Source organism: Copadichromis virginalis, linkage group LG3 (genome assembly GCF_057382275.1).
Source record: "Copadichromis virginalis isolate Kocher_CV1m ecotype Utaka linkage group LG3, C_Virginalis_male_GT1.1, whole genome shotgun sequence".
NCBI classification, from domain to species: Eukaryota; Metazoa; Chordata; class Actinopteri; order Cichliformes; family Cichlidae; genus Copadichromis; species Copadichromis virginalis.
In genome coordinates this window covers 2,380,101-2,524,279 of record NC_140620.1, presented here as the reverse complement: position 1 = coordinate 2,524,279, position 144,179 = coordinate 2,380,101, and the positions used below count along the sequence as shown (strand labels likewise).

General features: G+C 42.7%; 4 protein-coding genes and 2 pseudogenes across 6 annotated transcripts; 4 read left to right on the top strand and 2 right to left on the bottom strand.

Moving 5' to 3' along the window:
- Positions 1-14,619: 14,619 nt before the first annotated feature.
- LOC146712288 (uncharacterized) lies at positions 14,620-16,396 on the bottom strand (annotated as a pseudogene).
- A 7,881-nt stretch (positions 16,397-24,277) lies between these two features.
- On the bottom strand, positions 24,278-56,784 carry LOC146712286 (NLR family CARD domain-containing protein 3-like). Its single transcript, XM_085452002.1, has 8 exons — positions 56,696-56,784; positions 49,196-49,446; positions 32,197-32,235; positions 29,739-31,533; positions 29,486-29,659; positions 27,099-27,254; positions 25,975-26,021; positions 24,278-25,828 (listed from the first exon to the last, which is right to left on the bottom strand). Exons 2-8 carry the CDS (start codon positions 49,437-49,439, stop codon positions 25,278-25,280), a joined length of 3,006 nt encoding a protein of 1,001 aa, XP_085308128.1. The 5' UTR covers positions 49,440-49,446; positions 56,696-56,784; the 3' UTR covers positions 24,278-25,277.
- On the top strand, positions 39,365-41,020 carry LOC146712287 (uncharacterized; annotated as a pseudogene).
- Positions 56,785-68,467: 11,683 nt separating the features above from the next.
- LOC146712285 (protein NLRC3-like) lies at positions 68,468-112,412 on the top strand. Of its 2 annotated transcripts, XM_085451997.1 has the most exons (9): positions 68,468-68,662; positions 71,201-71,444; positions 88,214-90,002; positions 93,103-93,276; positions 93,517-93,690; positions 93,886-94,059; positions 104,760-104,933; positions 107,798-107,844; positions 107,993-112,412. In XM_085451997.1, exons 2-9 carry the CDS (start codon positions 71,207-71,209, stop codon positions 108,547-108,549), a joined length of 3,327 nt encoding a protein of 1,108 aa, XP_085308123.1. In that variant the 5' UTR covers positions 68,468-68,662; positions 71,201-71,206; the 3' UTR covers positions 108,550-112,412. The 2 variants fall into 2 exon arrangements, with proteins under 2 accessions (XP_085308123.1, XP_085308124.1); XM_085451998.1 differs by lacking the exons at positions 107,798-107,844; positions 107,993-112,412 and having other exon boundaries at positions 104,760-105,043.
- Positions 112,413-124,916: 12,504 nt separating this feature from the next.
- Positions 124,917-130,768, top strand: LOC146712284 (uncharacterized). The gene is made up of 5 exons (XM_085452057.1): positions 124,917-125,048; positions 125,767-125,870; positions 127,249-127,362; positions 127,668-127,781; positions 130,415-130,768. Exons 2-5 carry the CDS (start codon positions 125,794-125,796, stop codon positions 130,434-130,436), a joined length of 327 nt encoding a protein of 108 aa, XP_085308183.1. The 5' UTR covers positions 124,917-125,048; positions 125,767-125,793; the 3' UTR covers positions 130,437-130,768.
- Positions 130,769-132,002: 1,234 nt separating this feature from the next.
- LOC146712283 (uncharacterized) lies at positions 132,003-143,165 on the top strand. 2 transcript variants are annotated; one of them, XM_085452012.1, is made up of 7 exons: positions 132,003-132,163; positions 133,152-133,617; positions 136,942-137,451; positions 137,538-137,931; positions 138,097-138,171; positions 138,277-138,351; positions 138,432-143,165. In XM_085452012.1, exons 2-7 carry the CDS (start codon positions 133,174-133,176, stop codon positions 139,340-139,342), a joined length of 2,409 nt encoding a protein of 802 aa, XP_085308138.1. In that variant the 5' UTR covers positions 132,003-132,163; positions 133,152-133,173; the 3' UTR covers positions 139,343-143,165. The 2 variants fall into 2 exon arrangements, with proteins under 2 accessions (XP_085308138.1, XP_085308139.1); XM_085452013.1 differs by having other exon boundaries at positions 132,005-132,163; positions 136,975-137,451.
- Positions 143,166-144,179: the final 1,014 nt, after the last annotated feature.

Sequence of the window (144,179 nt, the reverse complement as noted above, 5' to 3'; positions counted from 1 at the left end):
CGGATGTCGCGCTAAACAACAGCAGCACGTTTAAGCTTGAGCAGCTGTTGTTAGAATTTATTTAATATTAATTTCTAGTATCAGCTGATGTTTGCTGGAGCCACAGCTGCAAAAAAGCTGCTGGTCATGATGTCGGTTTGTATATCTGGTGAGAGGGAAACATGAAGATGAAACCAGGAGATGTCCTTACTGAATCATCAGAGCTGAACAGGTGATGGAGAAACAGGTTTACCTTTTACGTGACATGAATGAGTTGAAGGGAAGTTATGAACTGTTTCTGAGAGACAAATAACACCAGGATCCTTTTTTAGGTAGCTGACAGCTGGTAACTGTGCAGGGGCGGGTCTAGCAAAGTGTTGCCAGGGGGGCAGATAGGGCATTAACAGGGAGAGGTGGGCACAAAGAAAAACTTTTCTTTCTTATTCTCATTTAAAATGTCTAGCTTTTAAAAAATAATTATCTCAATCTTACAACAAACGAGATTGATACATATATACCATCAGAACAGTGTACATCACTGTCACAACAGCGTTTGTTTTCATTCAAAGGCTTTATAATTTTTCCTATAATGGTGGGCCGGTCTCTAGTCAAAATGTCCGGGCCAATTTTCTGTCCCAGTCCAGCCCTGTATGCAGCTCATCTGCAGTCTGGTGTTACCAACATCTTCCTATTCAGAAGGCAGAATTTCCGAGTTCTGAGTACAATCAAAGCACCACGACTGCAGTTTTTGTGTTGGATGTAAAAGGCGCACATGACGCTGTGACGTAGGCTAGAATCATGGCAGCAGTCAATGACAGTCCAGGCGTGGGATTTCTCTCGTGGAAATATGCACATTATCTTTTCCTTTCTATTGGTAGGTGGCACAGTGCACTTGTGGCAAGTAAGCAAGCTAGAAGACTGGCAAAGTTATGGAAGCAACAGATTAACAAGAGAATTCTGAGTAAAACCAAAGTTACTTTCCCTAGTAACTAGTTACTTTGAAAGTAACGAGTAACTTGAAGTAACTGAGTTACTTTTGAGAGAAGTAACTAGTAATGTAACTAAGTTACTATTTTAAAGTAACTTACCCAACACTGGTTCTCAGACAGCTCTCGATCTGATAATGTGTAGCTTGCTCATCAGCTCAGAAAAAAAAAACTGCAACGCAACATCACACAGTAGTTGCATTCTTTGCCCACAGCGGCAAAGTCTTACACTTTCATATTTAATACAACTTCCCCATCATGTACTTCTCTCTTTTTTTACATAGATAGTTTGTGCTGCCAGGAGCAAAGTCCAGCACAAACGTCTTTCTCCCTCCGACTCACTCTTGGTTGCTTAGAAACCCATGATAACAACGACAGCTGCTGACGTCACACACCACGCGTTCTGCTCCGCACACACTCACACATAACAAGAACAACGAGACGACGACGAAAATGACAATAACACAAAATAGGCCTACTCCGGACTCACACCGGACCGCTCGGGACCCTGACCCAGTCGCGCGACAAAACCCAATGAAGGGACGCTCGGGACACACACCCAGGGCGATTTCAAAACCGGACACTCACCGGACGCTTAGGCCCTTGGGCGATTTAACCAAAACTTCTTTTTCGGGACACTAACCCAGTTATCGCTCCACAAAGCAGCGAACTTCTCAACGTCTCACAAAATGGCGGAGACTGCACAACGACACGGTTATAGAGTCGGCCTCTTCAAACTTACTTGGCGTTGCTTAGCGTGTAATATCAGCCTCGAATCCCGCCGATTGCCATTCATCGAGGAGAAAGACAGACAGCGAATCCACAGGAACTTCCTGGCTGACGTCAGTCTTTCAGCGTGCCTCTCCTCCCCTCGGTGAATGTCGACTCCAGGGATCCGGCTCGAAGGACCAATTAATGATAGGTTTGTAGCATAAACCTATTCGCTGGAACATTGAAGGCAATATGATTACACCGCAAAGCAAGACACAAATAGGCAAGCTTCTTCATGTTACTCGTGCACAGGAGAGAACCGGACAAACGCCGTTCCTTCGCTTGGCCCCAGTTGCTCTCCTCCGTACTCCCGTACCACTGTCCTTTTATTGAGGTTACATGAATATGCATAGGTTCATTAACATATGACGTCTACATACACACAAAGAGTACCTTGTGTGTGTGTGTGTGTGTGTGTGTGTGTGTGTGTGTGTGTGTGTGTGTGTGTGTGTGTGTGTGTGTGGTACTGCTGATCAAAGGGTCATAAAAGCACACAAGCAAACATCCTTGGTCAGGAAGAGGGTAGACCCCCCCTCATCCTAGATAACACAGTAAGGAAGTCCAGCAGTTCATTTATACACAAAAAGCACTTAGACTAGAACAGACGTAGCTACGTTAATCCTACCATAACACAATTAAACAAGGTACGAACTTTCCCATGCTCCCAGGATGTAGGTGTGCATTCCTGGAATGCACACCAAGCCTTTGCGGCCATTTAAAGCTCACACATCCTATCACTACACAAGTGATTATACACCTCTAAGCATATATGGTTAAATATTTCTAAGCATAAATGACAATCAACAATACAAACTCTAACAGAGACTATTAGCCATTCCTCTGCTATGAACAGTTTAATCTTTAAACCAGCTCTTGTGTCTGTGACTCCCAGTGTGGTTCCTTCAGTTTCTCAGGCTGTGGTTTTTTCTGTGCCACAACTTGAAAGTGCTAACTCGGATGCTACCTGTGTAACCTCACCTTCTCTCGTGCCTGCTAAGCAAGAGACTGTTTCTGTTTTTCCTCGTGGACTCCTTGAAACTGTGTATTCAATGCCTGCTAAGGTTAAGAGCCGCAAGGCTTCATTCGCTATACATAGACTGGCAAGAGATTTTGGTTTGAGCACTGCACAGGTTAACTTTTCTGTTCCCCGGTCATGTCATTCTAACTCTGTGCGCCATGCTTTTCAGCCAGGTTTTATGGACTCTATGTGCACTTCGTCTCGGGCTACATCCCGTACGACTGTGTGTAGTGTTGTCTCACATTCAGGTTGTCCAGACGCTGCTTGCGTGAGGTCTCCAGTACCTGTGGCTGCTCCTAGACTCACTCCTTCTAAAACTGCTAATTATGACATGGACAACTTAAGTACAGCAGAGTTGCTAGAACCAGCCCACCATGAGTCGCAGTTTGCTGACAGTGTGTTTGGCTCCAACAACTTGGTTCACCCAGTGACTGTTTCTGTTCCTATGCTTCGCTCTCCACCTCCAGTTCCTGTAACCAGGGCAGCGCGGGCCCAGCTTTCCCTTGCTCCCGTATCAGTTCCTCGGGAGAGGGTGGCTGAGGTCCAGCTGGTCCCTGCTTCTGTCCCCAGCCTGGCAGAGGCGCCGTTCATCCCGGCACCCGTACCTGCTCCTCGGGTGGGGTTGATGGACACCCAGCCTTTGCCTGCTCCTGTTCCGGTTCCCCGGGTGAGGTCAGCCGTGACCCTGCCGACTCCTGCACCCGTCTCAGTTCCTCAGGTGGGAGCGACAGAGGTCCAGCTAGCTCCTGCACCTACACCGGCCCCCAGGGTAAAGGCAGCCAGAGCCCAGCTCGTCCCTGCACCCGTATCTGTTTCTCGGGTGGGGATGGCTGGTGTTCGGCCAGGCCCAGCACCCGTTCCTGTCCCTCGGAGGAGAGCAGCCAAGAGTCAGTCACCTGTTCAGTCACCAGTTCAACTACCTGCTGTTCCACCATCACTACAACCACCACTACAACTTGCACTTCTGTCCTCAGCACAGTCATTAGCACAGTTATCAGCCCAGTTCCCTGTTTGGTCACCAGCTCAGTCTCTAGTTCAGTTAGCTCAGTCACCAGCCGAGTTAATCGCTCAGCAACCCATTCAGACACTGCCAACCTCAGCTGGAAGCCTTTGTGAGCTTTCTCCGCCAGCTGAGGACTGCGTGGTGCTGACAAACTTTGGACAGACTGTTTGCCCTGCACAGCCCCAGCCGTTGCATCCTAAGCCGACTGCGTGCCCTGTGCAGCTACAGTTAGCGTCCCCTCAGCCAGAAGTCTCTGCACCTGCTGGCTCTGCATCTGTCTCCGCTGGGGGTTCAGGAGGACCCCTTCAGCAGCTCCTCATCTCCGCTGGCGGCTCTGCCCAGCCCGGCCAGCACCTCCTCGTCTCCGCTGGCGGCTCTGCCCAGCCCGGCCAGCACCTCCTCGTCTCCGCTGGGGGTTCAGGAGAACCTCTCCAGCTGCTCCTCGTCTCCGCTGGCGGCTCAGGTCAGCCCGGCCAGCACCTCCTCGTCTCCGCTGGAGGGTCTGAGGGGCCCGTTCAGCCGTGGTCTGGTCCGGCCTCTGCATCAGCTGCACCCACGCCCGGTCCGGCGTCGACCTCTGCTTCTGCTCCGTCCACGCCCGGTCCGGCGTCGGCCTCTGCTTCTGCTCCGTCTGGTCCGGCGTCGGCCTCTGCTTCTGCTCCGTCTGGCCCGGCGTCGGCTTCTGCTCCTGCTTCGCCTGCTGCGGCTCCGGCCTCTGCTCCTGCTTCGCCTGCTGCGGCTCCAGCCTCTGCTTCTGCTTCGCCTGCTGCAGCTCCGGCCTGTGCTTCGCCTGCTGCAGCTCCGGCCTGTGCTTCGTCTGGCCCAGCCTCAGAGTCTTCGTCCTCGTCTGGCCCAGCCTCAGCCTGTGCTTTGCCTGGTCCGGCCCCGTCATCGCCTGGTCCTGCCTCGTCTGGTCATGCCTCGACTGGTCCTGCCTCGTCTGGTCCTGCCTCGTCTGGTCATGCCTCGACTGGTCCTGTGCCCACCGGGCACGCCTAACACTGGAGAGCCGCCGCTGCCTTCCGCGCGGACGGCCCCCTGAACTGCTCCGTCGTCCCCTTCGCCGCCGCCGCTGCCTTCCGCGCGGTCGGCCCCCTGAACTGCTCCGTCGTCTCCTTCGCTGCCGCCGCTGCCTTCCGCGCAGTCGGCCCCCTGAACTGCTCCGTCGTCTCCTTCGCCGCCGCCGCTGCCTTCCGCACGGCCGGCCTCCTGAACTGCTCCATCGTCTCCTTGGCCGCCGCCTTCTTCCACGCAGCCGGCCTCCTGACGTTTGTTATGAACTAGTGTCTTGTGCTCCTGTGTTTTCTGTTGGGGGTTTTGTTTCCTGTTTTGGTCCCTCCGTCCTGGTCCCCTGCCTCCCGCCCTGGGTGGGGTGTTTTCTGTTTTGGTTCCTGGGTTTGGGCTGTCGGGAGCCAGCCCTTGAGGGGGGGGGGGGGGGGTACTGTCATGATCCTGGGCCATGTTGGCCCAGTATTCTTAGTTCTCATGTGTCTTTGTATTCAGTTCCTTGTTTAGGCTCTGTTTCCTGAGTTGCCCTGTTGTGTTGTTCCCTGAGTGCTTTCCCTTTGTGACTCTCACCCCCTGTGTGCCCCTCTGTGTATTCATGAGCCCTCGTCCCCTTTCGTGTTTATTCCGTGTCTCCCCTGCCCGTTATGTTGGTGTTCTACTCGTGCTCTCTCTCCTCCTGTCTGAACCTCTGTACTTCCTGTTTCACCTCGCCCGTCTCCCGTCAGTGTTGTGTTCACTCCTGCCATGTCTCGTGATTATTATCAGTGTCACCTGTGTTCCCCATGTGCTCCCACTCCGCTCGTTAACCCTTGGTGTATTTATGTCTGCGTCTCCCTCAGTTCTGTGTCGCGTTCTCCCTCATGCTGCGTGGATTTCCCTGTGTCTCTCTCCGGGTGTTAATTTACTTTTCCCAGTTTAGTTGTGTATTTCCTACGTTCTGCCTCTTCAGCAATAAAGCTGCTTTTTGAGTTCATCCCCTGAGTCTGTGAGTCTTGCGATTGGGTCCTCATCCTGCCTGCCACGCAGCGACCATGACACAAGGAGTTTATCAGTCTTGTTCTCTAAAACCTAAAGAATTGGATTTGATCAACTGGTCCCATAACGGAATTGACACCTTCCTGGGCTTGGGAGAGCCTGATTGTCCTGTGGAGACATTTGCTGCCGGGTACTTGATGGTTGGTTTCATCGTGTGTCTGGCGACACTCTCGATGGAGGACATTAAACAACATCTACCAATTTGGAACCATTAAAAAAAGAGTTCTGGCTGATTGGACCTGGCTCGGATCTGGCTTATGGAAAAGAAGCAGCTACAGCTGTTCAAAATCTCACAAGGCTGGTCGACATGATAGCCAATGGCATGGCTGTGAGTACTCAGACTGTATTTACTGAACGCAATATGGACAAGATCTTGGAGATGCTCATGGCTCTCCAATATAGATAACATCTTGGAGAAGAACAATGGGAATTGAGAGAATTGGTGACCAGTGATGGACATTAGACCAACTGCAAAAACTAGATGCAGTTGTTCGCATTAAACCCAATCATTCACCGTCTTGGGACATGGGCGGGATGTCCCATTTCAGTGCAGGCCAACTTGCATGTGACAAATAAAGGTGTTATTGACTTGTCTTATAAATCAAGTAGAGTCCACTTACAGTCTTCAGGACTTTCTGTGCAAGGGACATTACATCGGACCATCAACCCCTTTCACGGCATTCCGGAGGGCATAATAAGAACTCCAGGGTCTCCGTGGTTGGTTTTTCCCAAAGGCAAGCCAAATAGGAAACATAAAAAAGGTTGTATATACCATTTGTATTTCTATTTTATTCTATTGTGTATAGTATTTTATTTTATTTTATTGTATTTTATTGCATTCCAGTGTTTTCTAATTTCTGCTACATAACTTTCCACTTTTGCTGTAACAAAACAAATTTCCCACCTGTGGGACTAGTAGGTCATCTTATCTTATCTTATCTTGTAACCCTGGACACGTCTCCGTGGTCAGACTGGGCAGCATCACCTCATCCCCCATCACACTGAACACTGGTGCTCCACAGGGGTGTGTACTGAGCCCTCTCATGTACTCACTCTACACCTACGACTGCACAGCCACTAACAACTCCAACATCATTGTGAAGTTTGCGGACGACACTACAGTGGTGGGTCTTATCACCAACAGTGATGAGACGGCTTACAGGGAGGAGGTCAGCGCCCTGACCCACTGGTGTCAAGACAACCATCTCACCCTCAACGTCGCAAAGACAAAGGAGTTGATAGTGGACTTCCGGAGGTGCAGAGAAGTACACACCCCCATCACCATCAACGGCGCTGCTGTGGAGAGAGTGAGCAGCTTCCGGTTCCTTGGAGTACATCTGGCTGAGGACCTTACGTGGTCAGTACACACAAACAAAACAGTGAAGAAGGCGCAGCAGCGCCTCTTCTTTCTCAGGAGACTGAAAAGATTCGGCATGAGCCCCCGCATCCTCAGGACCTTCTATCACTGTGCCATTGAGAGCATCCTCACTGGATGCATCACCACCTGGTATGGCAGCAGCACCGCCTACAACTGCAAAGCTCTCCAGCGAGTAGTGCGGTGCTCTGAACGGATAATTGGAGGTGAGCTTCCCTCCCTCCAAGACATCTACAGGAAGCGCTGCCTGAGGAAAGCGGGGAGGATCATCAAGGACTCCAGTCACCCCAGCCATAAACTGTTCAGACTGCTTCCATCAGGAAGGAGGTTCTGCAGCATCCGGTCCCGTACCAGCAGACTGAGAGACAGCTTCTTCCATCAGGCCATCAGACTGCTGAACACTTCATAGACACCTCAGCTTCACTACTGGAACTTCAACATTATGCACTACATACAGTAATGCCACTGTTTTGCACATGTCTCACTCTGTATATTTTATATATTTTATTATTATTATTTTATTTTATTTATTTTATTTATTTTATTTATTTATTTATTTTTACTATTTAATTTGTAAAAATGTGCATACACACACACACACACACACACACGTAGGAAAATATTTAGTATACACATCCAGAAATGCATACACTATTATATATTGTACATATATTTATTAGTTTCAGGTTGGCCATTCTTGTATTTTGCTCGTTTGTGTTGTTGTGTTTTGCACATCTCTGTTGCTTGTGGGGCTCGCACACAAGAATTTCACTCGCATGTGCTGTGCCAGTGTGCCTGCACATGTGCTGTGACGATAAGACTAAGATGGCGCCGGTGAGGTCGGCTGCCGTCACGACTTCTCCGACCACTTTTTCTTTGTCTTTGCTTTTTAAGTTAGTTTTCAGCGTTTCTAAATCGGCAAAATCATCACCATTGGGTACATTAGGTATGACAGTGACACTCTTGTTTCTATTGGTATACAATGTACTCACAATTCGAAGTTTTTAACTCCGGATCCGAGCTGGCCGAGTGAGATCTCGAGGGAGAACATAGGGAAGCGGCGGCGGCCTAGAGGGAAGCGAGCCGGCGTCAGGAACAGGCTGAGAGCTCGTGCACACCGCACACCTCTGCCTAGCATCCTGCTCGCCAACGTCCAGTCACTGGAGAACAAGCTTGACGACCTCAGGGCCAGGATAAAGTTCCAGAGAGACATTCGGGACTGCAATCTCCTCTGCTTCACCGAGACATGGCTGAACCCAGCGGTGCCGGACCACGCCATCCAGCCGGCCGAGTTCTTCTCGGTTCACCGCATGGACAGGACACGGGACTCGGGGAAGTCAAGGGGAGGCGGCGTGTGTTTAATGGTGAACAACAACTGGTGCAACAGTGCGAACGTTGTTCCTCTCACACGCTCCTGCACACCAAATCTGGAACTACTGTCCATCATGTGTCGTCCTTTTTATCTACCTCGGGAATTTACATCGGTCATTGTAAGTGCCGTTTATATTCCACCACAAGCGGACACGGTCACCGCCTTATGCGAGCTGCATGAGGCACTCACACAGCACCAGACACAACACCGGGACGCTGCGCTTATTGTGACGGGGGACTTTAATAGCGCCAACCTCAAACGCGCAGCGCCGAACTTTTATCAACACATCTCCTGCCCCACCAGAGGTGAAAGGACACTGGACCACTGCTACACTACGGTCAAGGACGGCTACAAGGCACAATCCCGCCCTCCTTTTGGCAAATCTGATCACGCCGCCATCTTCCTCATGCCAAAATACAAACAAAGGCTGAAACAGGAAGTTCCGGTTCAGAGGAAGGTCGCGCGCTGGACGGATCAATCGGTGGCCGCGTTACAGGACGCACTCGATGACGCAGACTGGGGCATGTTCAGAAACAGCTCCGACGATGACGTCAACGTGTTTACGGAAGCGGTTGTGGGATTCATCGGGAAACTAGCGGATGATACCGTGGAGACAAAGACTATCACAACGTTTCCCAACCAGAAGCCGTGGGTGGATAAAACCATCCGCGACGCTCTGAGATCCCGCACCGCTGCCTACAACACGGGACTCATGACGGGGGACATGGACCCGTACAAAGCCGCGTCATATAACGTGCGGAGGGCAGTGAAAGAGGCGAAGCAGCGCTACGGGAGGAAACTAGAGTCACAACTCCAACAGAGTGACTCTAGGAGCCTGTGGCGGGGACTAAGGACAATAACGGACTATAAAGCACCAACAACCGGTATGACGAACGCGGCCGTGACTCTGGCAGACGAGCTGAACACTTTCTATGCTCGCTTCGAGGCTGCAGCTAAGGTCTCCAACAATGCTAGTGTTAGCGGCGGTAACGGCTGCAGACAGGAAGATACTGCCAGCACCGGAAACGTGCTCGTCATCTCCGAGCATGAAGTAAGGAGAGCCTTCAAGAGAGTGAACACCAGGAAAGCAGCAGGACCAGACGGCATCCCAGGTCGTATCCTAAGAGACTGCGCATACCAGCTAGCTCCTGTGTTCACTGAGATATTCAACATCTCTTTATCTCAGTCGGTGATCCCCACATGCTTCAAAGAGTCCATCATTGTTCCTGTCCCGAAGAAACCCCACCCTGCTTCTCTCAATGACTATCGCCCTGTAGCCCTCACCTCAGTAGTGATGAAGTGCTTTGAACGCCTGGTCAGAGACTTCATCATTTCTTCACTACCAGACACACTGGACCCACTACAGTTCGCTTACCGTCCAAATCGTTCCACAGACGATGCCATCTTTCATCTCCTCCACACATCACTCACTCACTTGGACACTAGAAGGGGGAATTATGTTAAAATGCTCTTCATAGACTACAGCTCTGCATTTAACACCATAATTCCCTCCACACTCACCACCAAGCTGGAGCATCTGGGACTCAGCTCATCTATGTGTCAGTGGATCTCCAACTTCCTAACTGGCAGACCACAGGCAGTAAGGATGGGCGGACATGTCTCAGCCTCCACCACTCTCAGCACTGGAGCCCCCCAGGGGTGTGTTCTGAGCCCCCTGCTGTACTCTTTGTACACATATGACTGTGTGGCCACTACCAGCTCCACCACCATCATCAAGTTTGCTGACGACACCGTCGTGGTGGGCCTGATCTCTGATAACAACGAGACGGCCTACCTGAAGGAGATTAGGAATCTGGAGAACTGGTGCCAGAGGAACAACCTCCTTCTAAACGTCAGTAAGACAAAGGAGCTGATAGTGGACTTCAGCACTAAGCAGGAGAGGAACTACCAGACCCCCGTCATCAACGAGTGCCCAGTGGAGAGAGTGGACAGCTTCAAATACCTCGGAGTTCACATCACGCAGGACCTGTCATGGTCCTGTCACATCAACACCGTGGTGAAAAAGGCCCGACAGCATCTCTACCAAATCAAATCAAATCAAATCACTTTTTATTGTCACATCACATGTGCAGGCACACTGGCACAGCACATGCGAGTGAAATTCTTGTGTGCGAGCCCCACAAGCAACAGAGATGTGCAAACACAACAACACAAACGAGCAAAATACAAGAATGGCCAACCTGAAACTAATAAATATATGTACAATATATAATAGTGTATGCATTTCTGGATGTGTATACTAAATATTTTCCTACGTGTGTGTGTGTGTGTGTGTGTGTGTGTGTGTGTGTGTGTGTGTATACACATTTTTACAAATTAAATAGTAAAAAAATAAAATAAAATAATAATAATAATAATAATAATAATAATAAAATATATAAAATATACAGAGTTGAATATGTGCAAAACAAGTGGCATTTATATACAGTGTGGAGTGCATAATGTTGAAGTTCCAGTAGTGAAGCTGAGGTGTCTATGACGTGTTCAGCAGTCTGATGGCCTGATGGAAAAAGTTGTCTCTCAGTCTGCTGGTACGGGACCGGATGCTGCAGAACCTCCTTCCTGATGGAAGTAGTCTGAACAGTTTATGGCTGGGGTGACTGGAGTCCTTGATGATCCTCCCCGCTTTCCTCAGGCACCGCTTCCTGTAGATGTCTTGGAGGGAGGGAAGCTCACCTCCAATTATCCGTTCAGAGCACCGCACTACTCGCTGGAGAGCTTTGCAGTTGTAGGCGGTGCTGTTGCCATACCAGGTGGTGATGCATCCAGTGAGGATGCTCTCAATGGCACAGCGATAGAAGGTCCTGAGGATGCGGGGGCTCATGCCGAATCTTTTCAGTCTCCTGAGAAAGAAGAGGCGCTGCTGCGCCTTCTTCACTGTTTTGTTTGTGTGTACTGACCACGTAAGATCCTCAGCCAGATGTACTCCAAGGAACCGGAAGCTGCTCACTCTCTCCACAGCAGCGCCGTTGATGGTGATGGGGGTGTGTACTTCTCTGCACCTCCGGAAGTCCACTATCAACTCCTTTGTCTTTGCGACGTTGAGGGTGAGATGGTTGTCTTGACACCAGTGGGTCAGGGCGCTGACCTCCTCCCTGTAAGCCGTCTCATCACCGTTGGTGATAAGACCCACCACTGTAGTGTCGTCCGCAAACTTCACAATGATGTTGGAGCTGTTAGTGGCTGTGCAGTCGTAGGTGTAGAGTGAGTACATGAGAGGGCTCAGTACACACCCCTGTGGAGCACCAGTGTTCAGTGTGATGGGGGATGAGGTGATGCTGCCCAGTCTGACCACTTGGCGTCTGTCAGACAGGAAGCTAAGGATCCAGCTGCAGAGGGAGCTGCTCAGTCCTAGATCCTGCAGTTTCCTGTCCAGCTTCGAGGGAACGATGGTATTGAATGCTGAGCTGTAATCTACAAACAGCATTCTCACATACGTGTCTCTCTTCTCCAGGTGTGACAGGGCAGTGTGTAGTGTCAGGGCTATGGCATCATCAGTGGACCTGTTGTGGCTGTATGCAAACTGTAGAGGGTCCAGTGAGTCGGGTAGTGCAGAGCAGATGAAGTCCCTGACCAGCTTCTCGAAGCATTTGCTTACGATGGGGGTCAGGGCTACAGGTCGCCAGTCGTTCAACCACCTCAGACGCTTGAGAGACTTCCAACTGCCCTCCAAGGTGCTCAGGAACTTTTACTCGTGCACCATAGAGAGCATCCTGGCGGGAAACATGTTCGGGGGAAATTGGCACGGGGCATTGCCGTCCTGGGGAAAGCAAAGCATATGTTGGATCAGAAAGCACTGCACATTTTATACTGTGCTTTACTACTGCCATATATGAGCTACTGTGTAGAGGTCTGGGGAAACACATACAAAAGTAACACACAAACAATAACTATAATACAGAAAAGGGCCATTAGATTAATAAATAATGTGGGGTACAGGGACCATACAAATGCACTCTTTGTCAAAATGCAAGCTATTAAATTCCAAGACTTGGTGAAGCTTAAAACAGCGCAAATAATGTATAAAGTAAGAAATAAATTGCTTCCCAAAGAAATCTGTAAATTGTTCATAGAAAGAGAAGGTGGGTATAACTTAAGAGGGAAATGGAATTTAAAAATACAAAGTGCTAGAACAACTTTAAGAACTATGTCTATCTCAATTGCAGGAGTTAAATTATGGAACAGTCTAACAGAAGAAATAAAAGACAGTCAAAACATAAAACAGTTTAAAGTAAAATATAAAAACCTAATTTTAAATAAGTATAAGAATGAAGAAAACGGGGTTAACCCAGGACGGTAATGTTGCTGGTAATGGTGTTGCGGTTCTTTTTTGTTTTTTTGTTTTGTTTTGGTTTGTTGTTTTTCCATAACTTGTGTATCTGCAAATATACACATTCTGTATAGGTAGGGACAAATAAGTAAATACTTCAGCCTACTCCTTTTCAAACAAATAATGGAATGATATTTTGTAATGATTGTGAAGGCACATGTTTGAAATGTTTGAAATAAAAATGAACTGAACTGAACTGAAAACATCTTAACCTGGTTCGGGAACAGCACCATGCAGGACAGACGAGCTCTAGAGAGGGTTGTGCGGTCAGCTGAGCGCACCATCCGCTCCGAGCTCCCTGACCTGCACTCAATCTACAGCAGGACCAAGGCCAGGAAGATGGTGAAGGACCTCAGCCATCCCAACAACAGACTGTTCTCTCTGCTGAGGTCAGGAAAGCGATTCCGCTCCCTGAAGACCAACACAGAGAGACTGAGGAGGAGCTTCTTCCCGCAGGCGATACGGTCTCTCAATCACACCACCACACAGTACTGACCCACACATATGGTTCTTACACACACACTGGACTTTCTGGACTTTGGTTTTGCACAACACTGGTCACTATATTCTTCATTTCCGGTTAATACTTGTACAGCTGCTGTTATTGTGTATATATTTATTTATATTTAGATTTCTTCATACATTCTTATATAGTTCTATATTGTGTATTTTGTTGTACAGTTATTTTATTTTCAACTTTAATTTATATATTTTATCTTATTCTTCCCAGTTAAATTTACCCTTCATTCTAATTTGTGTTGTACAGTTATTTCATTTTTAACCTTAATTTATATTTTATTCCTTCCTAGTTAAATTTACCCTTTTTAATTTTTCATATTTATTTCCTATCTTATTCATAGCCTTTTCCTTTTTTGTTTTCTTTAGGTCACGAGCAGTTGTCCAAGCATTTCACTACATATCATACTGTGTATGACTGTGTACGTGACAAATAAAATTTGAATTTGAATTTGATTTAAAAGTGATTTGATTTGATTTGATTTGTTGTAACATATGGCATCGAACCTGAACATTTAACAGTGTTTCCTGAAAACCCTCTCCTGTCTGATCATTTCCTGATAACATTTACATTTACAATAACTGATTACACAGCAGTGGAGAGTAGACTTTATCACAGTAGATGTGGCTGCCACGCCGGTGCAGCCCCCTCTAGCTTCTGCTCGGTGGCTACTGGGTGACGCCTCATCTGGGGATCCTCAGCCCTTCCCATGAGGGTGGCACGGATGCCCCTCCGGTGGTCCTCCTTGGGCTCTCGCACTCTGGTGCCTCTGGATGTCTGGGGCCTGGATCTCCTCCATGCCTGCTTTATGCCCTTGGGGACGGGGCTATGGCTCTCTACATCCTCTTGCAGACCATTACATGTGGAAACCCTTTGAATACAAGCGCGCTGATCCACACAGGTGTGCACACGGGTGTTCACTGCTCGTTAGGGATGGGTATCGTTTAGGTTTTATCCGCTGATAGCGGTGCCAAACCGGTACTTTTGAAACGGTGCCAGTGCTTAAATGGTGCTCGAACCGGTGCTTAAAGAATGGAGAACACAAACTTTGTCCAAAAATCTCTAATGTTTTTATTTTTAGCAGTCTCTTTTTTTCTGCAAAATGATGACCAAGTTAGCCTTTGTTGTTGATACAACATACCTCCTTTTGCTGGAAGCAGTGCTTAAACATTGGAAAAAAACACAAACTTTGTCCAAAAACCTCTCATGTTTTGCTGTTTTTTTGCAAAAACATAATTATATTAGCCTTCTCTGGAGCTATACGGCATTGCTCTTGGCTGATGGCATGCCCAACACAAGAGAAAACTCTTTCAGAAGGCGTTGATGAGGCCGGGACACACAAGTATTTTTCTGATAGGGCAGATAAATTTGGGAGTGTATACCTCTTACTCCACCAGGCCACAGGGTCTTGTCCAGAGGGAATTCCTGGCTCTCCTTTGTATATTTCAAGCTCCTTCTGTAACTGCTCTGTGATGGAGGGTACTTGTGATTGAAGCAGGCTGTCTGCATCCTCAAACAGATTTTCTAAGGGTGACTTCTTGCCCTTTCTAAACTGAAAAACAAAAAAACAAGTGTGAGGTTTGCAAAATAAATAAAGGTCAATTTTAGAATGTAGTGGTAGTGGTTGTGTTAGAAAAACTCTGATATTTGTCTGGCTTGTCCATCTCAGCGTCATCCACCTCGCTGTGTGCTTTGGGGTCCTTGGTGGGAGGCTTTGGACACACAGATAGTAAAAGTGCATTCCTTCAACATAGAAACTACATCATGATTCAAAAGGACAAGATTGTACACACACAGTGAAAATACCTGTACAACTGCTACTGTGGCATTTGCAACTGCTGCCTTCTCCAACCTGTCCCAGATGTCAGTAGCTGCCTCACCATCTAGCCTACCTTTAAAACTTGGGTCCATCATCGTGGCTTCCTTCAGAAATTTCTGAAGGTTTTCATCCTTTAAGTAAAACAAGATATAACATAAGAGCTGATACTGAAAAAAAGATACCCCCATTTTTCATGATTTTTCATTGATATTGTCTGAAAATACCTGATATCTGTTCTGCAGACTAGCCCAGACTTTCTCTTTTATTGGAGAGGTGAAAACATTGTCTTCATCGTCTGAAATGTGCCTCCACCTTGGCCTGGATGGGGATGATTTTGATAGGGATTCTGAAAGGGACTCAGGCGCAGGCCAGGTTTTTCCGTTATGCGAAAGACATTTATTTACAGTGAACGCAATCACCAAGTGGCTATATACAATGTGCACGGGAAAGGGGTCCAGGTTGCCAGGGTCCATGGGGAAACAGGGTTTAGGGAAAAAGGTGCTCCTGGTCGCCCCTGGCCGGCCTCCCCTCCGCCAAATGGACGGCCGAGCTCCTCCTGGACCATGTCGTCCGGCTTCACGGATTCCCCAAGGACATAGTCTCCAATCGGGGGCCCCAGTTCACCGCCAGGTTCTGGAAAGCCTTTTGCCGCCTGATTGGAGCGTCTCCCAGCCTCTCGTCCGGTTATCACCCTCAGACCAATGGGCAGGTTGAACGGACCAATCAACAGTTGGGGCGCTTCTTACGGTGCTTCGTCTCCGCCCAACCGTCGCTTTGGCCTCGTTACCTGGTGTGGGCTGAGTTGTCTCATAACCTTCACGTCTCTTCCGCCACCGGTCTCTCGCCCTTTGAGGTCTGTCATGGTTTTCATCCTCCTATCTTCAGCCATCAGGAAGCGGGGGTCGACGTGCCTGTTGCTGAACGGATGGTCCGGCGCTGTCGTCAGGCCTGGATCAAGGCGCGGGCTGCCATTACCCGGGCCAACGCTCTGTACACCCAGCAGCATCGTCGCCGCCACCGCCCGGGTCACCCCTTCCAGCCGGGGGACCGCGTCTGGCTCTCCACAAGGCACCTGCGGCTGCGCACTGAGTCCAAAAAGCTCACTCCCAGGTTCGTCGGCCTGTACGAAGTCACTGCCCAGCTCAACCCCGTGGCTTACCATCTCCGGCTTCCACCCGCCATGAAGGTCCATCCGGTTTTCCACGTCTCGCAGCTTAAGCGGCGCGTCACTTCCTCGCTGGCGCCCCCCCTCCTGGGCCCCGCCCCCACCCAGGATCGTCAATGGGGGTCCTGTCTACACTGTCCGGCGGATCTTGGACTCCCGTCCCCCAGGGCTGGGGGGTCCAGTATTTGGTGGACTGGGCTGGCTACGGTCCTGATGAGCGCTCCTGGGTGCCGTCCCGCTTCATCTTGGATCCTTCCCTCATCTCGCCGCCGTCCTGGCCCGTCGGGCGCCGGGGGGGGGGGGGGGGGGGGGTGTGTGTCCTGTCAGCCGGTGATCAGCTGATCACGGGGCCGGGTTTAAAAGAGAGACACCACCCACCTGTTCGATCGCTCAGAAATCATTCTCTTCGTGTCAGGAGCTCCGAAACTCTGCCGACGTCAGTCTCCGCCTGATTCAGCAACCGTGAGTGTTTTTCCCTTCAATCCTCTTTCTCTTCCCGGCTCCGCTTGCTCTCCGTCTGTAACGACAGTTCCGAAGCCACGCTTCGTGCACTGATCGTTACTAGAATAACTGCGTGTCTGCTCCAAACCCACCGCTAGCCGTAGCCGCGCTTGGGTCTAGTCAACACGCTACACAGGCACGCCGAGCTACTGTGTGTAGCTCGCCCCGCCGTGACAGAGACGGCTGAAACAAAATGTTGCAGATAACAGAAACTTGTCTAACTGTCATTAACTGCAACTTTTTGCTTACAAAAGAGGCATAAATACTGATAGACAAAATTTTGGAGTGTGGTTTCTAGCAGAGATTTATGCTCAGATGGTGATGGTTTATATCTTACCCTGGGTGTGTTTAATAAAATAAAAGTGTTGCTTACACACATAAAGAGCATTGAGATTAAGTAAAGTTAATATAAAGGACAGAGCCCAGAACATGATATGGTGAAACAACTTTGAATGATTAAAGGAAAATCAGATGAACACAGTAGATTAGTGAGGTGTAGCAGAGAGAGGCTGTTTGTTTTCTATCCTTTACAGGAGAAGATTTCAGGACCACAGCGACCACAGGGGTGGTGAGAATCCTGGAAGCCCGAGACCGAACGGAACCAACCAGAGAAAGGAGAAGAACAGAGCACAAAGACACCTAGTTGTTTACATTGCAAACAAGATCAAAAGCTTGTTAGACACAGGTTATAATGGGAGCATAAAAGTAATGACTTTACGAATAGTTGCAGTATTTCTATGTTATGTAAATTGCCCAAACACAGTGTTCAGACCGGATATGGGCTACCCGTTAAAGGGGGCAAAGAAACCAGGCCCAAGTTTTAAAGATGAAATGGGTTAACTTTATAGAGGATGTTTCCAAACCAGGGACAAAAGTAAAGTAAGACCTTTTACCAGGAGAAAGCTAATTGTATCTTTTGGAGTTTACAGTGTGCACTGAGGAACACACTGTAAACTCAGGAATAGTTTTAAACTGGGATTCTAGTTGAAAAGGGGGTGTAGGAAGTAGATTTAGGGCAGCTCACAGCCCGGAGTAAACACAAGGTGCTGTCTCACAGTTTGATTTATTTGTTTGATTTCTTTTTATGACAAAATAATTAGGAAACATTGCAAACATAACCCGTTGAGGGGACAGATAGGGTTGGGCAATTGAAAGGTTTTGTTTTGTTTAGCATAATCTCTTTTGTTATATTTTAGCTTTCAACATGGAACACGCCTCTCTGGAGCTTCTCTCCTGATGCTACCGCTGGCAAAAACCCATCTCCATAGAGACTGTGTCAGCTCCCAGATAGACAAAGACAAACTAAAAGCCAGCAATAAACAACTTAAACATAAACAATCACAAAGAAAGATAGTAAAAAAGACTACATTTCTGCGAAAATGACGTCACTTCCGGTCATGGCGGACATGCAAAAGTTCACGCTGACGTCTATTCCAATGTAGGAAGTGTTACGAACAGCTGATCGGATCGGCAAAGCGAGTTTCTGGAATATTATGTTTTTGTTGCTGCAAGTGCTTTTTATGCAATTTTTGCAAAGCTTTATGTGGAAGGAAACTGTGAAATGGGACAAGCTGATGGCATAAAATGTAAGTACAACTCCTCCGGTTTCATATGCAAAAAAAATTATTGCGCTAGCTTACGTGGTTGCAGAGCTACCGGGATTTAAAAATAGTTACGCAAAACAGAGCGTGCCCGCTCCGACCGGCTCTAAAGGGTAATAATGAAGGCTTGTAGCGCAAGGCCACTTTTGACTCACAAACTAAGTGCTCAGCCACACTGAAAAACAGGAAGTTTTAGTGCACAGGCCTATTAATAGATAAGACACAGAAAAGAGGAACTTTCCACATAAGCAATGTTTGAGACTATGTGACGTGTAAAGTACCAAAATAACACCTATATGAGACACAGCTTATGATTCTAATGTTAGAGATCCTGCAACTGGCATTTGCGCTGTGCAGGGGTCTCTCTCTTCCGGAAGATGATTGAATAAAAATAAAAATAAATATTTTAACACACTATGAGTCGGTTTTCTCTGTTCTATCATGGGAACAAAAGAATCGGGGTTTAATAAGCCTTTCAGCATCAACGGGAAGTTTGTGGAAAGGGGGTCCAGTTTCACGTTCCTGGGTGTGCACATAGACACAGACCTCCAATGGAGCTCAAACACCTCTGTGGTTTTAAAGAAGGCCCAACAGCATCTACACTTTCTGAGAATCCTCAGAAAAATGGAGCTGAACAAGGAGCTGCTGACCGTCTTCTACCGCTGCTCCATTGAAAGTGTGCTTATATACTGCATCGGTGTGTGGTTCTCCAGCTGCACCACAGCACACAGAAAGGCAATTCAGAGTGTCATTAATATGGCCCAAAAAATACTTGAACATCCTCTTCCCTCCCTGAAGGACCTGTATAGCACGCGGTGTCTCAAGAGGGCACTGGACTGTACACACCTAGGACACCGGGTGTGTAAGCTGCTGCCGTCTGGCAGGAGGTTTGGGCTGCTGAGGTCCCTGACAAATAGACTGAAGGACAGCTTGTAAAACAGGGCAATAGCCCTGATCAGTGCTAACAGCTGACTTGATTGGATACTTCCCTGGCCTTTTTTTTTTTTGGGGGGGGGGGGGGGGGGGGAACAACAATAATAATATTTATATTCATAAAAACTAGAGATGGCACGATACCACTTTTTTATGTCCGATACCGATACCGATATCATAAATTTGGATATCTGCCGATACCGATATGAATCCGATATAGTGTTTTTTAATCAACAAAACTGTTTTTTAAAATATCTTGCTGCATTTTGTATAAGTTCATACTCAAGTTTAAAACAACAACTACACTAAAGCTATTCTGTTATACCTGTATACAAAAAAAAAATATTTCATAGTTCAGCAATACTGATCAATCTAATAAACTTAGACCTACACCATCCTCCCTATTCTGGTATTTTAAAGAGTACTTAGCATAAATATTAAGCAACCTAACTAATAGGGCTCCAACTCCCAGCAACAACAAAAATAAATAAATAAAAAATAGGGAACCACCCCTCACGCTCCACCTCATGATGCTTAATCGACGTAATCAACCTTAATTTGATGCAGTGTGAAAAAAAATGCACAGAAATCAATTATTTTTCAAGAAATATTAAATAGATTCAACATCTTTCTTCAACAAAATTGCAGACTGCACAGATGGTACCTTCCCAAAGGAAAAAGTACTATAGCTTACTAGGGTATATATATTAGACTTAATAGTCACTATATACAGTAATTGACTTCTATTCCTTTTACATCAAATTAAAACTTTGGGTGTCAGATAATTATTTATTAAAAGCTTGACATTTTAAATGAGAATAAGAAAGAAAAGTCTGTCTTTGTGCCCCCTTTTCCCAGTTCATGCCCTATCGGCCCCCCTGGCTAAACTTTGCTAGATCCGCCCCTGCACAGTTACCAGCGTCAGCTACGTAGAAAAAGATCCTGGTGTAGAAAGTAATAATAAATAAATTCTAACAACAGCTTATCAAGCTTAAACGTGCTGCTGTTGTTCAGCCGCTGGTTTCCTCTTTCTGGTGCAAAGTGGACCAAAAACAAACAAGAGAGACGGACTCGCGACAGAAAAGCCGATCAGCTGATCATTTAAGCAGTTTCATGATTGAAGTAGCAGCCGGAGAGCGAGAGGCAGTCGCTCGTTAAGCTTAACGTGGGAATGCTTTACAAACATTCAGAGATGGACTTACACACTTGCTTTACTTCTCTCGGGAATAACTTTGTCGGAGATGAAATGCCGGGTTGCTAGCGAAGCTCCACATGCTATCCAGACCACCGACAGGTCCCGCATGCCACAGCCGCTCTATCACGTGATGCACACTGCTCCGACGTGCTAACGTTCTGAGGTGAGTTACGGCGTGTTGCAAGTTTTGTGAGGTACTTTCGTGATATTTAATGGATCGGATTACATTTTTTATTTTTCTCCGATATCCGATCCAGTAATTTAGGTCAGTATCGGACCGATACCGATACGTAATATCGGATCGGTCCATCTCTAATAAAAACAAGGTGCATTAATAACAGTGTGCAATATTTGTACAGTTATTCTTCATTTTATTACTAAGTTAAGTTACTGTGTCATGTTGTGTTGTGTGTAGTGCTGACGTGGGACAGTTTTCCAATTTCATTGTACTATCCTACTGTGTATGACTGTGCAATGACAATAAAGAGTTATCTTATCTTATCTTAGTCTCTTCTTGTCAGCTGTTGTGCAACCAGCGTACTACACAGGAATGGCGTGCACCAGCACACTCTCAATAGTGGCACGGTAGGTCAGTCTGCAACCTGTTTCATCTCAGGACCCTCAAGAAATGGAGGCGCTGCTGGGCTTTCTTCACTAGGGCTGATGTGTTTGTAGACTAAGATAGGTCCTCAGATATGTGGGGGCCGAGGAACTTAAAGGAGGAGATCCTCTCCACACAGTCATCTTTTATGGAGAGGGGAGGGGGGGCAGTTCTTGTTTTGCGGAAGTCCATGACCACTTCCTTTTGTTTTCTTGGGGTTTAGGGTGAGGTTATTGTAGTTACACCACTCTGACAGTCACTGGACCTCATAGCTGAAGGCGGTGTCATAATCGTTGGTGATGAGCTCCATAGGAGTGGTGTTGTGTGCAAATTTGATGATGATGTTGCAGGGGTGCATCGGGGTGCAGTCACTGGTGTATAGGAGTGGACTCAGCACACATCCCAGTGGTGAGTCAGTGCTGAGTGACAGGGTGGATGATCTCTGGTTGCCAACCTTGACTGATTGTGATCGGTCTGTGAGGAAGTTTTTGGATCCATGCACATGTGGAGAGGGGTTTACCAGCTTGTCTATAAGAATGTTTAGGATGATAGTATTGAAGGTCGAGCTGAAATCAATGAAGAACATCCTTACTTAAGTTCCAGGATTCTCCAGGTGATGCAGAGCAGAGTGAACATTGAAAACCAGCCCTCTGTAACACATGTCTGTGCATCTCACAGCCAGGCTCATCCCAAATATGGAGACTCCAGAAACAGTGAGTGCACATGTAACTCACTCACATTTCTTGCTTTCCTTCATGAGAATGAAAACATGACTACAGCTGACCTTCATCTGGTCTTGGATAAAGGTGATGTGATGTACAAAGAGGCCAGGAAAAGATTCCCTGACAGTATTCATTTGGCAACGGATGAGCTGCCAGACAAAGTTGATGCTTGTAGGTTTCCCGGTATGGGGCATTTGGAGAACCTCCAGAGGAAGCAGTAGATACCTTTCTCAGCTTAGAAGCTGGACTGAGCTGCCTGTTGTCAGATGTGCAGTATGCCTTGCTGATCATGAGTGGATTGTGTATCGCAGTGTTCAGATCCACATTAGGCAAATATAGTTTCTTTGATCCACACTCCAGAACAGCCAGTGGTCTTCCTCTACCACTACGGTCACGTAATCGTGTTACAGCTGTGATGAGGAATTTCACACCCCTGAGTGACATGATTAAGAGCCTCCAAGATTCTTAGCAAATGATGGAGATCTCTCTTGCTGCAGTGCTTCTGCCTCCATTTAATAGGCGGGTTCTCCAGCTGGGACCAGTCACTTTGGAGCTGTATAACCACGCACCGATCGCAGCAGGGATTCGTCAATTAACATAAACAAATGTGTTGATTGCACAAAACAAACACATAAAATGCAAGTTTATAACAAAGGTAACACAGCAACTCTCAGTTAGAATGGACATACTTTATTAGATACAGTCAGGAGGAGAAATTTGGGAAGATTTCTGTCAATGGAAAATTGTATTTAGTAGTCAGTATAATCTTTTAGTGATATAAGTTTGCATATGGTAGAATGATGCATGTAATCATTTGTGTGTAGAAGTATATAGTTGGTGGCATATTGAAGGAATGTCTCATCCTAGGAGGTCTGTGACATTCTAGGGTGTTCACCCCCACATCCTAGGAGCATGAGAGAGGTCGTACTTTGTCTTATTGTTTTACGGTAGGATTAACGTAGCTATGTCTGTTTTAGTTTAAGTGCTTCTTTACATATAGATGAACTGTTAGATTTTCCAGACCAGCAGGTTAAGGGAAGTCGTTTATGGGATCACACTCTGACCCCACACACACACACACACACACACACACGTACAACTCCACATTTCCAATGTAAAGAACAAACGCTCACTGAAGTATAAATAAAGACCGGGGCAGTTTCTCAGGGCGAGTCTCTCAGTCTGGAGGCTGCCCATGCTAGCAAGAAGTTCTGTGTGCTAGGAGGAGTTGGCCGTCCGACTGCGGTCTGGGGTGTGGGGCCTCCCTGCTGCTGCGGAGTCGGGGCGGTCTGCCTCTCCCCACCGCAGGGAAAAGGGTAACACCACCTGGGTCTGGGTGCAGTTCCCCCCTCCAGGAGCAAGGGTACCTAGACCCGGTTTGTAGAGTACGCCTGGGGAGTGTGATCGTGTGTACAGTGTCTCTTTATGTCTGTCTCCACGTCGGTTGAGTGTGAAGTGCACATGAGAGCATGAGGGTGGGAATGGATGTTTGTGTCTGTGTGTGCCTGTATGTCTGTGTCTATATGTCAGGTTGGGTATCAGACGCCACCTCTCTGGGGACATCTCAGGCCCTCCAAGGTTTGGAGGCCTATCTCCCCCTACCACCACTTCCCCTGCCAGTGGCGGACTCCCTCAGGTGTCGGTGCGTTGGTGGTTCTTTGTATCTGGGGGTGGGCGTCCAGGTACACACCGGCTCACTCCTTGGCAGCCGCTTATTGGGGCTCGCTCGGTCCACTTCGGAGGTGGGGTGCCCCCGGCCTCTAGGCCTGGGGCTCGGTCACTCAGGCACAGCTGGCTGCCGGCGGAGCTCACGGGCGCGTCACTGCAACTCCCCCTGGCTTCTGCTCCGCGGCTGCTGAATGAGCCCTCATCTGGGACTCTCCTCAGCTCTTACTGGGACAGTGGCGCAGCTGCCCCTCTGTGGGTCTTCCTTGGTCTCTTGTGTTCTGGGGGCCTCTGGATGTCTGGAGTTTTGATCTCCTCCATACCTGCTTGATACCATAGAGGACAGGGCTGTGGCTCCCCACACTCCCTAGCAGATCATTACATGGAGAAACCTTTGGAATGCAAGCATGCTGATCCACACAGGTATGCACACAGGTGTGCACACATGGGTGTTCACAGACGCGGACTACAGCTTTCTTGGCTGCTGCCTCAAAGCACACTGTGCGCTGTCTATCTTGCGTGCTGCACAATATCGTTTATTATTTAGTAACTATTGATATCTATGGCTAGCTAGTTTATTGTGATGGTGCTTTTTTTTCTCTTATTATGTTGCTCTTTGTTGTTTGCTTTCTCTTCTGTTTTTTTTCTCCATACAGGTGACCCAGGAGTTGTTTTTTTTTTTGTTTGTTTGTTTTTTTTCTCTCTTCCCCCCCTTCTCACCGTCTCTTCTCCCCTTTGGTTTTCTTTATCTCCCTCTCTTTCTTTCATTCTTTCCCCCTGTCCTATCCCACAGTTATGTCTGTCCCGTTTGTAGCAACTGAAAATAAAATAAATTCATAATTATAATAAAGGTCAATCAAATGGACCAATATGGCAAGGCCATGATGATCCACTTGGTAAAATAAATCCGCTTGGCATCTTTCTTGGCCTTAAGACAACAATTCTGATGGCTAAAGATCCAAACGGGACAAAAAAAAAGAAGTTCTGTGTGTTTCTCTTCTCTGAGTCTTTACTGAAGAAGTGTTTTAGAACATTTTCCTTAACAATTTCTGACACCCATAGTCTGCCTTAAATACAAAGGGGATGTAGTACATAAAGAAAACTCACAGAGAAACATAATATCGACTCATCGCAATTACATTTAACTTATAACAGTTTTGCACTCCAAATATGTATTTGAAGTTAATGCAATAATATTCTCATAGCAATAGGTGAACAGGAAGTCACATGTTAGAAAGGGTTTTCTACCAGTCTGTTAAAGTCATTTAATGTGCTTTCTCCATCTTCATTCACAGGAGAGCCAAGGTGCACTGATAAGGTCTCCACAGCACAAGCCTGAAGATAGCTGGCAGTAACTAAACGGTTTAAAGTAAACTGAGCTTCAGAGAAACACAACATACTGATATTCACTGTGAAGCTTTGAGTGGAAAAAGACAGAAAAACAACATGTGGATCCTGGAATAATGGGAGCTTCCATCTTTAAAGGACTGAAGAGGAAGAAGTTTACCAGGAATCATTTAGAAGAGTTTCAAACATCAACTGATTGAATCCATGAATCTGAAAATGTGTTTGTGAGTGAAAGAGACAGACATGTACAGACTGAACTATCTGTTCAACAGTCAGAGTGTTTCTCTAACAGGAGACACTCTTTACACTCCACTCAGCACAGGGACACTGAGGAACCATGACAATGATAAAATACACCAAACCCAGGATAAAGAGTTTGAGTGAATGTGGTGTTGAAGGTGTGGAGGTGGATCAGAGTGTCAGAGGAGACTCTGTAGAAGGACAGAGTGCCAGCAGGACAGTCCACATACACTGCTGCTCTGTTAGAGACAGAGGAGGAGGAGGAGGAGGAGGAGGAGGAGATGGATGTTTTTATTCTATTGTGACAGACAGACTGAGGACCACGATCAGAGCAGATCAGACTCCAGGACTGATCATTGTGTCCAAACCAACAGTCATCACTGTTTCCTTTCCTTCTGATTCTTCTGTAACTCACTGATATATCAACATTTCCTCTCCACTCGACCTCCCAGTAACAGCGACCAGTCAGACCATTTCTACACAGCAGCTGTTTCCAGTAATCAAATCTTTCTGGATGATCAGGATATGACTGAACGTTCCACACATGTGTCACCTTCCTGTTGTTGTCAGACAGTTTGAGGTTTGTGTTCACTGTGTTTGTGTCGATTGTGAGTTGACAGGAATCTGATGGAGAGAACAAACACAATCCAGCTGCAGTTATTGATCCATCATCTGTTCATTGATTGACACTGATGATGACTCCTGACATGATGAAGATGGTTGAATGTGTGCTGCTTTGTTTTCATGAATCCCATTAAAAACACACTTACACTTCCTCAGACCTGGTCTCAACCATCGGACTCCAGCAGGCTCCACCCTGAAAGGAGGAGGGGGTCAGAGCAGCACAGTCAGCATGCACACATGGACATTACATGGCTCTCACACACACACTGTTACACACTGATAAAGGAATGTAGCGAGACGCTCTCATCTATCTTCCTCACCAACACCAGATCGCTTGCAAATAAGACCAAGGAGCTACAATCAGATTTACTAAAACCCTCTAGTCTAAGAGTGTTTCCTACATTTTTCACCCTAAATTGTATACATTATTGTATGCTATAATAATAATAATGGATTGCATCTATATAGTGCTTTTTCGAGACCTTTAAAGCGCTTTACAATTCCACTATTCATTCGCTCTCACATTCACACACTGGTGAAGGCAAGCTACAGTTCTAGATACAGATGCCCTGGGGCAGAATGACAGAAGCGAGGCTGCCATATCACGCCATCGGTCCCTCTGGCCATTACCGGTAGGCAGTCGGGTGAAGTGTCTTGCCCAAGGACACAACGACACAAAGGCTGTCCGAACCGGGGCTCGAACCGGCAACCTTCCAATTATAAGACGAACTGCCATATCTTGAGCCACGATCGCTACAATAATATCCTGGGTGGCTGTAGCTCAGGTGGCAGAGCAGGTCAGCCACTAATCAGAAGGTCGGTGGTTCGATCCCAGGCTGCCTCCTGGCTGCATGCCAAATATCCTTGGGCAAGATACTAACCACATGTTTGCCTACTGGTGGTGGTCAGAGGGCCCGGTGGCGCCTGTGTCCGGCAGCCGCGCCTGTGTCAGTGCGCCCCAGCTGTGGCTACAATGTAGCTTGCTATTGCCTGTGTGTGTGAATGATTGAATGTAGTGTAAAGCGCTTTGGGGTCCTTAATGACTAGAAAAGCGCTATACAAATGCAGGCCATTTACCATCCATAATATCGTGATTCTATTGTAAGCAGGACTCTCAAAACATTACTATACTATTGCTAAATAGGTTTACCTCTTTGGAACCTTTAAATGTGTTTCCGTACTATGACAATTACTTCCCAGATCTAATAAATTTACTGAAATACAAAATGCTACCAAGACGAAATGTTTCCAGTGTTTCACACTCTACTACCTCATACTCTCCAGTCTAAGCTGGTTCAGCAGCTTTTCTCCTGAGTCTCCTATGTAATTGTAGCTCAAGTCCAGTTCTCTCAAATGGGTGGGGTGGGAGGTCAGAAATGAAGCCAGAAAATCACAGCCTTCATCTGTCATCAGACAGCCTGAAAGACTGAAGACATGAAAAAAACAAACAGAAAAGAAGGTTTTCCTTTCATATTTTCACCCCCAAAAAACTGTATCTCGGGTAAACAAAGAATCAGTTATAATGGGAACACAACATTCAAATATTTGATACGGCCAGTTTCTATTTACTACCACTTTCCCAGCATTCTGTTACTTTAACGTAACTTCATTCAGATGTATTGTTCCAATCAAGTTTTAAATTAGCGAATATTTTTGGATTATCTCAGTGTCTCAGTCAATACTGAAATTGGTTATTGATTATTGTATCTTTATTTCAGACGTATACAGAAAAACAATATATACAAGTACACATACTTGTGTTTACATGTATAAATACGAATATATATGCAAATACACACATGTATGTGCTCAGACAAAACAAAAAAGAAAATAAATAAAATAAAATAGAGTCTAAATGACATATTACAATGAGTCCGAAATAGAGTAGAAAGAAGTATAACATACTTATTAGTCCCTACCCCATGCTCAACATGCTATTAAATCCCACTGTTCATTGTTACCCCTAATTCCCATCATCACTTACCCCACACAATAAACAAGGAATGAAGGACATGTATTAACATAGCTACAATGATACATACATTTTAGGATAGTTACATTGACAACGGGTGATCAACTTGATCAGTTTCGTATTCTTCCAAAAGCAGTTTTCGAAACATCTTTATGAACTGACTAATGATGGAACATTGCTGTAGATCCACAGCAAAGCTGTTCCACAGTTTTACCCCACAAATGGTAACACAACAGGTTTTAACCTTTGTCTGTGCTTTAAGAGTCTTCAGATTTTTTATTTAATTTTTCCCCTCAATTCATAGTCCCCTTCTCTGTCAAAAAAACCCTCTGTACATTTCCTGGTAAGATATTATATCTGGCTTTCTACATAATTTTTGCAGTTTATATTTTACAAGATCCATAAACTTCAGGATTTTAATTTCAAGAACATAATGTTAGTGTGGTCTCCTGCTTTAGTAATCATCCTGATTGCTTTTTTTTTTTTGAATTTTACATAACGGTTGCAGTGAAGTATTGTATGTATTTCCCCAGATTTCCACACAGTATTCCAAATATGGCAGTATAAGTGTACAGTAAAGTACCTGGAGTGATTTGGAAGGCAAAGGATGTTTAGCTTTACTCATAACAGAGATGCTTCTTCACAGTTTAGCTCTTATGTGAGGTTTTCAGCAGATTTTGTTATCTATTATCACACCCAGAAAATTTGTATGAGAAACTTTCTCTACTTCAACATTATTTATCAACAATTTTGCTCCAGTATCTTTTTATTAATTTCCAAATAACATAAATGTAGTTTTATTCAAATTTAGTGATAACTTGTTTCTGTCAAACCATGTTTTCTGTTGAATCATTTCTTGTGTGACAATTTCCATAAGCTGTTGTGAATTCTCTCCAGCACAAAAAATATTTGTATTATCTGCAAATAAAATAACAGTTTTGGTCCCAATACTGACCCCTGTGGAACTCCACAAACAATGTCCAGGTACTGATTGATATTCACCAACCTTCACAATTGTTGCCTGTCTCTCAAATAACTCCTGACCCACTCTAGCACCACGCCTCTAATGCCATAGTACTCCAGTTTATCAAGTAATATTTCATGATTAATTGTGTCAAAAGCATTTTTTTTAGGTCAATGAAAACACCAACTGTACATTGTCTTTGATCGATATTGTTGGTGATATTTTTAATTAGTTCCATTAATGCCATGGATGTTGATCTGATTGGTCTGAAACCATACTGACTGTACATTATAATTTCATGTTTATCTATGTATATATATATTGTGGTGAGATTTTCTTAATTTTTTTCCCATCACTTTTCCTCAAATTATACAACTTCATTTAAATTAATTTTATACATTTTTAAGATATAATTATCACCATTTCAACATTCTTTCAGATCCCATCAGACATTTCCCTATATGAGAAAAATTAAAAAGTTCAAATTTGTTTTGAAATAAACTAAATCGTGGATTTTGAGTGTTTAAAGTAGCTTGTTATTTTGGGTGCACATTGATTAGTTGTACATAAAAGCCATAATGTTAGAAATATCTGAAATATCACAGAGTGATAACAACAATAGGTTTAAATCACATTATATCATGAATGAGATTTGTATTAGTAGGTAACGCCTCCTTCATAACATAAAAAACAAAATAAAAAAACTGTAATGTCATCTGACCTTAGTGTTTCCAGCTTACAGGGTGGATTTGCCAATTCAGCAAACAGAGCCTTTACTCCTGCATCCTTAAGATCATTGTTACTCAGGTCCAGGTGTCTCAGACTAGATAACTGGAAACTTAGAACTGAGGACAGAGCTTTACAACTTCTCTCTGTGAGGTTACAGCTACTCAATCTATGGAGATAATAAGAGAATTCTTGACAAACAATGATGAAAAGGTTATCTTTTGATTGATGAGTGTATATTTACTTACAGAGCTTTCTTGGAGGCTTTGACCACTGGCAGCAACCTCAGAAGAGCCTCCTCTGAAGCAGAGTATTTCTTCAGGTCAAACACATCCAGATCTTCTTCTGATGACAGTAAGATGAAGACCAGAGCTGACCACTGAGCAGGAGACAGTTTATCTGTGGAGAGGCTTCCTGATCTCAGTGATAGTTGGATCTCCTCTGCTACAGAAATATCTTTAAGCTCATTCAGACAGTGGAAAAGATTGATGCTTTTCTCTGTAGAAAGATTCTCACTGAGCTTCTTCTTCATGTACTGGACTGTTTCCTTACTGGTCTGTGAACAACTTCTGGTCTGTGTCAGCAGACCTTCTAGAAGATCCTGATTGGTCTGCAGTGAAAGACTCAGGAGAAAGCGGAGGAACAAGTCCAGGTGTCCATTTGGACTCTGTAAGGCCTTGTCCACAGCACTCTGGTAGAAGTATTTCTCAGCAGATTCTCTTATTTCAGGCTTCCTCGAGGTTGTTTGTTGTTCTTCAAGCAGATTGAGTCCAGAGTTGATGAAAGTCAGATGAACATGAAGAGCAGCCAGAAACTCCTGAACACTCAGATGGATGAAGCAGAACACCTTGTCCTGATACAGTCCTCTCTCCTCTTTAAAGATCTGTGTGAACACTCCTGAGTACACTGAGGCTGCTCTGATATTGATGCCACACTCTGTCAGGTCTGATTCATAGAAGATCAGGTTTCCTTTCTGCAGCTGATCAAAAGCCAGTTTTCCCAGAGACTCAATCATCCCCCAATACTCTGGACTCCAGTGTGGATCTGTCTCAGCTCCTCCATCATACTTGGCCTTCTTCACTTTGGCCTGAACCACCAGGAAGTGGATGTACATCTCAGTCAGGGTGTTGGGCAGCTGTCCTCCCTCTCTGGTTTCCAGCACATCCTCCAGAACTGTAGCAGTGATCCAGCAGAAGACTGGGATGTGGCACATGATGTGGAGGCTTCGTGATGTCTTGATGTGGGAGATGATCCTGCTGGCCTGCTCCTCATCTCTGAATCTCTTCCTAAGGTACTCCTCCTTCTTTGTTTCGGTGAACCCTCTGACCTCTGTTACCATGTGAACACAGTCAGGAGGGATCTGATTGGCTGCTGCAGGTCGTGTGGTTATCCAGAGGCAAGCAGAGGGAAGCAGTTTCCCCCTGATGAGGTTTATCAGCAGCACATCCACTGAGGTGGACTTTCTAGGGTCAGTTAGGATTGTAGTTTCATGGAAGTCCAGAGGAAGTCGACACTCATCCAGACCATCAAAGATGAACACAACCTGGAAGTCTTCAAAGCTGCAGATTCCTGCTTCTTTGGTTTCAGTAAAGAAGTGATGAACAAGTCCCACCAAGCTGAACTTTTCCTCTTTCAGCACATTCAGCTCTCTGAAAGTGAATGGAAATATGAACTGGATGTCCTGGTTGGCTTTGTCTTCAGCCCAGTCCAGGGTGTATTTCTGTGTTAAGACTGTTTTGCCAATGCCAGCCAACCCCATTGTCAGCACTGTTCTGATTGGTTCATCTCTTCCAGGTGAGGCTTTAAAGATGTCTTCTTGTCTGATTGTTGTTTCTGGTCTGTCTGGTTTCCTGGATGCTGTTTCAATCTGTCTGACCTCATGTTCCTCATTGACCTCTGTAGTCTGTCCCTCTGTGATCCAGAGTTCTGTGTAGATCTGATTCAGAAGGGTTGGGTCTTCTTCTTCTGCAATCCCTTCCAACAAATGCAGGAATCTCTTGTTCAACTTAGCTTTGAGCTCATGCTGACACTTTGTGAGAGCCTCTTATTGAACAAAAATATTAAAAAGTAGATGTCAATAAGACAGAAACAGTCATGTCATTGACTTTCTGCATTAACTGAACATGCACAGGCTATCTGACACGTTTGAAGAATTCTGAAACAGAAGTCAGACTGTATCTATCATGGATGGCTTTACTCTGACACATTTTCAAACATACTGAACTCTTTGATTTTCATATAAACTATGATAAGAACTTTTCTGGAGTCAGCTCATAAGCAGAATAAAAACATCTGAAATACTAGAAATCTAAATTACGACCATTTATACTGTGCATTAAATGATCTCAACAGGGAACGCTAACTTGTCAGAAACTAAATTTTAATTCAGACTGACCCAAGCTCTTTAGAAAGAATAACACTTACAGTCACATATCACTAACACAATGTAATAGTGGGGCATGGGGAGCTAGATTTCTTTCCTTTATTTCTCACCCTGCCAGCATCTCATAGTATCCCCCTCTGACAAGAAATCTAGTCAATAGAAACCTTGTAAAATTTAAATTGATGAAAGCGTGAGAAATAGGACAACAAAACAGAGAAAGCCGCAGTTGGGAAGTACATTTTCATAGGGGCACTAATAGTTCTGGCATGTGTTATATATTGTCAACAATATTACTTCACACTGCTGAAATCTTGAACTCTTACCTTCTTTACCTTGTTTCACCACAACTTGTGAAAATTTACCTGTTGAAGGAAATCTGAAATTATGAAAAGGTCTTTTGTTATATACAGACACACACTGTAAAACCAAATTGTAAAATCAAAGTATTTTACTGCGTATGTTACAGTTTTGTACTGTTTTCCTACAATATCATTAAATTTACATAAATAGAATGTGATTTTATATGTCAAATGTAAAATAACATAAAATCACTGTAAATGTAATAAAACATAATTCTCTTGTTTTTTAAATATATTTTTCTGTACATATGCATATTTAGATTGTTAAAATACTTTCACAAATATTTGTCCATTATTTGAAAGATTGAACTGTTAAATTCAAATGTAAAACTATGGAAAAATATAAAAAAATGATCTAAAATATAATGAGAACAATTAATTATTAAATGAGTATTTGAATTATAATTTTGCTGAAAATGTCATCTAGCTCTTTTTCAATAATTCAGAGGTAAAAAGTGAAAATATAACTAATAGGAATAAAAACTAAAAAAAAACATAAAACCTTGCACGGCCACACTGTGCTAATGATATATTTTAAAAAATAAATGTAGAGGTAGGAATTGCAATTAATATAAATCTCAAAGTATTTACAACATTCCTGAACAGAGATAGGCCTCTGCACCTGGGGTAAGGACACGGTCATGAAAAAAGTGTGACATGCTATTGGATGTTGGGACCAGGGGCGGAGCGTGGGGGTGGCTTACGGGGCTTAAGCCCGGGTTGTTTTGTCAGAAGCCCGGGGTATTTTGGAGTGTAATTTTTTCATAGTTAGATGCCTGGCTGACAACTGTATAAAACAAAAAGTACACACAATATTCGAAGCACATAGTGCACACTGTGGGAATTTACGACTGTGCGTGAATCCCCCCCTGATATTGGTATGATCCAAGCTCAGGCACTAAGCGACTGAGCGAGGGGGCGGGGGGAGCTGCTGCCCGTGAGTGCGCTGTTGGAGAGACGGAGCCAGCCATACTAAGGAGAGCTTAAGTTTGAGCAGGTACCAAAGCAAATCATTCGTACCGTACAAATAATGTAAATATGACGGTGCATCACGAAAGATTGATATGAAACTGATCACTTGACCAATATTATTTTACTTGCTCTTCAAGTGAATCAACAAATGGTGAAATGAAAAGCCGAACAAATGCTATTTTTTTTAGAGTCTTAGCTTACGTGTGTTTATTTCATATTTTCAGTTCTTACCCTCCCCGACTAATTCGGTTTCAGTTATGTACTGAAATATAAGAATGGACATTAGAGGCTTCTTTCAAAGAAAAAACTCAGGTAAATGTTATTTTATATATTATGCTTTGTATGTTGTTCAGTATATTTCTATGCAAAACAAGAGGGATTTCAGTACACAGCAGGATATTCACATTTGTAACCAGATATTTACATACACTTTATGGAGAAAACATAAAACATTTTTACTGTACAACATCAATTTAGAGTAAACTTTTGTTTTAGATAAATATTGAAATATATTTTGAATTAGTTAAATGTCAGAATAAAGAGAGACAGAGCTGTCTATTTTTTATCACTTTCATTAAATTTAGGAGTACATGTACACTAAGTTTATTGTTAATTAATAAGAAAGCTGCAGACGATTCCATTCTGAGCTGAAGAAGCTTCTGATTGGTTAGTAGAGTCCATGTGAGTAAATTGGTGGCACAGCTGTGGATGCATATAAGGCAAAACACAGAGCCTGTTTCTTTGAAATGGGAACATCAAGAGATGTCAACCAAAACACCAGGAACAGAACTGTGGAGCTCCATAAGTGTGGCTCAGTTTGAATACAATTTGGTGCCATTTACAATTAAGAAATACAGACAGTTTCTCTCTTTACTCTTAAAGTTAACAAATATGTTTTTATATTTATCAATCTAAAAAAATAAACATTTAGTCTGATTTGATGTTACAATTAAAAAAGTGTTTGTGTTTTGATCTGAAGAGTTTGTAAATATCTGGTTTCAACTGTATATTTGATGATTGTCAGCACAAAGAGGGAGAGAGAGGAGCAGAGATTGAGATGGAGAATGAGGACAGAACAGAGATGAACAAGAGCAGGTGAGACACACATGTTAGTCAAATGGTTGCTTACTAAAAGTATCACTGTATCATAGGTCCTCATGTATCTCGTACCTAGTGTTTCTTTTTAGGTTTGTTATTTTTCAAATTCTATATTTATTAAGTTATGCGGGCTTGTTTGCACAACAAGGCTAAATAATTATATAAACTTTTCTCAATCTAAATAGTGGACTTTGGTAGAATTAAAAAATAAGTGTAGTGCAGGTCTATGATGATTTTTAGTGCTACTATCATCTAGTTCTGATTGTGGTTATGTCTTGGTTACGTCCTCAGTAATCCTGCTTTTGAACTGTTGTAGTCCTGTTTTAATTCTGGATCAGTTCTGGGTCTGGTTGAATTGGGGTTTAGTCCTCGTGTCTTGATACAGCCCTGGTCTTGTTCTGCCTCGCTGCTTAATTAAAAAACTAGTTTAAGGTGTCCTGCATGTGTGATATATATATTTCCCTATATGAAGTCATTCTTTTTTGAACAAAACTCAAAACAGAGCCTATTAATCTTTCAATCATTTCTACACCCCCCCCCTCAAAAAAAAAAAAAATCCCACATGCATACTACCCTTTAGGGCTAAGCCCCGGGTGTTTCAAATGTCTGGCTCCTCCTCTGGTTGGGACACATAACAACATGAGAAATTTGAACTAACAACCACAAGGTCACGTGTATGGCTTGGAAAGCGCGGAGGAAGAGAGACGTTGGTGAAAGATCATCCATGCACTGCTGCAAGGCAAGTATATCAAACTCAGCTTAGTAGAATTAACTTGGAATTGCTTGACCACTATGGCTCATAGTTTACTGAGACGGTAAAAGGCATGGAATCCCTAGCTATGCAGGCAAAGCACGCCATCCGTCAGTATAAGGTGTAGTTAGACCAGCCGCTAGCTTGCTGGCCAGCAGAGTTGTTGTTTGATAATTTGTTAGCTGCCAGCTTTCTGTGACCGTGTAAACACAGCAGTTGCTACGCGGATAGTTTCTACACCGCTAATACCCGTTAGGGGCCCCACGACAACAGCTGCCACTGATGCATTTGTCTTAATGTGAAATTAAGTATGCAACTTAAGAGTTAATAGGCGACCTGTTCCACTCTAGCTCGTGCGCACCAATATGTGCTGCGTGATGAAGTGAGGGAAATAGAAGTCGCCCACTGTGCTAGCTTTGCCCTGTAAAATGTAATGGACATGTAAAGGATAAGCCAAGTATTTTCTTTTATTTTGTAGAGAGGTGGTAGACCTAAGCAGATGAGGTGAATTATTTGACTACATATAAACGTACATTGCATGCCTGTATTTGGATTTTGGCAGGTTTCATGATTTATAAGGTTTTTTTCTTCCTCTGCAGATTAGTGGTGTGAGTTCTCAAATTTATTCAGTAAGCTGTAAAGGCAAGTATTGTGCTGCATTTAAGGATGTCAAAAGATTACGGCTGTCACAGTTGTGGTGCTTTAATGTAAATGTTTGGGCACCTATGGTCAAAATTTTGGTTCATATGAACAGTTAAGCAAGTGGAAGATGAAATAATTTCCAAATGGCATAAAGTTACAGATGACATTTAATTTTAAATAAAATCATTTTCATATTTTTTTTTTTTAAACAGAAAAAGAAAGGGCCCACAGCAAAAATTTGGACTCCTTGCAGTTGACCGGGGGGCCCAAACTGCATGCCAGTGTATATTGATATACATCAGTTGTAACATTGCAGTTTGTTGTTTGAGTCATGTGTGGACTTGTTTTTTTTGTCCCTTTGTCTCTTGTTCAAATACACAACAGGAAACTCTACTTTGGCAGCCGAGCACTTCATGTTATCTGTGGACCAGGCAATTGTGAATGGCCATATCACTATCTTCAGCGACGCACTTATCCTGATGTTTGGCTCTTACTACTGCATGAACATTTCTTATCCAGTAGCCCAAGCAGCAACCTTGGAATTCTAGCAACGGTAAGGTGGCACCAGTCAATTTTATGCATTAAAACATAAGAATGATGAGACAGTGAAATCTAAAGTTATGCAATCCAAATTAAATCATCAGATCTCCTTTTATTTGCAGCTAAAACACATAAGACTGAGCAATGCGTTTCAGATGGCTGTCTCTGTAATATCCTTGATTCATGCTCGTGTCAAGTTATAGAAAGAGACCTTTGAGTAGTAGATGTTCACAGATGTTTCACTACCCTGAAACAGCATTTGCAATAGACTCACAGGTTAACCAAATATCTTTGCATCACCTCTCTGTTTCACAATGACCTGTATGTCCAAACATGCACTCAAAAGCAAGCTCAATCTACACTTAGATTCATTGCAAATGTAAAAATCATATAGTCCAGTCCGTTTCTTAATGAAGTTGTTATTTTTCATTTTCATTTTTTTTTTTTTTCATTCGACCGGTGCTTTAAGATAAACCCAAAGTGGAGTGGAACACGTCCAAGAAAAACCTTGCAGTCAATCCAAAGGTTCTGACATTGATCACCAAAATTGCAGACTACGAGTGGAGAGCATAAAACGTTCTTATTTTTATCCTGAGGATAACATAATCTGCTGTTCAGTAGCACTGGTCTTTGGTTCATGGTCAGTGTCAACAGCACAAGTGGCCTGCTTGATAGGGAAAAGTGAAATATAGGCTGCAAATCCTATTCACATTTAGCTAGCATTAGTGCTGGCCAGTTAGTATGTTACTGTCTGCTGACAGGCTTCTCTGTCACTCTGTCCTGCGATAGGTGTAGCATTGTCTTAAGTATTATCTTCATCTCAGTTCATTGTAATAGACTGACTTAATTTGTCAGTTAAGTATAATCAGCATAACAATGAGGCTTTTGTTTTACTCTAGTTGTTCTTTGCATATAATTACATTGCAGATTTCTCCAAGGGAGCGCAAATGGCCAGCAGCAGCCCTAAATTTGAGACGTTCAGAAAGCTAGAGCTACTTCTAAACCTGCAGGTTATGTGCCTCAATTAGTCCCCTTTTCGTTGTTCCAGATGTGGTAAGGCAGATTCGAGGTGGCAGTGTCCCCTTCTTTTGTGCTCAAATGTGCGTTTGAATTAATTTTTTTTTCTATGTGCCTTTGTTTATGCATAAGTGTCAATTGGTCTTGGATTGTTCCAGGACGGGTTATCTTTTTGTCAATAAAATCCATGTTAATGATTGGAACCATGTCTCATGTCTTATAAGTAAAATAAACATGTAAAAACTGCTCATACACAACATATGATCAAGAATTAACATAATCTTGATGTAAATATAATCAGGGGTTTTGTTTAATAAGGGTTCTTTGGATGTTTTGCTACTGTGATGGCATCAGCCACACAGGGGTAAATTAGTCCACTTTTTACTTTATTAATTTGCTTTGCAGTTTTCTTCATTAATCCTTTGGTTAAACCTAACACTGGTAACATTGTATGGTTTTTCCAAAATGTTTTGTTATATTAATTATGTTTCTCTTTCTTTGAGTTACCTGGGTTTGGGCGGTGGCTGTTTCCTGTCTGGGCAAAAGGCGTGGCTGAGGACTCTGGGAACAAAATGCCTGCTCAGCAGGACCAACCATGGGCTTACCAGGAGCAGGGGTGTTTTAGGTTTAGTTAGGTTATTCTGTGCTTAGTTAATATTAGAGTGTTTGTTTCCCCCCCCCCCCCCCCCCCCCCATTGTGTTCAAATGGTTTGGCCAAATCATTATAAAAGCTACCCTCATGTGTCTTTGTAATTAGGTCAGTTTGTGAGTTAAGCTGTGTCTCACTTTGTTTGTTTAAGTTTCTGGAAATTCTTTTTTGTAGAGTTATATTTAGTTGACCTGTTTTGTGGGCCTGCTAAGTATGTTTTTGAATTTTGTTAATTTTGGACTTTTTGAGGGTTAAAATAAAGAAAACCCTTTTTGAAGATATTTTTTTTGCCTGTGTCCTCTTTGCTTTGGCTGCTTGGTCCCTCACAGTTACAGATAAAGCCAACAATCTTACAGGGAGCACACTTAATTCAAATTGGAAGTCCAGTACATATTCCCGAAATCTACGTTAGATGACACTTAGAAACTAAATTTATATGTGATATTTTCTAGAATCAACAGTAAATCGTAATTTTAAATCCAATATCTATTTTTTTGGTGAGTTTTTGACACGTTTTGAAAGAGAAATCAAATTATTTTTTGATGTATACTGTAGTAATAGACACAAAGACCGAGACTGTCCGAGCCGGGGCTCGAACCGGCAACCTTCCGATTACAAGGCGAACTCCCAACTCTTGAGCCACGATCGCCCAAGAGAGGGAAAGCAGTCAGAAATGAGTTCTTAGTCAGAACTGAGGGAATAGACCTACCAGAAGGCAACGCTGCAGACGTAGAGGACAGAAGTACCTGGGGATCCCACAGGCAAATGGGAACCACGAAGAGGCCCCTAGGAAAGGCTGCAACCACCAAGTACCCTCAGAGGGTCAGGCAAGTCCTGAGGAGTCAGCTGAACGGTAAAAATAAGATCCAGGCTATCAACACCTATGCCCTGCCCGTGATTTAGTTTAGTCTTCAAAAAAAGTAACTGAGTTTGGCAAACAACAAAGTTTTTTGCAGCTATTTTTTTTAAATGCAGCCAAGGCGTTTCTTAAATAAACATTTCAATCTATTTACAGAACAATCAGCTGTTCTGCATCAAATCTGATGCCACACAAATTATTTGTGCCGCTCCAAAAAATAATTTCTGTCCACTATGAGAAAAAGGAGAACAACAGCCTGATACCTGCAGGCCTGACAACAGGAGATGTTTCACTGCTGTAACACCTGTAACACTCAGCAGTCGCCTCATTGTTCTGATACAGACAACAAAACTACACTACACATAACTACCACTTTTTCCATCAATTGCTCAGTCTGTCCTGCTCACATCTCCAATGGTTGTACACGTTGTCATTAACGTGGCTTCACTCCACATCAGCCACTTTGCTTGCTAAAACACCGGTGTCGGCACACAAGGACGCTGTCATAACCTGTCAACGATGGTGATTAGCTACATATATACGAATGTAAATCACATTATTGGCTGGACGATGGGATAAGGTGGCATCGTTGGCTAATATCCAGAAATCCTACCAGTGGCTGGACAAAGCTGGACTGAAAGACAGCACAGAGGCACTAATCATGGCAGCACAAGAACAAGCTCTGAGTACAAGATCCATAGAGGCTGGGGTCTATCACACCAGGCAAGACCCCAGGTGCAGGCTGTGTAAAGATGCCCCAGAGACAATCCAGCACATAACAGCAGGGTGCAAGATGCTAGCAGGCAAGGCATACATGGAACGCCATAACCAAGTGGCCGGCATAGTGTACAGGAACATCTGTGCCGAGTATAACCTGGAAGTCCCGAGGTCAAAATGGGAGATGCCCCCAAGGGTGGTGGAGAATGACCGAGCTAAGATCCTGTGGGACTTCCAGATACAGACAGACAAGATGGTGGTGGCTAACTAACCGGACATAGTGGTGGTAGACAAACAGAAGAAGATGGCTGTAGTCATTGATGTAGCGGTTCCGAATGACAGCAACATCAGGAAGAAGGAACAAGAGAAGCCCAAGAAATACCAAAGGCTCAGAGAAGGGCTCGAGAAGATGTGCAAGGTGAAGGTAACAGTGGTTCCAGCGCTCATTTTAGGGCCTGCCAAGCTTGGTTAGTGGCTCCAGCAGATCCCAGAAACAACATCAACGATCTCTGTCCAGAAGAACGCAGTCCTAGGAACAGCAAAGATCTTCGGATTAGCTGTAAAACAGCCTGTTACAGTCTTACAGTGTTTTTTTTTTTCAATAAATTACATCCTCAAAAATGTTTTCTCTCTTAAACCAATCTTATAAACACTACATTTGCATAATGACTAAAACTAACACCACTGTATGAAAAATGGGCTATAAGGCAAGGTCCTTGATCATTAATATGCAAATTCTCATGACCATTGATCAACACCTACTGATTAATGCCAATTCATCAAGGCTGTTGTTCAAAGACCGCTTATCAATGGCAATGAGAACCATTCACAGAGAGTTGGGGAATGGCTGCAATCACAACATTGTAAGATGGTGAAAGATGTACCCTTAGGCCCCCTCCGAGAGTCAGAGATGGTCTTTCCCTTTTTAAGTAAATGGCCTCCTTGACTTCCTGACAGCAACATTGCACACATGGAAGCAGAGCAACTACAGACGAAAGTTTCGGCCTGTCTAAGCACTGCAGAGCCCACAGCATTCAGCATCAACATGGAGGACAGAAAGGCACTGCACTCACATCACTTAGTAACGACATTATATAATATAACATTATCGTCCTTATGGCAGATAAGGGTAGGTCCACAGTTCTGCTAAACCAGAAAGACTATCATGAGAAAATCTTGCCACTGCTCAGTGACAGAAATACTTATGAGTCCCCGAAATGAGACCCAGGAAGTGGTTACAGGAAGAGGGTGATAGATTGTCTCAAGTAGTTAGAACAAGACAAAGCTATTGAGAAGACCTCATAACACAGACTACACAGGGGAATCTACACTAAATCTGTATGGTTTACCGAAGATACATAAACAGGGTGCAACTTTAAGACCGATTGTCTGTATGATCAACTCGGTCACCTATAACATCTCCAAGTTTCTGGCTTCGATCCTCAACCCGCTGGTAGGCAGCTCTGAACACCACATCCACAACACCTTGGATTTTGTTAAGAAGGTGAGAGATGTCATTATGGAGGCAGATGAAACCATTTAACCTTTAACCCTCTGTGGTACAGGGTATAATTGGCCGTTTTTGACTACTTTTGATTTTACCTCTTTATTTCACCTTTAAAATATGTTTGGTATCATTATTTTCAGCACAACCTCAAATATCTGAAATTTGAGTTATTTTTTTCATTTTGGCATACTATTTTAGCACAGTTGATCTAAATTCAGGCAAAAAATTCAAAATCCGAGTAGAAAAAAGTTATATTTTTTGCTGTAAAACCCACATCATGTTTAACAAATTATTTTCATAACTTGAAATGCAAATAGAAATTGTACATCTCTAAAAAATTATGCACAAGTTTTGCAAACAACAAAGTTATATGGTACTATTCACCTAAAAGTGCAGCGAAGGCCTCAAGCATTTTTTATATAACCATTTAAATCTATTTACAGAACAATCAGGTGTTCTGCATCAAATAAGAAGGCACACAAATTATTTGTGAAAACACTTTTTTTACTGTTCTTACCGCTGTAAACACAACTGTTTTGTTCAGAAAAAACATCGAGCGTATTTTTTTTTTATCATAACTCTGGTTTTGGTTGCATTTTCAACCCAAGTTGAAATGGAGACTCAGAGTCACTGCATCTTGTAGCTGTGTTGTCTTAAATTGGTCATGTGATTTTGATGCACCGGCGCGTCCAGCGACCCCAGAGGGTTAAGACCAATTGTGTCAGGGCTCTGTGTGTGGGCAGGCAGGGATGGAGGACCCAAACACAGAACTCGTGGACACTGAATGGCAAACTCAAAGAATCTCCGCTTTATTGCTGGCACAAAAAAAAACATAGAACACACTGAGAAAGCTATGACAAGAACACACAGGTTATTCTGAGGGTATGACACAATACTGTCACAGAGAAACACAGGGCTTAAAAACACAGAGGGATAATGAGGGGAACAAGGCACAGCAGGAGAACACAGCTGGGAGTAATTGACAAGACGAGACGGGAAGCAAAACTGAATACACTGACGTAAGACAGAGACCTTCAAAGAACAAGTCAAAGACGCAGACTTGAACTAAACGTACACTAAATACAAGGGCACAAGAACAAAACCTAAGAACTAAACCCTTAACCAGATTAAACTGAAACATAGACTAATAATAATAATAATAATAGAAATGATCAACAAAGCACAACAAGATGTTAAGAATATAACCCATAACACAAAATCAATCCAAAACATAAAAAACTCAAAATACTGGGTCAAAATGATCCAGAACCGTGACCAACTCATGATCAACTCAGTTACTTATAACATTTCTAACTTTCTGGTTTCGATCCTCAAGCCATTGTGTTGAGAAGGCGAGAGACATCATTATGGAGGCAGACGAAACAACGGTTTCGTTCGTTGTTACATCTATTCAATTCAATTCAATTCAATTTTATTTATATAGCGCCAAATCACAACAAAAGTCGCCTCAAGGCGCTTCATAGATACAGAGAAAAACCCAACAATCATATGACCCCCTATGAGCAGCACTTTGGCGACAGTGGGAAGGAAAAACTCCCTTTTAACAGGAAGAAACCTCCAGCAGAACCAGGCTCAGGGAGGGGCGGGGCCATCTGCTGTGATTGGTTGGGGTGAGAGAAGGAAGACAGGATAAAGACATGCTGTGGAAGAGAGACAGAGGTTAATAACAGATATGATTCAATGCAGAGAGGTCTGTTAATGCATAGTGAGTGAGAAAGGTGACTGGAAAGGAAAAACTCAATGCATCATGGGAATCCCCCGGCAGCCTACATCTATTGCAGCATAACTAAAGGAGGATTTAGGGTCACCTGGTCCAGCCCTAACTATATGCTTTAGCAAAAAGGAAAGTTTGAAGCCTAATCTTAAAAGTAGAGATAGTGTCTGTCTCCTGAATCCAAACTGGAAGCTGGTTCCACAGAAGAGGGGCCTGAAAACTGAAGGCTCTCCCTCCCATTCTACTTTTAAATACTCTAGGAACAACAAGTAGGCCTGCAGAGCGAGAGCGAAGTGCTCTAATAGGGTGATATGGTACTACAAGGTCATTAAGATGAGATGGGGCCTGATTATTTAAGACCTTGTATGTGAGGAGCAGGATTTTGAATTCAATTCTGGATTTAACAGGAAGCCAAAACAGGAGAAATCTGCTCTCTCTTTCTAGTCCCTGTCAGGACTCTTGCTGCAGCATTTTGGATTAGCTGAAGGCTTTTCAGCGAGTTTCTTGGACATCCTGATAATAATGAATTACAGTAGTCCAGCCTGGAAGTAATAAATGCATGAACTAGTTTTTCAGCGTCACTCTGAGACAGGATATTTCTAATTTTAGAGATGTTGCGCAAATGGAGGAAAGCAGTCTTACATATTTGTTTAATATGTGCGTTGAAGGACATGTCCTGGTCAAAAATGACTCCAAGGTTCCTCACAGCGTTACTGGAGGCCAAGGTAATGCCATCCAGAGTAAGAATCTGCTTAGACACCATATTTCTAAGATTTTCAGGGCCGAGTACAATAACCTCAGTTTGATCTGCATTAAGAAGCAGAAAGTTAGCGGCCATCCAGGTCTTTATGTCTTTAAGACATTCCTGCAGTTTAACTAATTGGTGTGTGTTATCTGGCTTCATGGACAGATAGAGCTGGGTGTCATCAGCATAGCAGTGTAAATGTATGCTATGTCTTCTAATGATGCTGCCTAAGGGAAGCATGTATAATGTAAACAGAATTGGTCCTAGCACTGAACCCTGTGGAACTCCATAATTAACCTCAGTGTGTGAAGAGGACTCTCCATTTACATGCACAAACTGGAGTCTATTAGATAGATATGATACAAACCACTGCAGCGCAGTACCTGTAATACCTACAGCATGTTCTAATCGCTCTAATAGGATATTATGGTCAACAGTATCGAACGCTGCACTGAGGTCTAGCAGGACAAGCACAGAGATGAGTCCACTGTCAGAGGCCATAAGAAGATCATTTGTAACCTTCACTAAAGCTGTTTCTGTGCTGTGCTGAGCTCTGAAACCTGACTGAAACTCTTCAAATAAACCATTCCTCTGCAGATGATCTGTTTAGCTGTTTGACAACTACTCTTTCAAGGATGTTTGATATGAAAGGAAGGTTGGAGATTGGCCTATAATTAGCTAAGACTGCTGGGTCTAGAGATGCTTTTTGAGTAAAGGTTTAACTACAGCCAGCTTGAAGGCCTGTGGTACATAGCCGATTATTAGAGATAGGTTGATCATATTTAAGATCGAAGCATTAATTAATGGCAGGACTTCTTTGAGCAGTTTTGTAGGAATGGGGTCTAAAAGACACGTTGATGGTTTGGAGGAAGTAATTATTGAAGTTAACTCAGAAAGATCAATTGGAGAAAAAGAGTCTAACTTAACATCAATGGTACTAAGAGTAGCTGTAGATAATATTACATCTGTGGGATGATTATTGGTAATTTTTTCTCTAATGATAAAAATTTTATTTGTGAAGAAGTTCATGAAGTCATTACTAGTTAACGTTAAAGGGATGGTTGGCTTAGGCTGCTGCCCCCGCGACCCGGCCCCGGATAAAGCGGATGAGGATGGATGGATTGATGGATGGGATGGTTGGCATCTCTCTTCACTTGTATCCCAGTCATGGAAGCGTTGGAGGTAGTTCATAAGAGATTACAGGATGACACCAACCTCAGCAACAGGACCACTCTCAGCACTGACCAAGTGTGTTTGCTCTTGGAACTGTGTCTTCATCCCACCTATTTCACATACAAGGGTCAGTTCTACAGGCAGAAACATGGGTGTGCCATGGGTTCCCCAGTTTCACCCATCGTGGCTAATTTGTACATGGAAGAAGTGGAAAAGAGGGCTTTGCTATCCTACCCTGGAACACCACCAAGCCATTGGTTCAGGTATGTGGATGACACTTGGGTGAAAATCAAATCTCAGGATCTACCACATTTCATGGATCACATTAACTCGGTAGACCGACACATCAAATTTACCAGGGAGGATATGAAAAGTGGCAGGTTAGCCTGCTTAGACTGTGAGATTTTGAATGGGGGACATCTAAAAGCTGACGTGTACCGTGAACCTACACATACGTATTTAAGGTTTGACTCTCATCATCCACTGGAGCATAAAGGTGGTCTGGAAATGGAAATGGAAAAAATGGAAAACCCATCTGGAAACTACAACACAGAGAGAACACCATCCCCACAGAATAGGGGTGGAGGTAAACCCGAATACGGTATTCGGAAATGCACAAATAATGTGTTTTTTACGAATACTTATTTCACACAAATACTTTAAAAAAATATTTGTATTCGGGAACAAGAAAAAATGTATATCAGAAAGATGAGTTTCCTTATGAGACCACAGTACATGATCGGATGAGTGAGTGAGTGACGTGCAAAAAAGTGACTGACACCGGCTGCTCCACACAGCAACTGAGACGGCACAGCTGAGTGATAAAAGACTGAACTGCATCACTATTTTTGTTGAATAGATTGTTTCGTACCTTAACTGGGTTTCAGAGGCAGTTTATAACTTTGGTGAAGATCGGGAGATTAATCAGTTATGCTGCATTACTGACGTTATGCAGTCGGGTGCTCTCATGTTCGCTCTGTTTATGGAGCTCTGTTAGCTCGGCAATTTAGACCAGCGGTCCCCAAGCCCCGGGCCATGGATCGGTACTGGTCCATGAGTGGTTTGGTACTAGGCTGCGAGAGTTGAGGTTTGGGTGTGAAATTTATGTTTTTCACGGATTTTTATTGTTTTTTATTGTTATTATTAGAGATGGCAGGATACCACTTTTTTATGTCCGATACCGATACCGATATCATAAATTTGGATATCTGCCGATACCGATATGAATCCGATATAGTGTTTTTTAATCAACAAAACTGTTTTTTAAAATATCTTGCTGCATTTTGCAAGTCTGCAAGTTCATACTCAAGTTTAAAACAACAACTACACTAAAGCTATTCTGTTATACCTGTATACAAAAAAATATTTCATAGTTCAGCAATACTGATCAATCTAATAAACTTAGACCTACACCATCCTCCCTATTCTGGTATTTTAAAGAGTACTTAGCGTAAATATTAAGCAACCTAACTAATAGGGTTCCGACTCCCAGCAACAACAAAAATAAAAAAAATAAAAAAATAGGGAACCACCCCTCACGCGCCACCTCATGATGCTTAATCGACGTAATCAACCTTAATTTGATGCAGTGTGAAAAAAAATGCACAGAAATCAATCTTTCTTTCTTTCTTCAACAAAATTGCAGACTGCACAGATGGTACCTTCCCAAAGGAAAAAGTACTATAGCTTACTAGGGTATATATATTAGACTTAATAGTCACTATATACAGTAACTGACTTCTATTCCTTTTACATCAAATTAAAACTTTGGGTGTCAGATAATTATTTATTAAAAGCTAGACATTTTAAATGAGAATAAGAAAGAAAAGTATGTATGTTTGTGCCCCCTTTTCCCAGTTAATGCCCTATCGGCCCCCCTGGCTAAACTTTGCTAGATCCGCCCCTGCACAGTTACCAGCCGTCAGCTACGTAGAAAAAGATCCTGGTGTAGAAAGTAATATTAAATAAATTCTAACAACAGCTGATCAAGCTTGTGCTGCTGTTGTTCAGCCGCTGGTTTCCTCTTTCTGGTGCAAAGTGGACCAAAAACAAACAAGAGAGACGGAGTCGCGACAGAAAAGCCGATCAGCTGATCATTTAAGCAGTTTCACGATTGAAGTAGCAGCAGGAGAGCGAGAGGCAGTCGCTTGTTAAGCTTAACGCAGGAATGCTTTACAAACATTCAGAGATGGACTTACACACTTGCTTTACTTCTCTCGGGGATAACTTTATCGGAGATGAAATGCCGGGTTGCTAGCGAAGCTCCACATGCTATCCAGACCACCGACAGGTCCCGCATGCCACAGCCGCTCTATCACGTGGTGCATACTGCTCCGACGTGCTAACGTTCTGAGGTGAGCTACGGCGTGTTGCAAGTTTTGTGAGGTGCTTTCGTGATATTTAATGGATCGGATTACATTTTTTATTTTTCTCCGATATCCGATCCAGTAATTTAGGTCAGTATCGGACCGATACCGATACGTAATATCGGATCGGTCCATCTCTAGTTATTATTTAATATTTTATAATTAATTATTTTTTTTACTCAGTTGTATATAGAATTTGTATTCTATTTTTATCCTATTTTCTATTTTATTCTATATTATTCCACTGTATAAAGTATTTTATTTTACTTTATTGTATTCTGTACACGGTGGCAGCACGGTGGCACAGTGGTTAGCACTGTTGCCGCACAGCAAGAAGGTCCTGAGTTCAATTCCACCATCAGGCCGGGGTCTTTCTGTGTGGAGTTTGCATGTTCTCCCCGTGTTTGTGTGGGTTCTCTCCGGGTACTCTGGCTTCCTCCCACCATCCAAAGACATGCAGCTTGTGGGGATAGGTTAATTGGATAATCCAAATTGTCACTAGGTGTGAATGCGCGAGTGAATGTGAGTGTGAATGGGTGTCTGTCCCTGTGTGTTGGCCCTGCGACAGACTGGCGACCTGTCCAGGGTGTACCCCGCCTCTCGCCCTATGACAGCTGGGATAGGCTCCAGCGCCCCCCTGAAAAGGATAAGCGGAAGTGAATGGATGGATGGATGTATTCTGTACAGTTGTGTACAGTATTTTATTCTTATTGTATTCTAATTTTTGCTATCTAACTTTTGCACTGTCCACTTCCTGCTGTGATGAAATAAATTTCCCACGTGTGGAACTGATAAAAGTTATCTTATCTTATCTTCATTAACTCAGTTTCCCTGGGTCTTTTACTTTCAGCGCTGCAGATGAAACCAAACTGTTATGTACTGTGTGCAAAAGTCAAATCAGCAGAGGCAGAGATATCAAACATCTTACAACATCTGCTATGCATAATCACCTGCACTTAAAGCATCCTCTCCTGGTGCTGTCTGCCAACCCCCCCCCACCACCACCAGCACCAGTTCATCATCACAGCCATGTTCTGCCCCTGCAAGTCAGTTTCCCTGTCTGTTCAGCGTCCTCCAACAAGGACGGGTGGTGGTGGAGTTCATAATGTTCACAATGGTATTTTATTAGTTGTTGGTTTAACCATGGGTGAGGCTGTTATGTTATTTTCTTTTCAATTACGTTCCTTCTTACATGTTCATTGTTGGATTTATGGAAGAACATCAACTAATATTGCATATCCATAATTATTATAATGGATATGATTAAAGAATACTTACATTATAATGTTAATTAGAAGTGTAACGCAAAAAAACCCGATTTTTACGCCTATTTTGAATTTTATTCAAATACATTTACAAATACAAATACTTTTCCCTCCTCAACAAATACAAATACAGATAAAAATACCAGCTGCTTTTCACATCTATACCACAGACACAGCAGCCAGTGAAGCAGAAGAACATCACATCAAGAAGGCCCTGAGTAAATGTGGTTATCCCAGCTGGACATTTGTCAAAGCTGAGAAGGCGCCTAAAGGAAGCTCCAGGATGATCCAGGAGAGAAGGACAACCGCTGCTTAAGTGAAAAAGCTTAGTGATCCTGTATGTGTCAGGAGTATCGGAACAGTTGAGATGCATTTTCTCTAAACACCGCATCTCCATGGCTTTTAAATCGGGTCCCCGACACAAACAGAGTAACATAGTGTACACTGTTAAGTGCAGGAGGATTGCCAGGATCTATACATCAGGGAAACCAAACAACCTCTGGCTAAGAGGATACACCTAAAGGCCAGTGGACGCTCTTTCAATGATGAGGATGTAACATCCTGGACAGGGAGGAACGCTGGTTTGAGCGCGGAGTCAAGGAGGCCATTTACGTGAAAAGGGAAAATGCTCCTTGATCAATTTGAGACTTTTATATTTGCATATAAATGATCAAGGAACTGACCTCACAGCCCATTGTTCATACAGTGGGCTGGTTTCATTTTTTGTGCAAATGTACTCTTTATAAGATTGGGGGAACCTGCAGTCAGCTGAGACTGAAGAAGTCACTTGGATGAATGACGAACAGAATGAATGATGAACAGAATCAACCTTTTGGGGATTTCTTTACATGGATGATTAAGCAGGCATCAAGACATAATTCAGCCAAAATTTCATGTTTCGTGTTATTTTGTTTACCCCTTACTGACTTGTTTGAGTCTTGACTTTTTCCAAAATCTTCTTTGTGACTTCCAAAGCATCTTCAAATTTGTATTTGCTGATCATCAAATTCACTGTCTCTGTGTTATCAGCCGTCTGAAGATCAGTCTTTGGGATTACTGGTAAACCGCCCAGTAACTGAGGTTTCTGTAGATACCACTTAAAATATTTCAGTTCCTTTTCTCCCAAATCTCCCAGCGTTTTCAGAAGTTGTGTCTGAGCAGGTTCCACCATCTTTGAACTGTGAAAAACACAAAATGACTCATTTATAAACAAAGAACACATCAAAGTCAGTACTTTTTTTTTCCATAAAGTTGATCCAGTCAGTATTCTTCTTTACACAGTCTTCAATGTTTGTTAGGGATTAGTTAGAATCTTCTGATCTTGGCTGATTAATTTCTTGAAGTTTATATTAAATGAGAGATACATCCACCACTTCATTTTCTTATCTGCATTTTAAATTCAGTCTCACAGAATGAGAGGGAAATGAATTAGTAAATCTGATTAATTTGTTTTGAAAATGTAAGAAATAGAAAGTACAGATATTTGTTTAAAAATGTAGGGAACAAAAGTAAAAAGTAGTCTGAAAATAAAAATACTCAAGTACAGATACCTGAAGTGCCTTAAGTACAATAATTATTATTTGTGCCTATGCCAAGAGGCACACTTAATAACTCACCCCAGAGTTTTGAGACAAGCTTCACAAATGTTATATCATTTTGTGCGGCTGGATCTGGAATGGTGTACTATGACTTTTGGGGTTTATGACTTTTATACTTTTTTAAATATTAATATTTTAGTGCAAATTTTGGCCCATTGACATGATGGAAAACTCCATATCCCACAATTCATAGCACACCTCTGCCGCCATATCCCACAATTCATAGCTCACCTCTGCCAGTCAAACAATGGAGCCCACCTCTTCGTTTTATATATTGCTTTTATTAATGTTTCTAGGTGACAAAATAAACTTTTAAGATATTTTCAGGCAAAAATGTAGCTGTGTAAACTTCAAATATCTGTTCGTTTTATCAAGACATCCCATATTAGCAACAGTGCTCTGACGATGTTGCTGCCATATGGCAGCTAGCCGGCTAGCTAGCGCTTGGCTGAAAAGCACCAGCTAGGGCGACTCTCTCTCTTGTTTCACCTCCCGGGTCTCTCACAAATACTCGCACAGACTCGGAGTCACATTTTCGCTTTTATGGGCCGATGATTCATTTTAGTAATGGTATAAACAGTGAAAGGTGGTGGATTGTCCAGATGCTGGTCGATGTGCAAAAAGTAAGTAAGTAAGTAAGTAAAATTTATTTATATAGCGCTTTTCACAGATAAAAATCACAAAGTGCTTTACAACACAGAAAATGGGAATATAAAACAATATAACAGTAAATAAAACAATGTAAGACAATAAAACTATAAAAACAGCATAAGAAGAAATTAATCAAATGCTTTTCTAAATAAAAATGTCTTCAGCTGTTTCTTAAAACAATCAATGGAGTCCGTGCAGCGAAGAGACAGTGGGAGAGAATTCCACAACCGTGGTGCCACAGTCTGAAAGGCCCGATCACCACGAGTTTTAAAACGAGTGCGTGGTACCACCAACAGTCTCTGATCTAATGACCTTAAAGCCCGAGAAGATGTATGTGATTTCTGAGTTGTTTGGTGGTGGCTAACGCGGAGCTCCAACAGAGGGCAGCTAGCCACCGGTGTATGACAGAAAGGACATGCAGGAGCCGAGCGACTGGCTTACACCGAGAGCGGTTCTCTGTCTCGTTTCACACCCCTCTCTCTCTTGCGCGCCGCCGGTACGAGTGTCCGGTGAACTGAATGTCAGGTAAGACATTATGTATATTTTCGTTGTGCTGACTTTTTACAATCAGTTAAAATAAGTCATACTGCGCACTAGCTAGCATGACAGACTTTCTATACAGCTGGGTGCGTGCTTTGTTACTGATGGTGAACTTTATTGTATTCATAAGGTTCGTTAGTAGAGTTGCCAAACGTCCCGTGCAAACGGAATCGTCCCGCATTCAGAGAAAATATTACACATTTCGTATTGAGCTGAAAAGGAACACAGTTTGTCCCGTACTTCAGCTACAATGGAAAAAGACACAAAGCTGGAGTTATTCTCTCGTTACGCTGCACAGCGGACTCTTCCCCTGTCATTCTCTTGCCTGTTGCAACTTCAATCATGAAACTGATAAATGATCAGCTGATTGGCTTTTCTCTCGTGTTTGTTTATCACCCACTTTGTGCCAGAAAGAGGAAGCCGGCGGATGTTGCGCTAAACAACAGCAGCACGTTTAAACTTGATCAGCTGCTGTTAGAATTTATTTGATATTAATTCTAGTATCAGCTGATGTTTTCTGGAGCCACAGCTGTAAAGGTGGCTGGTCGAAACCAGGAGATGTCCTTACTGAATCATCAGAGCTGAACAGGTGATGGAGAAACAGGTTTAACTTTTAGGTGACATGAATGAGTTGAAGGGAAGTTATGAACAGTTTCTGAGAGACAAATAACACCAGGATCCTTTTCTATGTAGCTGACAGCTGGTAACTGTGCAGGGGCGGATCTAGCAAAGTGTTGCCCGGGTTTCCATGTAGGGCATTAACAGGGAGAGGGGGGCACAAAGAAATACTTTTCTTTCTTATTCTCATTAAAAATATTTAGCTTTTATTAAATAGTTATCTGAATCTTACAACCAAAGTTTGTATAATAATACACAAGATTGGCTGTAGACCATTGTTAATCATTCAGAACACTGTGTAAAAATTAGAGATGGCACGATACCACTTTTTTATGTCCGATACCGATATCATAAATTTGGATATCTGCCGATACCGATATGAATCCGATATAGTATTTTTTAATCAACAAAACTGTTTTTTTTAAATATCTTGCTGCATTTTGTATAAGTTCATACTCAAGTTTAAAACAACAACTACACTAAAGCTATTCTGTTATACCTGTATACAAAAAAAATATTTCATAGTTCAGCAATACTGATCAATCTAATAAACTTAAACCTACACCTCCCTATTCTGGTATTTTAAAGAGTACTTAGCGCAAATATTAAGCAACCTAACTAATAGGGTTCCGACTCCCAGCAACAACAAAAATAAATAAAAAATAGGGAACCACCCCTCACGCTCCACCTCATGATGCTTAATCGACGTAATCAACCTTAATTTGATGCAGTGTGAAAAAAAATGCACAGAAATCAATTATTTTTCAAGAAATATTAAATAGATTCAACATCTTTCTTCAACAAAATTGCAGACTGCACAGATAGTACCTTCCCAAAGGAAAAAGTACTATACCTTACTAGGGTATACTATATATTAGACTTAATAGTCACTATATACAGTAATTGACTTCTATTCATTTTACATCAAATTAAAACTTTGGGTGTCAGATAATTATTTATTAAAAGCTAGACATTTTAAATGAGAATAAGAAAGAAAAGTATGTCTTTGTGCCCCCTTTTCCCTGTTCATGCCCTATCGGCCCCCCTGGCTAAACTTTGCTAGATTCGCCCCTGCACAGTTACCAGCCGTCAGCTACGTAGAAAAAGATCCTGGTGTAGAAAGTAATATTAAATAAATTCTAACAACAGCTGATCAAGCTTAAACGTGCTGCTGTTGTTCAGCCGCTGGTTTCCTCTTTCTGGTGCAAAGTGGGCCAAAAACAAACAAGAGAGACGGACTGGCGACAGAAAAGCCGATCAGCTGATAATTAAGCAGTTTCATGATTGAAGTAGCAGCAAGAAGAGGCAGTCGCTTGTTAAGCTTAACGCAGGAATGCTTTACAAACATTCAGAGATGGACTTACACACTTGCTTTACTTCTCTCGGGGATAACTTTATCGGAGATGAAATGCCGGGTTGCTAGCGAAGCTCCACATGCTATCCAGACCACCGACAGGTCCCGCATGCCACAGCTGCTCTATCACGTGATGCATACTGTTGCAAGTTTTGTGAGGTGCTTTCGTGATATTTAATGGATCGGATTACATTTTTTATTTTTCTCTGATATCCGATCCAGTAATTTAGGTCAGTATCGGACCGATACCGATACGTAATATCGGATCGATCCATCTCTAGTAAAAATAACAAAAACCAAAAAGTGAATGCAAAAGTGCATAAATATTTATTTTACGTGTTTGATGTGTGTGGCAGGGCGTGGTCTGCAGTGTCGCTGCAGACCTTATTTAAGACCTTGTATGTGAGGAGCAGGATTTTGAATTCTGGATTTAAGAGGAAGCCAATGAAGGGAAGCCAATACTAGAGTTGGATGTCTTGGTCTCGAGCAGGGATGGGTATCATTTAGGTTTTATCCGATACTGGTGCCAAAACGGTACTTTTAAAACTGTGCAGATGCTTAAACTGTGCTCGAACCGGTGCTTAACCCTTTAAAGCCGGTAGGAGCGGTCACGCTCCATTTTGCATAACTATTTTTAAATCCCTGTAGAACCAGAAACACGTAAGCTAGTGCAAAAAAATTTTTTTGCATATGAAATCAGAGGAGTTGTACTTACTTACTTAAATGTAAGGCCTTTTTTAATTATAAGCCTTACAAGCCTATACTGGTGTTTTTAAAAGTCATGTTTGACTTCATGCTTTTCTGAATAGTTTCTGGGATGCTTAGAACTCAAATTGCACTGCTTTAAATAGTTTATTTTGATGCACATGCTGTTTACTTTGCAGATTTGCTTTATAATATTATGTAAAAAAAAACAAAAACGATTTTCAATTTTTTTGTAGTTTATTGCACTTTTTGCAATTTATGTAGTTACTATGGACTTAATGCATACATATTATTAAAATTTGGGCGATAACAGTTGTATTGATGTATAGCAACTTGAAATGCTCCCAAAACTGGCACTACAGCATGTAAAAATATAAAGTAAGCTCTGGCGGACTTGGTTCTATGGTAGGTCTTAAAGGGTTAAACAATGGAAAACACAAACTTTGTCCTAAAACCTATCATGTTTAGCTGTTTTTTTTGTAAAAAGATACAATGTTAGCCTTTTTTGCAGCTATAGGGCATATGGTATCACTCTATCAAACAAGAAGACACCCACATGTAACTATGACGGTGTTGCTAGTTTACCTTACATACATTAATTTAATAACGTGGTTAGCCTACTCAACGTAAATTACACACGACTTTACATTAGGCTACTCACGCAGAGAAGAATGGCTTCTGCTGCCATCATCATCCGTCATCATTTCAGCTAAACTGGCAGGGCTAGGGGCCAGGAAACTACTCTTTGGGTTCTTGGGGGATGTTGCTAACTCCGGGTCCGATAACAGGCACCACACCGGCAGTAGATGTGCTCGGTGTGAGGTCTCGCAGCAAGCTATCAAATGGCACCGGATACCGGTACCCATCCCTTGTCTCGAGACCGGTCTCGAGACCACTTTTACGTGGTCTTGGTCTCGACAGACTTTGGTCTTGGTCTTGTCTTGGTCTCGGATTCCTGGGTCTTGTCTCGGTCTTGCTGTCTCAGATTGACATAGTGGTCGGGAGATTTGGAGTTAACAGTATCCATGACACACAACGTAATGTTCGAAAATGTGTCGTGTGCAAAAGCATCAGCTCTAACAGCCGTGCTTAGAGAGTCCTTTATAGTGAATCAGAAGAGTCGACTCCCATTGAGCGAGAACCAGCTCCTCACTTAATTTCCTTTTGCTGCTCAGCTCCCACACAGTGGCTCAGCTATGCTCCAATCATAGCTGGACTGGCCATCGGGCATACCAGGCATATGTCCGGTATGCCCGATGGTGATTTTTTGTTTTTATGGGCCGATGTTTTTTTTTTTTTTTTTCGTTTTTGTAACAGTATAAACAATGAAAGGTGGTGGATTGGTCAGATGCTGGGCTATCTGTAAAAATAACTCAGTTGTTCGGTGGTGGCTATGGCGGAGCTTCCACAGAGGCCAGCAGGTGGATGAAGGAAAGGGGAGGCAGGAGGAGGAGAGACCCGAGGCGGTGGCTGGTCCGAGTGTCAGGTGAACTGAACTTCAGGTAAGAAGTTATGACCTGCAGTCTATCTGGGTCAGATATAAACCAAGTTTAGGTGCAGTTTATTTTCTTTGTGCTGACTTTTTACTGTCAGTTACAATAACTCATACTGCGTGAGCTAGCATGACGGAGTTTCTATACAGCTGGGTGGGTGCTATGATGTTACTGATAGTGAACTTTATTTTATTCATAAGGTTAGTTAGTAGAGTTGCCAAACGTCCCGTAAAAAACGGAATCATCCCGTATTCAGAGAAAATATTACGTATTTCGCATTGAGCTGAAAAGGAACACAGTTTGTCCCGAACTTCAGCTACAATGAAACAAAGACACAAAGCTGGAGTTACTCTGTCGTTACGCTGCACAGCTGCCTCTTCTTCTCTCATTCTCTCCCCCTGCCTCTCCTGTTGCTACTTCAATCATGAAACTGATCAATGATCACCTGTTGTTGCAGACTGCTGAGTTTGCGTCTTTTGCTGGGACTTACATCGGCTTTTCTGATGTCTCATCTCCTTATCACTTTGCGGCAGAAAGAGGAAACCAGCGGATGTTGCACTAAACAACAGCAGCACGTTTAAACTTGATCAGTTGTTGTTAGAATTTATTTAATATTACTTTCTAGTATCAGCTGGATGGTCAAGACAATGGGTGGTCAGAAGAAAAGGAAAAGGTAAAGGACAGAGGGACAGAAGATAACCACCCATCATCTTTGTAGCTGACAGCTGGTAACTGTGCAGGGGCGGGTCTAGCAAAGTTTTGCCAGGGGGGCAGGTGTGGCATTAACAGGAAAAGGGGGCACAAAGAAATACTTTTCTTTCTTATTCTCATTTAAAATGTCTCACTTTTAACAAATAATTATCTGTATCAAGTTTTTATGTCAAATCTATAGAAATCATACATATACCAACAAGACAGTGTACATCACTGTCACAACAGCGGTTGTTTTCATTCAAAGGCTTTATGACTTTTCCTATTATACCTGGTGGGCCGGTCTTTAATCCCTCCATATTGTGGCCAATCACATGCGAGGATATAGTATAATAGAAGTAATAAATGCATGAACTAGTTTTTCAGCATCACTCTGAGACAGGATATTTCTAATTTTAGAGATTTTGCACAAATGGAAGAAAGCATTCCTACATATTTGTTTAATATGGGCATTGAAGGACACATCCTGTTCAAAAATGACTCCAACGTTCCTCACAGTGTTACTGGAGGCCAATGTAATGTGATCCAGAGTAAGAATCTGGTTAAGTAAAGGAAAAACATGTTGCATTTGCATTTGCAGTAAAGAAAAATTGAAAAACTGTTAGAACCTGTTTAATGTCTGAGAGCTGCAGTGGTTCTGATAAAGAGTGAGCAGTCTGAGATGTCAGTGAGCAGTAACAAGGAGAAAATGTTTGCTGCCTGTTGAACAGAAACACTTTCCAAGACAATTGAAAGCTGACTGATCAGAGAGACTTACAGCAGTGACGCTGAGTCCTGGTTCTCCTCACAGATCCAAGAGTTCACAGAGTGGAGCTGAAGACTTCACCTCACCTGAGCTGGATCACCTCACCGGCAAACACTGACACAATAAGTCTCAGAACTTCCTGTCGAGCACAGCTGGCTCCACCTCAGCCTCTAAAACCTGAATGTTGACTTCTTGGAACAAGCTGGTTTGATCTGTTTGTGTTTCCAGTTAAAGGGAGGGACAGTGTCACTTACACACTTAAAACTGTTTTATAAAACACTTGTGAACAAACACTGGAAGAAGACATCCAAAATCCAGCACTTGGGATCTGTTGTGGTACAAGTACTGCACCACCACTGAGTTAGTGTTTGTATAAATGTGGTGAAGCAAAGCCAAAAAGAAAAACCCCACCATCATGTGTATAAAAATACTTATTGGATAAATAATGAAAGAATCAGCACAACATACCAAAGAAAGAAAAATGAGGTCAGGGCCTCAGACAGAAATGATAAAGATATAAAACATGACAGTTGTATATGAACACAGGTCTGAACAGGTTGGTCCTGATCTGCTCATTAAAATCTGCATTATCTCGCTTTTTCATTTTCTTCAATAGTTTTGTCTCTAAAGAGCTTACACTTTTTGAGTGGATTTGGTTTTTTGTGGATTGGGCACTGGCGATCCGGTTCCTCCATTTTCTTTGGACTGAGATTATTCTGGTCCGGCTCTGCCGTAATGTCCATTTTGTGTGCTGACACAGTAGGTTTGCGACTATAAGACCTCAGTTTTTCTGTGGGAGAAGGGACATGGGTGTTGGCCTTGGACATAGCAAAGCTTGGGTCATTCCTCATTTTCGCTTGCCGCTGGACAAATTGTGTGAAAACTGAGAAAGGAGGAAATGACACACTATGAGTCTCCGTGTACTGTGTTCCTACAGTTGTCCACTTTTCCTGTAGGTTGAAGGGAAGTTTTTCCACTATTTGCCTGACTCCTCTAGCTGTTTCCAGGTAAGCAAGTCCTGGGAGTGCGCCATCTTGTTTAGCACACTGTGGCTCCAATAAGATGTCACTAAGTTCCTGCAGCTTAACATTGTCTTTGTTTGTGAGTTTGGGAAAGTCCTCTACCTTTTTTAAGAGTGCGTCCTCAATAGCCTCAGGTGAGCCGTAGCACTCTTCAAGGCGTTGCCAGACCATCTTCGCACCTGCAGCAGGATTGAGGGTGTGTACAGCACGAATGTGCTTAGCCTGTTCGGATGATGTTGGATCCAACCATTTTGTTAGCAAGTCTAATTCCTCTCTTGGAGACAAATTTAGGTCTTTGGTTGCGCTGATGAATGAGGTTTTCCATGCCCAATAGTTTTTAGGTTTGTCATCAAAGTGCAAAAGACCTGTGCTGACTAGTTTTTTGCGAATTAGGTATTTTGCAAACTGTTGCATTTCACTTGATTCAGGTATGCAGTTGTTAAGGTTGGGGGTGTGCTTTGTGGAGTTGGACCAGTACGTGTCGACTACACATGTGTTCGCTGTTTGCTCCTGTTTCCTTTCTCTGTTTACAGGTGGTGTTTTCGTCTGAGTGTTGGTTATAAAAGGATTAGTTATTTGTGTACTCTCTTGTACATCTACTTCATTGCAATTTCCTTTAGGAGACTGTGCTGGGTCGTGCTGAGTGTCTGGGTAGAGTAACTCCCATTGTTGTTGAACATATTCGTTAGTGCGGTGCACTGTACTGATGGGCTCAGCTTCCTCACAAAGTTCTCCGTAGAGCTCCCCGCTCTGAATCTCTTCTTCTTCATAGGATGAGGCCTCTGCTTCAGCTGCGGCTATTGCTTTTTGGCACTGGAGGACATGTAGATGAGCATCCAGTTCAGCTCTCTGTTTCATTGCATTAGCTTCCTTTTCAGCGAGATGAGCATCGAGTTCAGCTCTCTGTTTCATTGCATTAGCTTCCTTTTCAGTGAAGGCCAGTTGAGCTCGTGCTGCTTGAGCTTTGGCGTAGGCCCTTGCAGCTGCAGAAGCTGTTGATGAGGATGTCCGTTGAGAACGCCTTGTCGATGTTCTGGATTGCTGCGACTTGGTGTCGAATGGCTGAGACCGTTGCTGCATTGTAGCTGGTTGAGTGGCGACGTCTGCTTGTTGTTCACCACCGGCTACTTCGTCTAGCTCTTCGGCAGCGTAGTCTTTTAAGTAATTTCTTCCTGAGCGTAGACTCATGTTGCTTAAAGTAGCTCTGTATGCTTGAACCTGCTGAGTAGGCGTCTTTTCGTTCGTCTTTTTACTATGCTGCCCTCACGACACGTGACCATGTGAAGCTAGACAGCTAGCGAACAAAATAGAGGAGATCTTCCACACAAGGCTTGCTTTTCTTGCTTTTAATGAAGATCCTTTAAAGCCTTATCTCTCTCAAGGCTTCTCCTTGCTATTTCTTATTTGTAACTAAAACATACAGAAAGTGAAAATAAATTGCTAGCTAATACACATCTCAATGACAAACTTACTGATTAGCCTAGCTTAACACGTGCGTTACATTAGCATCGCAGTTCACTCCATGTAAACACATATAAAAGTCATCTCTGAACATATTAATAAGACGAACGTTTCCCAAGGTACAAGCGTGTAGGGCACTCTTAGCGTGTACATGAACTCGTTCACTCTTTTAATACTGCCGAAGCACTTTTCACAGCATTAACGGAGAAAATACGTCAAAGATAGGTTAATTATCAGAGCGCTCCCTCGCTCCCATTTCCGCACGTACAATACAAAGATCGCTTGTGATAATGATGTCTCACTCTGAGCAAATTTTGAACCCATACATTTTACCTGTTTTTAGCATGAATCACTTATAATATTTCTTAACTTTGAACTTATTTATCACTTTGCTTATGTAACTTAATCAGACTATGCACTAACCACGGACTTTTGACCAAAAGGCATAACATTCATCTTTAATCACTGGTGAAATAAAGCTGCTTTGTTTGATGATGATTGATGTGGTTGTGTTTCCTGCTTTCAGTCTTCCAAGGAAATTTTCAGACTAGAAATACTAGAAACCGCCTGCAACACAGTTTCAGTTGGCAGCGCCCCTGCTCTTTGTGAAGCAACAACAACATGTTATTTAACAGATCTGTAAAAAGACTAACACAAACCAAGAGTTTAACTTCAAAACTGAATTAAACACATTTTAATTCGGACTTTTCAAAGGTGTCAGGGTTACTTTGTCCATAGTTTAAAACATATTTCCATTCTTCTTTATCTATCCTGGGAGTTTCTGCAAAACCTGAATGAGCAGAGGAATGTTCAGTTACAGCTCCAGGCTTCTCAGCTTTAACCCCTGCATGAGTGACAGTCAAGTATCACTCCTCAGGCTCCTTTCAGACTACGTGGCTTGCTCAACTTGTTGGTGCAAAAAGGTGATTAGCTGAAAACTTGGCATGTCTCAAAATGGTGTGCAGTGTGTCCTTAAAGATCTGAGAAAGAATAGAATAGAGTAAAATAGCTTTTTATCGTCATTTACAAATACAATGAAATTTTGAGTGCTCCACACCAACTGTGCCAGGATAAAATATAAATATTAGAAAGCTCTGCTGACAATGACCCACACCCATTTTCACCCCTGGGCCGTGTGATTAGGCAGAGGATCAATAGTGGCTCCACAACCCTCTTAGGGACACTCCCAACAGGCCTTAAAAATCTGGGACTCTCCACCAAATGTTCTCAGAAATGAAGAAGCTTCTCAGACAAAAATTAATGACGTTCAGTCTTTTCCTTCCAAGCTCCTGAGATCACCATGACCTGGGTGACTGAGAACCACAGACATCAATAAAACCACACATGAGTGATGGTAACTGGTAAATATTAACGTTTAATAAGTTGAGTTCATGTTTTTATCATTTTCCAATACTGTTCCTCTGATTCAGGATTATGTGTGTGCATTGCCGACACGGTCGTTATCATCCTACAGTCCTCTAGACACACTCAAAACTGTTAAGGGTAGCTGCACACCAGAGGTGTGAAGTATCCATACATTCATCCATCCATCAATCTTCTTCTGCTTTAACCAGGGCCAGGTTGCAGGGGCAGCAGCCTAAGCAGAAAACCCCAGACCTCCCTCTCCCTAGCCACCTCCTCCAGTTTATCTGGGGGAACACCAAGGCGTTCCCAGGCCAGCTGAGAGATATAATCTCTCCAGCGTGTCCTAGATCTGCCCTGGGGGCACACAGGAGGCACCCTTGTCAGATGCCCAAACTACTTCAACTGGCTCACCCTTTAGAGGAAGCGCATTTCCGCCACTTGTATCGGCAATTTCATTCTTTCGGGCACTACCCACAGCTTGTGACCTGAGGGTAGGGACAAAGATTAACCACTAAATTGAGAGCTTTGCTTTTATGCTCAGCTCCCTCTTCACCACGATGGACCAGTGCAGCGTCCGCATCGCTGCAGCTGCAGCACCAATCCGTCTGTCGATCTCCCGCTCCCTTCTCCCATCACTCCTGAACAAGACCCCGAGATACTTGAACTCCTCCACTTGGTGCAGGAACTCGTCCCTGACCCGGAGTGGGCACTCCACCCTTTTCCGGCTGAGAACCATGGCCTCAGATTTGGAGGTGTTGATCATCATTCCCGCTGCTTGACATGTTCGAATATGGTGTTCGTTATCACCAAACTGAGGTTTGCACAGAAGTCCAATAACAAAACACCGTTCAGGTTCAGATTAAGGAGGACGTTCCTCCCAATCACGCCCCTCCAGGTCTCGCTGTCACACACGTGAGCATTGAAATTTCCCAGTAGGACGACAGAGTCTCAAGGCGAAGCAACCTTCCAGCACCCCATCTGGTGCTGGGTACTCTGAACTGCCCCTCGGCGCGTAAGCACAGATGACAATCAGGACTCATTCCCTGTTACCTGAAGGCGCAGGGAACAAACCCTCTCATCCACCGAGAAGAACCCCAACGTACAGGCAGCAAGCCGAGGCGATACCAAGATACCCACACCAGCCCGCCGCCTCTCACCAGGGGCAACTCAGACAGAGTCCAGCCCCTCTCCAGGAGACTGGGTCCAGAGCCCAAGCCATGCGTTGAGGTGCGCCTGACTATATCTAGCCGGTACCTCTTAACCTCACGCATTGACTCAGGCTCCTTGCCCGCCAGAGAGCTGACATTCCATGTCCCAATTGCCAGTCTTGGTAGCCGGGGATCAGTCCGCCAGGGCCTCTGCTCCTTCCCACAATGCACCCGACCCCTACGGCGCTTCTGGCGGGTGGTGGGCCTGCAGGAGGTTGGGCCCATGTCCCCATTTTGGGCTTTGCCCGGGCGGGCCCCATGGCCCAGACAGGGTAAACTGTTACCTCTGTGATATCCTCACAAGGGTCTTCTGAATCGCTCTTTGGTCCTGGGTAAGGGACCAGACAATCTGCCATGGGAGACCCTACCAGGGGGCAAAAGCCTCCATGCAATATAGTCCCTGGGATCCCTGGGACACACAAAACCTTCCACCACGATAAGGTAGCAATTCAAGGAGGGGAGCAGAGAAGCAATGAAGTACAAATACTTTTTTAACCCTTTAAAGCTGGTTGGAACAGGCACGCTCCGTTTTGCATAACTATTTTTAAATCCCTGTAGAACCAGAAACACGTAAGCTAGTGCAATAATTTTTTTTGCATATGAAACCAGAGGAGTTGTACTTACATCTTATGCCATCAGCCTGTCCTCGGTCACGGTTTCCTTCCACATATAGCTTTGCAAAACTTGCATAAAAACCACTTGCAGCAACAAAAACATGTAAAAATGTAAAAAAAAAAACAAAAACGATTTTCAATTTTTTTGTGCCATTTGTGCCATTTGTGGGAGCATTTCAAGTTGCTATACAACTGTTATAGCCCATATTTTAATAATATGTATGCATTAAGTCCATAGTAATTACATAAATTTCAAAAAAGTCCAATAAACAACAAAAAAATTGAAAATCGTTTTTGTTTTTTATTACATATATTTCTACTTAGAGAAATTTAAGAGGTTTATCCCTCAAAACTTTAAATACAAAAAAGTTGCAAAAAATAGTTGACAACAACAGGAAATTTTCTTTTGAGTGTCTTCATAATTTTATTTTTGAGGCACACCAATCTTTATATACTGCGGTAAAAATGAAAATGAATATTATAATGCAAGTTTGCAAAGAAAACAGCATGTGCATCAAAATAAACTATTTAAAGCAGCGCAATTTGAGTTCTAAGCATCCCAGAAACTATTCAGAAAAGCATGAAGTCAAACATGACTTTTAAAAACACCAGTATAGCCTTGTAAGGCCTATAAGTAAAAAACTACATTTTCCGCGAAAATGACGCCACCTCCGGTTTTGGGACGGTATTGGCGGACATACAATAGTTTGCGATGACGGCTAGTCCAACTTAGGAAGTGTTACGAACAGCTGATCATATCAGCAAAGCGTGTTTCTGGAATATTATGTTTTTGTTGGTGCAAGTGGTTTTTATGCAAGTTTTGCAAAACTATATGTGGAAGGAAACCATGACCGAGGACAGGCTGATGGCATAAGATGTAAGTACAACTCCTCTGGTTTCATATGCAAAAAAAAAAATTATTGCACTAGCTTACGTGTTTCTGGTTCTACAGGGAGGCATCTTCCTTGGGGGGCTCAACCCGGGGTAGCGGTCATGTCCGGTTGGGGGCTCTTTTCTGACTATTTCCTCGTAGCTGCGTGCAGCAGGGCTAGGGGAGGGCCTGTGCTGATGGACGTGGGTTACTGACCTGGTAGCCTGTCTGCCCCTGGGTGGGTCCGGGATGGGTGTGAGGTTCTGGGGGCGCTCCGTCTCTGGGCTGGGGCCCTGGCCGGGCCTCGGGGCCTTGGGTCCTGGTTTGTGTGTTGCCGGGGTTGTGGGCGGGTGGGTGCATGGGGGCCCATCCCTGGCGCAGGGTGCCGCCGGTGTGTCGAGCCACCTGGGGGGCTCTTCAACCGGGGGGGGGGGGGGGGGGGGGGGGAGAGATTGTCACACCTTGCAGGAGCTTTCCTCTCCTCAGGAACTCTCTGCAGGAGGGGGAGATACAGGTGAGGTGGAGGAAGATCTCAGCCTGGGCGTCTATTGTCTCATGTAGTCCTGAAGATGAGTGGATGGTGGGGTGGGTGCAGTTTTCTCTGTGGTGGGGTTGGGTGGACTGTCCCGGGCTCTGTGGGGCCGGGGGGCGCTGCTGCGCTGGGCCCCGGTCTGGATGGGCCTGGGCCCCCTTTCCCTGGCGGATCGCGGAGTATGGGAGTGCCTATTGGGGTCAGTGGGGGAGCTGGCCCCAGGGAGGGGTCACCTGCCCCTCCCTTCCTTCCCTCCCCATCTCCAGCTGCCTCCCTCTTCCCGCTCCACCACAACCACCCACACATGCAGGGCCTTGGAGTAGGGGCATGTCACCAGGGTGCAGAGGAGGCTACCCCCCTCTGTCCCCTTCTGGCTGCCTCTGCCTCAATTTTATCCCACAACTTAGACATTCACATTACTCACACCCTCATTACACATACATATAGGATCTTGGGGGTGGGCACGATACACGGAGTCCAAGTTACCATCAGGGTGTACACCTCACCCCTGGCGTCATTGCCCACCTCTCAATTTTAAATACACGTAGACATTGAGGGCTAGCAGGAGGCACTATGCGCTTACCTGCTGCTCTCTGGCAGGTAGCTCCATGCCCTCCTGGGTTTTAATTGCACCTTAGAACACACATGCATCAACACTACAATGAGCGGGTGGAGGGAGGTTTGGAGTCTTCTCTCACCCCCATTCTCTGTGACCTGCTGGAGCAGGGGGGCTAGGAGGAGTTGGCCGTCCGACTGCGGTCTGGAGTGTGGGGCCTCCCTGCTGCTGCGGAGTCGGGGCGGTCTGCCTCCCCCCACGGCAGGGAAAAGGGTAACACCACCTGGGTCTGGGTGCAGTTCCCCCCTCCAGGGGCAAGGGTACCTAGACCCGGTTCGTAGAGTTCGCTTGCGGAGTGTGATCGTGTATACAGCGTCTCTTTATGTCTGTCTCCACGTCGGTTGAGTGTGAAGTGCACATGAGAGCATGAGGGTGGGAATGGATGTTTGTGTCTGTGTGTGCCTGTATGTCTGTGTCTATATGTCAGGTTGGGTATCAGACGCCACCTCTCTGGGGACATCTCAGGCCCTCCAAGGTTTGGAGGCCTATCTCCACCCACCACCACTTCCCCTGCCAGTGGCGGACTCCCTCAGGTGTCGGTGCGTTGGTGGTTCTTTGTATCTGGGGGTGGGCGTCCAGGTACACACCAGCCTCTCGGCCTGGGGCTCGGTCACTCAGGCACAGCTGGCTGCCGGTGGAGCTCACGGGCGCGTCACTGCAACTCCCCCTGGCTTCTGCTCCGCGGCTGCTGAATGAGCCCTCATCTGGGACTCTCCTTAGCTCTTACTGGGACAGTGGCGCGGCTGCCCCTCTGTGGGTCTTCCTTGGTCTCTTGTGTTCTGGGGGCCTCTGGATGTCTGGAGTTTTGATCTCCTCCATACCTGCTTGATACCATAGAGGACAGGGCTGTGGCTCCCCACACTCCCTAGCAGATCATTACATGGAGAAACCTTTGGAATGCAAGCATGCTGATCCACACAGGTGTGCACACAGGTGTACACATGGGTATTCACAGACGCGGACTACAGCTTTCTTGGCTGCTGCCTCAAAGCACACTGTGCGCTGTCTATCTTGCGTGCTGCACAATATCGTTTATTATTTAGTAACTATTGATATCTACTGCTAGCTAGTTTATTGTGATGGTGCTTTTTTTTTTCTTATTATGTTGCTCTTTGTTGTTTGCTTTCTCTTCTGTTTTTTTTTTTCTCCATACAGGTGACCCAGGAGTTTTGTTTCTTTTTCTTTCTTTCTTCCCCCCCTTCTCACCGTCTCTTCTCCCCTTTGGTTTCCTTTCTCTCCCTCTCTTTCTTTCATTCTTTCCACCTGTCCTATCCCACAGTCATGTCTGTCCCGTTTGTAGCAACTGAAAATAAAATAAATTCATAATTATAATAAAGGTCAATCAAATGGACCAATATGGCAAGGCCATGATGATCCACTTGGTAAAATAAATCCGCTTGGCATCTTTCTTGGCCTCAAGACAACAATTCTGATGGCTATAAATCAAAACGGGACAAAAAAAGAAAAGAAAAAAGAAGCACCGTAGGGGTCGGGTGCATTGCTCCTTGCTCTCTGGCGGGCAAGGAGCCTGAGTCAATGCGTGAGGTTAAGAGGTACCGGCTAGATATAGTCAGGCGCACCTCAACGCATGGCTTGGGCTCTGGACCCAGTCTCCTGGAGAGGGGCTGGACTCTGTCTGAGTTGCCCCTGGTGAGGGTATCTTGGTATCGCCTCGGCTTGCTGCCTGTACGTTGGGGTTCTTCTCGGTGGATGAGAGGGTTTGTTCCCTGCGCCTTCAGGTAACAGGGAATGAGTCCTGATTGTCATCTGTGCTTACGCGCCGAGGGGCAGTTCAGAGTACCCAGCACCAGATGGGGTGCTGGAAGGTTGCTTTGCCTTGAGACTCTGTCGTCCTACTGGGAAACTTCAATGCTCACGTGTGTGACAGCGAGACCTGGAGGGGCGTGATTGGGAGGAACGTCCTCCTTAATCTGAACCTGAACGGTGTTTTGTTATTGGACTTCTGTGCAAACCTCAGTTTGGTGATAACGAACACCATATTCGAACATGTCAAGCAGCGGGAATGATGATCAACACCTCCAAATCTGAGGCCATGGTTCTCAGCCGGAAAAGGGTGGAGTGCCCACTCCGGGTCAGGGACGAGTTCCTGCACCAAGTGGAGGAGTTCAAGTATCGCGGGGTCTTGTTCAGGAGTGATGGGAGAAGGGAGCGGGAGATCGACAGACGGATTGGTGCTGCAGCTGCAGCGATGCGGACGCTGCACTGGTCCATCGTGGTGAAGAGGGAGCTGAGCATAAAAGCAAAGCTCTCAATTTAGTGGTTAATCTTTGTCCCTACCCTCAGGTCACAAGCTGTGGGTAGTGCCCGAAAGAATGAAATTGCCGATACAAGTGGCGGAAATGCGCTTCCTCTAAAGGGTGAGCCAGTTGAAGTAGTTTGGGCATCTGACAAGGGTGCCTCCTGTGTGCCCCCAGGGCAGATCTAGGACACGCTGGAGAGATTATATCTCTCAGCTGGCCTGGGAACGCCTTGGTGTTCCCCCAGATAAACTGGAGGAGGTGGCTAGGGAGAGGGAGGTCTGGGGTTTTCTGCTTAGGCTGCTGCCCCTGCAACCTGGCCCTGGTTAAAGCAGAAGAAGATTGATGGATGGATGAATGTATGGATACTTCACACCTCTGGTGTGCAGCTACCCTTAACAGTTTTGAGTGTGTCTAGAGGACTGTAGGATGATAACGACCGTGTCGGCAATGCACACACATAATCCTGAATCAGAGGAACAGTATTGGAAAATGATAAAAACATGAACTCAACTTATTAAACGTTAATATTTACCAGTTACCATCACTCATGTGTGGTTTTATTGATGTCTGTGGTTCTCAGTCACCCAGGTCATGGTGATCTCAGGAGCTTGGAAGGAAAAGACTGAACGTCATTAATTTTTGTCTGAGAAGCTTCTTCATTTCTGAGAACATTTGGTGGAGAGTCCCAGATTTTTAAGGCCTGTTGGGAGTGTCCCTAAGAGGGTTGTGGAGCCACTATTGATCCTCTGCCTAATCACACGGCCCAGGGGTGAAAATGGGTGTGGGTCATTGTCAGCAGAGCTTTCTAATATTTATATTTTATCCTGGCACAGTTGGTGTGGAGCACTCAAAATTTCATTGTATTTGTAAATGACGATAAAAAGCTATTTTACTCTATTCTATTCTTTCTCAGATCTTTAAGGACACACTGCACACCATTTTGAGACATGCCAAGTTTTCAGCTAATCACCTTTTTGCACCAACAAGTTGAGCAAGCCACGTAGTCTGAAAGGAGCCTGAGGAGTGATACTTGACTGTCACTCATGCAGGGGTTAAAGCTGAGAAGCCTGGAGCTGTAACTGAACATTCCTCTGCTCATTCAGGTTTTGCAGAAACTCCCAGGATAGATAAAGAAGAATGGAAATATGTTTTAAACTATGGACAAAGTAACCCTGACACCTTTGAAAAGTCCGAATTAAAATGTGTTTAATTCAGTTTTGAAGTTAAACTCTTGGTTTGTGTTAGTCTTTTTACAGATCTGTTAAATAACATGTTGTTGTTGCTTCACAAAGAGCAGGGGCGCTGCCAACTGAAACTGTGTTGCAGGCGGTTTCTAGTATTTCTAGTCTGAAAATTTCCTTGGAAGACTGAAAGCAGGAAACACAACCACATCAATCATCATCAAACAAAGCAGCTTTATTTCACCAGTGATTAAAGATGAAAAAGCGAGATAATGCAGATTTTAATGAGCAGATCAGGACCAACCTGTTCAGACCTGTGTTCATATACAACTGTCATGTTTTATATCTTTATCATTTCTGTCTGAGGCCCTGACCTCATTTTTCTTTCTTTGGTATGTTGTGCTGATTCTTTCATTATTTATCCAATAAGTATTTTTATACACATGATGGTGGGGTTTTTCTTTTTGGCTTTGCTTCACCACATTTATACAAACACTAACTCAGTGGTGGTGCAGTACTTGTACCACAACAGATCCCAAGTGCTGGATTTTGGATGTCTTCTTCCAGTGTTTGTTCACAAGTGTTTTATAAAACAGTTTTAAGTGTGTAAGTGACACTGTCCCTGCCTTTAACTGGAAACACAAACAGATCAAACCAGCTTGTTCCAAGAAGTCAACATTCAGGTTTTAGAGGCTGAGGTGGAGCCAGCTGTGCTCGACAGGAAGTTCTGAGACTTATTGTGTCAGTGTTTGCCGGTGAGGTGATCCAGCTCAGGTGAAGTGAAGTCTTCAGCTCCACTCTGTGAACTCTTGGATCTGTGAGGAGAACCAGGACTCAGCGTCACTGCTGTAAGTGTCTCTGATCATTCAGCTTTCAATTGTCTTGGAAAGTGTTTCTGTTCAACAGGCAGCAAACATTTTCTCCTTGTTACTGCTCACTGACATCTCAGACTGCTCACTCTTTATCAGAACCACTGCAGCTCTCAGACATCACATTCTAAAAACACATATAAGACAAACGCATCATAAGATTTGTGTTTGTGGAGAATTTGTCCTGATCTTTACACCTTCACCTCACCTTCTTTACACCTTGAAGGTTTTACAGAGGACTTTGTACATATTTGTAATATACTATAATGTACTTCTATTCACACAGAGCAATTCTTTCTAACCTCTCAGAGCACTTTGATCACAGTCCACATTCATACAGTACAGCACTTTATCCTGAACACTTTGAGCACTCATCTCGCTCACATCAGCAGCCAGTTTAGACTCACCAGTTAACCGAAATCCACACAGCTTCTCCCTCTGGTACAGTGTGTGATATATTACACCTCCGTTTCTCTACAGGGCACTGTGAGGCCATTAATCACTGCTGCTGATGTTTGCTGCCTGTATCTATCAGAAGTGTGTAGATGATGGTTCAAAAACAGAATAAAAATTGCGACGTCATGTAGAGTTGAAATTGTATATGACATGATCTTTTAATGAGTGACTTATGTATATACACTGAACAAAAATATAAGCGCAACACCTTTGTTACTGCTCCCATTCCCCATGGGATGGACGTAGAGACCTAAAATCCATTCCAGATACACAATATAACCATCCCTCCCAAACAGTGGTCACAAATCAGTCCAAATGTGTGGTAGTGGGCACATCTGCTATATTGAGATAATCCATCCCACCTCACAGGTGTGCCACATCAGGATGCTGATCTGACATCATGAGTAGTGCACAGGTGTACCTCAGACTGCCCACAACAAAAGGCCACCCTGGAATGTGCAGTTTTTTGCGCTATTGGGGGTCTGGGGACCCAGAACCGGTCAGTATCTGGTGTGACCACCATTTGCCTCATGCAGTGCAACACATCGTCGCATGGAGTCTATCAGATTGTCAATTGTGGCCTGTGGAATGTTGGTCCACTCCACTTCAATGGCTGTGCGAGGTTCTTGGATATTCGTGGGAACTGGTACACGCTGTCGTATACGCCGGTCAAGCACATCCCGAACATGCTCAATGGGTGACATGTCCGGTGAGTATGCTGGCCATGCAAGAACTGGGACATTCTCAGCTGCCATCTGCCCTGAACAATGTGAACCATGATTCATCCGTGAAGCGCACACCTCTCCAACGTGCCAGACGCCATCGAATGTGAGCATTTGCCCACACAAGTCTGTTACGGCGACGAGCTGGAGTCAGGTCAAGACCCCGATGAGGACGACGGGCATGCAGTTGAGCGTCCCTGAGACGGTTTCTGACAGTTTGTGCAGAAATTGTTTGGTTGTGCAAACCAATTGTTCCAGCAGCTGTCTGGGTGGCTGGTCTCAGACGATCTTGGAGGTGAACCTGCTGGATGTGGAGGTCCTGGGCTGGTGTGGTTACACGAGGTCTGCGGTTGTGAGGCCGGTTGGATGTGCTGCCATATTCTCTGAAACGCCTGTGGAGACGGCTCATGGTTGAGAAATGAACATTCAATGCACGGGCGACAGATCTGGTTGACATTCCTGCTGTCAGCATGCCAATTGCACGCTCCCTCATTGCTTGTGGCATCTGTGGCATTTTGCTGTGTGACAAAACTGCACATTCCAGGGTGGCCTTTTGTTGTGGGCAGTCTGAGGTACACCTGTGGACTACTCATGATGTCAGATCAGCATCCTGATGTGGCACACCTGTGAGGTGGGATGGATTATCTCAATATGGCAGATGTGCCCACTACCACACATTTGGACTGATTTGTGACCACTGTTTGGGAGGGATGGTTATATTGTGTATCTGGAATGAATTTTAGGTCTCTACGTCCATCCCATGGGGAATGGGAGCAGTAACAAAGGTGTTGCGTTTATATTTTTGTTGAGTGTATATATATATGTATATATTGTGCTATTCTTAGTTAGCGTATTGTCTGTCTTGTCTTAATGTTTGGTTTATGTTGGTTTATAATGGAGCACTGTAACAAAAAAATAATTTCCCCCAGGGATCAATAAAGTATTCTGATTCTGATTCTGATCTACAAGCATAAACTTTACAATCGTGTAAAATTATTGTTGTGCTGAGGACTCATGCGGGCATGCTACTCCATACACAAATACGAAGCAACCTGTCAGCACGTAAAACTATTTTATGATAACAACAAAAACAAATAGAGGGCCATTTTTTTTATAATAGTTTTTTTTGTGTGATTGTTTCCAGGGTCCTGACAGAGACCATTGTATCTTCCTGCTGTGTTAAAATATGATGGTGAACTGAGGATTAAAAACAGAGGGTCATAAATCACATATCAGAAACAGACCAGGGTGTAATGTGTGAAAACTGTTGATGAGTCACATGGGACACACTATTCCATGTTGGCCTTTGCATTGAAAATGTCCTCTCCTGTTTTTATAGAGAAAGATGGAGACGTCTGTAGATGAACAGCTGCTGGATATTTTGGAGGAGTTGGGTGAGGAGAAGCTGAAAGCCTTCCACAGGTGTCTTCAGGATCCTCAGGTACTTGGTGGTTTTCCAGCCATCAAACAGTCCCAACTGGAGACAGCAGATGAACTGGAGACAGTGGATTTGATCATGGAGACATATACTGATGATGTGATGAAGGTCACCAACTTGATTATAAAGAAGATAAGAGAAACAGGTACCACAACATCTCCAACAGTAATAAAATACAGCAGTGCCAGTCTTTATAAAACCTTTTTCTTTGTTACTTTTGTTCCACACTATTGATGCCTCGTATTTGAAATTCGTAGGAATAACAGTGGTTACAGTTGAGTAACATTACATGGAAATTGGACCCAAATACTCGGAGTAATAATGTGTAAATAAAGAGATGTCCACGAGGTAAAAGCAGTTAGTAAGAGTATCGTAATACTTGGGTAACAATATGATAACCTGTGTGAAATAGGGAAATAATGTCTGTGAGTTTGTATCTTTACATGTTTATACAGTTTTACTTGGAATAATCTCATTACAATAATAAGGTGCTACTGGCTGATGTTTTAGCATGTTTGTATATTGTTACCATATAATACATAATGCAATAATACAGAATGTAACTGTTGTGCTTAAAACTTTTGATTATTACATAGAAACACACATGGTAGTTTCTCTGTAATAAGCAGGATTGATGCAAAAATCCAAATTGCCTGTTTCCAGTCAATAACATATAATTAACTATTAAAGCAAACAAGACAGTGGAAAGTACCAAAAAGGGTGACCAAAAAACAAGGGGGGGGACAACCCACCCCTCCCTCCCCACACCATTCCCTTATCCCAGAGTGCTATCAGCTTGTTTTAACCTATGGTGAAGATCACATAAACTCTCTTTTGTTCATAATTTCCAGATACTCAATGAGTGGCCTCCAAATCTGATCCAAGTCGTCCAGTTTGTCATTTATAATAGGCAGATCCTTTCCAGATTAAGAGTATCTGTCAGTCCTGAAATCAAGGTTTTCAGAGAGGGCACTTCCTATCCCTTCCATAGCAGGAAAATCAGTCTCTTTGCAAACATTAGGCCATAGGACAGGAGGGAAGTCTGTGCACGCTTACGTTTTTTAGATTGTTCCGACAGTCCAATAAGAATCAAAATGGGGTCAGGGTCTAATTGCTTATCAAAAAGTTTGGAAAAAAAGTAAAACACAGAAACCCCAAAACATTGTAACTTGGTACACATTACAACACTTTTAAGCAGATCAGCTTCTGCACATTGACATTTATCACAAATTGGTGACGTTTCAGGAAATATCTCATGTAATCTTGTCTTTGAGTAGTGCAATTTGTGAATAATTTTAAACTGAATTAACCTTTGTTGCGCGTTGATAGAGCAGGAATTAACATAATGTAGCCCTTTAGCCCAGATATCATTCTGAATTTCCGAGCCTCTTACCTTTTCCCAAGCTGATTTTATTTTACCCGTATCCTTCTGTCACAGTGACTGTAATATCTCATATATAAAACCAACAGCATGCTTTTCTTTTATACAATCCACCAGGCATTGATCAAGCTTACCTGCAGTTGCAGACTCAAATTTTTGGAGTTGGGACCTTGCATAACTCATTATTTGAAGGTATCTAAAGAAAGCAGAGGCTAATAAGTTGTACTTCTCCTTAAGCTGTTGAAATGAAGTGAAGAACCCCTGGAAATACAGGTGTACCACATTTTGCAACCACATTTCCTTTCAGCAATCAAATGTCCCATCTAAAATGGAGGGTGTAAATGCAGGATTAGCTGTAATAGGTGTCAAAATAGGTGTCAGAACAGGAATGCTCTGAGACTATACTCTTTCACCATCTGTCTCCAAATTGAATTGTATTGTGAATAACTGGATGGCAGTTTTAGTATGTCTTTTTAAAACAAATAGGAGACAATGCGATTGCACCACGAGAGTAAGGCATACAGTCTTCTCCCTCCATTTCCAGCCAAACTGCCATTATAACTGTATCATCTAGCCAATAGGCTACATATTGCTGATCCTCAGGTTTCCGGTTGAGTGAACGCTGGCGCGGCTTCCTGGTATCTTTTTATATTCTATTCATATATTATTCATATTTGTTATTTATTATTATTTATTCATATATTCTTTGATACATCTTACTGGTGATCTAGCGAATTTTGCAAGTGCCTGAGTATTTTGGGTGTAGTCCATCTGCCTGTTTGTTTGGCCGTTTTCTCCCTTGGATCCGTACACCTGACTGTTTGGCTTATCTGACTGTCCGTGATGTGGCCTAGCAGGATCTGTGTCTTGCTCGTATGGGTCTGGATTTTTATGTCATTGGTCTACCGACCTAGTGCTGGACTTTACCAATACTCAGCTGACGAGCTTCTCCGTCTCCGCTTTCACCTGGCTTCTCCACCGCCGCTTCATCTCCACACAGATTTCGCCTTCCTCCCTCGCCGAAAGTATATTCACCGGGGCTCTCGTCGGAATTTCCACCATGACGACTCTAAGCCAATACAGACCCTCTGGTCCACTCCTCGTCGTCCTCCACTAAACTTCGACAGGGCTGTTGATCACAGTGTTTTAGCCAGCCTGCCCAGGTCGACTAACACCTCTGTCCAGTCTGACAGCACCGACGTCAATTTTGGCCTCCTTAACATCCGCTCGCTTACGAGCAAGGGTCATCTAATTCTGGATCTACTCACAGATCATAAGTTTGACTTTCTCTGTTTGACCGAGACGTGGCAACAGCCCAATGACTTTTCGTCGCTCAACGACTCCACCCCCCCGGGGTTTGTTTACACCTGCGAACCTCGTAAGTCCGGCCGTGGTGGAGGTCTCACGGTAATCTATCGCGAGAACTGGAAAGTCACACTGTTGTCTGTACATGTCTACAGTTCCTTTGAATCCATTGTTTGTCAACTCTCAGGACCTGTTCCAACTGTCATGGCTGTTATTTACCGCCCCCCAAAGTCTAATTCTGTCTTCATAAGTTACTTTGTTGATCTGCCGACTCACATAGCTACTGTTTCCCCTAATATAAAACTCCTGTCGAAACCCGCTGTAAAGTCCGAACTGGCTGACGAACGTAGCTCCAAAATCGTTTGTCTGTCATACCGAGTGTATGATCGTGCTGTATGCACAGAAATAGAAAGCAGTACAAAATGAATAATAACATTTTTGCTGAGATGACTGGGAGCTCTCGTCGGTGCAGACATCTTATGGTGCAACTGGAAGTCAAGGAAGACTTTTTGTCAGCCTGGCTACAGTGCTGAAGAGAAACCTGGGGTTGTTCTTATTTACTTCAATCAGTGATGAATAGTAAGATGTTCTGGCTTTGCGGAGGGCTTTCTTATAAATCAGCAAACTATTTCTCCAGGCTAAATGATGATCCTCTAGATTTGTGACACGCCATTTCCTCTCCAGATTACGAGTCATCTGCTTTAGGGTACGTGTTTGAGAATTATACCACGGAGTCAGGTACTTCTGATTTGAGGCCTTAGTTTTCACTGGAGCTACAGTATCCAGAGTCGTACGTAGTGAGGAGGTGAAATTATTAACAAGATAATCGACCTCTGTTGGGGTAGCGTTCAGATAGCTGCTCTGCTCTGTGTTGGTACAGGGCATTGAAGGTGATAACAGTGGGTGGATTATATTCTTAAACTTAGTTACAGCGCTTTCAGAAAGACATCTACTTTGATAAAGTCTACTCTTCACCGCTGTGTAATCAATTATTGTAAATGTAAATGTTATCAGGAAATGATCAGACAGGAGAGGGTTTTCAGGAAACACTGTTAAATGTTCAGGTTCGATGCCATATGTTAAAACAAGATCTAGAGTGTGATTAAAGTGGTGGGTGGGTTCTTTTACATTTTGAGAGAAACCAATTGAGTCTAATAACAGATTAAATGCCATGTTGAGGCTGTCATTTTTAGCATCTACATGGATGTTAAAATCACCCACAATAATTATTTTATCTGAGCTCAGAACTAAATTAGATATAAAGTCTGAGAAATCAGACAGAAACTCTGTGTAAGGCCCAGGTGGACGAGATATGATAACTAGAAAAATTTGCATTTCCTGCGAAAATGCAGTGTGGATGCTTTAAAGCTGAAGCTGTATGCAAAAACTAGCTAAAGAAGCTGAAAAGTTGCAGAAATTGTAAAAACTTTGCAGAAGGAACTGAGGAACTTTGCTAAAATGTAATAACTTAGCATAACTGCAATATCTTAGAGGAAACATAAAACTTGGCAGAAATATAATAGCATAGCAGAACTTAGCAGAAATATTGTAACTTACCAGAAGCATGATAACTTCTCAAAAATACAAGAATTTAGGAGAAATAGTATAAGATAACAGAAAGAATATATTTAGCCAAAAATACTTAAACATTATGGAAACATTATGATTTAGAAAAATAGTACAACATAGCAGAAATACTGTGATTTACCAGAGACACTGTGATGAACTATGAATATTGTAATTTTAAATTAATACTATGTTTTAGCACAAATGATATAAAATGGCAGAAATACTATAATTTAGCAGAAAAACTATATTAGGCACAAATCCTATAAAAAGCAGAAATACTATGATTAAGCATAAATACTACATTTAGTAGAAATACTATGTTTTAGCACAAATCCTATAAAAAGCAGAAATACTGTACTATGATTTGGTAGAAAAACTATAATTAATCAGAAATACTATATTTAGCACAAATCTTATAAAATAGCAGAAATAGTATGATTTAGCACAATAGTAATAAGTTAAACAGAAAAATGGGAAAAACAAAATGGACAGCTGAAAAAATGCTGAACATGCTGAGGGTCCCTCAAATATACTTGTTAAATGAAAAAAATCAGCAAAAAAATCTATAACAGCCGCACAATCACAAATATGGACACATATGGAAACACACATGCACAGAGAGACATACACACAAGATCCAATTCATTCAACCAGTCTAAATATATTGAATTTGAATCTTACAATGAGATCATCCCATTAAAAGGTTTTCTCTCTCTCTCTCTCTCTCTCTCTCTCTCTCTCTCTCTCTCTCTCTGTGTCACACACACACACACACACACACACACACACACACAGAAAGAGAGAGAAGCAAGTTTCTAGCTCAGTCAAAGGCACATTTGAGCTACTCACCCCCTCCCTCCTGTGCTGAATCATAGAGCGAATGAATCACTCAGGACTCACTAACCCCCTCCCTCCTGTGCTGAATCAAAGAGCGAGCGAACGAATCACTCACTCACCCCCTCCCTCCTGGCTCACAGCTTCTTCTTCTTCTTGATTGGCAACCAATATTAAGGCGCATTACCGCCCCCTGGCTCACAGCTCAGTGGACATTTAGATGAGAAAATATATATTTAACACATTTAAGGAAAATACTAATAAAATACAAATAAACAAAATAAATGTTTATTAAGCAATTTTGATAGGAAATTTTAATAAAATGCTGAACAGAACATTACATTCTATTATTTTTAACACAGGTATGGTTGCTTTTCTTACCCTAATAAATGAAATCATCATTATATATGGAAAAAGGAAGACTGATGTTAAAAAAACAAAGAGAAGAATGAGTACATGTTCAATTGCTTTCAGCTTTCTGTATTTTATTTATTTTATTTTATTTTTTTATTTTTGCCTGTCCCATTTGGTTCTTTAGCCGTCAGAATTGCTGTCTGAAGACCAACAGGGATACCCAGTGGATTTACTTTGCAAAATGGATCATCATGGCCTTGCCGTATTAGTCCATTTGATCGACCTTTGTTGTTATTATTTATTTTATTTTATTTTCAGATGTTACAGACGGGACAAACATGACTGGGGGATAGGAAAGGGAGAAAGAAAGATGAAGGAAAAGAAAAACAGAAGGGAAGAGGGACAGTGAGAAAGGGCACTTAAAAAGATAAAGAAAAAAAAATCTCCTGGATCACCTGTTGAGAGAAAAACAGAAAACAAGCAAAAAAACATACCAAACACCATCGCATTAATCTAGCTAAGCGTAAACATCAGTAAATACTAAATATTGAATGTTGTTGTGCAGCACCCAGGACAGACAGCGCACAACGTGCTTTGAAGTAGCAGCAAGGAAAGGTGTAGTTTATGTCTATGAACACGGTCTGCTAGAGGGTGTAGAGGGCCATAGCCCCGTCCTCCAGGGCATGCAGCAAGCATGGAGGAGATCCAGGCTCCAGATATCCAGAGGCCCCAGAGTGCGAGAGCCCAAAGAGGACCACTGGAGGGGCATCCGTGCCACCCTCCTGGGAAGAGCTGAGGAGATCCCCAGACGAGGGGTCGCCCAGTAGCCACCGAGCAGAAGCTAGAGGGGGCTGCACTGGCGTGCCTGCTGACTCTGCTGGCTGCCTCTGCCTCAATTTTATTGAGGCAGAGGCAGCCAGAAGGGGACAGAGGGGGGTAGCCTCCTCTGCACCCTGGTGACATACCCCTACTCAAAGGCCCTGCATGTGTGGGTGGTTGTGGTGGAGCGGGAAGAGGGAGGCAGCTGGAGATGGGGAGGGAAGGAAGGGAGAGGCAGGTGACCCCTCCCTGGGGCCAGCTCCCCCGCTGACCCCAGTAGGCACTCCCATACTCCGCGACCCGCCAGGGAAAGGGGGCCCAGGCCCATCCAGACCAGGGGACCAGCACAGCAGCGCCCCCCGGCCCCACAGAGCCCGGGACAGTCCACCCAACCCCACCACAGAGAAAACTGCACCCACCCCCCCATCCACTCATCTTCCAGATTACATGAGACAATAGACGCCCAGGCTGAGATCTTCCTCCACCTCTCCTGTATCTCCCCCTCCTGCAGAGAGTTCCTGAGGAGAGGAAAGCTCCTGCAAGGTGTGACAATCTCCCCCACCAGTTGAAGAGCCCCCCAGGTGGCTCGACACACCGGCGGCACCCTGCGCCAGGGATGGGCCCCCATGCACCCACCCGCCCACAACCCCGGCAACACACAAACCAGGATCCGAGGCCCGGCCAGGGCCCCAGCCCAGAGACGGAGCGCCCCCAGAACCTCACGCCCATCCCGGACCCACCCAGGGGCAAACAGGCTACCAGGTCAGTAACCCACGTCCGTCAGCACAGACCCTCGCCTAGCCCCGCTGCACGCAGCCACGAGGAAATAGTCAGAAAAGAGCCCCCAACCGGACATGACCGCTACCCCGGGTTGAGCCCCCCAAGGAAGATGCCTCCGGGGAACCCCCCGACGCCCTAAGCCTGTCCCTACCCCCACACCAATCACAACATTGAAGGCGGGACCAAACTATGACCCCCCACCCCCACTAGGTGATGGAGCTGATCAAAGGAGCCCAGAGCAATTGATCTGATGTGGTGGCAGAGGCTGTATCAAGACTAATGTAATCTAATAGATAATTTCTATATTGGTTAGAATTAAGATTGTTTTTATTTTTCCAGTTCATGAGGACTGTTTTCTTGGCTATGCATAGGGCAGTGAAAACCATATGGGCTATATTCTTTTCTGAAGTGACATTATCTAAGCTGCCCAACAAACACACTAAGGGGGAAGTTGGAATGTTACATTTCAGACACTTTGATAAGTCTTCACATATCTCGCGCCAAAACTTTTGCACTGGTGGACAGAACCAAAGAGCGTGGATGTAATTGTCTGGTGTATTGCCTTGACAGTGTGAGCAGTTGTTGGAGGATGTAAAGCCCATCTTGAACATCCGATGACCTGTATAGTGCACTCTATGTAGTATTTTGTATTGTATTAATTGCAGACTGGGATTTTTAATCAATTTAAAAGTTTTTAAGCATACCTGAGACCAGAAGTTTTGGTCTAAGCTGACTGATAAATCTGCTTCCCACTTTGCAATAGGAAGGGATATTGATTCATCTAATTTAGAAAGTGTTCTGTATATTTTAGATAATAATTTGGGGGATTTAAGAGTAAGGAAATGTGCCGCACTTAGTGGTGTTTGTAATTCAACTTGACTGAGGTTAAATTTCTTTTTTACTATGGATTTAATTTGTTGATATTCTAAAAATCTTTTCTTGTTGATCCCATATTGTGCAACTAGTCTGTCAAATGGAATAAATTCTGTTCCCTCTAATATATGTTCTAAGTATTTAATTCCTTTACAACTCCATTCTTGGAAATTAATCATATTATTGTTTTGTAATACAGTACGTCAGGGTTATTCCAGATAGGTGTACGTTTTCATGGGATTAATGAAGACTCCGTTATTTTTACAAACTCCCACCATGCTGTCAGAGAGAAGCTGATGTTGATACTTTTAAAGCATTCATGTCTTTTGATGTTTGAGCTAATAAATGGTAGGTCTGAAATCTCTAGATCCTTGCATAGTGCCTGTTCAACATCTAGCCAGGGCTCATCTAGGAAGGTATGTTTTGACCATTCTGAGATGAACTGAAGCCTGTTGGCTAAGAAGTATTGGTGAAAATTAGGCAGATCTAATCCTCCTCTATCCTTGGTTCTTTGTAGCGTTTTTAAGCTGATACGTGGGGGTTTATTTTTCCAAAGGAATTTGGAAATATATGAATCCAGAGATCTGAACCAATCTTGTGATGGTTTGTTAGGGATCATCAAAAATAAGTAATTTATTTTTGGCAAGATCATCATTTTTATAGTGGCGACCCTTCCCATGAGTGATATGGGTAAAGATTTCCATCTAGTCAGATCGCCTTCTACTTTCTTTAGAAGTGGGATGTGGTTTAATTTAGTTAAGTCTGAAAGCTTAGGAGAGACATTAATACCTAAATATTTAATATTTCCGGATTGCAGTGGGGCAGAGGAAGAATTATGGAAGGAGCAGTTAATGGGGAGAACTGTAGATTTTGGCCAGTTAATTGAATAATCTGAAACTCTTGAAAACCAGTTTATTAGAGTAATTACCTCAGAGAGGTTGGTTTGTGTGTTTTGCAGAAAAAGCAACACATCATCCGCATAGAGACTGATTTTATGTTCTATGTTCTTACATTTTATGCCCTTAATTGTTGTAGCCTGTCTAAATGCTGCTGCTAGAGGTTCGATAAAAATTGCAAAAAGTGAAGGGGAGAGTGGGCATCCCTGCCTGGTGCCCCTCAGGAGACAGAAGCTGGAGGATGTCTGGTCATTTGTTCTGATACGAGCTGTTGGGGAATTGTATAATATTCTTATCCAGTTTATAAAAGAGTTTCCAAAACCAAATTTGTGTAAAGTTGCGAATAAAAATTTCCAGTTAACTCTGTCAAATGCTTTTTCTGCATCTAGGGATAATATTATGGTTTCAATGTTTTTATTGTATGAGTAGTCTATTAAATTAAGTAATCTACGAGTGTTTGTTGAGGAGTGCCGACCTTTTATGAAACCAGTTTGGTCAGGATGAATTAAGAGAGGGGTTATTTTCTCTAATCTCGTTGAGAGAGCTTTGCAGATTATTTTAAGGTCTACATTTAAAAGAGAAATTGGACGATAGCTTGAGGGAAATAAAGGGTCTTTGCCTGGTTTTAGCAGGAGACTAATGTTGGCAGAGTTCATATTTGGTGGTAGTCTGCCCTTTTCCTCGATTTCCTGCAACATGCTGTGGAATACTGGTGCCAAAATTGTCCAGAATTCTTTGTAGAATTCTGCAGGGAAGCCGTCTGGACCTGGAGCCTTATTATTGGGCATACTTATCAGGGCTTCCTGGAATTCACTTGGCGTCAGTGGCGAATCCAGTTCAGTTGCTTGACTGTCTAGTAATTTTGGAAGAGTTACGTTGTCAAGTAACAGATCAATTTCATTTTTAGATGGGTTTATTTGTGGTGAAGATAAAGTTTCATAGAAATCCCTAAAAATGTTGTTTATTCTTCCAGGGTCATATATTGTGTTCCCCGATAAATCTTTAGCAGCACATATAGTTGTTTTTTCTTTCTTTATTTTTAACTGGTTAGCTAGATATCGACCTGATTTGTTACTGTGTTCAAAATTCTGCAAACGAAGTCTTTGTACTAGGAATTGTGTTTTTTTATTAATAATTTTATCTAATTCTAGTTTTGTTTTGCATATTTTGTTCATTCTTTCTTGATCTTGGTGGGACGCATAGGCTTCTTCTAAAGATTTGATGTTTTTTTTCTAATTCCTGAATATTTTTGTTTTCTTCTTTCTTTTTGTGTGATGAGAAAGAAATTATTTTACCTCTCATCACAGCTTTTCCTGCTTCCCATAGAACAGAAGCAGATGTTTCGGGAGTGTCATTAAAGTCTAAATATGAAGTCCATTCCTTTTTAAAATATTTAATAAAGTCTTCATCTTTGAGTGGCGATGTATTGAATCTCCAGTTTTTACTTGGTGTAGCGTTCTTCTTATGTATTAGTGTTACAGATACAGAAGCATGATCGCTGACAGCTATAGGATGAATCTCAGTGTCTGTAATGTTACTCAGCAGTGAGCTGCTGACCAAAGAATAATCCAGACGAGAGCAGGAGTGATGAACATGTGAGAAGAAAGAATATTCCTTACTGGTGGGGTGAAGGGAGTGCCATGCATCGCAAAGGCCATAGTCACTTATATACTGTTTGATTATATTTGTGGACTGCCAGTTACGCTGAGTTCCTGTTGTGTTGAGCCTATCCATTTCTTGATCACTCCTGTCCTGCAGCAGCTTCATTGGCTCCCGGTCAAATACCATATCAATTTCAAAATACTCTTGTACACATTGAAGGCTATTCATCATCTCGCTCCATATCCCTCTGATCTGGTTCAGATCACCGCCCCATCTCATTGTCTCAGATCTACTTCTTCCCTTTCACTCTCCGTCCCCTCCCACCGTCTTGCCACCATGCAGGGCTTTCAGCTGCTCTGCTCCTCAACTCTGGAATTCCCGACCTCCTGATTTAAGAAATATCTTTTGCTTCTCTCTCTTTAAGTCCCAACTCAAAACTCACTTGTTCAAAATAGCTTATCCCACATTACCTCTCCACTCTGCTATTTTAAATTTGTTTTATGTTTTATGCTTTTATGATTGTGTAAACTGTTTGCTTTTATGTTGCTTTTATTATTCTACCTTGTACAGTGTCCTTGAGTGTTCTGAAAGGTGCTTTCAAATAAAATGTATTATTATCATTATTATTATTATTATTATTATTATTATTATTATTATTATTATTATTATTATTATTATTGCATATTAGCTGTGAAGTAGTAGTTTTTAAAGTCTGGTAATGCTATGCCACTATACATTTTCTCTTTACAAAGGGGTGCCTTTTTTATCCTGTGGCTCTTGTAATTCCAGATAAAAGGGAGAAGGACTGAGTCCAATTTCTGAAAGAATGTAGCTTTCAGATACACAGGGATATTTTGAAAAAGATATAGGAGATGGGGGAGGCAGATAATTTCAATAGCATTCACCCTGACTATCAAGGAAAGTGCGAGTGAATTCCAAAATTCAACCTCATTTTTAAATGTATCCAAAGTTCTCACAAAATTAGCTTCATATAATGACTTGTGTGACTTAGTAACCTCGATCCCCAAATGTGACAATTTTTCTGAAGTTACTTTGAAGGGAAGTCGATTGAGTAATTAAGATTACCACATTTAATTGGCATCAATTTGCTCTTATTAAATTCAGTTCTTTTGAATTCTTTTGGTGGCAGAAACAGACTGGCCTCAGAGTGGTCAAAGCTCAAAAAATAATCTTTATTTTACATTTCCGGAAATGGAGACCGAGCACACGCAGACACAAGCTCAGGTCTGAATGCAGTAGCACCCAGCATGGTTATATTTCTGCAGCACGTCACACACACACTCAGTTAGTTCCTCTTTCTTTTTTGTGTCTGATTTCCTGTGCAGCTCTGCACTAAACTTCCCATCTCTAAAGTCTGTTGCCAGGGCAACCTGTCACCCTCTGACCTAGTTTTTGTCTCGTCTGAGCTTGGTTTCTAAAGGCCTCTCTTATTAAAATACATAAAACAATATAATCAGAAAATAAGCACTAAAAATATATATTTATTTCGTAACATACCCCCTTTTTAACTAATTGTATTAGCTAACATAATTAAGTGACTGCCTCAATAACTACTGTGAACTAAAAAAAAAAGATATAATTAGCTTTTTCTGGTAAAAGGTCCTACATTACTTTTGTCACTCTTTGGAAACAGCCTCTATAGAGTTAACCCGTTTCCGCTTCCAAAACTTTACTCCTGGTTTCTTCACCCCCTTTAATGGGTAGCACATATAGAATAGAATAGAATAGAATGCTTTATTGTCACTATACGGTTGTACAATGAGTTACAGAGCATCTCCTCCTCAGTGCAAACATGCTGGGGGGGGGGGGGGGGGGCACAGTTCTGCAGCGCTATATAAATATGGACAGTATTAACACAGGGAAAAAATACATCAAAATCCTCAGGGTGCTTAGCAGAGCTCTTTTGGCACAAATCTTCAGCCCAATTAACAGTTTTTCCACACACATTCACAATTCTTTCAATGGCATTTTAGCACAATTCACTCTGTCATTGAACAGATCTTCTCAAAGACACGCTACACTTTTCTCTATTAGACTTTCAAAACAATATACACTTTTGATCATTCATCCAAAGACAATTTTACACTTCATTTATACATTCACACATTTATAAAGACACCAAATGCCAAGATACATTATTTCCATTTCCATTACTCAGTATTCAACATTTCCATTACTCAACATCACATCGTCTTCCCTGGTACCAGCGTTCCTACCTTTTCGACTACTTTAAAAGCCTCTAAGGCCCAGGTCCGCCCATCTTGCTGGTCAAACAACGCCATCATCAATAGCGGTCAAATTTCTAGGCCCTATTTAAAAGCGCTCCCCGCAGCTTGACCAAAAGCTCCACTTAACCAGCGTTTCAGTATCCTACTGGTGCCTGAAGCTTTACTTAAAGCTTTACCGGTCACCCGCGTTGAAATGGTCACACCCAAGCCCCACTTTGTCGTTCAATCGGTGCAACAAAAGTGGTACTTGACCACTGATTATTAACGACCGACCTCAGTGGTCACGGGAATCACCCGGGTTCTCCTGTTGCCGCAGGTCTCTAACGCGCGTCTGCAGTGAAGTGTGGGAACCAACCCCGAACCTTTTGCACCCCTGGAGTTCAACTCCAGTCTTAGATTAATTTAAATAACTTTAGAAGCACCACTGTGGACTCTAAGCGCCAGTTTATTTATCTGATACTCGGGTCCTCTTTCCTTGTCTAAGATAACACAATTGACACACATAACACATCAACTTTAAGCACACGTCACATCAACTTTAAAATTCACCCCAGCATTAACAACAATAAGTTTTCATCAAATATTCCCTAGACTTTACTTTTTATTTATCACACATTACCGAAAATCACCATGGACATGTCATACTTAACAGATTTTATAATTTACTTTAATTTCACCACTACTGAGCCAATTTAACGGTAAGGATCATTAACTTGGTGACCAGATAATTTAGAATTCATCCAATCTGCACAATTTGCTTTTTTTTTTTTTTTGAACAGGCTCTGCCTACCTTTAAATCTTTTTAGACAGGTCTCCTGTTCGCCTCAATTCTGATCGCACCTTAAGCCAAATTTGTCCTCTCAGCCGTAAAAGAATACGGGTCAAGGCACCAATTATTAAATTTCGGTTCTTTTGATTCTTTTAGCGAGAGAGAAAGACTTCCAACTCACAGTGGTGAAGCTCAGAAAATCATTTTTATTGTACATTTCTGGAAACAGAGAACTGTAGACACGAGCACGCACCCACAGTTCTAAAAGCAATGCAAGCTAAAATACGTATATATAGTTCTGGTATAGGTCACACACAGACACACACAGTTTCGATCAAAACAACTCCTTCTGGTCTGACTAATGTGTGTGTTACTTAGTTCTGCTTTTTCTGTCTGGTTTCCTGTATTTTACTAATATGACTCTGCAGCTCTGCACTAAACTTCCTGTTTCTTAAGTTCCCTTTACTGAAGCCTCTGTTGCTAGGTGACCTTTAACCCTCTGACCTAGTTCTTTCTCACATCTGGGTCTGGATTTATAAAGGCCTTTATTATTAAAATACACAAAACAATCTAATCAGAAAATAAGAACTAAGAATATATATTTATGTCGTAACACTATCTAATAAAAAGACGTCTATAAAGGAGTGTGTTATGGATCCCAGTGTGTGTTACGACCCCCTCTGCTAGGTGACAGGTGGGGAGAAACATACACAAGCCCTCTCACAAAATCAGAGTGAATAAGGGGTTTTATTGCAAATGTTAAACTGAAAACCATCTGGGCTGTTCAACAGACCACCGGGCAAACAATTAATACACACAAAAAAAGAAAAGGTACGAATAAAAGCTAAGGATTAACTAAGGAGAGCCAGCAATCACAAGTCTCTGATAAAAGATAAAAGATTACTTGTTCTTATCACTTAATAATGCAGAATTATCATATAGAAATAAAAGAAAACTGAAGTTGTGCCATTGGAACATGTTGCCTGGCTGAAGCACTAAAGGACTCGGCGAGAGACATCTGTCTCGCCCTAGCAGCACCTGTCCCTCTCCGCTCCTCCCTTCAGTTTTTCCTCAATATATGCTCGTCATATTCTGTGATATGATTTACAGTGAGGTCTTTGATGAGGTTAGTGGTGTTGCCACAACACCTCACTGTCTTGCCGCATGTATCACAAACCGCGTCTTGGCTGCCACTTTGAGCCTTTACTTGAACTGAGCCTGTGGTCATCCACTTTCTCAATATGTTCCTAACTGTGGAAACAGACGGCTTAAATCTCTGAGACAGCTTTCTGTGTCCTTCCCCTATACCATGATGGTGAACAATCTTTGTCTTCAGGTCATTTGAGAGTTGTTTTGAGACCGCCATGTTGCTACTCTTCAGAGAAAATTAAAAGAGGAGGGACCCTTACAGTTTGACCCCCTTAAATACTCTTTCTCATTATTGGATTCACTTGTGTATGTAGGTCAGGGGTCACTGAGCTTACCGAGCCAATTTGAGTTCCAATAATTAGTTCTACAGGTTTTGGAATCATTAAAATGGCAACAGCGCCCAAATTTATGCACCTGCCTGATTTTGTTTAAACAATTATTGCACATTTTCTGTAAATCCAATAAACTTCATTTCTCAAATATCACTGTGTGTGTCTCCTATATGATATATTTACCTGACATTTCTTATCATAACAACCAACGATTGATACAGGAAAATAATGACTATTAACAGGGTCGCCCAAACTTTTGCATCCCACTGTAGTCTGCTTTTACTGACTGTGACACTAAATGAATGTTAAAATCACCCACAATAATTATTTTATGTGAGCTGAGCACTAAATCAGATAAAAACTCACAAATCAGACAGAAACTCTGTGTAAGGCCCAGGTGGATGATAGATGATAACAAAGAAGATTCGTTTTTGTGTTTTTTGATTTGTTGATTAATTATTAAGTCATGTCTGGTAGTTAGAATGACTCGGGGGTGTTGATTCATTTAAACTAACATAATCATCCTGCTGCAACCAGGTTTCTGTAAGGCAGAGTAAATCAATTTGTTGATCAATTATTAAGTCATGTACTAACAGAGACTTGGAGGAGAGAGACCTAATATTTAATAATCCACATTTCACTGTGTTACTCTTTGGTTCAGATGTGGATACTGTATTGTTCTTTCTTTGTAATTGTTTATGTTTAAGTTGTTTGTTGCTGGTTTTTAGTTTGTTTTTTGTCTGTTTGGAAGCTGACACAGTCTCTGTGGAGATGGGTTTTTGGGGGGGTAGCAGGAGGAGAGAAGCTGCAGAGAAGCGTGTAAGACTGCAACTCTGCTTCCTGGTCCCAACTCTGGATAGTCATATTTTGGGGGGTTTAATAAATTTGTCCATATTTCTAGAAATGAGAGCTGCTCCATCAAAGTGGGATGGATGCCGTCTCTCCTAACAAGACCAGGTTTCCTCCAGAAGGTTTGCCAATTATCTATGAAGCCCACATCGTTTCTGGGACACCACTCAGACAGCCAGCAATTTAAGGAGAACATGCTAAACATGTCACTCCTGGTCTGATTGGGGAGGGGACCAGAGAAAACTACAGAGTCTGACATTGTTTTAGCAAAGTTGCACACCGATTCAATATTGATTTTAGTGACCTCCGATTGGCGTAACCGGGTGTCATTACTGCCGACGTGAATTATGATTTTACTGAATTTACGTTTACCCTTAGCCAGCAGTTTTAAATTTCCTTCAATGTCGCCTGCTCTGGCCCCTGGAAGACAACTGACTATGGTTGCAGGTGTCTCTAGCTTCACATGTCTGAGAACAGAATCACCAATTACCAGAGTTTGACCCCCGGCGGGTGTGTCGCCGAGTGGGGAAAAACGGTTAGACACATGAACGGGTTGGTGGTGTACCTGGGGCTTCTGTTTAGGACTATGCTTCCTCCTCACCGTCACCCTGCCAGCCAGCCTGTTTCCCTGGCTGCTCGGCACATTCCGCTGAGGGAGAGCAAGTGGGCCCTATGGTACCTTGTTCCCTAACTACAGGGGCCTGACTAGCTACGGGTGTTTCAAGGGTGTGACACCGACCCAGTTCTTCAAAGAAGAATGAAAGAAACTGCGTAAAATTAGGTTTACCAAGCTTTAAGCATTATAATCAAAAAGACTTGCAGCTGTAATTGCTGCCAGATGTACTTCCACAAAGAGACTATGAATTATTATGTATGCCAACATTTTATTAGTTTTTAATACATTAACAAGAATTCCAAGCATGCGTGTCTTACATTGTCATTATGTGGTATTTTATTTTTTTAAAAATTGACCTGAGAAGTGAATTTACCACATTTTGAAAGAATGGATGACAAAATGTGAAATAAGTGAAAGGCTGTGGATACACTTTATCTGTAGCTTCTATGTAGGGACCCTTTTGGTCAGGTAATGTTTTGACTGTTTCTGCCCAGGCATTGATACTGATATGTTAACCGCTTTTGTTTATTATTTCAGAGGTTCTTGAGTGTCAGATTAACTTCAAGTCAAACCTGAAACAGAAGTTCCAGTGTGTGTTTGAGGGGATCGCTAAAGCAGGAAACCCAACCCTTCTGAATCAGATCTACACAGAGCTCTACATCACAGAGGGAGGGACTGCAGAGGTCAATGATGAACATGAGGTCAGACAGATTGAAACAGCATCCAGGAAACCAGACAGACCAGAAACAACAATCAGACAAGAAGACATCTTTAAGGCCTCACCTGGAAGAGATGAACCAATCAGAACAGTGCTGACAATGGGAGTGGCTGGCATTGGGAAAACGGTCTTAACACAGAAACACAGCCTGGACTGGGCTGAAGACAAAGCCAACCAGGACATCCAGTTCATATTTCCATTCACTTTCAGAGAGCTGAATGTGCTGAAAGAGGAGAAGTTCAGCTTGGTGGGACTTGTTCATCACTTCTTTACTGAAACCAAAGAAGCAGGAATCTGCAGCTTTGAAGACTTCCAGGTTGTGTTCATCTTTGATGGTCTGGATGAGTGTCGACTTCCTCTGGACTTCCACAAAACTACAATCCTAACTGATCCTAAAAAGTCCTCCTCAGTGGATGCGCTGCTGATAAACCTCATCAGGGGGAAACTGCTTCCCTCTGCTCGCCTCTGGATAACCACACGACCTGCAGCAGCCAATCAGATCCCTCCTGACTGTGCTTTCATGGTGACAGAGGTCAGAGGGTTCACTGACCGACAGAAGGAGGAGTACTTCAGGAAGAGATTCAGAGATGAGGAGCAGGCCAGTAGGATCATCTCCCACATCAAGAAAGCTCGAAGCCTCCACATCATGTGCCACATCCCAGTCTTCTGCTGGATCACTGCTACTGTTCTGGAGGATGAGCTGGAAATCAGAAAAGGAGTGCTTCCCATGACTCTAACTGAGTTATACATTCACTTCCTGGTGATTCAGGCCAAAAGAAAGAAGATAAAGTATGATGGAGGAGCTGAGACAGATCCACACTGGAGTCCAGAGAGCAGGAAGATGATGGAGTCTCTGGGAAAACTGGCTTTTGATCAGCTGCAGAAAGGAAACCTGATCTTCTATGAATCAGACCTGAAAGAGTGTGGCATCGATATCAGAGCAGCCTCAGTGTACTCAGGAGTGTTCACACAGATCTTTAAAGAGGAGAGAGGACTGTACCAGGACAAGGTGTTCTGCTTCATCCATCTGAGTGTTCAGGAGTTTCTGGCTGCTCTTCATGTCCATCTGACCTTCATCAACTCTGGAGTTAATCTGGTAGAAGAACAACAAACAACCTCCAAGAACTCTGAAACAAGAGAACCTGCAGAGAAACACTTCTACCAGAGTGCTGTGAACAAGGCCTTACAGAGTCCAAATGGACACCTGGACTTGTTCCTCCGCTTCCTTCTAGGTCTTTCACTAAACAGCAATCACAATTTTCTACAAGGTCTGCTGACAAAGACAGGAAGTAACTCACAGACCAATAAGGAAACAGTCCAGTACATCAAGAAGAAGCTCAGTGAGAATCTGTCTGCAGAGAAAAGCATCAATCTGTTCCACTGTCTGAATGAACTGAATGATCGTTCTCTAGTAGAGGAGATCCAACAGTCCCTGAGATCAGGAAGTCTCTCCACAGATAAACTGTCTCCTGCTCAGTGGTCAGCTCTGGTCTTCATCTTACTGTCATCAGAAAAAGATCTGGATGTGTTTGACCTGAAGAAATACTCTGCTTCAGAGGAGGCTCTTCTGAGGCTGCTGCCAGTGGTCAAAGCCTCCAACAAGGCTCTGTAAGTAATATTAAATCAGGCATGATCAGTTCAGAGAACACTTAAAAATACATAAAAATAGGGAATTAAATGATCATCACTCACTTGGTCAACTATGATACCTTTAATGTTTCAGTCCAGCCGGTCAGCATTTCTGAGAGATTTTTGTCTGTAGCTCTTATCAAAGGACAATCCAGACCCAGCCTATAAGACTATGGGCTCTGATCCTTCAGCCCCTCTTATGGGTTCATTATCCTCAGCTTGCTCACTTAGTTCTTTTTTTCTAAACCATATACCTCAGTTATGTTGTGGAAACTCTTAAATAAAACTGCAACTACCAGCTAAGCGTGTCTTTTGAAGTGAGGTTTATTAAAAGAAAGAAATATGAAAAACACTGCAGTGGAGAGAACGTTCAGATCAAACACCAAACATTTTTCTGAGGAGGCACACCACCCTGAAATATTTTATATCTGCCAAACACTCTTAAACAAAGAACATTCCATAGCATATCATAAATCTCTATACCTTCAGTCCAGCTCATTCTTTACCCCCTCCTACTCGAACAAAAGTTACGACCACCCATCACCTCATTAAGAGCAGGATGTCTGGAGATCTTCAAGTCTCAAGTGGACCGTCTGTGAAGATGCAATAAAACCTAAGGCCCAATTGTGAAAACATTCTACATGCATACAACTGGTGTCAGGAGTCATCTTGCTAAACTAAAGAGATATGATTAAAATATGTGATTAATGCACGAGAAAAGAAATCTGCCACCAGTTACAAGATTGTATCTTTTCTTGATGTTTATAATCCAAGTTCTGGTTTCTGTCTCACCTTAAGTACACACTCATTTTTTTATATAATTCTCTGCTATGGCTGTCCTGATTATATCCAGTATAGAGGAAAAACCTTGGGCATCATAATTAAAATTGCCGTCAATGTCCTGTTTCTTGTCAGTAACTGAAATTGTCCAATCGAAAACACGTTGGTATTTAGGGAGGGCAGGACTTTAAAAGGCAGCTTGTTTTTGACAAAAAAAAAAAAAAAAACAAGAGTCTGCACCAAGTCCATCATGTGAGCAATTATTTACAACCACATTTTTATAGCAGAACCAATAACTTACATTTTTAATCTTAGCCTCTCGAACAGTGAGATCCCTGTAATATGGAAATCTGCCTATGTTCTCCCTTTGCTGAAAGGAGGTGATCCTTCAGATGTTAATAATTACAGGCCCATATCTAAATTGTGTGTTCTAGCAAAAGTTCTAGAAAAGTTCATTAGTGAACAACTGAAAGATTTTTTGGACAAAAATTCAGTTCTTTCCCAACATCAGTCAGGATTCAGAAAACAACACAGCACAATAACTGCTGCTATTAAAGTGGTTAATGACATTGTTGATTCAATGGACTGCAAAAATTACTGTGCGGCTCTTTTTCTTGACTTGTCAAAGGCTTTTGATACAGTTGACCATGCTATTTTATTAAATAGACTAAACAATATTGGTCTATCTGTAAATGCTGTAAGTTGGTTTTCAAATTACTTGTCAGCAAGAAAACAGTGTGTCCATGCTGCTGGGTCTTCTTCCTCTTTTCTCCCAGTATCCAAAGGAGTTCCGCAGGGCTCCATATTAGGACCATTGCTATTTTCTCTTTACATAAACAACCTTTGTGATAATTTGTCAAATGCAGCATTTCATCTTTATGCAGATGATACAATTATTTATTGTTCATCCCCTTCAGTAGCACAAACCCTGCAATTTCTGCAGTCTGCCTTTGATGTCGTTCAGTCCCATTTAACTCAACTTAAGTTGGTGTTAAATCCAGAGAAATCCAAGTTTATGTTATTCTCAAATGGCAAAGAGTTGTTAGCTACGTCTCCTAAGATTAAAACAATTCAAGGATCTGAAATTGAAATGGTCACATCTTACAAGTATCTAGGGATCATTATAGATCAGAATTTGTCATTTAAGACTCACATTCAAAGGCTTGTGTCGAAGTTAAAACTAAAACTAGGTTACTTTTTTAGAAACCAATCCTGTTTCTCCCTCCAAGTGAGAAAACATTTGATTCGTTGAACCTTTTTACCTTTATTGGATTATGGTGACCTGCTTTTTATGAATGCACCTGCCCACTACCTAAAGAGGTTGGATACTGTGTACCATTGTGCTTTACGTTTTATTACTGGCTATGGAAGTCGTGTACATCATTGTTCTCTGTATGCTGCTGCTAAATGTCCATCTTTGCATATTCATAGACTCTCCCATTGGTTGATTTTTATCTATAAATCTCTCCTTGGGCTGGTTCCATCTTATTTATGTGTTTATATGTGTAAAAACCACAACCAATACAACCTTCGTTCGAACAAAATCATACAATTGATTGTCCCAAAAATCAGAACAGAATGGGGGAAAAGGGCTTTTAAATACACTGCCCCTGCTTCCTGGAATAATCTGCAGAAGGAACTGAAATTATCAGAATTGGTTACCTTGGGAGAGTTTAAGTCTGTCTTAAAGGAACGAGAGAACAGCTCTTTTACTCAGTGTGATTGTTTTTAATGTACTCTTTTTGTATTTGATCTGTTATTGTATATTTTACACATGTTTGTATGGGATATTGTATTTGTTTTAAATGTTATATACCTATGTGGTATGTGACTTTTGTTGCCATGATGCCAGGTCTCTCTTGGAAATGAGATTTTTAATCTCAATGAGATTTTTTACCTGGATAAATAAAGGATTAAAAAATAAAAAATGGAAAAAAAAACATTTACTGTAATCACAGATATTAGAATTAATAAAGTGACCAACAGTACTGTAGTAAGTTTAGTACTGTAGTAACTGTAGTACTGTAGTACTCACAGGCCTGAGCCAGCAGACACTGAACTAGTGTCACTAAATCTACCCGCTCTTCTCTGGTTTCCATTTAGATACACTGGTATAATTGTGTTTAAAATGAAATATTTTTCTTCTGTTAGACTTAAGTTCTTGAACATTTTTTTAATTTAATTTTGCATTGTAGTGTACTCATTTGTGCTCATTTGATTACCTAGGTTCAACATATAAAGTGATTATATTTGATAATAGATATTGTTTTGTTGTTCTCGTTCTTGTTGTTTTTTGCAGGCTGAGCAGCTGTAACCTCTCAGAGAAAAGCTGTAAAGATTTGTTGTCAGTCATCAGCTCCCAGTCCTGTAGTCTGAGAGAGCTGGACCTGAGTACCAACAGCCTCAATGATTCAGCTGTAAAGCTTCTGTCTGCTGCAGTGGAGAGTCCACACGCCAAACTGAATATCCTGAGGTCAGATCAGAATTTGTATTCTCTTTTGTTTGTTTATATGTTTGTTTTTTGTTTTTATCAAGTGAGAAAATTTAGCCAGTAAAGGTAAACTTTACCATTTATTGTTGTTTTGTACAATTTTTATTCATTTCTATGTTAAAGTGAAGTTTTACTAACCTACTCAGCACAAAACAAACAGGATTAGTTATTACACCTTGATTACACTTTAACAGCAGTCTTTCTTAATGTTTTTATTTTCAGACTCAACATCTGTGAAATCTCAGAGAAAATCTGTGAAGCTCTGTCCTCAGTTCTCAGCTCTGGGTCCTCTAGTCTGACAGAGCTGGACCTGACCATCAAAAACCTGCAGGATTCAGGAGTAAAGCTTCTGTCTGCTGGAGTACAAAGTTTAAACTGTAAACTGAATGCTCTGAGGTCAGATCAAATGTCATTTTATTTTCTTTAAAACGAACCAATTAAAGATTTTGTCCATGTTCATCCATATGATGTTGTGTCTTAGAATATTAAGGTTTCCTTTAAAAATAAAAAAAGATGCCGCATGTAATGTAGTAATATAATAACAAACTTTACATGAGTATTTGTTTTATAGTTTGTCTTTTATTTTTTTAGACTGACTGGTTGTAATCTCTCAGAGACAAGCTGTGAAGCTCTGTCCTCAGTTCTCAGCTCCCAGTCCTCTAGTCTGAGAGACCTGGACCTGAGTAACTCTGACCTGCAGGATTCAGGAGTGAAGCTTCTGTCTGCTGGACTAAAGAGTTCACAGTGTGCAGTGGAAACTCTCAGGTCAGGATTCAAACTTTTCCACATATGATCATTTAAAATGTGAATTATATTATTGATTGACTTATTAATAGAACTTTCAGCTGAACTGTCACTTCATATTATCCTCACAAATGGAATTATCAGGAACCTGCTGGAGCCACACACCCAGTTTAGGGGTCTCTGCCTGAGTGCTGCAATTACCACTGGGACCACTGTTGCCTTCACCCTTCACAACCTCTTGAGCTCAAAACATGTTCCACATTGCTTTGATTACTGCACTTTGATGTATTCAAGTCTTTATTATAATTCACAGCTGTGTTCTTTTATTTATTGCCTTTGACAAACAAGTGGCCACTTTTCATCACTCATCCAAGTGACTTCTTCAGTCTCAGCTGACTGCAGGTTTCAATCTTATAAACAGTACATTTGCATAATGACTGAAACCAGCTCACTGCAGAAACAATGGGCTGGGAGGTCAGTTCCTTAATCTTAATTATGCAAATTCTCATTACCATTGATCAACAACCACTGACCAAAACCCACTGATCAAAGCCCACTGATCAATGGCCATCAGCACCATTCAGAGTTGGGGAATGGCTGCAATCACAGCATTGTAAGATGGCGAAAGATGTACCAAAAAGGTGTTTGACTTTACTGAGAAGGCTCGTCTAGCACAGCACAAGAAGTCTAAGACCAGGCAACAAAGGAAGTTTGACTTACTTCTTGTACGTCGGAAACCACCGCAAAATACGGAGAGTGTCCTCAGTGGCTAGAAGAGAGAAGGATGTGATACCGAGGATGTGGACAAGTGGGTGAAGAATCTGTCTGACAGACAGTTCACCCAAACAGAGAAAAACATCCTTGCTAAAGGGTTGAATTTTGCTGTCACACCGAGACAAATCCCGCTAGTGGAGCTGATCACAGCCACAGAAACTGCAAGCCTTCTCAGTAAAGTCAAACACCTTTTTGGTACATCTGTCTGTGAAGGTTCTCAGTCATCCAGGTCATCGTAGTCAAAGGAGCCTGCGAAGAAAAGCGTCTGGACTTCTTTAAGTTGCTTGAAGACGTTTCACCTTTCACCTCCTCTCCCTGGCTGATTGGGACCCACACCCAGTTCCACACCTTGGCTCAGGCAATTAGAGGATCATCAGGGGGTCCTTTTGTCCCTCTGTGGGGGGTCACTCCCACTAGGTTCAAATCTGGGACTCCCCACCATTTCACCTTAGAACTGAAGAAGCTTCTCGGATGAGAGGTGAAACGTCTTCAAGCAATTTAAAGAAGTCCAGACGCTTTTCTTTGCAAGCTCCTTTGACTTTTTGGTACATCCTTCGCCATCTTACAGTGCTGTTAAAGCAGCCATTCCCCAACTCTCTGTGAATGGTACTCATGGTCATTGATCAGTGGGCTTTGGCGTGGAATTACTAAATTTAGATACCCAGTGGTACAAAATACCATTAACTTTGGTCCCAGTGCTGATTGTCTTTTTGTTTGATTCCATATACTTAACTCATCTGTTTAAGCCAAGTTACCCGCCTGTCTCTCATTCACTCTGTCACACGCATGCAGACTTTTTCATGCACAGAGGCACAGGGCTCCCTCATCCCATCTTTTAGAGAGAATGGGTAATTATATAAACAGCTTTCAGCGAGGCAGGGATTAGGTCCCAGAGAAAGTGATGCTGTCTAATGCTGGCATATTTCTATGACATACTGGAAAACAGAGCAGGAAGAACCAGGAAGAACATGGAGCAGGTGTGTGTGTGTGTGGTATCTAAAAATAAAATAACCAAAAATAGAGAGGACATAGCCTAACATATGAAACAGGAAAAGATCACTGTGTAATCCATTTATTTCAACAAAGTAACTGTATTCTGAATACCACCTTTTTAAACAGTAACTGTTGGGTCTGTGTTTCCACAAACCCCGCTAATTCTAGAGACTTATTCATCATGAAGAAAACAAGACAGTCGATCGATCGATTATTTGAGCAAGGGAGGCCTCGTCTGTGTCCACCACGAAAATGACCCCCAGATCTGACCTCCTCCTGCTACCTTTTATTGAGACACAATTCACACAAAACACGTCAGAACAAAGCCACGCCCACATGGTCCTAAGACAAGGCATTTGTATGTATATGTGTGAACTTCTGTAAGAGTGTGTGTGTGTGTGTGTGTGTGTGTGTGTGTGTGTGTGTGTGTGTGTGTGTGTGTGTGTGTGTGTCCTGCTGACCAAAGGGTGGTAAACCCAGGAAGCTTACATCAAAAGAAGCAGATCTTCCAGATAGGATGTATCTGCAATAAAACATTTCACCCCCCCACCAGAACCTCCAGAATCTGGGGGGAAGGACAGTGGAATTTCTTTCATCAGAGTTAAAACACTGTACAAATGGTAAACATAAAAATGACAAACATTTAACAATTTAACTCTAACAGTAACTGAATATAGATACTTATATTTTGTATTTTAAATATGTAATGTATGTGTCAAGTGTTCTCTGACTGTGAGGTGCCCACACTTGAAAAAGACTAGACTTTGAATTTCACTCAACTTTATTTTGACCAGGTAGATAGGTAGGTAGCAGCAGGTAAAAAACCTTTCAACACAAAAATGAAGAACATTCCATTAACCATTCAGATAAATTACATGCATTACACAGAAGACAGATGAAATAACAAAATACACTTCAGTAAAGCCATTTACCATGTGGTCAACTGTGTTAATTTAACTGTGGTTCTTAAATATACAAAATGTGTCTTCTTTGCATTTAACACTTTTTTATAAACAATTGTATTTTAAAGTATACATTTTAGAGTTTACAAACATTTTAATAGAGACTTTAACTAAGGATTTTCTTTACAAAGAATTATTTTCTTTAAATCAAAACCAAACATTTATTCACTAGTTTACAATCCACCCAAGGATTTGGGGGTAACTATTTTTAATATTAAGTAACATAAATGTGGGAACACTAACTGCACAAACAATTTATCCAAACTTAAACATTCTTTTCTGTCAATATAATTTTTTAAACCTAAATGCAGCAACTATTTTCCTAAGCGTAAAACATTTGCACAACTGAGCTTCCATAGTTCCAAATATATGTGCAGCAAATGTGAGCTCAAGAGCTTACCGATAGCCCGTCTTGTTCAAAGTCTTCCTCACAGTGGAAAAGTGGATCGTACTTAGTTTGCTGTCCTCTCAGTATGTTGCACACGGGTCAAATGACTGCTGCATGCATTTATTTTTTTTTTATTTTACCAAGTGGATCATCATGGCCTTGCCATATTGGTCCATTTGGTTGACCTTTATTATAATTATGAATTTATTTCAGTTGCAAACGGGACAGACATGACTGTGGGATAGGACAGGGGGAAAGAATGAAAGAAAGAGAGGGAGAGAAAGAAAGAAAACCAAAGGGGAGAAGAGACGGTGAGAAGGGGGGGAAGAGAGAAAAAAAACAAACAAACAAACAAAAAAAACTCCTGGGTCACCTGTATGGAGAAAAAAAACAGAAGAGAAAGCAAACAACAAAGAGCAACATAATAAGAAAAAAAAAAGCACCATCACAATAAACTAGCTAGTCATAGATATCAATAATTACTAAATAATAAACGATATTGTGCAGCACGCAAGATAGACAGCGCACAGTGTGCTTTGAGGCAGCAGCCAAGAAAGCTGTAGTCCGCGTCTGTGAATACCCATGTGTACACCTGTGTGCATACCTGTGTGGATCAGCGTGCTTGCATTCCAAAGGTTTCTCCATGTAATGATCTGCTAGGGAGTGTGGGGGGGCCACAGCCCTGTCCTCTATGGTATGAAGCAGGTATGGAGGAGATCAAAACTCCAGACATCCAGAGGCCCCCAGAACACAAGAGACCATTTTAAGGTCTACTAGGCACGCCCACCCTTGATTGCTCTAATGTGGCTCACCTGGCAGGGCAGCACACACCAGGCCGCGCTTAGTTGTTGATTGCACCCAAGGTCTAATCAGCGGCCATGCGCAAGCAGCAGCACCGAACAGGTAGAGGGCAGGAGGAGGAAAAGAGGAATAACAGCCACACCTACTAAGTCAGCGCGACAGTATGTAATGTATTTCGTTTCTCCCCAACACTGTCTGTGTAAAGATTTATGTTTCTAAAGTGAAACAGTGAAAAATAACAGTACTGTTAATAAATTAATATGTCGAAGTTGTACAGAAAGGCCAATTTTGGCACACATCTGTCCTGAATTCGTGAAATGACAAATGACCACAGGTCCAAGTGTGTCAAACGATGATTTTATTAAACGCACGTGTGGAGGAAATACACCGTCACAATCCTCAGCATAAATCCCCCCAAAAAGCATACTTAAAATGTTTTTATATCTCATGTATCAAAGCAGATACATAACATGCATAAGTTACAGTAACCACAGCTTTTCTGCTGACAATCTTTGACGCACACTCAAAAAGACATTTTCTCCGTCTCCACGCCAGGTGCTTCCTGTCGATCTTCTTATTCTCACTTATCTCTGGAACATCAGAAGCACATCCTACAAAAAACTGTTGCTTATGCAGGCACAAAATGCAGTTACAAGAAAAATACGTCTTAACTCTAACCTAGAAATGTGTCTATATAATGTCTGTGTACGCAAGCGAGCTGTCACGACCTCACTGCATTCTGTCTCACCTCTTACCTCACCAGATAAAGCTTGTAACCTCCTACCAGACAGAAGGCCAACTCCTTTGTAAGCACATTTTCCCATAGGTGTAATAACATGATTGAAACTGTATGTTTAATAAATGGAATAAATATTTAATCAAATGCCACTGCTCAAAGCTTAATAACAGGATATAAAAATAAACACAATATAGAAATGATATAATCCCCACAATTCAAGTCAAAAACACATCAAACTTTAAGAGTTTTTTCCAAGGATGAGGAAGCAGACTCAGCCCCAAACAGCTGAATATATGGATGGTTCCCACAGCAACCACAGCAGTGTGCTCTCAGTATACTTAGTTGTATAAAGGAGTTCGTGGTGTGTTGCACTGAATAACTAAGCAGCTGAAACAGCCTCATGCATGTTGACACAGGGAAAGAATAGTGTGCTGTTCACAGCAGTCACAGCTCGCTGCCTTCAACAGTCTCTTCCTTCCTTGTTTGGATGTCACTGATATCATCTTCTGCTCTCCCACTGACCACCTGTTGGAGGTAACATGCTAAGATGGCTAACAGCAGCATCAGTACATGTAGTCCTTAGTGATGGAAACTGGAACCATGAAGTCAGTGATGCTGGAATAAGCCTCTCCACAGTGACACTAATGGTCACTATCATGACTCTTTGATGATATTCTGTAAAACACTGACAGACAAAAGTGTTGGACAAATCTGAACAAGTCTACTTATTATACACGACTGTCCATAATTCTGATGGACACATGTTTTGGAGAAACGCCCTCCCCCTGATGATCCTCTAATCACCTGAGCCAAGGTGTGAAACTGGGTGTGGGTCCCAATCAGCCAGAGTTTCGGGTGAGTTCATTGTGAAACCTGGCCCCACCTTATCATGTGATTTCCTGAGGTCAGATGGCCCAGGATATGAGTGGGCGTTAAGGCGTCTGGGAAGGGATCTCAAAACTGGATTATAGATGGCAGAGAGTTGGTGTCGTAAGCCCCGCCTCTGTTCAAAGATGGTCACTCACAGTGGACGTAGATGCTTCTTTCACTCCTCTTTCAAACCATCTGTCCTCTCTGTCCAAAATGTGAACATTGGCATCCTCAAAGAGTGTCCTTTATCCTTAAGATGCAGATGGACTGCTGAGTCTTGTCCTGTGGAGGTGGCTCTTCTATGTTGTGCCATGCGCTTGTGAAGTGGCTGTTTGGTCTCTCCAATGTAGAGGTCTGGGCATTCCTCGCTGCACTGTACAGCATACACCACGTTGTTAAGTCTGTGTTTTGTTTCTATTTTCTCATATTTTATTTCTATTTTCTCATATTTTACTAAAAAATTTTTAAATAGTGTTATCTTGGCAAACTTTCTTGGTTTATATCATCATATAGGGACTCCTCAAAACAAGTTAAATATAAAAGATCTCCTTTTATCTACATTTGTCTTCTAGCCATAATTCTGTGTGTGTTACAGTCATTTTCTAACACTCGGAAATTTGGAGCCCTGGGTGATTGTCTGATAATATTTACTGTGAATTAAAAAGGGGGCATATTTACATTTAACTAACTCTACAGCTTCAGAGTCTGTAAGAAGGAACAAATAGTAGTATAAAGGCTTCTTGCATGGCTTCTTCATATGTGATATTGTAGCTGATTTAAGGCTGTTCGTGTGGGAACGTTTCTCAGCCTTGACTCATTTCATAAGGAATGATCCAGCAGCTCACATAAGACCATAAAAATGGTTAGTTTCAAATAATGCCAGGCAAAAATCGCATTCACATCAAATAAAATCAACCCTGTTAACAGTTCCTCATGTTTGAGACTGTCCACACTTAAAAATATTGAAGTTTTGAAAAAAAAAAAAACATCACTTTGTAAATGTTCTTACTTTACAGAGTCAAATTATCTCTGTGGTCTAATGTTTAAATTGATACTGGTTTAACTTTCTGAGTCTGTGTGCGTGTGTGTGCAGTGTTGCCAACTTAGCGAGTTTTCAGACCCCTTAGCGTCTAAAAAAAGACGTGAAAGCGCGTATCGCTTTTACTCTCAACAAGCAGCGGGTGCTGTAACGCAGTCAGTTCTTCTTTTACTCTTATGCTGTTTTGTGGATCACAAGGTTTAAAACTACTTATAAACACACACACACAGTAACTCCACCAGAGTGCCTATTTCGGGTCACTTTTGCCGGTCCAAGCCCGGGTAAAGGAGCAGGGTTGGAATTGTGACATTAAAAAAAACAATAATTGCTAAAAGAAATTAATTTGTAAAATAAATAAACTAAATAAACTCAGTAAACTCTAAATGCATTTAGGACGTTTTTTACTCACTTTATGTCTTTATGTCTTTATGTCTCTGCCACGATGTTATTTCTCTCTCCAACAATGTAGGTTACAATTACATTAGCATTACCAATTATGCAAATTAAGCGATGACGTCATTTAGCGACTTCTAGCGACTTTTAGGACAACCAATAGCGATTTTCCTTACTGAGGAGTTGGCAACACTGTGTGTGTGTGTGTGTGTGCGTGTGTGTGTGTGTGTGTGTGTGTGTGTGTGTGTGTGTGTGTGTGTGTGTGTGTGTGTGTGTTTAGATGTTTTTGTCTGAGCTTCCATTCAGCAGCATGTTGGAATGACATGTACAAACATGTTTGAGCTGCAGGCAGCTGTGTGTGTCAGGTATCACTTAGGAAATGTGTGTATGTGTGAAGTAATTACAGCCACTGTGCAGCACAGTGTGCTACTGACTGTGTGTGTGTTACCATGACTGAACAGCATCTGCAGACACATGTAAGTCCTTAGATATACGTGCATGTTTGAGTATGTGTGTCTCTTCTTGTATTTAATAGTGATGTGTGGATCGATCCTGAAATATTGATTCCTCCGATACCAATCATTTATGTTCTAGAATCGATTCTCACATTAAAATATTGATAGTTTAGTAATTTAGAGTAAATTTGTAGTTTATCATTAACAGGAACACAGTGGAAAGAAACGATAACATTCGGATTGTCTACATTCAAAGGAACTACTTCCTCTTCCGCCTTTCATAGTCATGTGTGAAATACGGCTGTATGAATGTCTCGCAGCCCCTTGGCGCGCGCACTCACGACAATGGCTGAGCGTAATTGTGCGGATGTATTTTACCTCCACAAACAGCTGAGACGTGGTTTGGATACATGTGGCAAAAAAAGTGAGGTGTTGTGGCCGTACTTGCCAACCTTGAAAAAAAAAAAGAAAAAAAAGAAAAAAAAAAGAAAAAAAGAAGAAAAAAAAAGAAAAAAATTTTGTGTTTTGGCGTTTTGTCTTTCGGGTGAACCAGTTTGTGTCTGAGCGTGTTGCTGGGTCTGAAATGCACCGGGATGTCATGCTTGGAGAAAACTCTCCTGAGTTTCTCTGATATACCGGCTACATAGGGGATGACAATGTTGTTGCATCTGTCCTTCTTATCCTCCTTCGCTGGTGTCTGATCTTCTTTTCTGTGCCTCTTTGCTGACTTTAAGAACGCCCATTTAGGATAGCCGCACGTTTTGAGTGCTTCCTTTACATGTGTGTGTTCCTTCTTTTTCCTTCAGGCTTAGAGGGAACATGTTCTGCCCGGTGGTGTAGGGTCCTAATTACTCCAAGTTTGTGTTCCAGAGGGTGATGGGAGTCAAAGAGGAGGTACTGGTCCGTGTGTGTGGGCTTCCGGTAAACTTCGATGTTGAGGTTGCCGTTCTCTTCAATGTGCACAGCGCAGTCCAGGAAAGGCAAACAGTTGTCCTTTGTGTCTTCCCTGGTGAACTTGATGTTTTTATCCACAGCGTTAATGTGCGCAGTGAAGGATTCCACTTCTTGTGTCTTGATTTTGACCCAGGTGTCGTCCACATATCTGTACCAGTGGCTGGGTACTCTTCCTTTGAAAGAGCCAAGAGCCTTCCTTTCCACTTCCTCCATGTAAAGGTTGGCTACAATAGGTGACACGGGGGAGCCCATGGCACAGCCATGTTTTTGTCTGTAAAAGCCTTCGTTGTACTTGAAATATGTAGTGGTGAGGCAGAGGTCTAACAGGGTGCAAATCTGATCGGGTGTGAAGTTGGTCCTGTCCTCCAAGGAGCTGTCTTCTTGTAGTCGTTTTCTGACCGTCTCCACGGCCTCCGTGGTGGGTATGCAAGTGAAGAGAGAGACTACATCAAAGGACACCATGGTTTCATCTGGATCCAGGGGAAGTTTCTGGACCTTGTGGGTGAAGTCGGTGGAGTTCTTGATGTGGTGTGGGGTGTTCCCCACAAGAGGAGCAAGGATGGTAGCAAGGTGTTTAGCAATGTTATAAGTGGCTGAGTTTATGCTACTGACTATGGGTCTGAGTGGGACAGCTTCCTTGTGGATTTTAGGAAGTCCGTAGATGCAGGGTATGGCATCCCCTGGGTAAAGGCGGTGATATGTAAGGCGGTCAATGATTTTGTCCTTTTCAAAGTCTTGAAGGCAAGCTATAACTTTCTTTTTGTAGCTGCTTGTGGGGTCTCGCTTTAAGGCTTCGTAGGTATTGTTGTCACTGAGGAGAGTAGTGATCTTTGTATGGTAATCTGTAGTGTTTAGGACCACGGTGCATCTTCCCTTATCAGCTGGTAATATAGTAATGTTGTGGTCTCTTCTCAGGGAAGCGACGGCCTTCTTTTCCTGTATTGTGAGGTTGGACGGAGGGACTTTGGCACTGGAGAGGGTGGCTGAGACTTTCATCCTGATTTGCTCTGCTTCTGTCTGTGATAATTTATTAATCCGTATGGCGGTTTCTGTGGCTGTGATGAGGTCCACTATGGGCAACTGTTGTGGAGAGATGGCAAAATTGAGTCCTTGAGATGCATTATGTTGGTTTTTAGGTTTTCTGGGAGTTTGTGTCATCAGGCTTGTTCTACACACTGTCAATCAAAGCTACAAGCTGGCATGGCGTTAGCTTTGATTTGGAATCACTTTTAAAAATTTCCATGAAAAGACTAAATTTGTTTTCTTTCTTTATACAAAGTTCATCCCATTTTCACAGGCTCATTCTGACCAATCAGAAGCCTCCATTTCATGCACATTGTAGCAACTTCCACAGTCGCTAGAGGCCGAGGATGGAGCCTGCCTATTTGCATTCACATCATTCCATTCCTTATGGAATTCCTTATGTCACGTCACATGACTCATACATTTTGATTAGCACCCAAAGAACTAAAGAAAGGCTAAAAGGACGTTCAGCCAATCAAATCCCTCCTAGGAACAGGAAGTCTAGAGAGGAAATGGAGCAGAGAAGGAGAATCACCAGTTTAAATGTCTGAATTTTAAACTGGTGACCCTCTAAAGAGGCTTTTATTGACTCTTTCTGTTTTCATTACAGGTTTTTTCACCATTTAAACGTTTTAATATCAGATTGAGAAATAACTTTTTAGTTATTTCTACATTTGACACAAATAATGACTTTCTGACTTGACTTTGGACTAATCTAACAACTCAGCCTGGCTATGTTGGACTTGTTGTGGAAGCAGCTCCCAGTTTGAGTTCAGGAGACAGACACCCTCTCTACTTTGAAGATCAGCTTCAAACTTTCCTTTTTGATAAAGCTTATAGTTCGAGCTGGATCAGGTGACCCTGAACCATCCCCTAGTTATGCTGCTATAGGCTCAGGCTGTTGATGGACTTCCCATGATGCTCTGCTTTCTTCTCTGTCCTTAACTTTTGTCTTCTCTCTCCTTAGTTTGTGTTTTGTTCTTGTCTCTCTGAGCTCATCTCTTCTCTTTCCCCTCACCCTGCAACCAGTCATGGTAGATGCTTCTCCTGGAGCCTGTTTTCACTGGGAGGATCTTTGTGTCAAAGGGAGTTCTTCCTTCCCACCATCACCAAGTGCTGCTCACAGTGGATTGTCTGATGGTTGGGTCTTTCGCTCTATATTGTAGGCTGTTACCTTATACTGCTAAACAGCTTGAGATGACTGCTGGCGTCTGTTGGAAGTTGTCACTTATACATAAAGTTACATTGAATGGATGTAAATTGATAGATGTTATTGTGACAAAGAGAAAATAATTGTTGACAGATGGATTGTTGTTTTGTGTGTCTGCAGTCTGTCAGGCTGTCTGATCACAGAGGAAGGCTGTACTTCTCTGGCCTCAGCTCTGAGCTCCAACCCCTCCCATCTGAGAGAGCTGGACCTGCGCTATAATCATCCAGAAGCCTCAGGGATTAAGCTGCTGTCGGCTGGACTAAAGGATCCAAGATGGAGACTGGACACTCTCAGGTATGGAGAGAATGTCTAATAGAGGAGGAACAGATGGAAACATTTCCTGTGTCCTTCACTCACTTCCTGTTTGTTTCCTGCGGCCTCCAACCTACTTAGCAGTAGCTGGCAATTCCTATTCACCTAAAATTTGCATTAGCCACTAATGGCATTCTACTAAGCATTAATCCCTCACTAATATAACGCTAATTCACATCAAATTAGCTTTAGCTGCTAGCATCAGCCAACTTAGAACTAGCTGCAAACATTGTTAAAAGGGAAGTGAAAAGTTTTAGCATTATCGGGTAATGCTAACTCGCATCAAATTAGCATTAGCTAATAAAAGCAGCCTTCTTAGCATTAGCCGCTCACATTGTTATAATGCAAGGGGAAAGAGTTAGCATTAACGGATGATGCTAAGTCACGTCAAATTAGCTTTAACTAGTAATGGAAGCCTACGTAGCATAAGTCCTCACATCGTTATAATGCAAAGGAAAATAGTTAGCATTATTAGATAATGCTAATTCACATCAAATTAGCAATAGTTATTAACAGTAACACACATCACATTGTTAAAATTGAAGGAAAAATAGTATAAGCATTAGCTACTCATATTTTTAAAATATAAGAAAAACATTGTTAGCATTAGCGGATAAATTAGCATTAGCTAATAACGGCACCCTATTTAGCATTAGCCGCTCACATTGTTAGAAATTAAGACAATATGGTATTAGCATTAGTTGCCAGTGCTTATTCACCTAAAATTAGCATAGCCACTAATGGTAGCCTATTTAACATTAACTCTTCACATCACAGGGAAAAAGTTAAAATTGAATGAAAAATACTGTTCACATTAGCTACTCATATTGTTAAAAAGTACGAAAAAACATTGTTAGCATAAGCGGATAATGCTAATTCACCTCAAATTAGTATTAGCTAATAACGGCAAACTACTTAGCATTAGCTGGTCACATTGTTATAAAGCAAGAAAATATGGTATTAGGATTAGCTGCCAATTCCTATTCACCTAAAATTTGTGTTAGCCACTAATGACAGTCTACTTAGCATTAAATCCCGACTAATATAATGCTAATTCACATCAAATTAGCATTAGCTGCAAGCATCAGCCTACCTAGCACTAGCTGCTCACATTGCTATAAAGCAAAGGAAAACAATATGAGTATTAGGTTCTAATGCATATTTGCCTTAAATCAGATGTAGGTGCTAATGGCGGTCTACTTAGCATTAGCAGCACAGATTGTTGTAATGCTAGGGAAAAGAGTGTTAGCATTAGCCGTGCACATTTTTTAAAGTTAAGGGAAATAGTGTTAGCATTAGCTACTCACATTGTTAAAAAGTAAATGTTAACATTAGTGCATAATGCATTAGCAGATAATGTTGACCCTGGCCCATTGGAAAAGTTCAGAACTAAAGATTTAGGAGTGTTTCTTGATAGCTCTTTCTCATTTGAGAAACAAATAAATTCGGTTATTAAAACCAGCTGTAAGGTTTATATTGTTGATTGTCATTTATGCTTAGAAATATTTACTGATATGGTAAATGGACTGGTTCTTATATAGCGCTTTTCCACTCTTCTGAGCACTCAAAGCGCTTTACACAACTTGTGCATTCACCCATTCACACCCATTCGTACAAGCACAACTGATATTCACACACATTCATACTCCGATGAATGCATCGGAGAGCAATTTCGGGCTAGTATCTTGCCCAAGGATATTCGGCATGCAGACTAGGGGAAGCCGGGAATCGAACCACCAACCTTCCGATCAGTAGATGACCTGCTCTACCACCTGAGCCACAGCCACCGTTTGCTTAGAGTTTTATAATTGATTGCATAATGATAGAGGTTTGATCCTTAGTAGTCTGTAAAGACTCTGTGTGACTTCCAGAGTGCTCTGGCATGCACACACCACTTGTGGTCATGAGAGAGGTCGTACCCTCTCTTACTGATTTATGGTATAGGAGGACACCTACTCTGTGTCTGCTTAAGTATAAGAGCCCTTTGTTAGGGGGACCGCTGGACTCTTAGCACCAGCTTTGGGGTCACAGGGTCACATCTGGAACACACACACACACACACACACACACGCACACACACACACACACACACACACACACACACACACACACACTATGCACAGACTGGTACTCTTTGTTCATACCTGTGTAAGACGTCATAATGAACTTGTGCATATTCATGTAAGCTCAATAAAGAGCAGTGTTACGAGGGAGCAGACGAGAGCGACTGAGGTCAAGTGAAGGAACGGCGCTGTCACAGTTCTCTCCCTCATCAATTGTCTGCTTCCAGCGGTGGGTCTGTGCTAGACGACCCATCACCAGCTTTTTCCACTGGTTACCAGTACGTGGTAGAATCCACTTCCAGATCTGGTTGTCTTTAAATCTGTGAATGGATTGGCTCCATCTTATCTCTCTTTAACAAAAGAATCCAAGTGGAGCCCTCAGGTCTGCAGATAAGCAGCTTCTGACCAGAACTAGACGTAAAAACAGAGGTGAGCTTTATCGATGGCTGCAGCCAAACTCTGGAACAGTCGCCCTTCACATCAGGTCGTCACCAACACTGGACATTTTTAAAAGCCGGTTGGAAACACATTTGTACTCTGTAGCTTTCAATCCTGACCAGTCTTTATAGTCATTACTGTGTATGTTTCCTATTTTCTCTCTACTCTGTGCAGCACTTTGGCTCAAGCTGTTTTTAAATGTGCTGATAAATAAATGTCGATTTCTTTGAATAAAACAGTGGAGCCGAGCTTTGAGCTCAGTGTGTAACAGTGTGTGTGTGAGAGCCATGTAATGTCCATGTGTGCATGCTGACTGTGCTGCTCTGACCCCCCTCCTCCTTTCAGGGTGGAGCCTGCTGGAGTCCGATGGTTGAGACCAGGTCTGAGGAAGTGTAAGTGTGTTTTTAATGGGATTCATGAAAACAAAGCAGCACACATTCAACCATCTTCATCATGTCAGGAGTCATCATCAAAGTGTCAATCAATGAACAGATGATGGATCAATAACTGCAGCTGGATTGTGTTTGTTCTCTCCATCAGATTCCTGTCAACTCACAATCGACACAAACACAGTGAACAAATGGCTCCAACTGTCTGACAACAACAGGAAGGTGACACATGTGGAGGAGGTTCAGTCATATCCTGATCATCCAGACAGATTTGATGTTTGGCCTCAGCTGCTGTGTAGAGATGGTCTGACTGGTCGCTGTTACTGGGAGGTCGAGTGGAGAGGAAGAGTTGATATATCAGTGAGTTACAGAAGCATCAGAAGGAAAGGAGTCAGTGACTGTGTGTTTGGATACAATGATCAGTCCTGGAGTCTGGAGTGCTCTGATCGTGGTCCTCAGTCTGTCAGGCACAATAAAATAAAAACATCCATCTCCTCCTCCTCCTCCTCCTCCTCCTCCTCCTCCTCCTCTGTCTCTAACAGAGCAGCAGTGTATGTGGACTGTCCTGCTGGCACTCTGTCCTTCTACAGAGTCTCCTCTGACACTCTGATCCACCTCCACACCTTCAACACCACATTCACTCAAACTCTTTATCCTGGGTTTATGGTCTCCTGCTTCCTCAGTGTCCCTGTGCTGAGTGGAGTGTAAAGAGTGTAAAGAGTGTCTCCTGTTACAGAAACACTCTGACTGTTGAACAGATAGTTCAGTCTGTACATGTCTGTCTCTTTCACTCACAAACACATTTTCAGATTCATGGATTCAATCAGTTGATGTTTGAAACTCTTCTAAATGATTCCTTGTAAACTTCTTCAGTCACAAACAAACAGGAAGTGATGTCACATGTGTTCCTGTCCACACAGCAGAATGAGTCTATTGCTGACAGTGATGTACAAACAGAGTGAGCATTTCTGAGGCCCAAAATAAACTGAGTAGTTCACTGAATGAACAATGGACTGTGAGCTCAGTTCCTTCATCATTAGTATGGATTATATATGTATATGTATTATATTAGTATCATATATATCAGGTGCTGCTGCTTTCAGTCATTGTGCAAATGTGCTGTTTGTAAGCTTGTAAAGCTGCAGTCAGCTGAGACTGAAGAAGTCACCTGATCAGTGAGCAAACGTTTCTGAAAACGTCCAGATGAACAGAATCAACCTTTTGGGATCAGCCAGCAATGCAGCATCATTGTTGTTCAGCTTCAGAGGTTTGCAGGAATGAACTGATGACCAGAAACAGCTGCAAAGTCCAAGAAAATACCAGCTGGAGTTCAGCTGCATTTGAAGAAGTCAAAGAAAAGTAAGGATGGCAAAGGGCGACGTTTTCTTCCAAAGAGCTGCAAACATGGTCGACGCCTCATTAGAAGAATCATCTGGACATTTGTGAGGAACTCTAACCAAGAAAGCAACGTCACACAGATCCAACAGACAGTTTCCATGACTGCAAGTGTTGAGTGGAAAAATGCTACATTGCATTATTGCATCCTCTCACCACAGGAGGCGCTGTTGGCACCACTGATTGCTGATCAGCTGTTCTCTGATGATCTGATTGATACTGTGAATAACGGGACTCACTGAACTCTGTGACACAGTGAAGATTACAGAGTTTAACTTCAACATCTGACTGACGTCACACAGACAGAAGGATGAACCAGTGAGGCACAGAACACAGTTACTGGAGATACTGGATCAGCTCCATGTGAACCTCTGATGGAGAAGCTGCTGAGCCAGAGAAACATCAGGACATGACAGCAGCTGCACTTATCTAACAACATGTAGCAGAGCTGATCTATGTTAGAGGATCTATCACAGCAGCTGAAGCCAAAGTCCAACACTGGATACCAGCTGAGCCTGTGCTGAGTGTAGTGTTACAGGAAAAGGGCAGAAACACTGGTAGCTCCCAGTGATGCTGACTGGGGCACAGAGCTGAATGATGCAGCATCAGGACACTGTTTCAGTCTGACTGACAGAGAAACCTGTAGCTGTATCTACATGTGAGGCAGAGGCCACACAAGCAGCTTTCTATGTTTCACAGTGACTGAGATCTTCAGTGGGGGTGGACATGCTCCTGTACAGACCTCTGAGGAGAACCAAGGTGCAGTCAAAGAGTCCAGTCTGTCCTCACAGATGTGAACATGTGCTTTCATCAGGTCTGCTGTCAGCTAGCAGGCTCACATCAGAATCACTGTTCCTGAAAAACACAGTCTGTGTGACATCATCAGTCAGCTGATGGTCCCAGATCTGAATGGTTTCTGTCTCTACTGAGGAAGTCAGAGAATATCACTGAGGTGTGGATCAGGTCTGAGTGAGCTGTGGAGGGACAGCTTTAAACAGTCCACAGGTCTCACGTCCTGCTCAGTCTGGTAGCAGATACCTCGTATTGTTCCAGATGTGCTGACATCAGCAGCAGCACAGCTGTGTGATACCATGAATCTCAGTTATTGATCCAACACACAGTAAATACAAAGATCAGGATTTCTGAGAGTAATCATTATGAGTCTGAACACACGATCACTGAATGTTAGTCTCCACAATAATAAGCTAACACAAGCAAACACAGCTTTCAGCTCTTATTTTGAAACTGGCTTATTTAGAGAGCTGTGATGTGAGCGTGCCTGGCTCTGAGGCACTTGGGTCAGCCTCTGTTGTTTAGAAGTGTTACAGACTGTGAATGACACAGACCTGTCAGTTTCCATGTTTGTCTGTAACACAGCTCAGGGGCTCCATGCTGAACGCATCCATCCAGTGTTATTGATCCAGGACTGATACCAGCATTGGGATCAATACTACAACACACAATCACATGTGTCCACGTGATGTGTTTGACCAGCTTTATTCATTAATGATCAATCAGCTTATTTACTGCATCTGAGTCCAGCTTCATTTAAATGATCCAACCATGAAAATGACATCAGTCCTACAGAAGCACTTCATGCTAACAGGAAGTCATTGATTAAGGTGGAATAACACAGAGACACAACCACTCACAGCTAACCTGACCCCACTAACTGCATGTGTTTGGACTGTGGGAGGAAGCCGGAGTACCGGAGAGGACACACACAAACACGGGAGAACATGAAACTCTGAAACAAAGATGGTGGATTTGACCTCAGGACCAGGTGCGTAATTTCCAGGGGGGTTACGGGGGTCATGACCCCCCAATAATCAGATCCAGCCAATATAATTAAGTAATTGGTTACCTTGGTAGAGTTTAAGTCTGTCTTAAAGGAACGAGAGAACAGCTCTTTTACTCAGTGTGATTGTTTTTAATGTACTCTTTTTGTATTTGATCTGTTATTGTATATTTTACACATGTTTGTATGGGATATTGTATTTGTTTTAAATGTTATATACCTATGTGGTATGTGACTTTTGTTGCTATGATGCCAGGTCTCTCTTGGAAATGAGATTTTTAATCTCAATGAGATTTTTTACCTGGATAAATAAAGGATTAATAATAATTTCATCGTTCCAGTTTATAAAATTATGAATTATCTTGCATTAATAGCTTTTTGATTTTCTTTGATCGTTTCAATTATTATCAGCAAAATAGTTCCATGTTTAATCATCCAGTAATGTAACCCCGCCTCCTCCACCGCGTACTTGGTTCTACCCAACCGGCTTTCTCTACCAAACCTTCACTGTTTGCTGTGTTTGTTAGCACAGTCGCTGGTGCCAGAGACTGGCAGTGACTTCAGTCTGAGGTTTGAAGTTTCCATGTCTGTGTGATGTGTGGTGTGAAGGCTGCTGGTTAAACTGGGACGCACTGAGTGCTCATAGAGAGATGCTCCATGAGTCCCAGTACAGACTACAAACATGGTGGAAACTTAGCTTTGATATCCACACACTCTGCACGTCTGTGAGGAACTGTGATGAAGATGTGCAGAGATCTGTGTCCAAACAGGAGAAAGACTGTAAAGACTCTGTGCTTCTAACAGCCTCTGTTAACATATGTGAGGCTGTTTGTTGTTGTTGCCATGGAGCTTTGCACTGTTTGGGTCAGCAGGTCATGTGATCAGGTTTGTTTGCTGGACGATGGTTCAGTGTCGGGTTTGTTTGCATTCATCAATAAATATCTAAATAAATCAAAGACTCCATGTTTGTTCTTTCATCATGTGACCTCTGCTCATCCATCTCTGTGTGTATCAGGATACATTTGGTTCATAATACACAGAAAAATCAGAGTTATTACCTGTAATAAATGTGAAAGATTCCTGCAGTGATAACCAGGCAGGACTGAAACACATCCAAGCTGTCACCACGGTAACAGCACCGCCCATCCACAGGTGAGGGGAGGAGCAAAAAGAGGGACTTTGACCATTTTATACTAAAAACACTCAACTAATGTTTCTAACATGAAACAAATAAGCCCACATTAATGTGAGCGTTTATTAAATAATAATAATGATGATTTCCTCCTGATCTCATTTCCACAGCAGAGAAAACTGTGGTGTATATTGAGGTGGAGGGTGTGGTCTGTGGCTCAGGTGTAGAGTGAGGGTGGGGTGCACCACAGCAGCATGCTGGGACTGCTGAGGGTGGAGGAGGGAGTGATGATGACATCATGAGCAGCGCAAATAATTAATCACCAACACAGTTGTGTTTGTTTCTAGTATAGTTATAAATAAGCTGATCAAATATCTGCTGACTGATTAGATCCAGTATCTATTACAGATGAACTGGATATCACAGCATGTTGTTAACCCGTCATATCAAACTAAACAGTGTTGCTGGTGTAAATATCCTCCAATAAAATCAGATGAGGGCTTCTGTTGCCAGGTAACGATGATGTCACCCTGGATCTTCTGGAGTCTGATGTATTTCAACTGATTCATTTATTCCACCTTAACAGTTCATTCCTCAAATCAAACAGGATATTTGACCCTCAAAAAATGTACCAACAAATAATTTTGCAATAAAACATTTATTTCTCAGCTTTTACAAGTGAAATCAAACAAGTTTATTTAAAAGTGAAACCAGAGTGGAAGCTGCTCATATAGAGTCCAACCCAGGCAGCATCATCAAAGTGTCGGCTCTTTGAACACGGTGCAAGATCGCCATCTGCAGGACTAAACTAGTTTTTCTCCTCGTCAACCTCAAGATGACGTCATCGTACAGCAAAACGTGCAGATCAGGTGACATGACTGTCTGAGAGGCGGAGTTAAACTGTGGCAGGTAAGCATGTGGAGGAGGAGCAACAACATGATGCTGGAACATCATCATTGCATTATCCAGTTTCCTCTCTAACTGGATGCTGCTGTGAACAAGAACAGCTGTGGAACCAGGGTCCTGAGTGTCATCTATGGATGAATGCAGGTCAGTGAGTACAAGGGCAAGGAGACGTCACAGACATGTTGAAATTGTGATGTGAAGACGGTGGACTGTGGTGGCCACTGCAGACTGTTGGGCTCTGTCACAATCTTCTTCAGTCTCTGTTACAGACGTGGGTTTGCTTGGACAGCCTGATAGCGACTCCCTGTCTGTCTGGAACAAAGCGTTTACATTCAAAAAGACATTTACACAAAACACCAACATCACATGATATTATTTATTATTATCATTTATTCATATTTATTTTTCAATGAAGATGACGACCAACTGCAGCTTGAATCATTGAGACACATTAAATAAACTTTGCTCGATGACAATAAGCAGAGTTAAATCAGTCCAATAAGTGTGGAGCCCTTCCTTCAGAACGTGTCTGCGTAGGTTCTCAGTCATCCAGGTCATGTTTGTCCAAGCAGCAACCACAACCTCCCTGCACAACATTTTGCAAAGTCAAATTTGCTTATTGTGCCATCAACAGCTTACACACAGAATCTTCTTTCCAGGAGTACAAATATCTTTACTGTGAGGAAGTGACGCAGAAAATACAACGTTTCCCTCTCTGTGACAATGAAGAAGTGCTTGAGATTAAGTAGAGCGATCCTTCTTCCTTCTTCATTTCCTGCTCGCATCATCATCTGACCTCTGACTTCCTTGTCAAGGTCTCTCAGCATTGACTGGAACATCAAATCAGACTCACACCATCTTCTTGTAATGTGGGCATGTCTGTCAGTTGTTTGAAGAGCATCTCTGGCCTAAACACAATAGGAAGAACAACACCGCCCCAAAACAAACACTTCCAGATTAGATGAAGGGCACCATGATTGGAAATGGTAACATTAACACGTTAACTTCCTGTGTTTGGTCTGCAGTGGATGACTCGAGATTCAGGGATCTACATTTAAAAACACACATGTAAAACTGACAGCAAGGTTTTACCATCATATAGTCGACATAACTAAGCACAGCTGTTAACCTGTATGTTTGCTAACATTTGAACTCTTACTGTTGGAAATTCTATCAACAAAACACTAAATATAGTTGAATTCAATCCTACCTGAGCTGGTTGAACCAGTTTTAAATTCAAATTTTATTTATCACACACACAAAACCATACACAGTATGACAGGAGGTGAAATGCTTGTAGCTGTGCAATGCCCGACCAGTTTCATGACATACTTCCTCTTCCATCTGGGAACATAGTCTAAAGACAGGAAGCAGCTACTGTCAGCTTCCTGAATACCCAATAAGAAACAAATCAGGCCAAATCAACAAACCTTTGGGTCTTGTTTTCAAAAGTGCATGTTTGGCAGCTTCTGTCTCTCTTTCCATCCACTGTTGGATGTCTTGTTCTGAAATAGTCACTTGGACAAACATGGGGAGAAAAGATTCACTTGCGACTACAAGCATACGGTCCATTAAAGTCGGGTTACTCGGGGACTCTTTCAGGACGGCAGAAATCTCCTCCTCAGCAGACTGGTGACCTTCTCCTCTTTGTCCCATCTCTGAAGGAGCTGCACTTCTATCAGTAGGAACTGTCAGCTCTCTCAGTTTGAATCGAAATGAGTCATTTTAACTACTAATACAGAAATATGTAGACCTAGATCCAATGACTTCCTCCTCCCATAATGCAATAGTGCATCAGTCAGAAGGTCCAGTCGATGTGATGGAGTCATCTGTTTGTGACTCGTGCAGATCTTCTGAGGAAGGAGCAGAACCTCTCCATGCCTTCTCCATCGTTCAGCCCAAACCCAGGAAGCCTTCGTGTGCTCTACATGATTTCTGATTAACACATATTTGCTGTTTACTGTACAAGAGTGTATCAAAGTATGGACTGAATAGTGTGTGCATGTGCTTAGGATGACATGTGTGTCAGTTGGTGTACATTCACCAGTTTATGTCCATAAACATGGACAGCCAGGGAAACACCTGGAGGTGTTCCTCCTGCATTTGTCTGATAAACACCAAACACAGTTTTATAAACAGAAAATGTTGTTCTTGTGTCATATAGTAAAAGAAGATACTCACATGTATATGTGAGGACAGCACACAGTGTCGTATATGAAATTCAGCTTGATGTTCTTGTCCTGGTATCTTTTCACCAGCTCACTGATGACCCTGGATCTGCTCGCCTGTTTAAAACAGATCATCTCAATGGTTTCGAGTCGATAAGAGAAATAATATTTTGGGAAACATTTGGTGACATTGTTGACTGTAGGTTAGTGACTTAAGCATTGATTAACAACTCAGCGTTCTCCATGAATCATGTTCAAAAACATCAAGGGAATTTCATGACGACAGGAGGCTCCAAATACACCAGTTACACCAGTTACATCTAGTTTTTTCTGCTGGTTTTGTGACTGAAGTAAATTTCCAGCTTCAGAGTTGCTGCAGTCCTAATTACAAAAGGAAATAGTAGTCCTCAATCAACCATAATAACTTTAACATGTTTCCATCACAAATACTTCAAATGTTGTTTCTTATATAACCAGTCCATTTAAAACTATGACTTATTTAGGAGAGCGCCTCACTAGTGATGGAGCAGTGACATGAAGTTTCCTTCAACATTTCCTCAGCTCAGCTGGTTTGGAGCTCTCAGGATGAGACAGCAGACATTCCTCTACATCTTTGTCTCTTACAAACATGATGTTTCCATCCAAGCGCTCAGTAATACTTCTTCTTTTTCTTACAAGGCCAAAGTCGGCATCCATGCTCACAATCATTGTGCCATCAGTCTGAAACCAAACATCAACACTGGTTCATCCATTTCTGTCTGATGGAACCAAATCTCATGACAGGATGATTAACTTGGTTGGTAGATCATTAGATAACACCTGACAGACTGAACCCAGTCCAGTGGACATAAGAGTAGAAAATATGATCTAGTGTCAACATTGAAGGACTTTTCAGCCTGAAACATGTTTATATCCAGAAATGTGTCAAATGCTGTTAAACTGCATGATCTGCATTGTGTTGCACTGAGCAATGACACGCTGATGTCCAAACAGAATAGTTTGGCATTAAGTCATAAATCTCTAAGAACAAACCTGTGTTCACGAACATGTTTATCTCTCTTGTGTTTACTGCGTGGGTCTGTGGTCCTCTGGTAAATGTAGCTGTAAATGTTGTTTTCCTAATATACACGAGTACTGCTGCGTTCATGCATCAATGTTCTCCATGTTCTTTGCAAATAATGCAAATGTTTGTGGATGGTGCCGAGCATTTCTATGACATCTTTCAGTGAATCCCACAGGCTGAGCTCTTCTCTCTTTGCCTAACTGCTTGCTGTCTCTGAACCAAAAGAGCTCCAAGTCACATTATCCATGTTCTCAGCCAGTGGTGTGACTGGTGTGGGGACAGGTGAACCAGTCTGACTGAAGCTGGGAGGTGACGACTTCATTCGTTTAATAACAGCCCCTCTCGCTCAGTTTTTTCATTCGCTCTTGCTCAGATCTCTGCGAACCTGCTCGCAGTGTGTCGCTCAGTGTGGTTGATCATCTTCATCTTAACTTCCTGCTTCTATCGTGGTTAAAGCTGATGAATCCTGTGGACATCAAACACTGATGGTGTTACTGGAGCTGAGTGAAGTTTGATGGCTTTATTATCCACACTGTGACACATGGCAGCTGTCAGAGCAGAACACAGGAAGTCAGCAGGTGTGTTTCAATTCAGCCTCTGCTTCCTCTGAAGGTCCATGACATCACAGCGAGGCCACGAATGCCGTCCAGACTCCCAGGCTCCCACAAACCTGTCCTCCTTCTCCCTGGATTTGAAGGACAGGTGGGCCCACCCTATCCCAAGATGCATTGCAGCATAGTGGTGGAACATATATTACGGTCCAGAGATGGAGCAGCGCTCTCTCTGAGTCTTTGAGGCTGTTTCTGTTTGAATCTGGCTTCAGTCTAAGGCTATGGCTCAAAGAGGATTTCTTTTTTTTACTGTGCTGCAATTGTTTACTGGATTATTTGTGCCATTAATTAGTGTCAACTAATTTTTATTCAATCTCCACACAGGATATGCTTGTGAAGATGGAATATGGGGGAGAGCAGAAGTGCGTTGAAGTTCCACAAAGGGATGAATGAAGGACATGCATATTGTATTGAAGAAATAAGTGATGAGATGCTGTTATTTGCATTTACCATGTCAGACCTTTTGATAAACAAAATTCTAATGAAAGTGAGAACATGTATACTGTTACGTCTTTCAGAAAATGTTTTGAAATTGTGGTGCACAGTTCAGAATAAATGTTTTTCAAAAACCATTGCATCTTTTTAGTAAATGTTTATTTCCAAAAGAAATTTCTAGAAGTTCAGAACAGGAAAATTCCCGCTTTTTAGAATGAATTAGAAGATAACTCTTACGTAGTTAAACTAAAATACTCTTTGAGAGTTAATATATAAACTCTTAACACCAAGTGTTAAATGATCAACTCCAGACAGATTTGGTGTTTAACACTAAATCAGAGTTAACGTACCAACTCTCCAAAAAGAGTTAAATTAACACTCTCTGGTGTGGACCCATATAGACACTTTAATAGTGTTGAAATCAAATCCGACAGTGTTAATTTGGACATGCTGGATTTGCTGTGTACATTTGATATTTCATTAAATTTTATTGTTTTAGCTTTGGGGTGGCCAGTCTGGTTGGGGGGGTGGCCTGGGGCACGCCACTGTTTGTGTGGCATCAGATTTGATGCAGAACAGCTGATTGTTCTGTAAATAGTTTGAGATGTTTATTTAAAAACACCTTGGCTGTATTTTTAGGTAAAAGCTGCAAAAAACTTTGTTGTTTGCATAACCCAGTTACTTTTTTGAAGAAGTAACTATATAATTAACTGCCCAACATTGGTCATTATATCCTGTATTATGCAGACAGAGTTACAGACTCTCTCCCAGACCACAGACTCAGAATACAAGTCAGAGCTTTATTAAGAAAATATATATATATTTTTCCCTTCTAATAGTGTTAACATGCTACAGGTCATGAACAAGATTTTATTTTTCATTGTAAGTGGGCTAAAGCAGTTAATTAAAAGTAGTCTAACATAAATGTAAATGCTGTAATTTGATTACTTTAATAAACATGTAACTTGGATGGATTGGATGCTGGCGTGACCACAGTGCACACGTCTGCTTTTGCTCACAGTGGTCCAAGGGCCGCTCAGTTTGTGTGTTTGCTCAGACATGTGAAACATTAGAGGGAACATCAGCGTTGGTCAAGTTACTTGAAAAAAGTAATCAGTAACTAATTACTGATTACTTCCCCCAAAAAGTAATCCCGTTACTTTACTGATTACTTATTTTCAAAAGTAATTAATTACTTATTTACTTTTTAAAAACACGATTTACAACCTGAAGAGGTGATAAAGCGATAGATCTTTCAGCCCAATTCTACTTTTTCTACATAATCATCATACAAAATGTAATCAAATGGAAAAGTCTCTTTTTTCCAATCCTCCTCCAATCCTCCCCTGATTGGGGAGGGTTGGAGCCCTTCTCTATAAAGGGGAGAGGAAACAGGAAGTGGGGGTTGTTGTTTTTTTAGTAGGACACTGGTGTAGCAGGGAAGCCTCGACGATCCAGGATGAAGTGTGCATATTTTAACGGTAAAGATTTTTAACCTGGCCTGGCTTTGCTTTTAAAATAATCTGAGGATGTTGGAGGGAGTGCTGGGAGGCAGAAAAAACCACTGGACTGGAGACTCTCTGTGCCCCTGAAAAGGAAACTGGACCAGTTTTGGGGAAGTTCCAGCTCCCAGGATGTGATGTGGAGACCCAGCCTCGAACAAAGTCAGGCCTGAAAAGGTGGGTGGCAAGCCTTTTTGAGGAAGCTGCAGGATTGATACGTTTTGGCTGCTTGTTCTTCCAAGTGACCACCTTTCCCCTGTTTGTAACCAGGCTAACAACCCTGACCGCGGTGGCCTTGGATTCCTGGCCAGAGTTGTCTTCAGCCAGTAGTTTGACCCAGAGAAAGAACAAATAAATCTTGTGCACCCCATTGCAGTGCGTGTGGTGGTTGGTTACTGGTCGATATTAGAGCTACTTTCGATTGCACTATGTGTGTACTGTATCACATAACCTCTCTTCTACAAAAATATTTACATCGTATAGAACGGAAAATAAAAAAGCCTGGAATTATTTGCTCTCTACATATATGTGCATCAAATGACTACATTAAAATAATTCCATTACACAATTTGATCTCCTGATCTTGATATTCCTGAGTCCACACTTGTTTATAACATGCACATTTTGTTTAAAGGATCTCATCTGTATCACCGACGGGTGTGGACGCGGAGCATTTTCAAATCTACCTGTGCTGCTGTGGACGTAAAGCTATTCCAGCGTGCAGCAAAGCGAGTGAAATATGCAACTTCATCTTATTCTGCACATCTTTTCTGCGAGACCTGTTGCAGTATTGATGGTCTTGTTGTGAAGGGTCCTCCCACTGTGTGTGGACTGAGTGCAGATGTGGCTCGGGGGTTGTGTGGAGATGCTGGACTGGTCTAAGATGACCGAAGCTTCAACTGCACATTCTGAATAACACAAATATATCATCAGATGTACACTCAAATAAAATGTTAGCATAAGAGAAAGTGTAAAGTGTCACTTGGCTTATTACATATTTAAGGAACATTTCTTATTCCACTCTGTCACACACCTGCAAATTCAGAAACCTCAGCATCGAATGTCCCCCCCAAAATTTGTCAGTTTTAATTTGTTGTGATTAGTTTTTAGTTTTCATTCTAAAACGAAAACAATTACAAATTTTGGTGCGTTTGCAAAGGTTGCATTAATGTTTTTACTTTACATCAAGACTAAATAAAGCTCTGTGGGCTTTTTATCGATACAATAAAAGGAGGAAACAAACTCTCTTCGGAGGGTATTTGAGTCTTAAACTTGAATCGTTTCTCGCAGCAGCAGGAATCAGAGTCTGAAAGCTGCCAGCTGGTTTCCAACACAATGAGGCCACTGTAATGGGAGACACTGAACAGACGGCCCTGGTGTTTCACTGGGATGCTCTCTGCACATTGCAGTGTGTTTCTTAAACTCACTTCATATCAAGCTCATTGGGTGTGTTGCAGGTTATTGTTAATTTTCCATAGCAGGAAATAAACTGGTCCGTTAATGGTTTCAACGTGAAATATTCAAACACAAATATCTGGTCCACTGTTTGTGTGACTGAAGTTCCTCTGTGTGCATGTGGAGACATCTGATGTTAAATCAGAACATGAACAGGTTACAGGTGACATGAAGAACATTTGTCAGCCTCATCAGCTTCCTCTCTCTCAGCCCTGCAGGATTTTTAGCCTCCCATCTCCCTGCATCACTTCTTCGTTGTGTGGTTTCCTGCTGATCTGAGGACAGCTTATTGTAACTGAGTTTCGGCTCTGCGGGCTCTCCTGGTTCCTCTTCAGACTGCGACAGACGTCAGGGATTAAACACGATCATATTTAACATCAGTTTAACAGGGAATCATGGCTGAGTTCATCACACACGTCTTTAAAACACTTCTGTTGGATCCATGAAGGGCTGTGAGGTCACTAACAAACACATCTGTGGTTCCTCCACACTGACCTCACACCTCCCAGCTCCTGATTGGTCACTTCAGTCACATGTCAGAGTAAAGGCCCTGTCTCTCAGCCCTGTGTCTCCATCTAGCTGTTTATTATAAATAAAATGTGTTTATGTGGCACTTATCACAGATAAAAATCACAAAGTGCTTCACAATAATACCACAATAAAGCCTCAGTGCCTGAGAAGCCAACAGTGGGACCAACAGTGACCTCTGACCTGCAGACCTGAGTGCTCGGGAACAAGCACGAGGTATCCACAGGTCAGAGACACACTGATGGCTCAGTGTTTATAATTTCATTATTATTATCCTCTGTTTAATATTACAGCTATAATAACAGCAAAGTGTCTGTATTACATTTACAATAAAGTCTGAATAAATGAAATAATAAAAAATGAATCCACAGATGCACAGTTCATTATTTAAGCACAGAAGTCTTCGTTTTAATGACTCCCGCAGATATGACAGATTCTCATGTGTTGATGTAAATGGAGAGTCCTCTTCACACACTGAGGTTACACCTCGCTCCAAATGATTATGTAAATTGTATTTAGGTGTTACACAGATTACATATGTTGTTTTTCAGTTAAACCCGTGGATGGCATTGTGTCTCAGGACTCTCTGGGTCACTGACATCAGTCTCAGGCCCCTGTGATCATTAGTTTGCCAGCTCAGCCCAATTAAAGGATAAACTACTAATAAGGATGTTCCACATTATTAAGCAGGCCACCATTTTCAAGCAACATGGGAAAGAAAAGTTATCTCTCTGCTGCTGAAAAGCATGAAATAATTGAATGCTTTGGACAAGGAATGAAAACCTTGTCCAAGTGTGATCACCATAATGTTAAGAGATTTGTGGCTGAGTCCGAGCACACACGGGTTCGTCCAGATAAAGGCACTGTTGTGGATAGGCGTAGCTTTGGGTCACGTGGTGTCGGTAATAGTGATAGTGATTGCTATATCACCTGTTCACGGCCCGAGGGAATTTTTGTGAATGAGTGGGTGATGGGGGAAGTCGACTTTTGCTGACCGCTCAAGCTTGGAATGTTCTGATCAGTGTTTTTCTGGATTTTAAGGATTTGATAACAAATAAAGTGGACATAAGAGTAGAAAATATGATCTAGTGTCAACATTGAAGGACTTTTCAGCCTGAAACATGTTTATATACAGAAATGTGTCAAATGCTGTTAAACTGCATGATCTGCATTGTGTTGCACTGAGCAATGACACGCTGATGTCCAAACAGAATAGTTTGGCATTAAGTCATAAATCTCTAAGAACAAACCTGTGTTCACGAACATGTTTATCTCTCTTGTGTTTACTGCGTGGGTCTGTGGTCCTCTGGTAAATGTAGCTGTAAATGTTGTTTTCCTAATATACACGAGTACTGCTGCGTTCATGCATCGATGTTCTCCATGTTCTTTGCAAATAATGCAAATGTTTGTGGATGGTGCTGAGCATTTCTATGACATCTTTCAGTGAATCCCACAGGCTGAGCTCTTCTCTCTTTGCCTAACTGCTTGCTGTCTCTGAACCAAAAGAGCTCCAAGTCACATTATCCATGTTCTCAGCCAGTGGTGTGACTGGTGTGGGGACAGGTGAACCAGTCTGACTGAAGCTGGGAGGTGACGACTTCATTCGTTTAATAACAGCCCCTCTCGCTCAGTTTTTTCATTCGCTCTTGCTCAGATCTCTGCGAACCTGCTCGCAGTGTGTCGCTCAGTGTGGTTGATCATCTTCATCTTAACTTCCTGCTTCTATCATGGTTAAAGCTGATGAATCCTCTGGACATCAAACACTGATGGTGTTACTGGAGCTGAGTGAAGTTTGATGGCTTTATTATCCACACTGTGACACATGGCAGCTGTCAGAGCAGAACACAGGAAGTCAGCAGGTGTGTTTCAATTCAGCCTCTGCTTCCTCTGAAGGTCCATGACATCACAGCGAGGCCACGAATGCCGTCCAGACTCCCAGGCTCCCACAAACCTGTCCTCTTTCTCCCTGGATTTGAATGACAGGTGGGCCCACCCTATCCCAAGATGCATTGCAGCATAGTGGTGGAACATATATTACGGTCCAGAGATGGAGCAGCGCTCTCTCTGAGTCTCTGAGGCTGTTTCTGTTTGAATCTGGCTCTGGAGTTTTAACCTGGAACTTTGACTTACGTTTTAAACGCGTCAACATTATTCCCCTATTCAGCTGCTCGGCGACTCAAAGGCTTGACAGTCGCCAATATTTGTCAGCAAAAAGTGCGACGGCAATGGAGCGTCCCGCAATCAGCGCTGAATAAACGCCGACGCGAGCCCACACACCACCGCCACTACACCCATAAAATCGGCTAGTCTGACAGATAAGGAGACGACGGTGGTATGTAAACTGTGTTTTTGTGCTGGTGTTGTTTGTTTGAACGCAGTTTGGATTCTGACCACATGAAGATGTTGTTGTGACACGCCCACCGCTACGTTTGGTTTGGTGTGTGTGTGTGTGTGTGTGTTGCCTTTGTTTTGGATTTTGGCATGCTGCTTATGTTGAATGCTTAAAATGAGTGGATCACAGGCTGCATCTGTTGTTGGAAAAACTGAAAAGGATAAAAGAATAACTTCCCTCACTGAGAAAGCTCTTGCAAACAAAATCGAAACCATCCAAACAGATCGGAAAAGGCATGTAAACAAAATGAAAAGTGTTGTTATGTCTCTTAAAGAGCTAATGAAAGATGATAAAAATCATTCACAAGTTAAATCACAGTTTGAGTTAACACACCTGTTTAAGGATGCCAGTGCATTGCATGAATCTCTGCTTTCTCTAATCTCATTTGATGAGATTAAAACCCTTTCTGATTCTGATTCTGATTTGATGAGAAAGAAACAAAATACATGGTTCTCAAGCATCTCTAAATACAATAAAGGGTTTATGGAGGATGTTAACATATGGCTTTCTGAAACTGATAAACGTTCGGGGAGGCCATCACCTCACAAAGCAGAGCCACAGGAAACTTCCCTGGGAGGAGAAGTGGAGGTGCGAGAGCACACTGGAAAAGAACCTCAATCACCTCTTAATCCTCAGAATGATGTTAATGATGACGTGTTGCCATCCGACAGTGTGTCAAATCAAGGCAGTAGGTCAAGATTATAACAACCATTCAAAAGCATTTAAGATTATTGATTTAACTCAACAGTTTAAAGTGGTTATAACTGCACCTGTAATAAAGGCTATATTGCAATGATATTGCATTCAGATGTTTAAACATCTGAATGCAATATCAATATTAATTATTAATGCAATGATGATGATGATTATTAACAATAGCAGAAAAATATTTCTCTAATCCCCACATCAGTCAGACAACTACAGCTCATTCAGAGCTCTGCTGCTCGAGTCCTCACTAAGACCAAAAAAGTGGACCACATCAGTCCAGCTCTGAGGTCTTTACACTGGCTGCCTGTCCGTCAGAGGATAGACTTTAAAGTTCTGATGCTGGCCTATAAAGCTCTGAATGGTTTAGGACCAAAATACATCAGTGACCTCCTGACCCAGTATGAACCTTCCAGATCCCTCAGGTCATCTGGATCCGGTCTTTTATCAGTTCCCAGAGTCAGAACCAGACACGGAGAAGCTGCATTCAGCTTTTATGCTCCTTATATCTGGAACAAACTCCCAGAAAGCCTCAGATCAGCTGAAACACTCAGTTTATTTAAATCCAGGTTGAAGACTCACCTGTTCTCAGCTGCATTTGAATAAAGCACCAAATCTGCACTGTAACAGAACTACTGATTGTATCTACTGTTCCTTTTTTTTCCATTTTAAATCATGCTTTTTATTTGTTTTTATTTTTAATGTCTCTGTAAAGCACTTTGAATCACCTTGTTGTTGAATTGTGCTATATAGATAAACTTGCCTTGCCCTGTCTACTTTCAGTAGAAAATCGTATGTGCTGTGTTCAATGCTGTGGAAAAACGGGAAATAGAAAATCCTGATTGGTCAGAATTAGCCTGTGATAACTTAATAAAGGTGGGCTTTTACTTTAGTTCATTTAAATATTTAGTTTTGAATTTATCTGCATTAAAACTGAACATAATTTTTCTCACAGGCAGTGTTTTTTAAGGTAGTCGTTGGAGAGGGAGGTTGGCTCTGGCCCCTCAGGCCCACCCACAAACGCCTCTCTGGGTGGTTCCTTCCCTCTTCCTGAATTTCCTGGAGTGGAAGTGGGAGTAAGTGGAGCTTGTTGTTGGTGTCTCTTTGTGAAGAAACTGTAAGTTTGCTTTGTTTCCTCCTTTAACAGTTTGTCATTAGCAACTTTACTGTTTGTTCAGCTCATGTTGGAGTTCTTCACACAACAAACTGTGTTTGTATTTCCGGTCTCTTCATTAAAGTCAGTGTGTAATGTTTTCCTGGCTAACATCAGCTGTGTGCAGCTTAGTTCCAGCGGTATTAACAGCCCTAATGCCGCATAACTGCCGTCATCAAGTAATGTCTTCGTGTTCTTCTATACATTTGTATCGCTACGTAAAGTGCCATAAAACTCGGTACGCTTCAGCTGCCCGCCATTTTTTCGAAAAAAAAAAAAAAAATCCCCGGCCCGCTATGAATCCCGTGATAGGATGTGCCAAGAAGTATACACTCCACCCATGCTTCAAATCCGGGTGCAAGGAGAAGGCGTTTGAAGCAGCGTTAACTGTTACGTAGTTAGCTTAGCTATCAGAGCAGCTAGCAGTCAGAGTATGAACTCTGTAAGCAGTCAGCTCGGTCCTGGACATTGTTACTGACATAAAGCTGCTCTCTGCAGCCATGTTTGACCCGCTGCTTTGTAGGACTACAGTAATGGAGGATTTGGAGGCTGAACTCGATTCTGTGACACTTTTTGTAGTGAACTGATGAAAGCTGTGTCTCAGATGGATGTTAGTCCAACCCATCAGACACGGCCTCTGCAGCTCTCATGTGCACATGAATGATTTGTGTTTCCTCTGCAGGTAGAAAGTGTGTGTGAGCTGAGCAGCATGGATCAGTGTGAGGACAGAGAGGAGGGAGCCCCTCCCTCTAAAAGAGCCAGAGAGAGCCAGACCAAAGCTCAGAGGTGAGATGACCATCTCTAACTGTCCATGACTCTTCTCCATGTCACAGCTCAGCACTCACATCACTGCTCCATCATTATTCACAGGGACCCACCTGGACCTCCACCCAGCTCTGTGTCCTTACAGAGTGACGTGTTGATGGATGTCATTAATATATTTGAACAAATAGTTATCTGACAAAATTACATTAAGTTCTTTATGAAAATGTATAAAATTTTATCCGTTTTTACAGTTCATATGTGAAGATATGGAGAAGTACGAGGGCCACATTAACGACAAATTGTGATTGATCATTTTGAGATTGAAGTCAAAATGTGGAAATTACATTTTTTTAGTTTGAGACAAACTGCCATGGCTCCTATCTGGTCGTTAAGTGATGACGTGACGAATCCTACTTCCGGGTCTAAAGTAGTCTGCGTTTAATATGGCTTTTTTAAAACCTTAGGATGTAACTACAGCCCAGCCCATGCAGCAGTATATGAATGACTAACCTCGTATTGTGGATGGATTATCTCAGTTGTTCTCCTGGCTGAAGTTTGGTCCTTTTACAGCATCCTGCCATGCGATTACATTTGTTCCTGACCACCGAGAACACTCACGTTAACTTTTATCGAGTGGGAAAAAAGTTAGCTTGTTTATATTATGCTAACATAGCTGTGTCGCTAGCGGTCACGTAGCACATCATTATATACCAGCTAGCCAAACTTCAGTAACCCTACAAACGTCACTGCTGTTTAGTTTTCTGTCTTCATTTATGCTGGAAGTGATAGCAGAGCTGTACGTTTTAATTTGTTTCCAAAACCCCACAGTCAGGACATGCTATATTGTATTTAGATAGAAGCTAGCGAGCTAACTCCCTGCTAACTTCTAACTCCGTTAAATGTCATAAATTCCGTTTTCATGGATGCCTGGATGTTAAACTCAATTGTTACACCTGGTAGAGCAGAACGCTGATCATGTTATTAAAGATGAAAGGATTTAGACAGTTTTTCAACTCTCAGTAATGCCACAGTGATCGTTTGATATATGGACCTGCAGCGGAGTTTAGACCCAGACACGGCTAGTGACGTCAGACTGAACGACCGGATAGTCTATAAAATGATTTTGTGTAGATGAGTTGGTGAAATCATTCTTCAAACTTGCAAACTTGAAATGTATATATGTATTACTCGATGGCTGATTAATTTGTTTCACTTATCTACACATTTAGTTGTAGAGGTTATATGAGCTGTGGTAGTTGTTTGGTTTGTAACAAATGTAATCTCCACATATTGACTTTTTTTCTCAAAGTGGGCACTATTTATTTATTTTTTATTTTTTTCATCATACAGTGAAGCTTTATGATGAGGCTTTATTGAAAATTTGAGTTTTTATTTTTAGGATCCATCAGAGGCTCAACCCTGAATCTGAACTCAGCTGTGTGTCCTTAAAAAGTCACTGGTCAGCAGATCGTCCCATTAATTTTAAAGTCCAGCAGGCGTCTGCTGCAGAGAGGTGAGCTGTTAGTAACATGAACTCTTTGATATCAGTTTGGTGTCTGATTTAAATGAACTGTTTGATATTGTTTCCTGGTCTGACCTGCTTGGTCAAAGTTCAGCAATCAGAACACAAGGGCAGCTCTGTGAATTAGTCTAAATATTAGACACAGTGAAGAACGCATTCAACTTTTATTTAATTTTTAAAGAATATAAAATTAATTCCTTTTTTGGTTAACAGCTGCTAGTCTGTCCAGCAGCTTCTAAAGACTAAAAAGTGTCTTTAATGTTTCATTTCATGCTGATCTTGCTCTTTGTCCACAGGATCCATGAAAGATTACACTCACCTGACCCTGATCTCAGTGGTATGTCCTTTAAGCGTCATCGGTCTATGGATCCACCATTAAACTTTAAAAAATGGGGGATTTCAAAGACAAAGTGAGTGAACATCGGTATAATTTATAATTAGATTAGGCACTTCCAAAAATCTAGCAGATGACTTTGGTGTGTTTGTCACTTCCCGTCCCCCCCCTGTCCTCAATTTCTGAGTCATTTGAGGAGTTTCAGTATCTCCAGTATTTGTTCAACACAGCAGAAAAGGCAGATTGCATGTACTATAATTGAGGAACCAAACAAAATAAGTGAGGAAATTAACATGTTCTATAGTAATCTGTATAAATCAAGAACTGAAAAAGAAAATGCAGATATCTTTTTTGATATGATTAAAGACCAGGTAAGAAAATTGGAAGAGGATGATAAAACATGGTTAGAAGAAGATTTGAAAATATCCGAATTAGATACAGCTCTAAAACAAATGAAAGATGGAAAATCGCCTGGAATTGATGGTTTAACGATTGAATTTTATAAAACCTTTTGGCAAGACATTAAAGATTTGTTATTTAATGGCTTTTTGGATTGTTTAAAAAATGAAGAACTATCCCCAACAATGAAAACAGGATTAATAACCTTATTACCCAAACCAAACAAAGATTTACAAATGCTAGACAATTGGAGACCCATAACACTTTTATGTAACGACTACAAATTATTAGCCTTAGTATATGCAAATAGGCTTAAAAGCGTCTTAACCAAATTGATTGATGAGTGCCAATCAGCGTTTATTAAAGGAAGGCAGATTCATAATAACATAAGATTAATATTAGATATGATTGACTACCGATCCTTTATTAATTCAGAAAGTTTAATACTATTTATTGACTTTTTTAAAGCATTTGATTCAATAGACCATAATTTTTTATTTAGATCTTTAGAACTTTTTGGATTTGGAAACAAATTTTGCAAAGTGATCAAACTGTTCTACAAGCAAATTTATAGTTATGTTTCGCTCAATCCAGGCATAACATCTAGGATAGACATATTCTGTGGAATTCGACAGGGTTGCCCAATTTCTCCAAAATTATTTATTCTTTGCACTCAATTAATGGCTTACCTCATTGTGAACCATTCAGACATCGAAGGAATAAACATTTTTGATATTGAACTGAAAATAAGTCAGTTTGCAGACGACACAGTAATATTTTTAAAGGATAAATCAATACTCGAGAAAGCATTGAATGTCATTTCAATTTTTTCTAAAGCTTCAGGCTTGTGTCTGAACCTAAAGAAGTGTGAACTTTTGCCACTTTATGATTGTTTGGAAAATAGCATGAGGACGATTCCAGTGAAAAATGAAGTTAAGTATCTAGGCATCTATTTAGACAAAGACATCAACACTAGAGAATCAAAAAACCTAAAAGACAAAATTGATGGCATGTCCAAAACACTAAATCATTGGTTGACGAGAGATATTACAATTTTTGGACGCAATCTATTATCCAAATCAGAGGGCGTCTCAAAGATGGTTTATCCAGCATACTCACTATACATTACCCCGAAAAGCATTAAAAAGATTAACTCTATAATCTATCAATTCATTTGGCGCAATAAAACACATTACATTAAAAAATCACAACTTGTCAAAGATTACGCTAAAGGTGGTATAAAGTCAATTGATTTTCAATCAATGGTTGGAGTTTTTAAAATAAACTGGATAAAAGCCTTCCTCTTGAAACCTGACTCCATATGGTTCCATATCCCAAAAAATATTTTCAAAAAGGTGGGAGGGTTGGATTTTCTCCTGAAATGTGGTTTTGATATATTGAAGTTGCCTGTGAAACTGTCAGAATATCATAAGCAGGTCTTGTCTTATTGGAAGATGGTGTTTGCCCATAACTTTTCACCACATTGCTCCACCTTGTGGAATAACAGAACAATTACAATTAATAAGAAGTCATTGTTTATTAAAGAGTGGTTTGAAAAAAACATAATCTTTATAACAGACTTACTTGATGAAAGGGGTCAGTTTCTCTCAGTGGGTGTTTTTAATGCTAAGTTTAACATTCAGTGTTCCCTTAGAGAATATGACAAGGTTTGTAAGGCAATCCCCTTACCTCTGTTGAGTTTGATTCAAGGTTATTTGTATTACTCTAAGGCACAAATTAGTCTACCTTCTTTACATCTAAACCAGATTCCTTTGACGGATAAAAACTGTAATAATAAAACCATGAACAAGATATTTAAAAACAAATTATTTCACGACTTTAACAGTAACACAAAACTAAAAGGGAGTAATATTAAAATAACGAACAAATATACGCACTTTTTAAAATGGCCTATCCCCCCCAAAGTCAAAGAAATGCAATTTAAAATAATTAATGGATATTACCCAGCAGCTGAAATGCTTAAAAAAAGGTTTGGGTTTGAGGTAGAGCCATGTGGATTTTGTTCACAAAATGTGGAAAGTATTGATCATTTGTTTTTTTCCTGCTCAGTAACAACTGACTTTTGGCAAGATCTAGTAGACTGGTTGAGTATAAGAATAGATGGGATGACCCCACTGACTCTAACACAAGTTTTATATAATAATGGTGATCCATCTAAGGAACTGTCCATGCTACACAAGGTGGTGATAATTATGGGCAAATACCACATACACAAATGCAAATGGCAAAGTAAAAGACCTTCCCTAACTGTATTGAAAATTGAATTGAAATCTTTTTTGTCATCTTTAGAATTACTGAGGGATTCATGTAAAGAGGCTGCTTTGATATGCGACAATGGGACTCAATCTCTATCCTTTGAATGATTGTGTTTTTGGTGTACTAAGTAAGCCACATGTATGTTAAAGTGTTCACAGAAAGGAAACTGTTATATGTCATAAGAATGGCCTTCATATATATATTTATGTATATATATATGTGGGTTTTTTTTTTTTGGTTTGTTTGTTTGTTTGTTTTTTCTGTTCTTGTTTTTAGTTTTCTCCTATTTCGTTTGGTTTCTTATTCAACCTTTTCAAGATGTTGTTGCACTAATGTTGTCTCCCAACGAGAGATTGTAATATGTGCATAAATTTAATTAAAGTATGAAAAAAAAAAAAAAATCTGTTGTCTTCCGGTATTTTCTCCGTAAGCGACCTTTCCTCGACCAATGAGATGAGCGGTAATCTGAATTGTCATACTCGAATTGTCATAAGTGTGCTGACAGCTCATTGGTCACAAAGCAGGAGAGGGGCTGGGAATTATGTTTTCCAACAAAGCGTTAATTCCATAAACATTTATAGACTACTTTTGATTCTCACTGTATTACGGGACAAAGTGCGTCCCTTATTAGCTCAATACGGGACGATTACGTTTTTAAAGGGACGGTTGGCAACCCTAGCCGGAATTTTATATTCATGCTAGCGTTCACGGCGTTAACTACACATTTAAAGCGTCTAACAAAAACAGGCACAATGATGACAATAACTGAACTAAAATCACAATCAGAAACATCAGGTTGGCTAAATATACATTATATGTGTGTTTTACAGTGTTAGAAAGAAATGACACCCACCTCTCCCACAGGGGAATTGTAGAAAAGGGGCAAGGCCAAGGGGTACACTGTATTTATAGGGTTACACCAAGGAAGAAGAAGAACAATGAGGAGGGGCTCAGATAAGGAATATAACTACAGGCTTGGAGGTCCTAACAGTCAGGTATGAAGAACACATTTTGTGTAATTATAACAATGTGTAATTTATGACACAGCAATCTGTCTCTAATATTTAATGAAATGTGCTGAAGATGCTAATAATTAGTCAATTTTGTATTAAACTAGTCTTTAATATGTTGTAAAAACTTTGAATCTCATGAAGATTTTCACATCAGTGTGCTTTATAATGTGCTAATAATGAAAATGACGCAGGGCCCTGAACACATCATGTGTTAACGCCTTCACTCAGAGCCTGCAGTGACCACAGAAAGTGTGCAGCTGATAAATGAGGGTCCACGTCCTCATGCAGACTGACAACAAGAACAGGGTTCATGAAGATAACAGAGGCAGCTTCAACAACGTCACATGTCATACAGCATCTGTAATCACAGCCTCAGAGGCCACAAAGCGAAGCAGACAGGTGCATCCAGGTGTAACCACCGGTAAAGTTCACATTGATCAGTGTTTACCTTTGTGTTTGTTCATGATTAGTGCAGCCGCCCTGTTAACTGAGCGTGCTCTCATCATTTTAATGCTGTGGTGCTTCAGACCAGTCATATAACACAGTGGTACAGGGAGACTCCTCTGTGTTTGTCTGACAGAAGAACATCAGCTTCATCCATCACAGACTCGAGGCTGGACCGCCTGACTTTAACAGGAATCTGTAGCCTCAGTGCTCCACACCAGCAGGTGGCGCCAACGCGCCGGGATCACGCCCTTTCACCTCCGACAGCGAAGAAGAAGTGGTGGAGTAAAAGAAGAAGAAGGGAGCGCAGAGCTGGAGTTAGCAGGTGAGGAGTGTCCCGGTTCTGTACTCTCACTTGACGGTTCTGGTCGTGTTTGCGGTTTGGTCCGGTTCCCAGCAGCGCTCGGTTCCGGTTCTGGTTAGCTGCAGCTAGCTGCTCGTTAGCTCTCCGTGCTAACAGCTGCGTTAGCCTGTGTGCTGCTAGCTGTTAGCACCAGGCTGTCGTAAATAAGCTTCCATTATCGGACAGAGACGCCTGTCAGTCACACCTGAGCGTGGCGTGACTGCAGCCCGGTCACTGCACAGGTGAGAGCACCTGATAGGCTGATGACGGCTGGCAGGGTCAGTGTGAGAGGCTGTTTGTTCTGGTCCTGATCAGGAGGTGGGTTCGTGTTGGTTCCTCAAGGTGCTTCTGATGTTGGGGTAGATCAGTGTGTCAGCCTCTATAATCCAGATGTTTGTCACATGTGGAGTCCAGCTGTAGAAGTGTGTGTGTCAGCGGGGAGCTGGTTCTGATTGGTCCAGGTGTTCTCCTCACAGTCACGTTAAGTGTGGAGGAGGCCTCGTGTTCATGTTGACTCCACCACAGCCTGAGGGCCCTGCAGGACCCTCTGATGCAGACACGTGTGCACCTTTAACCCTGCGATGGTTCCTCGGAGGATCACGCTCAGTGGCTCAGGTGAAGGATCCACAACACCTGCTGCTCCTCCTCCATGTTTAGAGTAGGAGGCTGAATACAGATGTTTCCACACTGTGGAGCATCTGAAGTGCAGATGTTTGAAACACGCTTTCTTGTACTTTAGACAGAAAATGTCGAGCATCGATGTCGTCCTCACTAGAACCTGTGACTCACACACTGCCCCGCCATAAAGGAAATGCCTATACTGATGTGGTGTGCAGGTGTGGCTGCCTCCATTATGAAGACGAGAGTCCTCAAAAACACAGAGTTACAAAGAGTCCCTGAACTACGTGTTCCTGCTGAGGGACTGCAGGTGGAGCTCACAGCTAAAGCTGCTTCTTTGTTTTATCATCAGGGTGTCATCGAGGTCTGTTGCCATGGAGGACCATGCTGACGTTGCCATGGAGAACAAGACAGAGGTCCCAGCCTCCGACGCCCCGTCCTCTCCTGACAAAGAGCCGGCAAAGCCCGCTGCGCGTCAGCCACACCGCCGCACCTTAGGGAGGAGGGGCCAGAGAGCAAAAAGGCGGGGTCATATAGAGAAAAAGCGGGGTCAGAAATCGAAGAGGCGGGGCCAGGAGGACAAGAAGGAGGGCGTGACGGTGAAGAGGACGTGGAGCGGCGGGAAGCGCCGTTGGGACAAGAAGCATTACTGCGTGTTCTGCCGACGGCCACAGGTGAAGATCGCACGCCACCTGCTGAGGAAGCATGCCGACGAACAGGAAGTACTGGCTGCCAGCACCCTGCCGACAGGCTCCAAAGAACGCCACCTGCTGCTGGAGCACCTGCGCTGCCGAGGCAACTATCTACACAACATCGAGGTCAGTTTGTGTGTTTTACCGGTGTGTCTGCTACCGGTCAGTTTACCTGTTTCTTTCAGGTGCCTTTAGTTGTTACCTGTGCAACTAAATTAATGTACATTTGTCATGGCCATGGACTCCTGCCGTATCGAGGAGGAGAGATTCCAGAGTCTACGATGTCAGTTAATTAGGAACTGCCTTTTTCAGCTAAGAAATATCTCCAAACTGCAAACATTGTTTTCTAAATGTGAGTTAGACATGATTCTTCATGCTTCTATGTCTTCTCTCTTAGATCACTGTAAGTCTTTGTCTTTGAGCAAAAACAATCGTGACCGTCTCCAGCCAAGACACGTAAAAGAGCATTACGTTAGGGGTTCACATCAATTCTAGCTTGAATAACACGATATCGATTCGTTAAAATCCTGAATCGATTTTGGCTGAAACACATATTTGATCTGTTCTGACGGATCAGAACCAGTGAGATGTCGGCTTTCTCACGAACACGCCATCAGGTGAGAAAGCCGACAGCCCACTGATTGTGAGGCGCTGACGGGTGCGCGCTTTGTGTTTACGTCTTTTTTTGTGTTCGATTCTCAAGATGCAGTTTAAGTCAACTTTGGTTGGAGAGACAAAACCATCAAGAAAAGAAGATCCAAACTATGCTTCACATAAACATCGTCATGAATTCCCTCTTTGGGGACTTTGGCTGTTTTGCTGCCAGAACGATAAAATCCCACTTCATGCACAGCTCTCTCTCTGTGTTGAAGAACAGTTTCCCATCTAAAAATCTGTTTTCTGCTTTATTCACTTGCTTATTACGCACAAGACTCATTTCTGCTGTTCAATACTGAAGAAATGTAAACTTCTTAAAATTCCAAAACCCCTGGCTGTGTCTGTAATCGTCTGTAACTTTGCTCTGCTGCACGTCAGCAGCATCAGGTAATGTTCACATGTTGATTCGTGACTTTCTTTCATTTTTGATCTACTGCAGAATATTTTTAACTGCTATAAAATCTCAGGCCAGAAAGTCACCTTCATGTTCTTCTGTTTTATCCTCAGGTTCTTTGACACAAAGACATCTGCTGTGATAAAGTCTCACATATATTTTATAGATATAAAAATGGTTATGTACTGATAAACAATCAGAATTATAATTTTTCTGACTGTCTGAGGCAAAAAATCGAATCGTGGATCGAATCGAATCAGGACCTTGTGAATCAGAATCAAATTGATTCTAGAAATCAGTGATGACACCCAGCCCTACAGTACACCAGTGTCACACTCATTACACTGGCTACATCTTAGAATTCATTTTAAAACCTGACCTTTACAGCTCTGAATCATGTCCTGTCCATATTACTGATCTTTTAGAGCCTCACACTCCCTCGCGCAGCCTCAACCTGTTGGTATGTTTGAACCTGAGGGGACAGATCTGAGCGGCGTCCCCCAGGTTGTGCAGTTCTCTGGATTGCCTGGATTGTATTTATTCTTTTAAACATCATCTTAAGACTAATTTGTTTAGACTAGCTGAGTATTTGATTGTGCTGTTTTATGTTTATCTGTTTTATATTATTCTGAAGCACTATGTGGTTTTTGTCCTGTGAAGAGTGCTATAAATCAATGAAGTAAGTAAACCAGGTGGTGGACAGCAGAGGGGGAGGGGCCCATCAGGCTGAAGGACCAGGGTTTGTTAGTCCGTGGTACCTCAGAGGCAGCCAACAGGTAGAGGCCAAATGAGACGTGGCTCAGGCTGAAGGTAAACCTCAGGTGTGGGAGCAGTTTGGAGAGGTTTGGACAAAGCGTGATTCAGGAGGAGAAAGCAGTGCTCCACCTGCACTGTGTGTAGTTTAGGTGGAGTGCTGCTGATCAGCTGAGGACAAAATCAGACAGTGGAAGGAAACTGTAACAGTATTTCATTCAGCATGAATAACTGTCTGACTGCATCATTTTCTCATCAGAGAAATGTAAAGTGTACCCAAAGTGTAAAAGCAACATTTCTGCGCCTCTGCTTCCTTACACCGCTGCATATTTGTTTCAGTCTGAGACACTCACTGCAGTCGTGACAAGGACCAAATCCACCTGAAAAGTAAAAGGATTTGGCCCTGTTCACAATGTCAGAGTTTTAAGGCTCAATCAATAGATTTCGAGACTGTTCACGTTGCTCTTTTTTAAAATTATTATTATTTTGCTAGCTATCAAACTCACAGGATAAATGATTGAAATGCACTGAGTGTAATGCAATAAAGCAACACTACTACAGCAGCAGTAATGTGAGTTACGCTTTAAACGTTACAGCCCGATACAGGGGCGGATCTGCAGGGGCGGATCTACAGGGGCGGATCTGCAGGGGCGGATCTACAGGGGTGGATCTGCAGGGGTGGCGGCAGCGAGCGAGAGACAGGTTTTGAGATGTGGAAGATTTGTGATGCTTAGTGTGGAGTGTATAGTTAGCGTGTTGTGCAGTTGTTGTTGTGTGTCAGTGAGGGCACTAATGAATGTCACAAAGGCAGATTGCAGTGTAAAGACTGTCTCCACTGTCCACTTGCTGCGGTCGGGCCTGCAGGTTTTTCCCTGTGGTGGCTCCTCTGTCTGCTGGTGGACAGACACATTTTCTTTACTGACACAAATAATTATTGGGGCATCTTATTGTTAACTGGTTTTAGTTATAGTATTTTTCAGTAGTATTTTTAAGTGATTGTACAAAAAACAGCCTGCCAGATGCAGTGGGTGCATTTTTAGATAAATAGTTGTATATAACTTTGTTGTTTAAAATATAAGTTTTCAAAATGTGCAAGTTGTATTTGCAAGTTATGAAAATAATTTTATGGTTTTTACAGTTAAAAAGAAACTAGTACTAGGATTTTATGTTTTTGTGTGATTTCAGGTCAGTTGTGTTACTACAGTTTGTCAGTGAACACATATCTGTAAATTCAGACACGTGAGACTGAGCTGAAGAGAATGATACCAAACAAGGCAAAAAACATTTGAAGGTGAAACACAAGCTTTCTCTGAAAGGTGCCTCTCCTCTCCCTTGGAGATGGGGCCTCCTGGTGAGGTGTTCTGGGCATGTCCCATCAGAAGACCCAGGACACAGTGGGGAGATTATGGGTGGGAATGTCTTGGTGGTTCCCAGGGCCAACTGGAGGAAGTAGCCAGGGAGAGGGAGGTCTGGGCTTGCCCCCAAGACTCGGCCCCAGATAAGCAGAACAAAATGAATCAATGGATGTATTTATAGCAGGAAGTCACATAAACAGTTGCCTCAAGCTTTATAGTTTAACTTAAAGATGCTACAATAACACCTGTGTTTACCTGTCTGTTACCGGTGAGGTTTTCTGTTCCTTACAGGTACATTTACTCCGCCTCCCTGTGTGTCCTCAGGTGATCCGGCAGGGCACTGGTGAGATTGTGCCATGGCGTCAGCCCTCTGAGGATGTGGATGCGAGGAACTACCTGCCGTGCCCATTGTGTCTTGGATTTTTCCTTCGTGCTGACCTGTGGAAGCATCAGGTGTCGTGTCGCAAGAAGCTCGCCATCAACCCGTCCAAAGCCGAGGCGAACGCTGACCCCGCCAACGACGCCACCTCTGGTTCCACAAGTAAGTTGCCCTGTGATGTCACCAGAGAGGACATACCTGAGGATTCCCTTGGTGAGACTGCAGAGACCGGGACCAAACAGCTTATGACCTCTGACCCAAGTGTCGATCAGAACACGACCTCTGACCCCGCTGTGAACCGAGCCAGGAAACGGACCAGAGTGCAGGCAGCAGCGTCGCGGCTCCTGCCGATCTCCAGTGGAGCGTCTGAGAGCTGCAGTGAAATCCTGCATCGCATGAACCAAGATAATGTGTCTTACGAGGTCAGCTCACCTGTCTGTCTGTGCACCTAACACTATCTACACTCTCTGACCTTTCTCTGTGGTAACTGGCTCCTCTCTGCCTCCAGGTGAAGTCTGATTGGCTGATCTGTAAGTATGGCAACAAGCTGATGGGGAACCAGGATAGTGGTCAGAGGAGGTACGACTACGTAAGCCAGAAGCTCCGGGAACTTGGCAGGTTGCTCCTGGCCGCTAAATCCCTTGACTCCGGCGTCCAGAGCCTGCAGGACCTGCTGGCCCCAGGTCGCCTCAGCCTGGCGCTGTCCGCGGCCAGGAAGGCAGCGGGAAACAGGTGGAGCCGCCCTCCACTGGCGGTGAAAACAACACTAAAGACAGTCTGTGAGATTGCTATTGGAGAGAGCCTGCAGGACGGAGACTGGGAGGCTGCCGCCAAGACCACCGACTTCTACCACATGCTGGGCCGGGAGTGGGACAACCTGGGCCTGCAGAACCCAGATCCAGGTGAGACCACAGTCCAGCCCCTCCTGCTTAGTTTAGCATCTTCAGTAACGTCCAGTAATGTTTGGGTTAGGAAGAACCAGGATGTGACTGTAGTTTTGGATTTTCAGCTAGAGAAGTTTGGATCCCAAAGTTTGTGTTACTGACCCAGTTTTTCTCCTTTTCCAGCTGCTACAGATGGAGGAACTAAACCAAAGAAACGACCTGTCCAGATAAGACTGGACAACGACCTCAGACAAGAAGGTGAGTCCACACCTCGCCGCAGGTTTGGATCAGTTCCCGAACTTCTAACTTTATAGAACCAGTTGCTGGAGCTGTTTACCTATCTGTGCCCACCTTTGTTCACAGTTCTGTCAAAGAGCTCTAACAAACCAGTGACCTCTGCGATTCCACCTGAAGCCAGAATGCAAACATCTGTCTCAGGTGAGTCCACCTGGATTCATGTTACTACTTTGACTTTAGCAGATTAGTCTCATCGTGCTCCAATTCTGTTGGTTTTTCAGTCCCTGTGGCTCCCAGGAAGGTCCGACGGCGGCCGTGGTCCTCTGCAGAGAAGGAGGCCATCTGGAGGCAATTAGGAGTCCATGTTCTGGTCCAGTCCGTACCAGGTAAGGAGGTCTGTCAGCGCTGTCTGGACTTAGAACCAGTCCTCAGGGGGCGGCACTGGAAGGACATCAAGAACCAGGTTCACAACCAAATCCAGAGCCAAAAGAAGCAGCAGTTCCACGCTCAGATGGAACTCGAGAAGAACCAGGATCACCAAGACCAGCTCCAGAACCAGAAAAAGCCAGAGCAGCAGCAGTACCAGCCTCCAGTCGATGAACAGGGAAAAGACCACCGTCTGAACCAGAAGAAACCACCATACCAGTCCCAGATGGACCAACATGATCCGGATATTTCTCGGAATCAGAAGAGATCACAATACCACATCAGCATACACCACCAGGCCCAGGATAGCATCCAGAACCAGAAGAAACAACAGGAGCACGCCCAGCTGGATCACCAGGACTATCTACACAACCACAAGAAGCAGCTGTGTACCCCTAGAGTGGACCACCAGGACCACAGCCAGGTCCATAAGAAGCAGCTGTATCAGATGGACCAGCAGGCCCAGCCCCTGCAGACCCTGGACCAGGAAACGTCTCTTCTAACCATCACAACCTACAGACCAGATGGGTCAAATCGAGCTCCTGGACATTTGCTGCTTGAGCGGGAGCACAACATTACAACCTACCCAGTTCTGCACAGACCACCGGGACCTCACATGGACCAGCTGCTGCCCAGAATAGACTGGGCCGAGGATGCTCCAGCCCCGAACTATCCTATCAGCAGGCCACTGGGCAGGACCCTGCTACAGGATGTGCCCCCAGGAGGACCACCCTCTGACCCACAGTCGGGACATGTACACTTCTGACCGGTCCAGGTCTAGAGGACTTAATGATAGGTTGGCCCTTCTCAAAGGGTGCATATCAGATTTGGTAGTAAAAAGACCTGCTTTTATGATAACACATGTAAACCTTTCTTAGAAGGTCCTTGGATTTCCTGTGTGAAATTAGTATTTGCCTCCTACAGGACTATATACCCTATACTATATACCCCCCCCTCCCCCGTATGTTCTGGCAATTCCAATGGGTCTGGTTCTGATATGTCAGTCTGGTCAGGAGATGAACCTGGATCCTGGTTGAGGTGCTGTTAGATAGGTGAAACAGTTCAGCTGTGATGTACCAGAGTTATACCGACTACGTGCCAGTGCCTGATCTTATTATAAAAGGCGGGTACCAAAAACCAAAACCAGCACCTTAGTGGTCCAGTGTTGGCCTTTGATGTTACCTGTTCTGGGAGGAGCTCCTGCTGAAAGATCACAGATGGTAGCATCAGTCGTCAGATACTGTCTTCCATAATCAGAATTTGCCCCAAATGTATCTTCATAGGAAGATTCATATGAAGCAGCCCACAGCTCTACGTCTTAAACCTGTAGAACGGTGGGCTGGTTCTCTGAAGACGCTGAGGCAGAACCAGCTCTGTGTGAAAGAGCAAATGAAGGGATCAAGGCCCTTTGCCCTCATTTAACCATAAAGGTGTTTAAAGTTCTCTGTATGTTTAGTGTATGGTTCTCCTCACACTCCTCTGTGTGATGAGCACTGGGGCACAACCCCTGACAGAGAGGCCAAACAGGTGGTTCTAAACGGTTCCTGCAGGTCCCTGGGAGTCCTGGTCTGTGGTGGTCCTGTGATGGTACCACTGCATCCTAAAAATAGCAAGTTGTCATGTCACAGGCTTATTCCAGAAAGGATGACATTCATTTTGACCTCAGTATTCTACACACAGTACTGAAGAAGCTTCTCGGATGAGAGGTGAAACGTCTTCAAGTAACTTAAAGAAGTCCAGACGCTTTTCTTTGCAAGCTCCTTTGACTACACACAGTACTCCAAATCAAAATTCTTAAATGTTTATTAAAACATTTAAGAGAAAAATATAACACATGCACAGGTATTCTCAGCCTTTGTTAAAATATGTTGTTCAAGCACTTTTTGTCCGCAGTTACAGAAGATCAGTGTTGGGCAGGGTTTTAATAGTTTTGCACGCACACATCAATGAAAACTAAACACACTTTTGCTATAAAGTCAGTTAATTTTAGTTTTGTGAACACTCATTACAGTTTTAGTTATTTTCCTTTTTATTTTTATTTCCGCTAACGAAAATGTTTTTTCACTTCTAGTTTTCGTTAACGATAATGACCTTGGTGTTGGGAAGGTTACTTTTAAAACGTATTCCATTACAGATTACAGATTACATGCCCCAAAATGTATTTTGTAACATATTCCATTACGTAGCTCAATGAGAGTAACGTATTCTGAATACTTTGGATTACTTAATATATTATCATGCTTTTTACAACTATGTGAATGTACTATTGCTGTGTGATTTATTACTATTACTGAAGATCCACGGCTATTTACGGATGAGAAGTAAAAAAGAGCCGCTAGGTGCTAAAAAATAAAGCTTAGACTCAGACGTTAGAACAGGCTTCTCCCCGCAGCACGCCGTGTAATAAATACTCACAAAGAAAACGGCAGTCGTTACAACTTATGTCTAAAAATGCATCGTTAAAACACTCGACTCCGGGTAAAGGACGCGCAGCTGGAAACACTTCACGCAAGTCGAGCTGCCCGAGATTCACAGAATTTACAGAAAATGTTACATTTTTGTGATTTATATCCTTATCGGACGATAGAATTCTTATATCGGGATATGAGATTTTGGTCATATCACACATATCTGACTAATGCGTGTTCCGTGTCGGCTCGTAGCCAAAAAATAGCTTTACTTTGTTGTGTGGGTCAACTTTGCTAGCAGAGACAGAGAGAGGCGTTGAAAGGCTGCTCCAACGGAACTTATTGTTTTCGGAGGAAAACAGGAACACGGTGTACAGTCGAGTCTTAATAGCTTACTTACAACTGGGCTCGTCAGGCTCTCTTCTTGGCTGCAGTGGTTATTATTATATTTACATGCTTCCAGTTCCCGTTTTTGCTCGATGACAGCTCGTACTTTTCCTTTTTCTCCCTCCTGGCACTCACAGACCCATAACGTGTATGGCAGTCCATTCTCCCTGCAGCACGGACTACACTGCCCATGATGCTACATTCTTTAGAGCTATGCTTGTAGCATTCTGCCTGTTAGCTTAGCACAACAACAACAACGAAAAGGCGCTCTCTCACCCAGGAAACACGCAGTCGCAGAGAGAGAGAGCGTCGCCCTGTAACCATGGCAACCGTAACGCTGCCGCCTGGAACAACAGAACGTAGCTGTCAAACAAATCCAAACAGTCCTGACCCGCAACAATATGAAACAGGAAAGTACCGCAGTGTAATCCATTTATTTCAACAAAGTAACTGTATTCTGAATACCACCTTTTTAAACGGTAACTGTAACGGAATACAGTTACTCATATTCGGTATTGTAAATACGTAACGGCGGTACATGTATGCCGTTACTCCCCAACACTGCAGAAGATGAACCTTCGCCCAAGCTCGATATCCAGCACACTTTTGGACCAGGTTATGTCTCATTCGTCTTTTCCTTCAGAGAGTCCTTCACAGGCCTTTGGGCAAACTCCAGGCAGGCTGTCGTAGCTGGTTTCCTTTAGCACCCACTCGCCTGAGCCCGCCTCTGTTTGTGTCGTGCTCTATTACATTTGAGTTTCACCTCAATATGTGTGGGGTTGTCATGGGAACACAACCAACATCCCATGTGTCTATGTGCCACAAACACAATGGATGACATTGAGGCGATGGTATACCCGCTGCTTGGTCTGTGGGTGTTTGTCAGACTCGAGCACCATGATGTCAGTTTGTAGGTAACCCTTGTTGCCGAGTTTCAGAAATGCCAGGTTTCATCTAACTCGTGATTCATCTAATGACACCGCTGGCTGGCCAATCGGGGGCTTTTGATGTCACATTTTTAGACTGACTCTGCTCGGTTGGAAAGCCAGGCCAGCATTTGCTAAAAAAGTACCTGGTACCAGGTACTACTACCTGATGGAAAACCCTAGAAACTAGGTTGAGCTCAGCCGAGTAGGTACTAGATGAGAGGCGCAGAAGATTGCCCAGATTGCAGACATTACTGACAGACGATCAGTGTGCACAGCTAAACAAACATGAGTGTCGGGGCTGTGAGTACTTGTGTCCATCTTATACTTTAACATGGACAGTCAGCTGACTGTGCAGAGGTGAAAATGAATGTCATGGAATAAAGCTGTAACGTGACAACACGAGGAACACTGAATGCTTCCAGGATGATGTGCAGAGATCATCTATGATGTTTCTGTGTCTCCTGCTCGTCTCCCTTTAATCTGTCTTCATCCACCCCTCAGTGTTCCTGCTGTCCTCTCGTCTTGATGTCCCTGCAGCTCCACTTTATCACCACTAGATGGCAGACTTCTCCCTGTTTCTGGTCCCTGTTAGAGGATAAGAACATGTTCCAGTCCAGACTGCAAGCTGCTGCTTTTTCCTCCACATGTCGCATTTCTGATGTCCTGTAGAGTCGCTGATCCACAGGTGATCGATCCACAGCTGTGTCCTGCAGGAGGAGCACCAGCTCAGACACTGGATGGCAGCAGGAGGCTCTGTGTGTGTTTAATGTGTAATAAAAGTGTCTGTAACTGTCCGGTGATGGAGCCCTGTCACGCTCGGTCCTTTTATTTCATTATATCTGTTTCAATAAACGCGTCCCCGCTCTGTGACGGTTCAGACTCGTGTTCTTCAGGAGCTGTAACTGTTAAGAGCTAAAGGTCCCACCTGCACAGGTTAGGATGATGTGCGGAGCACATGGAGACACAGAGGCTTTTATTTATGCACAGGAAACAGAGTTGTGTTATTCATTATGATGAGGATGATGATGGTGTGGCATTAAGAAACATGCAGAATAATCATGATAAGACCAAGTTTCCACAGAGACGAGGTCTGCGTTTGGACCTCAGCACGGCTGTGATAGAAGAAAGTTGGGTTTAAGTCACTGCAGCATAAACACATCATAAATAAACCGTGTTAATAAAGCAGAACACGAGGACCTGTCTGCTCTACTGTGAAGTCGATCTGCAGGTTCAAACACACCTGAGCTACTCCCAGAGAGGATCCAGCCAATCAGGAGGCCCGAACACAGAGCACATGTTTCTGGTTTGTGATTGGCTGAGCGGTCGACAGCCGCCGTGGTTAAACAGACTCGGTCTGTCTGGACTTGCATCATCCTCTCAGCTGTCACACTGTTTCAAGCTAGTGCACCACTGCAAGCTTAGCTATCGATCACTGATACCAATGCTGATACTTCTAACTTATGTAGGGCAGGCGGTGAGTCGTGACATCATCATCATTTTACCAGTTCTGAACACATTTTAATGATCGCTCAACAACTGGGACTTCACCTTTCCACAGTAGTTACCACAACAAAACGCACCCTTCAGCTTTTATTTTGAAAGTTTTTCTGGGAGATGTTCCTGTCTCTGAAAGACTTTGGTTCAGCTTCTGTTGTTTAAATGCGCTGCAGGCTGCAAAGACACGTTTAACACATTTCACTGGTCTTCGTGCTGAACGTAGAGGATAGAAACACAGTATTGCAGTAGTATTGATCCCACACCAGCGTGGTATCAATGCTATGGATATGTGGATCGATCCGCCTGCTCTAACCAGCATGATGTTTCATAAACACTTAGACATACTCTACTTCAGCTCTGTCATGTTTACTGAGCAGAGTGC

Bases quoted from the DNA above. Each gene is read 5' to 3' on its own strand.
- LOC146712283 (XM_085452012.1), top strand. From the start codon at position 133,174: ATGGAGGACCATGCTGACGTTGCCATGGAGAACAAGACAGAGGTCCCA. The intron at 137,932-138,096 runs GTGAGACCACAG...CTCCTTTTCCAG, and splicing joins CCTGCAGAACCCAGATCCAG to CTGCTACAGATGGAGGAACT. The intron at 138,172-138,276 runs GTGAGTCCACAC...CTTTGTTCACAG, and splicing joins CAACGACCTCAGACAAGAAG to TTCTGTCAAAGAGCTCTAAC.
- LOC146712285 (XM_085451997.1), top strand. From the start codon at position 71,207: ATGGAGACGTCTGTAGATGAACAGCTGCTGGATATTTTGGAGGAGTTG. The intron at 93,277-93,516 runs GTCAGATCAGAA...TTTTATTTTCAG, and splicing joins GCCAAACTGAATATCCTGAG to ACTCAACATCTGTGAAATCT. The intron at 104,934-107,797 runs GTATGGAGAGAA...TCCTCCTTTCAG, and splicing joins TGGAGACTGGACACTCTCAG to GGTGGAGCCTGCTGGAGTCC.
- LOC146712284 (XM_085452057.1), top strand. From the start codon at position 125,794: ATGGATCAGTGTGAGGACAGAGAGGAGGGAGCCCCTCCCTCTAAAAGA. The intron at 127,363-127,667 runs GTGAGCTGTTAG...CTTTGTCCACAG, and splicing joins CAGGCGTCTGCTGCAGAGAG to GATCCATGAAAGATTACACT. The intron at 127,782-130,414 runs GTGAGTGAACAT...TGTCATCTTTAG, and splicing joins TGGGGGATTTCAAAGACAAA to AATTACTGAGGGATTCATGT.
- LOC146712286 (XM_085452002.1), bottom strand. From the start codon at position 49,439: ATGGTGGAACCTGCTCAGACACAACTTCTGAAAACGCTGGGAGATTTG. The intron at 31,534-32,196 runs GTAAGAGTTCAA...TTGTTCAATAAG, and splicing joins GGTGAAACAAGGTAAAGAAG to AGGCTCTCACAAAGTGTCAG. The intron at 27,255-29,485 runs GTCAGATGACAT...TCATGTCTTCAG, and splicing joins TGTAAGCTGGAAACACTAAG to TCTTTCAGGCTGTCTGATGA.